This window comes from Salvia miltiorrhiza, chromosome 1, assembly GCF_028751815.1.
Source record: "Salvia miltiorrhiza cultivar Shanhuang (shh) chromosome 1, IMPLAD_Smil_shh, whole genome shotgun sequence".
Classification (NCBI taxonomy): Eukaryota; Viridiplantae; Streptophyta; class Magnoliopsida; order Lamiales; family Lamiaceae; genus Salvia; species Salvia miltiorrhiza.
In genome coordinates, this window is record NC_080387.1 from 27,606,205 (window position 1) to 27,750,383 (window position 144,179).

At 36.5% G+C, this 144,179-nt stretch overlaps 8 protein-coding genes and 6 long non-coding RNA genes across 23 annotated transcripts; 6 read left to right on the top strand and 8 right to left on the bottom strand.

Moving 5' to 3' along the window:
• Nucleotides 1-22,597: 22,597 nt before the first annotated feature.
• LOC131017802 (pre-mRNA-processing protein 40A-like) lies at nt 22,598-33,125 on the bottom strand. Of its 7 annotated transcripts, none has more exons than XM_057946556.1 (30): nt 32,877-33,125; nt 32,662-32,719; nt 31,504-31,556; nt 31,116-31,172; nt 30,626-31,021; nt 30,173-30,517; nt 29,974-30,050; nt 28,874-28,943; nt 28,488-28,540; nt 28,313-28,370; nt 27,856-28,226; nt 27,717-27,774; nt 27,497-27,586; nt 27,282-27,350; nt 27,131-27,208; nt 26,916-27,002; nt 26,770-26,804; nt 26,541-26,646; nt 26,147-26,227; nt 25,966-26,058; nt 25,815-25,868; nt 25,573-25,689; nt 25,397-25,495; nt 24,790-24,837; nt 24,624-24,716; nt 24,126-24,233; nt 23,982-24,034; nt 23,667-23,769; nt 23,098-23,373; nt 22,598-23,006 (listed from the first exon to the last, which is right to left on the bottom strand). In XM_057946556.1, the coding sequence occupies exons 3-30, from the start codon at nt 31,534-31,536 to the stop codon at nt 22,860-22,862; spliced, it is 3,255 nt and encodes a 1,084-aa protein (XP_057802539.1). In that variant the 5' UTR covers nt 31,537-31,556; nt 32,662-32,719; nt 32,877-33,125; the 3' UTR covers nt 22,598-22,859. The 7 variants fall into 7 exon arrangements, with proteins under 7 accessions (XP_057802539.1, XP_057802519.1, XP_057802552.1 ...); XM_057946536.1 differs by having other exon boundaries at nt 32,662-32,723; XM_057946569.1 differs by having other exon boundaries at nt 32,662-32,723; nt 32,814-33,125.
• A 13,480-nt stretch (nt 33,126-46,605) lies between these two features.
• On the bottom strand, nt 46,606-54,033 carry LOC131018074 (uncharacterized). The gene is made up of 2 exons (XR_009100013.1): nt 52,861-54,033; nt 46,606-46,855 (listed from the first exon to the last, which is right to left on the bottom strand). It is a non-coding gene; the product is annotated as an uncharacterized LOC131018074 (long non-coding RNA).
• A 1,888-nt stretch (nt 54,034-55,921) lies between these two features.
• LOC131018021 (uncharacterized) lies at nt 55,922-61,861 on the bottom strand. Its single transcript, XR_009099987.1, has 3 exons — nt 61,452-61,861; nt 61,288-61,369; nt 55,922-56,883 (listed from the first exon to the last, which is right to left on the bottom strand). It is a non-coding gene; the product is annotated as an uncharacterized LOC131018021 (long non-coding RNA).
• LOC131018067 (uncharacterized) lies at nt 58,268-59,411 on the bottom strand. The gene is made up of 2 exons (XR_009100011.1): nt 59,145-59,411; nt 58,268-58,548 (listed from the first exon to the last, which is right to left on the bottom strand). It is a non-coding gene; the product is annotated as an uncharacterized LOC131018067 (long non-coding RNA).
• On the top strand, nt 60,491-61,225 carry LOC131018027 (uncharacterized). The gene is made up of 2 exons (XR_009099992.1): nt 60,491-60,630; nt 60,729-61,225. It is a non-coding gene; the product is annotated as an uncharacterized LOC131018027 (long non-coding RNA).
• A 5,784-nt stretch (nt 61,862-67,645) lies between the features above and the next one.
• LOC131017922 (uncharacterized) lies at nt 67,646-70,107 on the bottom strand. Of its 3 annotated transcripts, XM_057946672.1 has the most exons (4): nt 69,920-70,107; nt 69,350-69,433; nt 68,606-68,804; nt 67,646-68,479 (listed from the first exon to the last, which is right to left on the bottom strand). In XM_057946672.1, exons 3-4 carry the CDS (start codon nt 68,726-68,728, stop codon nt 67,661-67,663), a joined length of 942 nt encoding a protein of 313 aa, XP_057802655.1. In that variant the 5' UTR covers nt 68,729-68,804; nt 69,350-69,433; nt 69,920-70,107; the 3' UTR covers nt 67,646-67,660. The 3 variants fall into 3 exon arrangements, with proteins under 3 accessions (XP_057802655.1, XP_057802663.1, XP_057802647.1); XM_057946680.1 differs by lacking the exon at nt 68,606-68,804; XM_057946664.1 differs by having other exon boundaries at nt 68,606-69,433.
• Nucleotides 70,108-73,913: 3,806 nt separating this feature from the next.
• Nucleotides 73,914-76,848, top strand: LOC131018034 (uncharacterized). The gene is made up of 3 exons (XR_009099994.1): nt 73,914-74,048; nt 75,902-75,968; nt 76,572-76,848. It is a non-coding gene; the product is annotated as an uncharacterized LOC131018034 (long non-coding RNA).
• Nucleotides 76,849-83,638: 6,790 nt separating this feature from the next.
• On the top strand, nt 83,639-86,573 carry LOC131018041 (uncharacterized). Its single transcript, XR_009099999.1, has 3 exons — nt 83,639-83,773; nt 85,627-85,693; nt 86,297-86,573. It is a non-coding gene; the product is annotated as an uncharacterized LOC131018041 (long non-coding RNA).
• A 12,858-nt stretch (nt 86,574-99,431) lies between these two features.
• LOC131017865 (amino acid permease 6-like) lies at nt 99,432-102,143 on the top strand. Of its 2 annotated transcripts, none has more exons than XM_057946614.1 (5): nt 99,432-99,713; nt 99,815-99,918; nt 100,430-100,654; nt 100,721-100,814; nt 100,896-102,143. In XM_057946614.1, the coding sequence occupies exons 2-5, from the start codon at nt 99,831-99,833 to the stop codon at nt 101,890-101,892; spliced, it is 1,404 nt and encodes a 467-aa protein (XP_057802597.1). In that variant the 5' UTR covers nt 99,432-99,713; nt 99,815-99,830; the 3' UTR covers nt 101,893-102,143. The 2 variants fall into 2 exon arrangements, with proteins under 2 accessions (XP_057802597.1, XP_057802598.1); XM_057946615.1 differs by having other exon boundaries at nt 99,821-99,918.
• A 9,755-nt stretch (nt 102,144-111,898) lies between these two features.
• Nucleotides 111,899-112,600, top strand: LOC131005462 (agamous-like MADS-box protein AGL62). Its single transcript, XM_057932465.1, has one exon. The coding sequence runs from the start codon at nt 111,899-111,901 to the stop codon at nt 112,592-112,594; it is 696 nt and encodes a 231-aa protein (XP_057788448.1). The 3' UTR covers nt 112,595-112,600.
• A 6,407-nt stretch (nt 112,601-119,007) lies between these two features.
• Nucleotides 119,008-121,037, top strand: LOC131017843 (uncharacterized). Its single transcript, XM_057946586.1, has 2 exons — nt 119,008-120,063; nt 120,132-121,037. The coding sequence occupies exons 1-2, from the start codon at nt 119,165-119,167 to the stop codon at nt 120,823-120,825; spliced, it is 1,593 nt and encodes a 530-aa protein (XP_057802569.1). The 5' UTR covers nt 119,008-119,164; the 3' UTR covers nt 120,826-121,037.
• A 469-nt stretch (nt 121,038-121,506) lies between these two features.
• Nucleotides 121,507-124,397, bottom strand: LOC131017903 (uncharacterized). The gene is made up of 2 exons (XM_057946645.1): nt 124,160-124,397; nt 121,507-123,066 (listed from the first exon to the last, which is right to left on the bottom strand). The coding sequence occupies exon 2, from the start codon at nt 122,996-122,998 to the stop codon at nt 121,859-121,861; it is 1,140 nt and encodes a 379-aa protein (XP_057802628.1). The 5' UTR covers nt 122,999-123,066; nt 124,160-124,397; the 3' UTR covers nt 121,507-121,858.
• A 13,889-nt stretch (nt 124,398-138,286) lies between these two features.
• LOC131017945 (basic form of pathogenesis-related protein 1-like) lies at nt 138,287-138,899 on the bottom strand. Its single transcript, XM_057946708.1, has one exon. It carries the CDS (start codon nt 138,872-138,874, stop codon nt 138,380-138,382), a length of 495 nt encoding a protein of 164 aa, XP_057802691.1. The 5' UTR covers nt 138,875-138,899; the 3' UTR covers nt 138,287-138,379.
• A 3,738-nt stretch (nt 138,900-142,637) lies between these two features.
• Nucleotides 142,638-143,360, bottom strand: LOC131017953 (basic form of pathogenesis-related protein 1-like). The gene has a single exon (XM_057946713.1). The coding sequence runs from the start codon at nt 143,247-143,249 to the stop codon at nt 142,770-142,772; it is 480 nt and encodes a 159-aa protein (XP_057802696.1). The 5' UTR covers nt 143,250-143,360; the 3' UTR covers nt 142,638-142,769.
• Between the last annotated feature and the right edge of the window lie 819 nt (nt 143,361-144,179).

A 144,179-nucleotide genomic window follows, 5' to 3' on the forward strand; every position in this document is an offset into this window, starting at 1 on the left:
CCTTGATTTAATGCTTGAGAAGATGAATTTTAGCTCGAGATGGAGAAGGTGGATCGCGGGCTGTATTAGCTCGGCTTCGGCGAACGTTTTGGTGAACGGCAGTCCCTCTGGTGAGTTTCAACTCGAAAGAGGCCTTCGTCAAGGAGACCCCCTGTCCCCTTTTCTCTTCCTTATTGTGGCCGAAGGGCTCCATCTGCTGGTTGAGAGGGCTGTTTACAAGAGGTTGTTGGAGCCGGTCCCTATTGGCGACGGAGGTATGCATATCTCCCATCTGCAGTATGCCGATGATACAGTGTTTGTTGCTACTGGAAAGAATGATAACGCTTGGGCCTTTAAAAGCATTCTGAAACTGTTTGAATATATGTCGGGCTTAAAAGTGAATTTTGAAAAAAGTCAGCTGGTGGGTATCGGAATTGAGGAACCTTTATGTGAGAGCATGGCTAGAATACTTGACTGTCAGGTGGGGAGTGCACCAGTCAAGTACCTCGGCGTCAAGATCGGAGCTTGTCTTTCTCGCACGGCAGACTGGAGTTTTGTAGGGAGACTCACCCTTACCCGTTCAGTCTTGACTTCTATTCCGATTTTCCAACTGTCCTTTAACTTGATGAATAATGGTGTGCTGTCTCAAATTCGATCTCTTTTGGCCAAATTCCTTTGGGGGGAGGGAGAGGATCCGGAGGTTAGAAAGATCCATTGGGTTAAATGGGAGGTGCTTTGCAGGGATTTTGGTCTTGGGGGACTTGGCATTAAAGATCTTGGGTGGTTCAATAAGGCTCTTATGTCCAAATGGCTTTGGCGCTTCTTTTCGGAGCGTGAATCCTTTTGGGTTCGGGTGATTAGAGAGTGCTGGGGGGACTTGTCTTGGGATGAGGACGACTTTAAATTACATGATAATAAAGCCTCAAGACCGGGCTGGTGGAAGAGGGTGGTGGATTTGAGTCGGGGTGAAAAAGGGAAATGGTTGAGAGATAGCTTGGTTATCCAGATTGGGGAGGGGGACGGGTTCCTGTTCTGGCACCACGTCTGGATTGGGGGGCAGAGCCTGAAAGAGGGTTTCCCTAGGTTGTTTAGGCTTAGTAGCTTGCAAGGAGGGTTTATTAAAGATATGGGAGAGTGGGCGGAGGGGTGCTGGATTTGGAACCTGAACTGGATTCGGGAGTTGAGGGGCAGGGATCTGGATTGTCTTTCTAACCTTGACTCTGTCCTTCAAAATGTTGTTGTTTCGGCAGGTAAACCAGACGGATGGAGATGGAGTGCTGATCCGAGCGGTTTGTTCACGGTCAAGTCGGCGTACAAGGTGCTCAGCTTGGCAACCGGAGATAACAGTAGTCGACGTCAAGAGGTGGATCTTTTAACCGTCTGGAAAGCACGAGTGCCGCTCAAGGCCAAAACAACAGCGTGGAGAATTTTGAAGGGAAGGATGGCAACGTGTGATAACCTTCAAAAACGAAAAGTGATCAATTCCAACGCAGACGCCACCTGCATTCTCTGCAAGGAAGAGATCGAAACCACAGATCATGTTTTCTTCTCATGTCTTACGACCTCAAATCTCTGGTACGCAATTCTCAATTGGGTTGGAAAACATTCGGCTCTCCCACTCAAAGCAAAGGATCATCTTGTTGCATTTAGAAATTTGGGGGAAAATGAGGACACCTCCTTCTTGACTACTATCTGGCTTTGTTTTGTTTGGTGCGTGTGGAAGATGAGAAACGGATGTAAGTTTCAGCAGGAGGAATGGAAGGCCGAAAGAGTTCTGGCAGAAATCAAAACAAGAACGTGGGGTTGGATCTCGGCTTTTTCCCAGCAGCCGAATTCAAGAGATTTCAGGAGTTGGTTTGTTGATGCGAAAATCTAGTTTCTTGTCTTCTCCCTTCGACCTCTGTTACTTTCTCTGGTGACGAGGGCCTTATTCTCTCTCCTTTGTTGAGTGAGCTGTTGTTTGCGCTTCGGTTTTGGGCATCTCTGGTGCCGGTTCCTTTTTCGTATTTATAATATTGCTCTTTTCCCGATCAAAAAAAAAAACGTGGACCCATTAGTCGAAAAAATTAAATATTTAAATAACTAATTAATAGTACCACATTAATCCAAAATTAATCCTTGATGTTATTCACTAACAATGCATCGCCCAGCGACCGCTGGGTGCCAGCGATCGCTGGCTTCTTCGAGCCGCGGTCGCTGAAACCCAGCCGGCGCTGAAATTAGAAGAATTCTGAAATCTCGTGGTTTGAGGTCGGATTTGTTCATGTTTATTTTTTGAATGAAATCAATGAAAGTCAGTCCAATTTTAAAAACCAATAGATTTTTAAATACCTCTAGATTTTCATAGATTTTTAAAAGTTTGAAACGAATACCTCTGGATTTTTATAGAATTTTAAAAGTCTTGAACGAATACCTTTAGATTTTCATAGACTTTTAAAAATCTTGAACGAATACACCCAGATTTTAAAAGTCTGCAGAAATCTATTAAAATCCTAAACGAATACACCCCCTTTATATTCCACTACATCAACTTACATTAATGTGCATAACCTATATACTTTTTTCTGATGAATTCGTATATATGGGATTTCTTCCTCCAAAAATATATGCACGAGGTAAATTTAATCTATTAGCGAGACTATTATTAACTTAATCATTCAAAAGATATTAGTTAATCCAACTCAAACCTAAAAGTGCGTCTGCGTCAGGAAAAAAAAATCTTAAGCCACATTACCTCACATATTTTGTCACACACCAATCCACCACCAATATATAAATATTTATATATGTGTGTATTTTTTTTATTTGAAAACTTGTTAAGATTATCAGAGACCAAATTAACGTTGTAGAGAAGTTTCTTGAGAAACCACCATTATTTTAAAAAAGATGTCGATAGCAAGATATAATCTACAAATATTGGTTGTATTAGTCAATAACTCGAGATTAAGAGTTTCAAAATCATCTAGAAGTTTAAATTTCAGCAAATAAGTTTTCAGAGGCTTCTGCCATATATTTCTTACTTCTTCGTATCGATTGTTGGTAAACGAAGCTTCCTGCTGACTCAGATAGGTTGGTCTTAAATTGGATTAAAAATCATTTTATTCGATTCAAGATCTAATTACCAGCTCAATGATAAGATCTTACTCTTCAACTAGCATATAATGGAATAATCTCTCCCTAAAAACATAAAAATGTACTAATAAAATATTTTCAACGTCCCAAATATGTGCTCAAGTATTCTTCCAGTCCCAAGATTGTAGTTTATCACTATATGTGTCTAGGAATTTTTTTATAATCATCCCCAGATACTTTTTTTTTTTTGCATTCTTATACACTAAAAGTTTGTTGCTTTTGTAAATCCAGAAATACTAAGTAAAATGATCAAACAATCAACCCAATATTATTGTATAAAAATCAGAATGCAGCAAAAATATAAAGTATGTACAATGGATAAATTTATATTGTAATGTTAATTAATTACAGTTATGCGTTCGCTATGAAAATTCCTTTTAGATGAAGTTACACGAATCCACTCAATAGAATCTCTTTTACTGAGTGGTATTGATAGGAAAAGAAAATCTTTCTAATCTTATTAACAATACTAGCAACAATTGGACTTGTAATAAAGCTAAACTATGAATCACAAGCATACAAACCTACTAACTTGTCCTAACATATGAGTCTCGCACTCAAGGTATGCTAGACACACGACTCTCTCACTCAATGTGTGATAGACAAAATGTTATGTTGGAACAATCTAGCTTCGGAATCCTGCACATCGACACTTGTGTTTTTGCTTGGATGAACTGGTACCGAATGCAGTATGTTTTACCTCTATTTATAGATGCAATCTATGTTTCGTGGCCAAGAATATCAAGGCTGAGAACTTAAGATACACAAAAACTTGGGTGAGGTCAACCTCACCCTATGAGACGGGTTTGATCCGTTTGACCCGACCTGCGAGCTTTAATATACATAACCGTGTTTTTAACAAATGAACATAGAAGTGTGAGTTGGTGCAGTGGTAATAGTCGCCTACCTTTATTCCCCATTTTATTCTTCTTCTTCTTTTTCCTTTCTTTTTTACGTTTTTTGGGTTTTTGTTTCCTTTTTTCTTCTTTTTGTTTTTACTTTTTTTTTTCTTCCTGTTTTCATTGTATTTTTTTTTGTGTGTATATATATAGGAAGAGGTTCTAATAAAAACCTATGTTAAAATGAGAATTAGGAACCTAATCTTGACCTTTTAAATATTAGATCTAATGGTTAGGATTTAGTCAACAAAAGAAATTGTGCATCTATTATATTTTACTGTGCACTTAAAAAATATGCAATTTATGCAATTGAAACCAACAATGCAAAATACTCAAGCAAATCGAAATTGTGCATATATGCAATTGAAACTGTGCATCTATGCAATCGAAATTGTGCATCTGTAGTTTAATCTCAGCCCTCTATTTTATTTAAATCAATGGCTTTAAATTGGTTCCTAGTTTTCATCTTAAGAGAGGTTTTTATATTAACCCTACCCTATATATATATATATATATATAAATATATATATATATATATATATATATTAGTATTTTTTTTCTTTTTAGCATTTCTTTTGCATTTTTTTTCATTTTACTGTTTTTCTTTTGCGTTTTTTTTATTTCACTGTTTTTCTTTTGCATTTTTTATATATGTTTGTGAAAAATATAATGATTTTAAAATATTGCATTTCTTCGTAACAATAATTATTTTTTCTGACGGCAATAATTACTTGAGCAAATAACTAAAAGTATAAGTTCTCGTGAGTAAAAATAACAATTATTGTGAATAAATGTTTCAAAATTATTACATCTGTTTATGATAATTATTATTTTTATTCATTAGAACTTGTACTTTTAATTATTTGGTTAACTAATTATTAGAGTAAGAAAAAGTAATTATTGATAACCACTGATATGGTGAAAGATAATGTTTTAAAAATACTACTACATTTCTTCACAATAAGGTTTATTTTTATTCATAAGAACTTTTACTTTCAGTTATTTGCTCAAGTAATTATTATTATACGTAAAAGTAATAATTGATGTGAAGAAAAATAGTGCTTATTTTTACTCGTTAAAATTTGTATATTTAGTTATTTAGTCAAGTAAACATTGTCGTAATAAAAAGTAATAATTAATATGATGAAAGGTAATGTTTCAAAGATATTACATTTTCTTACAATAATGTCTATTTTTATTTATAATAATATTTACTTTTAGTTATTTGTTCAAGCAATTATCTTTAAAAGCAAAAGTAATTATTGATATAAAGAAAAGTAAAGTTATTTTTATTGGTTAGAATTTTTATTCTTAGCTATTTGATTAAGTAATTATTGTTACAATGAAATGTAGTGTTTCTAAATTATTACATTTGTTCATAATAATTGTTACTTCATTTATGAGAATTTGTACTTTTAGTTATTTGGTCAAATAATTATTATTATAAGAAAAAGTAATTATTGATATGTATAAAAGTAATGTTATTTTTACTTGTTAGAACTTGTAATTTTATATATTTTGTCAAATAATCATTGTTGTAAGAAAAAGTAACTGTTGATGTGATGAAAAGCAATGTTTCAAAACTATTACATATGTCCACGATAATTGTTACTTTTATTCATGAGAATTTATATGTTTAGTTATTTGCTCAAATAATTGTTATTGTAAATAAAAAAAAATATTTATATGAAAAAAAATAATGTTATTTTTATTCGTGAGAACTTGTATTTTTAACAGAAAAAGAAAACGAAAAAAAAGGAAGAAGCTAAAAGTTAAAAGCATAAAAAACGCATAAATGGCATAAGAAAAAGAAAACAAAAAAAGCTAAAAAGTAAAATAAAAACGCAGAAAAAGAAAACAAAAAGAAAAGGTAAAATAAAATGTGAAAAGCGGGTTTCCAACACTACATCTAGTGGTTAAAAGTGGTAAGTCAAGCATTCACTGGAAGAAGTGCTTCTGCTACCATCAGTTTGACATCTGTTTCAGTCATGAATTCCTTCATGAATTCAATGCGAAGACTGTCAAGTTGTTGGTGTAAGTCCAGAAACTGTTGCTTAAACTGAACTTCTGCTTCTAATACGTGTGTATGAAGATCCTTGTGGTTCTTTTTCAGGATTGGGAAAGAGACCTGAACGGGGACCATTTCCTGAACATATTCGATATGCATGACACGTTGTTCGTCAATCCTGCGGGCAAGAGCCTTGATTCGAACATCATGATCGATCATGTCGTCAGTTGCCTGTCTTTCAATGGCGATTAGTTGCTTGAGAAATTTTATACCGTAGATATCTTGACGTTCTCGCTCATACTTGAGTGTCTCAATCTCCATTTGCTGATCAGAGATGATATCCAGTAAAGCTTGAATAGGATCTTCCGCGCCTTCGGGAAATTTGAAGGTAACCTTGTGAGGTTGTTTTCCTTTCCACTCAGTGATCCGACCATCTGTAACTACATCAGAATCGTATCTGACAATTCTGGGCTTGCGTGGAATCTCAATAAATTCAACAGGGAGCTCTGGAGAAACATGCGGTGCCCTGTGTTGTCGTTGTGAGGAAGAAGCTCCTTGATAAGAGGTGGAAGGATCAGCTTCAGTGGTTAGAGCTGAGGGAATGACATGCTCATCATCTGTTGGAAAATGAGGAGCAACAGAAAGTCTGAGGCCGACATTCTCTGTTTGAGTAGGATCATTAGATAATTCTGATGGGAATGACGACGACAACGATTCTGCAGTGATGTCCTCTACAAGTCCTTCCGGAGTGGAGGGATCTTCAACAGTAACTGTTGGATTTTCCAACACTGGAGAGACAGTGAGGACTTCAATCGGATCAGTATCCAAGAGCTTTGTTTCTTCAAAGGAAGGACAACTGATGGGTTCAGTCGTCCGGGGTGATTGCTGATCCGGAGCAGGAGCGACAGTTGTTTCATCTGCAGTTGGATGACTGATGGAATCAGTCATATGCTGATCGGGAGTTGTAAGGACCAGAGTGTCATGAACAGCAGCTTTAGAAGTGGAGGTGCCAGCATCAGCATCAAAGATCAGGGTACTTCTGGTATAGCCTTGCGACTCAACATAGTCCAGAGCAAACTTGTCAAATCTGTAAATAACATCCCACACTCGGGGAAAGTTGAAGATACTGAACAATGTCGCTTCTTCAAGCGCAAAAGAGTCATCAGTCTCAACAAGTTGAAGCTCATTGACGTTTGAGTAGGGAGCAGTTTGAGAAAAGTATAAGTGAGAAGTCTATGAAGATTCTTATAGACTTCTAGAGAGGAATTGAATTCACCAAGAAGGTGATTCAAATGCTGAGTAGCATTGTTCTTGGCTTCAGTTTGCATTGCTGCAACAGCTTTTATTTGTTCAGAAGTGCCATACCGAGTTGGCACATGGGAGGATTGTTGGACTGCTTTGCCCTCGGATTTAAGTTTAGGCTAGGATTTGGAGGGGTGTTTGGAGGTAGACTGTGAGGCAGTTTTGAAACAGTCTTTTTGGGTGTGGAGCGAGGACAGCGATGAACGTTTGTTTGTAGTGAGAGAGGGAACAGGGGATGAAATTTGAGTGGGAGAGGGAGAAGGAATGGGACTTGGTTCAGTTGGAGATTCAATAGGCTCAATCTCCACGAATTTAGGTGATGAGATGTCAATCACCTTTGGCTTCTTGGAAGGTTTGGGTCCTCCCTTCGCCACTTTGAAGAGGCGGATTTGATCAGTTACTTCCAAGGTCTCCGACCAAAAGATTTGAGTTAGATGACTGATGCCGTGAATGATGATCTGTGAAACCCTATTGCCTTGACGGAGCAAATTGGCAGGTTTGGAGTTGCGAGGTTCGCCACAAAGCAACTCGAGGTAGGCGTGCTCCCAGTTAAAAGGGTCGGGCTTCATTAGAGCAGCCAAAATGTTCTTCTGAGGCTGTGATACTTTGTCGGGAGTTTCGTTGGCGCCTATCCAGCATTTTTGTATGATCTTGGCCAAAAGGTGATGACCAGGTTTGAGGAGAGATAACATGAGTGTCTTTTCAGTGGTCTCGTCCGCCTTAGCCATTGCTTCCTTGAGAGTTTCATTCGCCTCTTCATCAGTGATGGAGGATGGATTGAGACCAATGTTCGATAGACCGAACAGTTCTTGAACTACTTTTATGACATTGATTGGAACCTCTTCTTGTATTTTGAAGTCGGGAGTGGTGAACACTTGAACTTTGGTGAAGAGTTCACCGAACTCGTTGTAGCGCAGTTCTTGATAGAACTGTTTGATTTGAGATTTCAGTAGCAGGGGCGCTTCTTTGATGACCAGTGATAACCATTTATGCCATGACATGATTTCTTCAGCTTTAACATGTCCTGGTTTTGATTGGAATGAAAGCGTATCTACTGAGTGTTCATACCGAACTTCCTTGACGCTGCAATTAATAGATTTCTTCGACTCTTCTGTTCTCACCATTTCTGTGAATCTGAAAATAGAAAGTTTCGAACGAAAATTCTTGTGAGTAAAGTATCTACATACAATTAGTCTACACAGGTTCTCTGATCTTGCCAGAGAAATGGGTCACCAGCGGAATGGAGATTTCGCTGCTCTGAACTTGAGTTCTCTGGTGATGCTTTGCTCTGCTCTGGACTTGAGTCCTCTGAACTTGAGTTCTCTGGTGATGTGACTTCGCTGCTCTGGCATTCGGGCATTCGATTCCTCTGGCATGATTTCTCTGACTGTGACTCCGCTGACATATTGATTCCTCTGGTATCTTGATTTCTCTGGTCTGGAGTTCGATTCCTCTGACGGGTAAAATATGCACGGGTGTTTAGTCTATTGCTGAGGGATCTGTTAGCAAATATGCAAGAGTTAAGGGAGTTCAATTTTAGGTTAGTTACAACAGATCCAACGGATTTGTTTCCTCATTCCAGAAGTCGGCGCGTAGCTCAAATCTTCTCAACTGCTATTTCTTTTGTTTAAATACTTAGGTTAGTTGTTGAGTCGAAGCTGAAGAATTTCCATTACTGTAAACTAGTTGAGAGTGTGGAATTATAGCAATCTTGATAGATTTGTAGGCTATACACTTCTTCTAGTGTTGAGTGTTCTCAATTGTAATTGTAAAGTTCTTGAGTGTTCATAGTGGAATAGAATTGATTGTTCTGCACCGTGGATGTAGGATTGAAAAATCCGAACCACGTAAATCGCCTTCGTGTTCTTTTATGTTCTTGCTGCGTTGATTGTTTTCCCGAACAAATTCCACAACAAGTGGCGCCGTCTGTGGGAAACAGAAGATCGACGCACACCAACTGTTCGAGATTTGAATCGGAGGAAATCTGAATCGGAGGAGTTCTTGATCGGTGGAGGAATCGCCATTCTTTTCACTACCAAATGTCGATTGCTAAATTCGACACCGAGAAATTCACAGGGAAGAATGATTTCTCCCTGTGGAGAATGAAGATGCGGGCCGTTCTCATCCAACAGGGCCTTGATGATGTTCTGACCACAGAGAAGGCTCCAAAAGAAGGAGATGGGAAGGCGAAATTCGCTGAAATGCAAAAGAAGGCTCATAGCACTATCATCCTACATCTGGGAGATAAAGTGCTGAGAGAAGTGTCAAAAGAAGACACTGCAGCTGCAGTATGGGCTAAACTGGAGAGTCTTTACATGACTAAGTCTCTAGCTAATCGACTCTTCTTGAAGAAGAGGCTGTATTCCTTCAGAGTTTCAGAGGAGAAGAATCTATCTGATCAACTGGATGAATTCAATAAAGTCGTTGATGATTTGGCTGATATTGATGTAAAGCTAGAAGATGAAGACAAGGCAATCCAGCTCCTGAGTGCCCTGCCCAAATCCTATGACAACATGAGGGATGCCATGCTGTATGGGAGGGAGACTGCTATCTCCCTGGATGAAGTCATGAATGCCTTGAAATCCAGGGAGTTGCAAAAGGCATCTGATGGTAGACAAGAAACCGCAAGTGAAAGCCTCAATGTCAAAGCAAAGTTCAACAAAGCAAAATCCAAGAAGCCCTTCAAAGAAAAGAAGGGAGGATCAGGGAAGAAGGAGGATGATGAGAAGGAAACCAAGAAGTGCCACTTCTGCAAGAAACCAGGGCATATCAAGAAAGACTGCTACAGCTGGAAAAGAAAACAAGCTCAAAAAGGCTCATCAGACACTGCCGATCTTGCTGAAAATATCCAAGAAGCTGAAGCTTTAAACATCACATCTTCTAAAACTGAGAATAGTTGGATATTAGATTCAGGGTGTTCTTTCCATATGTGTCCTAACTTGAATTGGTTTGTTGATTTGCAGATGAAGGACCTGGGATCTGTAGTTTTGGGGAACAACCAAGTCTGCCCTGTCAGAGGCATTGGTTCAATCAAGTTAAAGCTACATGATAATTCTGTAAGACTCATAACTGAAGTTAGATATATTCCTAGTCTAAAAAGGAATTTGATATCCCTTAGATCACTACAAATGAAAGGCTATGAGTTTAAATCATGTGTTAATGATATATATGTTTTAAAGGAAGATAAAATTGTGTTGAAAGGAACCAGAAAACAGACTTTGTATCATTTAGTTGCTGAAACTATTGTTGGTGAGTCTGAAATTGCCTCTACTTGTGATATTGAATTGTGGCATGAGAGACTGGGGCATGTTAGTGAAAAAGGGTTAATTGAACTAAAGAAACAGGGTATATTGAGTTTATCTGCTGATGAAAAACTGAACACTTGTGATGCATGTGAATTAAGTAAAAGCACGAAACTCCCATATCCTGTTGGCAAACATGTCTCATCTGCACCTCTTCAATATGTTCATTGTGATCTGTGGGGTCCATCCAAAACCACCACTATAGGTGGAGGTGTATATTTCATATCTCTAATAGATGATTTCTCTAGGAAAGTCTGGGTTTACATTTTAAAACACAAGTCTGATGCCTTTGATAAATTTGTTGAGTGGTGTAGTGCTGTTGAGAATGAAAAGGGATGTAAGTTGAAATGTTTAAGGACTGATAATGGCTTAGAATTCACCTCTGGAAAATTTGAAGAATTCTGTAAAGATAGGGGAATTAAAAGACATAAATCAGTACCTGGAAATCCTCAACAGAATGGGGTTGTAGAGAGAATGAATAGAACTCTCCTTGAGAGAGTTAGGTGTATGCTCTCTAGCTCAGGTTTGCCACCTAAATTTTGGGGAGAAGCAGTTACCACTGCTGCTTATCTTATAAATAGATGTCCTTCTAGTGCTATTGATTTTAAAACCCCTGAAGAACTGTGGACTGGTAGGGCTGCAGATTACTCAAATTTGAGGAAATTTGGATGCTTAGCATATATGCATGTTAGGCAGGATAAGTTGGAACCTCGAGCATTGAAATGTGTTATGGTGGGATATCCAACAGGGGTTAAAGGGTATAGACTCTGGTGCATAGAATCTGGAAAGGGAAAACTCCTAATCAGTAGAGATGTAGTGTTTAAAGAAAATATAATGCCTCTTAATGAGCAATCTACTACTGAGTTTACTGGTAGAGGAGTTGAAGTAAACACTGATAAAACTAGTGATAACACTCCTATTAATGATGTAGTGTCTAGAGTATCAGAAGTGACAGGTATAAAACAGGAAGAAGATGATCAACAACAGGCTAATACTGAGGACCTCAGTGAGTATCATCTAGCCAGAGACAGAGCTAGAAGAGTCATCAAACCTCCAGCCAGATACTCTGAAGCAGATCAAGTTAGCTTTGCTTTCTCAGCTGCTGAAGAGGTAAATTACAGAGAGCCTAGGTCTTATAAAGAAGCAATTCAGTGCTCTGAAAGAAAGCAATGGATCAAAGCTATGGAGGAGGAAATAGAGTCTTTATTGAAAAATAAGACTTGGATCTTGGTGGACAGACCTAAGAACCAGAAATGTGTAACATGTAGATGGTTATACAAGAAAAAGGTGGAGGTTCACAAAGGTATTGAGGTAATCAGGTATAAAGCAAGGTTAGTTGCTAGAGGTTTCTCTCAGCAAGAAGGTATAGATTTTAATGAAATCTTTTCTCCTGTTGTTAAACACTGTTCTATTAGACTTATACTTGCTCTAACTGCACACCTAGATTTAGAATTGCAACAGATGGATGTTAAAACAACTTTTCTAAATGGTGAGTTAGAGGAAACTATATACATGAATCAACCAGAGAGATTTGAAGTAGCTGGCTGTGAAGGTCAGGTATGTCTCTTGAAAAAGTCTTTGTATGGACTGAAGCAAAGTCCAAGACAGTGGAATAAAAGGTTTGATGAATTCATGATAAGTATAGGTTTCAAGAGAACATTGCATGATAGATGTGTATACTTGAAAGAAGTTGCTGAGTCTGTGGTTGTTTACTTACTCTTGTATGTTGATGATATGCTTATTGCTAGTAGTTCTAGTAATGAGATTGATAAAGTAAAGCAATCACTGAGTGCTGAATTTGATATGAAAGATCTAGGGACTGCTAGGAGAATTCTTGGTATGGATATCAAGCGAGATAGGAAAAATATGAAACTTATGCTTGTTCAATCTGATTACTTGAAGAAAGTATTGTTAAAATTCAATATGAATGAAGCAAAAGTTGCTCAGGTTCCTATAGCTCAACATATTCAGTTGTCCAATAAGCAATGTCCTGTTACTGTTGAAGAACTTAAGAACATGAGTGTTATTCCTTATGCAAATGTGGTAGGTACCATCATGTATGCTATGCTTTGTACTCGGCCTGATTTGGCTTATGCTGTAAGTCTTGTAAGCAGGTACATGTCAAATCCTGGTAAGGCACACTGGGATGCTTTAAAAGGAGTATTAAGATACTTGAAAGCAACTGTTAATAAAGGAATTATGTTTCAAGGTGGAGCCACTAATTTAGAACAAGTTTTAGTTGGCTTTACTGACTCGGGTTATGCAGGAAGTACAGATACAAGGAAGTCCCAATCTGGATATGTATTTACACTTTATGGAACAGCAGTGAGCTGGAAATCTACACGACAATCTGTGGTAGCTCTTTCCACTACAGAAGCCGAATTTATTGTTGTTACAGAAGCAGTGAAAGAAGGTATATGGCTGAGAGGTATGCTGTCTGAGTTAGGCATTAATCAACAGGTTGTCTCTATTCTTTGTGATAGTCAAAGTGCCATTCATCTTGTTAAACATCAATCTTTTCATGAGAGGTCTAAACATATAGATGTTAAATTCCATTTTGTGAGAGATTTAGTTAAAAAATGTGATGTGGTGGTGAAGAAAGTCTCAACTGATGATAATGCTGCAGATGTGCTTACTAAAGCGTTACCAACTGTTAAGTTCCAAAAGTGTTGTTCTTTGATGGGTATGAGCTCTCTCGAGGAGAGCAAGTTGTTTGTCTAATTCTTGCAGGTAGTCGGTGTATTCTAATCGTATTAGATAAGGTGGAGAATTGTGAGTAAAGTATCTACATACAATTAGTCTACACAGGTTCTCTGATCTTGCCAGAGAAATGGGTCACCAGCGGAATGGAGATTTCGCTGCTCTGAACTTGAGTTCTCTGGTGATGCTTTGCTCTGCTCTGGACTTGAGTCCTCTGAACTTGAGTTCTCTGGTGATGTGACTTCGCTGCTCTGGCATTCGGGCATTCGATTCCTCTGGCATGATTTCTCTGACTGTGACTCCGCTGACATATTGATTCCTCTGGTATCTTGATTTCTCTGGTCTGGAGTTCGATTCCTCTGACGGGTAAAATATGCACGGGTGTTTAGTCTATTGCTGAGGGATCTGTTAGCAAATATGCAAGAGTTAAGGGAGTTCAATTTTAGGTTAGTTACAACAGATCCAACGGATTTGTTTCCTCATTCCAGAAGTCGGCGCGTAGCTCAAATCTTCTCAACTGCTATTTCTTTTGTTTAAATACTTAGGTTAGTTGTTGAGTCGAAGCTGAAGAATTTCCATTACTGTAAACTAGTTGAGAGTGTGGAATTATAGCAATCTTGATAGATTTGTAGGCTATACACTTCTTCTAGTGTTGAGTGTTCTCAATTGTAATTGTAAAGTTCTTGAGTTTTCATAGTGGAATAGAATTGATTGTTCTGCACCGTGGATGTAGGATTGAAAAATTCGAACCACGTAAATCGCCTTCGTGTTCTTTTATGTTCTTGCTGCGTTGATTGTTTTCCCGAACAAATTCCACAACAATTCTCATAGTTGATCGCTGTGGAATAGGGGGTTAGTTTGCATGCAAGAGAGAGAGAGAGAGAGAGCAAAGGAGTTAGTGAGAAGAGAGATAAAGTAATGATGAAGTGTGATCGTGGAAGAAGAACAGTTACTTAGGGCAATTGAAAATACAGCGGCGGTTTGAAATCCACGCGCCAAGTTGAATTTAATGATTTTTGAAATCCGCATTAAATGTGTGTCAGAGAAATTCTTTAAAATAAGAGATTTAAAAGATAAAGAATATTTGGCATGATCTCTAGTATGGAAAGGGCTGAGTTATGAGATCAAAACATGAGCGGGACAAGTTAGAGTAAATTTAAAATACAATTTGAATAAGACTTGTTCAGCAAGAATATTTCAGTCTCTGTTTCCAACTATCAGTTAAAGTTATAAACACGTCAGTTAAGTAAAAGAAATTATGAGCGTGAAGGTTTAAAACTTATTCAACTGAAACAATACTTCTTAATCCACAACAATACTTAAAAATCTTACTAGACAACTGATCTTTGTGGGTAGTTAATTCCGCGATTTCGACTGAGCAGCTTAGATTCGTTCCCTCTAAAAAATATAATCATACAATTCTCAAAACTAATCACAACAAAGCAAGTAACAACCATGAATGAGACAAAGAGTATTTGTCTATTGACATAGAATTTCAATTCATTCAAAATTGAATCAATAACAGATAATTTATCAGTTACTAACCAAGACTGTAACTGATAAGATATCAATTGCTAAAACAAAACAGAACGCGATAGGAAACACGCGAAAACTAGAGAGCTTCTTCGAAAACAATTCTAACAAATTCTTTTCACTAGACTTACATTCACAGTCAGTAAGCAAAACTTGACTTTCTTTACCGTATTACTTCACCTGAACTTAATCAATGCGAAGTCTTTTGCTGGTCCTGTCTTCAGAGTTCTTTCCAGTCTCTATTTCTTCTTTTGCTTCTCACTTTCGTTCTTTCATTTCAATTGCAGCTGCATCCATTTCTTGTTGTCCACTCTGATGTTGCAGATTCATTACTGCTGACTCGAGAAAGGCAAACTGGACCTTGATGTCAGCAATCTCCATCTCTTGAGCTTCAAGCTTCATCTTCATTAGTTGAAACTCAGAATCAGTTGAGTGAGTTGTTGCAGCTGGTGTCTCTTCAGTCGTTTGTTATGTCCGGATGCCGTCAGATGCATGTAGTGACTCTGAGGGAAATTTCTCTTCGTTGATAGGAATGTTGAGCAGTCCTCTGGCAAGAAGATATTGCCTGAAGTTTGGCACCCGGTCGTGAATGGCATCCCACAAATTTGAGACGTTGAATTTCTCAAAGATATCAGCCTCTAAAGATTCAAACTTAGAGACCATCATTTCTTCAATCCATTGAAATTAAGATTTGGACGCTGTCTTGACGAAGGTGTAGAAATGGTATCTGACCAGATCCTGATAAGCATCAGCATGTTTCTCGGCAAGGACTGAAGGAAGAGAGACGTTGACACTGTGTTGTGCGAGCTTCAGGAAGTAGCTCCTAAACTCTGTAGATGGTGTAGCGATTGAGGAGGAATGAGCATCAGGACCCGTGAAAGTGGCCTTTTCTTGGAAGGTTTCAGCGCAGAACTGAAAATATCCTGACAAGGGAGGGATTGGTCCTTGGAAAGTTTCTTCTTCCTGGTTGACTTGTGGTTCAGGAGGAGCTTGTTCTTCTTGAGTTGGTGAACGCGGTTCTGATGACTTCAAAGGTGGTTGAAAGGATTCGTCGAATGGAATGGATGAATCGATGGGAGTTTTCTCAGGAGTTGCTCTTGGTGGAACATCAGTCGTAGTCCTCGGAGTAACAAGGTCAATTTCTATTGAACCTTTAGGACCAACAGGAGTTTTTCTTGACGAGCTTCTTGTTCGACTGAAAACACCAGTCGACGAAACAAGGCTTTCGCTGATCACAGTGGGAGGAGCTTTGGTAGAGATCTTCTGATCTTCGAACAGGTAGATGGATGAGGGAACTTCGGTGGTATTCTTCCAGTAGCACTGAATCCACTTGGTGCTGTGTAGGATTATTGACGATATTCTTGTTCCTTGTCGTAAGTATTTGGAAGAATGAGTTTCACATTTTTCTTCTGTTAGGACTTGAAGATATGCTTTTTCCCAATTGTAGGGACCATCTTGTAAGAGCGCAATCAGCACAAGTTTGTGAGGTCTTGACAGGTGATCTTGCGATCCGAGAATACCAAACCAACATCTCTTGATCATCTTTGCGATCGGTCTGTGGTGATGGTGGAGTCTTGACATGCTCAAGACATTCTTAATATTTAAATTGAAAGCGGCTTCGTCTTTTAGGGCTTTGTTCATGAGTTTGGCGGCTTCTTCGTCCGAGAAGGTTGGAGCAGGACCTCCAACTGGGAGATGGAACAATTCTCTTGCTTCTTTTGATATATTCTGTGGTGAAGATGTCGATTTCTGCTGTGTAGTCTCCAGTTGATTCATCTATCTTTATGGTGTTGTAGAATTTCTTGATGGTCTACTCGTCGAGTAAGAAGTCTGGCACTTTGTGCAGGAAGTTGATCCAGCTATGTCGACTCAAGATTTCATTAATCTTGTCGTGCTCTTTAAGATTCAGCAATGCTTCATGAGTGATTGAAGCTTCAAAATACACAGATTGTTGTTTGACGGATATGGAAGATTTTGCCATTGTGAGTATATTAGAGAGATTCTGCAAAAGCTAATAATGTGTCTCACAGGCAAAATTGTGGATTCAAAGATTAGCCAAACTGAGAGATAAATGCAGGGAAAAGATCGTGTCAAGATTTGAGGTGAAAGATTCTGAGGGATTGAGTGAATCCTTGTAGGAGATGAAACGTCGTTGAAAAAGTTATGGAAAGACGTGTCTAAGGCGATTTCAATGAACTTTTGAAATCCGGACAAATAGGAGATCAACACGTGTCGTGGATTCTGCTTGTTAGTAAAAACGGCGGGATCGTGCGAACGTGGAGTTAACTGCTTGAAAATAAAATCTAAAAGATTTCAATTAAATCAAATAAGTCCAGTAAGCATAAAGCGTGTAGCTTAAAATAGTCTACATAAACACGATACAACATTTCAGTCAATCAGTTCTTAGAATTGAGAAGGATGCTTACAAGTCAACTGATTAAACAAGCCAGTTGATTTCTTGATAATGATTGATATGAGGTTTTATCTTTCTTTAGCGGTTGACTGGTGGCGTCAGTTATGAATCTTCAGTTGATGAAGTTTTCCCCCTTAACTGATGCCTTTCTTGCAAACTCCAGTTGAGTCTTCTGTTCTTCAACTGATGTTCTGACGCAGAGAATCTTCTGATTCTTTTTCTTCAATCTTTTCTTCATTCTCCTTCTTCCTTTCTTCATCATCTTCGTCTGATGTGGAATCTTGAAGAAACTTGAGTGAAAGTTCCATCAGTCTGATTAATGTGTCTGATAGAGGATAATTGACTGATCGTCTTTCTTGAGATGAAGAGTCATCAGGTAGAGTTTCTTGATGCTCAGTCGTCAGTGAGGAACTTGCGGTCAGAGTTCTCTTTCGATTTGTTTCATTTCAAAATAATCTTTTCTTGAAATGGATGGAAAGAATTTTACTTTGACTTTCTTCATGCCGAATTCAACCCATTGCTCATACTTAACCCTTGCATTTGCTGTTATGATCAATGTTATGTCAAGTTCTCTTCTCGTCCAAATGAGATTTGCATCTACGTCTCTGAGAAGCTGGATGAGTTGATCTCTCTCATTCTGACTCGTCTGCATCAAGCTTTCCAATCTGGCATACTCTGTAGCCAGTTCTACTTCATCTTCTTCTTCAGTTGTGATCATGGAGATTTCCTTCATCTTTGTGGCTGTCTTGGCGATGGATATTTCCAATCGTTGTTTCCTCACAAGTTCATTCTCAAGAATCATCCTTTGATCACTGTAGAGAGTTAAAACTTGTTCAACTTCTTTGATTTCGAGAGGATCTTATTCTGAAGTAGTGGAGTCTGATGATGAGCTTGAATCATCAAGTTCCACTTCAGTAATTGTCTTTCCTTTATCAAGCTGCTTGTCTTCATTTCCTTCGTAGTGAGGAGGAGAGGATGAACTGCAAGGGTTAGAAGACATAGCAAAGAAGAGAGGAAACATGGAATGAACACTTAGCACAGAGAAGAAAACAGAGATTTTTGAAAAACCTTTTTTGAAAACTTTTGACAACCCTTCTAAGTAGGATCTAGTTCAGTTAGAACTTAGTCAAAGCAAAATTGTTCTTGCGAACATGCTCTGATACCAATTGTTAGGTCTGGAGGGTCTCGAATAGGTATATGAGGGGGGAGAATACACCTATAGGCTATTTTTAAAAAACGAAACTTGAAACACAAACTAACACAACTTTTCAAGCGAAAAATTTTTAGTAAAGTTTAGGTTGATGACTGATACTGAATACTTTTCAGTAAAGAGTTATCAGGTTCGTTGAACAGAGAAATGTTATGAATCTTCCCGACTATCCGGAGATAAATCATTTAGATTAATAACATACGCAGCCAAAAACTTTTGTTTCGACATAACATGTGACATTAATCACATTGTCAGAAGTTAAGTTTCTCTTTGCAGTTAATCAGTTTTCAGTTTAAGAAGGTTTAAACACAAGTAAGAATGTAAATACTGAAAGTTGTAAACAACACAGAGATTTTTACATGGTTCGGAAACCACTTCCTACATCTACGGTCAGTTGATCAGACTGACTACTTCACTGGGCATGTGCTTACGGGTGCACAGCAAACCTGGACAACTGAATATCCTATCTTCAGTACCAACACACCTGGTTGGATTTCTCACTCTTAGCGCACACTGGGCACTAAGATCTTTTCGGAGACAGAGCACTGGTCTGAACTCCTTACAACTCAAACTCTCAATTTGGTTGATTGAAAAGAGGTTCGAAAACTTGCCAACTAGATTGCAAAGAACAGGTTCTCTGTAATCAGTTATACATAGGCTTTGGATATACAATTGTTGCCTAAGTTCTAAGAGAATGTATGTAATCAACAGTGACTGATTTTTAGCTTTGTGATTCTCTTCTTCGATTCAAACTTTGAAAGGGCTTTGAATGCTAAGTAACGAATTCGGCAGCATTTCAACTTATATAGTTGAATCGGTTAATATTGAAGTGATCCTCGAGCTCTATTTATAGGAGACGTCTTGAATAGATCTGTTGGCTGAAATGGTCTTCAAGAATTCTTCCTTTAGAGAGTAATTTGAACTTGGGTTGAGGCTTCAATCTTCGAGATTCATTTGTTTGGTGAGAACGGCTACTTTGAAGAGTAAGAAATAGGACATCTCTGAAAAAGGTAGTCACCAAAAGGAGTGGCCTCTGACGACCCTGAGATTTCTGCATTTAATGTGGCTATACTTCTGGAGTGCGTGGCTTCCTTTAAGCTTTGGAGCTTCAGTCCGAGGAAGAATGTTTAACTGATACTTGACTTTAGTATCAGTCCGTTGAATCCACGTGGCTCGCATTAAATAATCAGTCGTAATTGGTTCTTGGACTGGTTAGTCAAATATCAGTATTTTGACTTTGCCTTATTCGTCACATCAGTCGGCAACTTCAGTCTTCAGTCCTTCAGCTTCAGACTTCAATTTTCAGTCCTTCGGCTTCAGTCTTCAGACTTTAGAACAACTAAACTAGAAAAAGAACTCTAACACTTGAGTTCGAACAGGTCTAGTCTATTACAAGTGAAACCTATTGATTTTGGTATCATCAAAACAAAGAATAGGATATTTCATTAAGTTCCCAACAGAAAGAGATGGTGATATTGAAAGAGAAGCTAAGGCTCATCTGGGTAATTGTGCGTGTCAGGCGACGGGAGAAATTGACAGGGAAGATAGAGATAAACGCTGAAAGGGTAACGTGAAATTGACGAACCGGCAAAAATCCGACAACTGTCACCACCTGCTCTCCAACACTGTGTGTGTGTGTGTGTGTATGTGTATGTGGGTATGTGTGTGTGTGTGTGTGAGAGAGAGAGAGAGAGAAAGCAAATGATTAATTAAGCTAAATTAAGAAAAAATGAGTTCAATTAGTGAATATAATTAAAGATTAAAATGTTTAATTTTTGCCAAAAAAAATGTATCAAGCTAGTTGGGACAGTTCAAAAAGAAATACGAATCAAATTAGTTGGGACGAAGGGAGTACATATTAAAGCCCAAAAAATCCAAACTTCAATAAAATATGGCTATAAAATCCATTAATCATGACAGCCCTATCAACTTATTCCTTGAGATATAATTGAACTATTATCAACTTATGGCGTGCACTTTAGCATATTAATATGTGAAATACTTTGACCTTTCAACATTTTAAAAAAGAAATACTACATTCGTCCCGTTATTCATAGCACGTGCCTTTTAGGCACAGAGATTAAGGAGAATATAATTAAGGGAAATCATATGTTTAGTGTTATTTTATTAACACACGCATAGATAACAGCATGGAGATGAACTCATCTCCGGCGCCTGCACTTTCATCTTCGGCGGCCGCCGACTTATCTTCATCTCTGGCGCCGCCGACTTCCATTCATCTCCGCCAACTTTCCATCTCAAGCTAAACTCAACACACACAAACAACAACACACATACACAGCAAAGCAAAGCACGACGCACAATTCGCGGACTCCAGCGACGCCAATTAGAGCCCTAAATCCCCAAAATCACCGCCTCTGCTACCCTAGCCCCAAATCCAGCCACCACCACAATGCACACCCTCATCTCCGACGCCGCCGACTTCCCTTCGTCCCCAAATCCACTTCCACCTCTTGAATCCACATATCCAAAAACCAAAAAAATCAAGAAGGGAGGTTTCAATTGGGTGAGGGCTTCTTCTCCACCGAGATGGCTTATTCTATGCAATTGGGTGAGGGCTTCTTTTCCACCAAGATGGCTTCTTCTCAAGAATTGGGTGAGGATTTTGGGGATGAAATTGGGTTAGCCATTTGATTTTTTGATTCCTAGAATGACAGAGGAATTTGGAGAGAGTGAGAGATGAGAGAAGAAAAGGTTGGGGAAAGAGGAAATGGGGGCGCGACCAGTTGCTGTTCGCCGGCGGGGCAAAGGAGAGGGTCATGCCGCGAGTTTTGCGTCGATCGGTTGTGGCCATGGCGATGGGCGGCGACGTCTGTCTTGCCGGGAATCGAGCGGGAGAAATTTGGGGGTTGAGCTGAGCTTGGTGGTGGCGGCCTTCCGGCAGTGCGGTCTTCTCGACGAGGAGGGGGAGGCTGTAGATTGAGGACCTAGGGCTTCCAGTAGAGAGAGAAGGTCAAGGAGAGGGGGCGGCGCCACCGCTTAATATACGAGCGGCGGCTGGAGGATGGAGGCGAGGCGGTGGAGGGTGGAGGCGAGCGTTGGAGGAAGGCAGCACTAGGTGAAGGCAGTGGAGAATAAATCTGATAGAGAGAAATTGAGCGAAGGTGGAGAAAAAGAATAAAGTAGGGTTTAAGTTTAAATAGTTAGTTTAATTAAGTTACTATAGCTCAAAAAGGAAACATGTCATGTTACGTGGGACGGTCCAAAAAGGAATACAAGCCATGAATAATGGGACGGAGGGAGCATCACTTAATCAGAATTTTGGCATCAGCTTTTTGACATAGCACGCAGCAATTCAGTATGTAAATGTATTTCTGAAATTGTATACACCGGCATCCCAAGTAGAAATCCCATGTCAAAATTCTTATCCAGTGGCATTTTTGAAGAAAAAATAAGAAAAACAATAAATATCAACAACCTAACTTCTATTCTCATCCTCGTGAAGAGCAAACCAAATCCCATAGGATTATCAAATATGATTTCATCTCTTATTCAAACACAAACAATAAAATATCACTTATTTATCCTCAGCTACCGTTATTCTATAGACTATAGGCATGATGAGCATCTAATAATTCTGGACAACAAGAATAACGTCATCATCTATAACAACAAATCACACATTCAATTCATGCCTGGCTCCATATCCAGCACAGAAAACGAAAATTAAAAAGTCGAAAACATAAATAACAAATCTTAATGAATGAGTGAAGGGACTAAACTAGCTCACCTGTTGGCATGTTTAACCCTTCTCCAATTCTGGCAGCCATCACACCGATGTTTGAAGCTAAAAGCAAGCAGAGCAATCCACATCTCAATGATGGAGAAAGGAACGGTTAGTAGAACTCGACCAATACACAATTTTATCAAAGATAAAAATACAAGCTATTCTTCAAACATATGTTTACCACAAGTACAAGTCTTTCCAACATAACCAGCCTAAAGAAATCAAATTCGATATATGATCTGAACCAATCTAAGTTTCCAAAAGCCTACAATAGGGAAAAAGACTACTAACTAATGCACACGTCTAGGAGCAATTGGAACGAAGAAGCACACTTAGAAAATTTTAAAAAATTAAGCAGTGGCCCGTAAAAGTGTAGCAAAAATGCCACTGGAAAACCAGCTATGATTAAATCAAATGAGATCCATATCAAAATGAAGTTACAAACTTACAATCATTGGCTAGAATCTAAAAGGAAAACTGTAGAGACTAACTTAACAGCAGTTTAATTACGTTTAAACTCCTATAGGTTGAGGACCAGATTCAGAAACTAAAGAATCTTACCGGATATAATATAGTAAACAGACAACAGACAAATAAATGGCACATGTATATTACTTCTGCTGCATGCAAAATCTACCGGACTTCTCCATCCTCGCCAAATTCCCCGATTTTCTGTTCCTCGTTATCATTATTTTTATTAGAACCATCCCCATGATCCCTCTTCTGTTTCTTGCTTTGGCTTTCTGTTTCTGCTTCAGCATTCGACGGTTGCTTCTCCACCTAATTGATTAAAGATCACATCTGAGATATAGTACAAATGAAACTAGAAGTACCTGTTACTAGCATGTGTAAGCTTAAATGATGGAGCTACCTGCTTCAGCTTTTTGGAATCGGCATTGTGTCTATGAGATCTCGGACGGTCTTTCTCGTCGTCATCGAAACTCATGTCATCATCCATATGCCGCTTCTTATGCTTCTTACTCCTGTCCCTTGAACTTTTTGTCTCTTCTAGGTTATAAGAATCAGATCCATCGCTATCTGTTTCCCCTATCTTATGTCTCTCTTTAGCCTTTCTGCTACTACCTCCTCTGTCTTTACTTTTTCTACTTTTTTCCTTCCTCTCTTTATCCTTTCTCTCCTTTTTAGCCTGCAAAAGGAAAATTAAGTTTGCCATTAGCTAGATAGGTAGCAGATTATGCTAGACGCATAAGGAAATTGTGCTGAATAAATCCTCAAGACTTCAGATATAGAAGGTGAGGCTTCTAATCGCAAGATAAAGATGGCAAAAGACAAACTCACGATCATGATGACGAAAGAGAAAATAGTATAGAAAAAGAAAAGGCATTTTTATCTCAGTTTACAGCTGGGTGATAATTAATGAGAAGTTTTAGTACTATAAACAACAAGGTACGAAAGACAAATAAGATGATGTTTGCCAACCTTTTCCTCTTTTCGCTTCCGCTCCTTTTCCTTTGTCTTTCCTTTAAGATCAAGAATGACTTTATTAAAAATTTCCTGGAAAAAGCTCTCCTCGCCCACAAACCTGTCCAAAGAGCATATCACTCGACCAATAAGTAGACACAAGCACAGACAAACACTACTTTTGAAATTTACGTCTTCTGCGGAAAGACCTCAACATTTCATTTTAGAAACTTTTGAGCAAGTATTCAGGTGAGGATAGGAGATCATTTCGAATAAATTTATAAAAGTAACTTGGTGGTTCTATAAGTCGCAACTAATTCGTAGACTATTTACCTCTCTTCCACAAGAAATTTGCAGTCCTCCCACTTGGAAGATGATGTTATTTCCTGTTAAAATCGCCAAAAGTGTGATGATAATTATAGAATAAAATGATAAATAAATGAATCAGATTCACTAATTAACCGACAATGTGAATACCTTTGAAGTAAAAAATAAGTCATAAACATCGTCTGTGAGACGCTTACGCTTCTTAGCTTCTTTTTCCTCTTTCTCCTTCGCAATTTCCAATAGGTCATCAAATATGAGCTACAATGCCATCACTCGTAATGAGATTTTAAAAAAAATCGATAACCAGTGTGGCAGCAGAAACAGAAAGGAAATAAATGCTTGAAAACATGTATGCAAATATGATAGTATATCAATATAAATAATGTTAATTGTTGTAATCGATGGGCCAAAAGATCGAGAATGGGCCTCTTGTCAGACGTCTCTCATAAATGAGATTTTAAAAAATCAATAACCAATGTGGCAGCAGAAATGGAAAAGGAAATAATGCTTGAAAACATGTATGCAATATAATATATTAATATAAATAATATAAATATAAGCATTTTTTCTACGCAAAATATTAAGAAGCATAATTTTTCATTTAGCTTACTCAAGCACATGAAGGATTTTAAAAATGAAAATGCTCACCTTCAGGTTGATATCCGATATTGGTTTTGAGCTTCGCTCTTTAGAAAGTGAAGTTTTGAAGTCTTCAAAAGTCCAAGTTGATGACAAGGATGTCTGGAATCAAATAGATCTGTAAAAAGATCGAGTACAGAAGTCCAAGAAATGCCAAATAGATGGTTAATAATACCTTCTCATTCTTCATGGTTTCTTCTATTTTCTCCTTATCCTCCAAATACTGCAATTCAATCGAAGGAAAGTTTACTGTGCGTGATACTATGAAACTATTCATTTTGACAGGTTACAAGTTGTAATTGGTCATCATCATCTTTCTCTTTCTTTCTCATGGATTCCCTAATTTTTTAGAAGTATCAACTAGAAACTGAAACCAACAAAGTACCTACCAACCATCAAAGTGATGTCCATGGACAATCAACTTGCACTCGCAACAACAGTGAGAGATACAAGTTATTTATTCTGCACCAACATATGGTAGGTACTGCCGCATGCAGGGCTTCTCCTAACCTGCCGTTCCTCTTTTACAACGAAATAATTGAAGACAAACTTGGCAATAATGGACATGATACTCTGAATACAACTTATCAATTTTAATATGTAAATTAGCAGATAAAAAAATGTGCCCTAACATTTGCATCCTAGGCTCAATAAATATCATTGGGAGCATACTACATTTAATGTGACATTACTCAAAAAATATAGGCAAGTCCTCAAAAAATTTAGAAGAGTATAAGAATAGCTCCAAAAAGCAGAAATAGAAAATAGCCTACATCAACTACCTGTTTCTCAAGGTCGTCAATAACATCATCAAACAGATCTTTTGCAGTAGAGCCTGCGGTGTTTGAAGATATAGCTAGATACGCAGGAGCATCTTTAATCTGAAAATCACGTGAAAGTTCAATCAAAAACCAAGAAAATGATTTTTATATATCCATGCCCAAAACAAGAGACAAACCTTTATGCAATAGTCTCGCCAATGAGAATTGGCTGTAAGAAAGCCACTAGCTACATGTTCTTCCATTAGCTTCCGAAATTCATCACGATTTTTACGCTCTGTTTTTCTCTGCTCCTCCTATATTAGTAATAGTGGAAAATTATCATCGATAAGCAGTGGAGCATCAGAGAGAGAGAGAGAGATTTAATAGATATAATACTGAAAAATGGATGAATTCCAAATAAAATCTAAGAACATCTTACCATTCGCAATTTTCTTTGTTCCTCTTCCTCCTGCTCTAGATCTCTAATGTATTCCTGAAACATACCAGCTCATAAATAGTAACCAGCCATTTCTGATGATGAAAATTTGCATGACATAGACATTCAAATTTGATAGAAAATGAATACTTACCTGGAAAATTTCCAAGCGCTCTATCTTTTCGAGGCGTGAGCATCTCTCATCAGCTTCTACGCGGTGTTGCACTTTTCGCCATTGGCTACTCGCCTGAGTAGAAAAGGAAATGTACAACCCTTAGCATATCTGCTATGACAATATTCAAGTACCGGAAGAAATATAAAATGAAGCAGTGTACCTTGATAAAGTCGCAGGATTTTAGAAATTCCAAATATTCCGTTTTATGACGCTTGTGCTCCTCCAAAGCCTTTGCCCGTTCCTAATTAAGATAAAGGGCAAACAAAATCACAGAGTGCAAAGACTTTCATTCAGTAGGAAATTTTACTCCTTGATAATCATTTAAGTACCTAACCTAACATCATGCATGCCAAATAACACAAGCAAACCGATCAATAAAGGGGACATAGTCAAAGTGCAAGTAAGAGCTTGAGCTTCCAACGCCAACCAAAATTTGGAAATGTCAATAAAAGATAGGTAAAGCATAACTACCCAAAATTTGAGCATTACTCCATTAAATAATTCAATAGTATGATGAGCACAAGAGTAAATACTGTAAGCACTAAAAGTAATACCTTTTTCTTAAGCTCCTCTAAATGCTCTTCAAAGATATCTTCACGGTCTTTAGCCCGTTCAATAGCTAGAAAACGTTCATCTTTTTCAAACATAGATATTGCTTTGCTGCAACATTAATCCAATTCAAGTTTTTCAGGTAATAATCCCACAAAAAGCCCAAAAAATAAGGGCAGGCAACAAAAGTGCTTTTTATATAAAGCTATAATAATGAATAGTAACAAGACAAACCTCCATCTTGTCAATGATGTCAAATCTTTAGCTTCCTGTGCATATTAAAAGATAGAGAATTTTTAGGAGTGAGTAATAGCCTTTTGTGTTCTCAAGATACGTGCTTTTAACCTAAAACAATTGTAGCAAACAAAACAATAAGTTACTTGTAACATTTTCTTGAAATCTTGTCTTGCTTTCTTCTGTCTAGAACGTCTCTCTTCAGCTTCCTGTTTTTTCTTCTGCCCCACAAACTGAAATATAGACCATAGATACAATCACAAATAATTTTCAGAGTATAGTGTAGTTATTTGCAATCATTTGATCATAGGTGAAAAGATAACCATCATAAACAACATCACTTAAAGCTTATAACATTCACCTCATTGAAGGTTTGCTTTCTCTCTCCAAGAGACCTTAGTGCACCATATCTCCGGTCATTTATTATGACTCTCATGGCCTGCTTAAATACATTATATATATATAGATTCCCCAAACAAATCATTAGCAATTGCAAAGAAGCAGCAATGGACCTGGTCCCAGGTCCAGTCAGACCCAACATTAGCAGACTCCAGAAGAGCTTTAAAAGCATTCTTTGCCTCCTAAAAAAATAATCCAAAAACAAAGCAAGCAAACAACAAGAGATAAGTTGCAGAAAATTTGAACTATAAATGAGTAGCAATAAACTTTTCCAACGTTTATTCTATTATCAACTTGATCCCATAAGAACAAAGTTAATCTGTTGTACCTCTTTACTCTCATAAACCACAGGGACGTGCTCTAGCTTTTTCCCTTCGGGTGTATCATTGCCTCCACTTACTGCAATTTTATTTTCTTCCTGCATATTAGTGAAGGAATGAACATTCCATCTTGTGCTTACGGTTTTAAAAAGTGCATCTTGTTCTGCCGTAGACGAGAAGGAAAAGATAACTGACTGAGAGCAGATTCTGCAGAAGCCACAAAATTACCTGCGCAATTCCACTAGAAGTTTTTGCAGCATCCTGAGGAGATATATCTGACACTCCCCTGAAATAGCATTGAAAGTAATCCATGATAATGACCCAAGACAAGATTAGACAGGCATAATCGAAAAGGTTCATCTTATACATAGGTGAAGTCATGGCAGTGGGAGTATCAGTGGGAGTAGGCGTTGGTGCTGGTGTGTCTGACACAACCACTGATGCAGCAATTTCCTGTGGAGCATGCATAGCCGTGTCATCTGATGCTAACTTAGCAGTGTCCTCTTGTGTGTTTGATAGTTCAGAAGCCACTGCAAGCTCAGGATTAACAGCAGGTGTCACTGAAACTGGGCTTGACACCACCACTTCTTGGGCCGATACAGATAAATTATTTGTATTGGGAGTTGATGCTTCATTTGCAGAGGCAGAAAGAGCAGCAGAAGCATGTGAATTAACATTAGCATCCCTTATTGTAGGTGTTTCTTCATACAGAGTCATATTCATCCTCTCACGAGATAACTGCAATAAAATGCACGAGCATTAAACAAAGAGATAACCTTAGTCATATTTACTCTAAAACTTTATTTGGTCAATCAGATAATTACCCTGACTTCATCCGGCATACGCCATTTAGATTGTTTAGTCACCTTATTGAAGTAAAACCTGTAGAAAAAAATCTAAACTCGTCAGCCTAATTCATAGAAGAAAATTGAACATTTGATCTCTTATAGATGCAACAGTATAAAGTTTGGAAGGCTGGAAAATCATTAGCATTGACACCTTCTCCCCTCAGGACTAGTAAATTCTCTCCAGTCTGTCGATGCATCGGCCCTCTGTAGACATAGAGCTGAATTAGAGGAACATGAAGGAAAAACTGGAGATTTATCAACAGAAGGGGGAAAAAAGAACATTTAGCTCTTGGAATCAGATGCCAAGGAAAATAGACAATCAAGCTCTAAAACCACATCAGGAGAAAGTTGGGAAATGACACAATCAAACACGAAGCATTCCATTCAATAATCATTCTTTCTAACCCAACATCAACTATAAGGAAAATAAAACAAGACCACAGTGAACACCATGGCCAAGCCAATGACAAATTCCAAATTAGATCAGAGCAACTAATGTGTTCAAACTTTCAACCCTTTGTTCAACCATTGACCCACCTCAGTAGGAGTCATCAACTCTATAGGCTTCTCCCATGAAGAAACCCTTGTCCTTTTGTTGTAGAAGAATCTGCATTTAAAAAATGAAGGGTTATTACAAAAGTATAACACAAGTTATTATTAATTTTTTGGTAAAAACTTCATCATTTAGATTTGAACGCATATTATTTATCTACCAGCTTCTACCTTGTTAGAGGTCTAAATTGCAAATCTAGATGAAAAACTGTCCATACATACCTGCAGTTACAAAAAAAAATGGAAGGAACTATTGCATATTTAGCACTTCATCGAGTTCATTTGTTCTGACCATTGATCAACAATGCTAAAATTTTAACCTAAGCTAGCACCACCCATGCTTATTTAAGCATGCACCAAAGTTAATTTTTTACTCAGAAAATGAAGGAAGGAAGAAAAGATCAGGTTGCTTGTGAAAGGCGGTACTCAGCAACACACGAGAAATCCACGTGCCTCATCCTTCAGATGATTCTGTGGCCTCAAAAATCTATGTAAAATACTTAACAAACCTAGCAAGAAAAATATGGACTATCTGGCACTTGCTTCCACATTGTAAGGGGGAAAATATTTATGGCTCTAGTAATTTATTTAGGATGTTGGAGGGCCTCATGCAATGGCCTTTTTCGGGTTTAACTTAACAAAGTTTAACATTGTATCTAACACCAGTGCAAAGTCTTCAGAAGAAGTTAATACAAGTTTTCTGTTAAACATACCACACTGCAATACAGAACCAAATAAAGAAATACATATTGCTTAGTCAACACAATATTATTTGCATTGTCCAAAAGTGAAACTGAAAGAGAAGATTTAGGTGACAGTTCTAGCATCAAAAAAATAGGGATGTTCATATCCATGTAACAATTTCACCTCTCTCGAACAAATTGATCAAGAAAGCTTTCAAACTCTAATAGAGGAGATTTCCCTTTGAATAGAAGCATAGTCATTAAACAATATTATAAGCTTTACTAGTCAAGTTTGTGATATATTCCTATAAATGCATGAAGTTGCAAGTGGCCCAAGGGCACAAGTATGCATAATAGAGATAAATTTCACAATTTGTAGTCACAAATTAGCATGATACATACTTTTTCCCATCACGAGTTGTGTGTTCTCTCCAATCAGACGAAGCCTTTTTGTCCAGGTCAGGCATGGTATTCTTCCCCTGAAATCAAGAAAATATCTGGAATATTATTTCTGGCATCGCATGAGGTCACATAGAAAATGAAAATAGTTGGTATACAGGAAGTAGTTGAAGTAAATGCAGCAAATCATCTCCAGACTAACCACTCCAGCACTTCGGTCCTCCATCAGCTGAGGAGTAGCAGATTGGGAATTGTGATTCCCATCCGGAAACCATTGTTGTCCGGCCGAATTTTGCTCCCCGTTTTGCTGCAAAGGCGTTACAGGCTTTATGTTCTGGGTCCCAGTTGAAAACCAAGCTTGTTCTCCAGAACTTTGCTCCACAGTTTGTTGCATAGGCATAGCTGATTGCATGTCTTGACTCCCAGAAGGAAACCAAGATTGTCCTCCAGCAGGGAAGTTTGGCGTATCTGTTTGGGACATCGGTAGGTGCTGGACACTAGGGGCCACATTCATTTGTTGTTGGCCGCCAGATGATGATGATGATAACTAAAAGTTATACAAAAAGAGAAAAAGGTGCGTATTAGTAATGATGCTGCCATTCTGGAAAGCTAGACCATTTTCACATGTAACAAACCCAAAAAGGAGAAGGGTTACGTTGTATGGCATATGAGAGATTCTTGGACCACCATAACTGGGCATGTAATTATTAGAAAACTGAAGTTGTGCGGGAGAAGCAGACATCACAGGTCTGTTGAGCTGGAAATCGGGCTGTGGATGTGGTGGTCCTTGAGGCAAACCATGCCCTGGAAGACCAGGTCTTTGTGGGGGTGGATGTGATGGCAAAGGTGGCTGAGATGGCGGAGGTGGCTGTGATGGCGGAGGCAACTGCGATGGTGGGGGTAGCTGTGATGGTAGAGGTGGCACTGCTTGAGGATAGAGTGGGGGAGGATGAGGAGGCATCCCTGTGTTTGACTGTCCACCTGGGTGGAATTGCTGAGGAGCCACTGGAACGAACGGCTGTGGTGGCGGTGGTGGAACCATAGGACGAAACTAAAACAAAAGAATAAGGGAAACAGTTCTAACGTTGTATTGACAGTAACATCTTTCAAACATCTCCGTTGAAATAAGTAATAGGTGATCTTACTTGCATTGACATGGGTGGAAGAGAATTTGGAGGAGGAACATGACCAATTATACGAGGCTGGACAGGTGTTCCCAATAGCAGGCAAATGATGAGAAAAAATAATCAGTAGCAAAGCAAGCACTAAGAACAAAAAATAGCAACATACATATGTAGAAGCAAACTATGAATCAGGCTGTCTTCCCGAAAACAGCAAGATATCTTAAAGAGCAGCTCAAAGTATGTAAAAGGAAATGTGCTCCTACCATGATCTCTAAATAATCAGGGAAGCATATTTCAGATTCTTGAAATATGACCTCATAAGTGTGAAGGTTCAACAATGAGATTTTGAATAAGATCTAAAATCAGTATTTAGATTACATATATGATAAAAGCATCTCGAATTAGTTACCTGCATGCCTGAAGAATGGGGGTTATTGGCCATTTCAGGCAAATGACCAATTTCTGAAACAACCGTGGAAAACAAAGTGTATTAGCGTATTAGTTTGAAAAAGTTAACAGTAATTACAATATTAATAGATGGGAGAAGCTGAAAATCATAACAAAACCAACCTCACAGCAAACAAACAAGTAAAACACAGCATTTATAGAATGTTGATAAGACTAGGTAAGTTATGAAAACTGCAAGCACGTAGCAGAATGATCAGTAATTGTAATATTTTATGGCAGGCAATTAGTTATATTAGTCAAGGTATCATCTTTTCCTCCGGACGAACACAAAAAAAAAATACGTAGAAAAGATTCCCACATATGGTCCAATACCATAAATTAGAAAAATCGGAGACAAGAAAGGTAGGATGGGAAAAGAAAATTGTTTGTCGCCTATTACTCAAGAAATAAATTACGAGAAGCAAAGTGATAACAAGTTAAATGCCTCTTCACAAATAACCAAAGCTTCCTATTTTACCTAAGAGTTTTCTATGTTTGCTCGACTTGAAATACAAATTTCCATATTAATCACAGATTCACAGTAGGGGTGCTTATACTGAAATGGCTGTAAACTATTCTCCAAAAACATATATCCACTTTATCTATCCCAATCTGAAATTGGGGATAATTAAGAGTAAAAAGATCAAAGCTCCCACTTTTAATCTAGGAAATAATCAAATTAACCAAGGTTTTCTACTTTTCTTGATATGCTTCCTTTTACAAAAACAATAACCTCACTTGAATCCTTACATCCTAAAGTTAGATAAAAATTCACATGTTCATAAGAAGGACTACTGAAAAAACAATGAGCCCTGAACTTAAGTATCAAGCAACCAAACAAGAAATCCATCACCCTTCATTATTAACAAAACCCTACCAACAAAACTTAATTTTAAAGACAAAGAAAACAATAACCTCACTTCTTATTGTTTTGCTAATAGCTTTTAAGCCTTGAATTTCTCGAAACTCACTTTCATAAACATACTCCAATTCAGTGAATAAACGAAAAAGCGCATCATCATATTCCCCACACACACACACACACACACACAAAAAGTTTCCATTTTGTCCTCTAATTTCCTTCCATCATTCAATAATCCGTTCAAGGGAACTAAATTACATTGGAGTAGAAGCGAAGAAGCCCCGTTTGGCGAATGCAGGCACAGCTGCTGTAACGCCTAGCTAATTAGAGAAAAAAAAATAAAAAATAATTAATGATTGAGGTAGAAATAAATGGTGAGAGGAATGATTCTAACATGAGAAGGGAGAGACTTAGGTGGGTTTTACGGGGAGCGGGGGTTGATTTCGATGATGACACGAAACTGAAATACGCACCAATATATTTATACGTGCTACGACAAAATACCAATCCCCCTCAACTTTCATGAATCTCGGCTTTCCCATTTCAGCATTTTTCTCTACAGATTTGACCTATTTGGCGCTTACTTCAGTTTCTATTCAGTTTCTTTCTTCTTCTTCTCCTTCTCCTTCTTCTTCCTTCATTATATCATTTCCCTCTCTTTCTTTTGTTTTCGTTTGGGGTTTTTGTGATTGTGAGACACTACTACTGTCAACACAACACACCCCTCTTTGTTTTCTTTTTCTTTTCTTTTTTTTAAGAAGAACGGCCATTTCAATTTGTTTAAATTTTCTAAAAATATTTTGGCATTTTGCTTTGTTTTGCCAATAAAATTTTCATTTGAGAAAAACTCTTTTAAGTATGAGCATTTTACTCATTTCCTTTTCAGATGGAGATATTTTGTTTTTTTAACAGAGATAACAAATATTATAAAAGATCGTGTGATTAGGGACGTATGCAGAACTCGAGGTTAAAAATATATATTTAGATAAATGACGATGTTTGTGCTACGATGATAATCAAAGGAGCCGGATAGGGAGGGTGGAGAAAAACGATATTGTGATGAGTTTAATTTTCAACAACAAATTTATAAAAAAATATAGAAAGAATCGAGAAAGAGCCCTATAAGAATTTGAACTTTCAATGCATTGATTGTGTAAAAAGAAAATGAGAAATTCTTGCAATCAAAAAAATGAGAGATTCTTAATTGAGTTTGAGAAATTATAATAACCCTAAAAGGTAACTTGATTCAGCTTTGTTAAAGTCTTTATATGTGGTGATAAAAATATTAGAAACGTAAAACGTATTTTCTATCTTTCAATGTTGCTATTGACTTTCAAAGTTGCTACCTATTATTAGTTTTGATACAGACCTTTCAAGTTTGCTAAGTGTTTTTCTCGAGTTTTACTCTCATCTTTTTCAGTTCTAATCTTTCTATCTTCTTCAAGTATGACTCTTTTTACAAAATCTAATTATTTGCTCAGCTTAGTCACGCGCTCTGATTTGGTTCTGGTTTCAACTTTGATTGTTGAACCGCATAAGGTTCTCGCAACCCCCTTCAAATATGATTTCGACATTGATGCCTCTTGTATTTAGAGAGATAAATTTTCAATAGTAATAAAGAATTAGCATAATTTAGAGGGAAAGTACATCCAGTAGGCCTCATGGGCTTAATTCTTTTATCACGGGACATCTATCTATATATGAAACATCAGTTTTTAACATTTTAAAATTGACGCCATTTTACAAACTAACGGTAACTTCACATTAACATATTTAAATTTATTATTAAAAAAAACATGTGTCACATTCACACAGGCCAACAATCCACTTAAACTATGTGTCATCCATATATAAAACCTAGCAATTTCTTAAATATTACAATTGTCCCATGATAACACCACCACTACTCCACTTTAGAGATATGATGCATGCAGTTACTTGCAGTTTTCAGCATAACATTCACTTTGGCAAATTCTCTATATATACATATTGCATTTGGTACAGGTTCCATTTTATATTTAAGCATATTATTCTGTCGAATTCTATTCATCATCTCTCTCACTTCAAACATGCCTCCATTATTTGGTGCGGTGAAGAATTTGCAGCTAGGTAAGACTAGAATTGCTCTACAACTTCGATTGATTCGGAATTACGACATACCGCAACATCAAAACATCAAAGAAGCATTCACGCATTAATGCATTTTTCACGACAAAGAGGTGTATTTGAAGGTTTTTTTATTATTCCAGTTTTAATATGAATTATTATTGATATATGTATTTTCATATGTAGGGCAATCGAGTACATACAAGCATTTAAAACACTACAATATCAACGATGAAATCAATATTTGAACAAGGAAAGGTCTACGCAATGATGAATTTAATTGTTGTAGAAAATAACCTCATATTCAAGATGATGGATGGAAAATACAAAGATTCTAATCTTCAAGCAAACGTGTATCACACATTTGGAGGATAATACATTTCCATATCAATCATCCAATTTCAAAAGTTTCAAAGGTGTGGCTTCAATCAAAGATTGTCAGAATGTTAATTTGTTTGGTAAGAAATCCACAAATACTTTAGTGCTCATAGTTTAAATATCTTTCGTTATATATATATATATATATATATATATATATATATATATTTGTTAAAGATATCATGGGTATCATTGTATCAAGTTACAAGCCACAAATTAAAGAGGTTAATAGAAGGCAAATAAAGCTAATGGAAATTGTCATAGAAGATCTTGAGCACGTAAATTTCAGAATGTCAATGTATTTATGATTTCAAATCTTAATCTATATTTTTTTAGGCAAAAAAGTTTATCATGCACTTTGCGGGAAAGATATGCAGATCGATTAAATGATTTCCTTAGTCATGAGCCAAAAGAACCAGTTTGCATAATTTTAAATTCTGAGTGCAAATCAGTACAAAGATGAAAATAATGCTTTAAATATCATTTGTGTAGTGTTATGGTTTAATCATGAAAATAAATTTTAAGCTAATTTCATAAAGATTTCAAATTTAAAGTTTGCAAATATATACTATTTTTAACAAAATTTATAATACTTAGGTGTTTTCAAAGAAGCTAAGGTGTTTTCTTTGTACTATATAGGAATGATCATTTTGGATATATGGAACAATTTATGAAGTGAAAGACATAGGTGCATCATGGCATATCTTGCATGCAAGATTTGCTTGAGCAAGCTTAAGAAAGATGATGACAAATTATTTTGTACTAAATGTGAAAGCTTTTATGTGTCTGGCAGAATGCAGTAAATTTAATGTTTTGATTTTTTAACATTTATGAAATTCAAAATTTTTAATAAAAAATTAAATGCATGTATCATTTAAGAGTTTCAATAATTGATGATTCGGGAAGTGCAACTTTCACACTATGGGACAGGGAGTCTGTCAATTGATTGGAAAATCAGCCACGAATTTAAGTGTTGTATGTATTCATATATTTTTATAATAAATAAAAACCTGTTAAAGTTTAATGACTTGATTAAATATTTATTCTAAAATTTTGTAGGAATTTGGTGGGTGTGATATGCCTTTTGATGTGGACTTAGTGGCTAATAAAAGTGCTCTTTTCAAAATCAATATCAAACATGGAGAGACAAAATTGATTGATGGTGCATATAGAGTAACAAGACTTAATTGTGATCAAGAAATCGTGGCAAAATAATCCGACAATGAAACTGAATGTAAACTCAAAGAAAAAGAAATTGCAGCATTTACAACAATAAAGACCACAGTATGCTATATTATTATTATTATTATTATTATTATTATTATTATTATTATTATTATTATTATTATTATTATTATTATTATTATTATTATTATTATTATTATGCATGTTGCAGGGTAGATGCTCAAGTGAGAATTTCAATGCTACATCAAGTAACACTAATTCATATACAATTGAATTGGTGAACTTGCCCGATGAAGAGCCACTTAAGAGAGTCATAGAAGAAAATGCTCCAACTCTTATGAAGAACAAAGGGAAAGGGAAGAGAGTTTCAATCAAGAAAGAAAATATTTAAGGAGATGAATCAAACAGTGATCCAATATTTTTAGAAGTTTGTCATTATTAAAGTTTAGTTGGTACTTAGTAGGATTTCAAATTATTAAATTGTTAGTAGGATTTCAAATTATTAAGTTGCAAGAATATTTGATCATGTTGTTTCTCAATTTAATTTGGAGTACTTCTATTCATAAAATCTAAATATTGTTTTAGTTATGTTTATTTTGAAGTATTTTTTAAATATAAGTTTTCAACACCTTACGGTTTATCACAAATATGCTAAATTTAAAAACTGTAGAAACTTAGACAATGACAAAAGAGTTAAAGACAACAACCAATTATGAAAAATAAAAATTCAAAAGAAATCATAACAATTATTAAATACAATAGACATGCAACAAGCATACCTCAACAATATCAAATAAATAAATAAATTAGAAAAAAAAACAGATCAAACTAAATTTACAACCTTGACAAAATAAAATAGTTAAACAATGTCACATACATCTAAATTAAGTAGACATATGGAGACAAATAGCAAATAAATACAAAGAAATAAGTTAGACATAAAACAACCTTCGCAAAATAATTAATTAAATAATTACTACATCCATCTAAACCATAAAAAATACTAAAGACAATGAATATATATACAACCACCTAATATTATAAAGGGTTAATAGCCGAAAAATACACGAACTTTCACGAAATTTGCAAATTGCACATGACATTCAAAAATAGCCTCAGAATACATAACCTTTTAATTTTGTTGCAAATTGCACACGCGTTGACCATCACCTTGATCGGTGTTGACGTGGCACCGGAGTTTTCAGACGTGGACGCACCGGCATTCAAAACGACGTCGTTTTGAATGATAATAAATTAAAAAAAAAGGAAAAATCCCCATCTTCTTCCTCCGATTTCCATCTCTTCCCGTCTGCACCTTCTTCCCGCCGCACCTTCTTCCTCCGATTTCCTCAAACAATGCTCCGACGACTAGCGCGTCAAGGAAATCGGCTGCTCAAACGACGCTTTGATGGACCGGAGGCGGCTGAAATCTGTAAATTTGCAGGCCGCCGCAAATCTGTAAAACAAGGGGGAAATCCCAGATCTGGGGCCGGCGGCGAGGTGGAAGAGGATCTGGGGGGGTTTGGTGTTTGTTGTTGCGTGGTGTGTGTGGGTGGGAGAACATCTATTTAGGGAGCCATGGCGAATTTCTTCCCCAATTTTTTCTTCCTCCGATTTCCCTAAATCCAAACCCACAAAAACTGATGTTGACATGAATGCAGAGAGCTTGCTGGCTTCCGCCTCCATCAACATCGGCTTTGCTCTCCTCATTCTCCATCCTCCAGAAGCAATTTCGTCTCCCTCCACCCCCGCCTCACCGTCCGCCGCCTCCTCCCCTCGCTCGCCTGGATCCGCTCACCCTCTCCATCACCGAGGACGAGATCCTCGACACTTGCGGCCTCGAGATCCAGAGAAGCGGGGTTTGGCGGAGGAAGGTGAGGCAGCGGGAGGTGGCAGCGTCGATGAAGAATGGGTGGTGGAGGTGGTAGTTGAGTGGAGGTGGAAGAGAGGAAGCAGCGGTTGAACGGCGTAGCTGCTCCTCGCCGGAGGAGCAGGGAGGCAATTTTTTTTTTAGCAAAATTCTTCAAATTATCAAAACGACGTCGTTTTGCCCACGTGGCTTGCCAGCGTGTAAAAAAGTCACGCAATATGCCATGTAATGTCCACGTAATCACCGATCAAACTTATTCCTCGCCGGAAATCTCGCCATGTGCAATTTGCAGCAAAATTAAAAGCTGATGTATTCTGAGGCTATTTTTGAAGGTCATGTGCAATTTGCAAATTTCGTGAAAGTTCGTGTATTTTTCGGCTATTAACCCTATTATAAAAGCAACATAGATAATTTATTAACATATATAAGAAATAATAATTTACTCAGAAGATTCAACTTATAACTAATTCAATGCTTCAGTTTATTAAAAAATTAAAACTTATGCTCAAGTTTTTACCCCCCTCCCACATGCGTTAAAAAAATAAAGAGGCTCACACAACGTTAAAAAATATAGACACCAAAATGCCTAATTTATTCAGGAGGCTCATATGCGTAAAAAAAATATAGAGGCCCACATGATTAACAACACACTACACAGATTTTTAAAGAGCAGTTACCATTTTCGGCGCATATTACTGTTGGAAAAAAAAATTATCAGTTTATGAAAAAAGTAATTACGCATACAGAAGACGGAACAACATGATTTGTTGACATCTTAAAGGAAAAGATCAAAGTTCAGAAAATAAATTCTGCACACGAAAGGTGTTACAACTAGGGTTGTGCATCGTTTCAAAACCAAACCGAACCGACCCAATATGTAAAAACTAAAACCGAACCGATTTGTATAGAGGTCGAACTGAACCAAACCGTCAAAGGACCAAAAACCGACCAAAACCGAACCGGTTGAAACCGGTCGGTTTTGATCGGTAATCGAACCGAAACTGCTTGGGAACAATCGCCGTAAACTTGTATCAACCATACCGGTGAAACTTAGATCAAAACAATCAAATAAAATTCACACCGCAAAATAATAATTCACCAAAATCACACGAGCAAAAAGCACCCAGCTCAACAACTAAAACTCTCAAAATTGCAGAGCATTCAACACTAAAATTGAACCCAACCTAGATGTTAAAAACGGTGCTTGATCTGCAAGCATAGGCGGAAGGCTCAGACCATGGAAGCGACGGTCGGTCGGTAGAGAGAGAATGTTTGGAAAAGATGAAAGAGAATGTGTGGGGAAAAGAGGTTGTTTTGCTGCTGCATTGACGCGACGACGCGGGTCGTGGAAGCCGCTGCTGGTCTGCTGCTGCGGAGGGGAGGTCGGGGAGGTGGCGCCGGTCTATTTGGCGGCGGAGGGGAGGCTGGAGAGGGAGAAGCCACCAGAGTTTGAAATTCAGAATGTGTGGACGTGCGGCGCAGCGGCAGTAGTTTTTTTAGGGTTTCCGTTTCAAATACTTTATTTTGTTTGAAAACATGTACTTTAGTTTTAAAATTTATAAAATATATACTTATATATAACCTATTTAAATAATATATATATATGTATATGGGTCGGTTCGGTTCGGTTCCCGACCGACCCATTGTTGGATAATCGAAACTGAACCGAACCCTAGTCGGTTTTTAGTTTTGAAAATCGAACCAATAACCGACCATTTTTTTTCAAACCGAATCGAACCGAAAATCATCGGTTCGGTTGATTTTTTCGGTCCGGTTCGATTTTTGCTCACCCCTAGTTACAACTCTATCTCATTTCCAATAATAGTTTATGAAAAGTCATCTATTGCAATATATGTTCACTTGTGTATGAAAAAACCATCTACATATTTTTCGATTTCTTAAAGAAAAATATCAAAACAGAACATAAAGTCCGCACACAAGAGGTATTACGATTCTATCTCTCTATTTTCAAGTAATAGTTTATGAAAAATTATATACCACAATTTTATGTTCAACCGTGTATGAAATCTATTGTTGCCTTATTTATTTTCTTAGATGATGGAACACAATCTTCAATGTTCATTTCGCCATGATTGATTGAATATGAAAAGATGTAAAACAAAAAATAATTAGTAATTCCTATAAAGTAATTAAATATTGAGAAAAGATATAGTAGACAAAAACTACACAATAAATAAAAAAAGGTAGAAAGAAGAACATCACTTTTAATGTGATTTCAATGAGTAAATGTGAGTTTAAAAGCGGAAAATTAGAAAAAACAAAACTTAATATACTTTTAAAAAAGCAGAAAAGTAACAAGCATCGATCGAAATCTTTACAACGAACTCTAAAGAAAGGTTTGATAGTTAGAAAAATAGAATCAAAAATATTTAAAGTGAGTTCCAAACAAAGTGATCGGATTTAATTTATACTATGTTAATAGGAATAAGATTTACTTATGTTTCAACTCATATAAAGATCTAGGATGTAAACTCTTTAAATAATACTCCCTCCGTCCCAAACGAAATGTCCTGTTTTTCTTTTTGGGTTGTCCCAAACGAAATGTCATGTTTCCTTTTTGGAAAAAAATAAGGGATAATAAGTGTCTAATTAAATTACTAATTTAGTCTTAATTAAAACCTTAATCTCTTAAACCTTAATTAAGTTACTTTATTGTAGGACCCACTAAATTTTAACTTTATACAACACCACTTAATATTCTAATTAACTTGCTCCTTAATAACCGTGCCCAAAAGAAACAGGAGATTTTGTTTGGAACGGAGGGAGTACTTTATTAGTAAAAATAGATAGATCTATGATATAAATCTAAAAAAACTCATACTTCTACAATCTAACTTGAAGATCTATAGAAACAACTTCATTTTATACAATATATTTGGCATAAAATGATAGATCTACAAAAAAAGATACAATTTGTAGGGTAGTGTTAGTACAAAAAAGTAGAATAAAAGTACAATATTAGTTAAAAAATGGAGTAAAATAAAAGTACAATTTATAGTTAAATATAAGAGAAAATGTATGATGTGATGGTTCAAAAAGTTAAATAAGACTTTGTTTGTGGACAAAAAAATGGATAAGTGAGATTTTTTTTTGACGAATTTAATGAAGGGAGGTTTTCTATACTACCCAACTCCTCCAAAATACATTTCAAAACTACCCACTTTTTTGAGCTAATTTAGTCCATGACCATTTCATTTGTTTCTTATTATTTGAGTTGCTACCTTTGGTGTGTACTGTCAGACAAGTACACCAATTATTGGTTATTGGTAGTTTGAGTGATATTGTTTTCCGTGTTTTGTCCACTGATTGGAAAATGTTGTGACATGTATCTTTGCGCATTTAATTATTTCTTTGCGGAAATTTAGTGCGCATAGTCCATATCGATGCGCATGAATTTTCTTTGCGAAAATTTAGTAATTATTTCTTTGCGGAAAATCCATATCGATGCGCATAGTCCATATCGATGCGCATAGTTAATTATTTCTTTGCGCATTTAGTGCGCATTTAATTATTTAGTGCGCATTTAATTATCTTATGCGCATGTTAATTAGATCTATGCGCATTTAATTATTTAGTGCGCATTTAATTATCTTATGCGCAAGTTAATTATTTAGTGCGCATTTAATTAGATCTATGCGCATGAATTTTCTTTTCCTTGCCTAAATCGATGCGCACACTTCTTTGCGCATAGAATTATCTGCGCAATTTTAATTTTTATTCTGTTTCACGTGGAAATATGGTATAGCTGTAAGGGTAATGGTAGATTTCATGTGAACGATTTGTCAACATCAAGAAGGTACACTTAGTTCACGGTATATTATTTCATACGATAAAGGTACACTTAGTTCACGGGAAATTATTTGATACGATGATATTTGGTTTGTTGGTTTGTTTGTGGGCAGGGAACACAAATAATTGTGAAACCTTGTAAATGAACAAAAAAAATGTCGTGGAGAGCTGGAGAACTCACAAATTGAAAGTTTCTTTGCCCCAGGATCTAGGAACTGAAGCGAGCTACAAGAGGTTCATATTTCTCATATGTAGATTATTATGTAATATTTAATTGCTACATTATGCGATATTTTTTATTTTGTTGAGGATAATCATGAAATGAAACTTAGTTTAGATTTATTAATGGGTTAAGTACCAAATACCCCCCCAACGTTGGGGCCCCTATCGCGTATAGGACCCTATAGTCAGGGTCCGCGCTGTTTACTACCTCAACGTGGCTAAACCTAAGCAAATCCCCCCCCCCCCAACGTTGGGCCCCTATCGCGTATAGGACCCTATAGTTAGGTATTAAGTACCAAATACCCCCCAACGGTGACTTAATGCAGAGGAGGTATTTGGTATTTGAGGGGGGGATTTGCTTAGGTTTAGCCACGTTGAGGTAGTAAACAGCGCGGACCCTGACTATAGGGTCCTATATGCGATAGGGGCCCCAACGTTGGGGGGGGTATTTGGTACTTAACCCTTTATTAATTATTATTATGCATCTATGTATGCGTAATACATTATGTTGCTAAATTAATTTTTTTAGATGTAAAAAATTTGGTGTATCGTAGATGATAGTTTGTATTATGTGATATATCATCATGAAAAATTTGTTGTTTAATATTTCGGATGTTGATGTTGATTGTTTTATTATTTGGTGGATAATACCCTCATGAAAAATTTGGTGTTTAATATTGTCATGAAAAATTTGGTGTATAATATTTCGGATGTTTATGTGATATACCCTCATGAAGGCGAAAATTTATTATTGAGTTATAATGGTATTTGTTGTAACACCCCGATAACTTAGATTTATTTTATAAGTTTAATTAATGGTATTTTCTTGTATAGCATATTATTATTATTATTATTATTATTATTATTATTATTATTATTATTATTATTATTATTAGAACTCCTTTTATCATCTTTATTCTTTATCTTAGTAGGAGATATACATAGAAAATAATTTTTTATATTTATCAAAAGCTCTTTAGAAACTAGTATAAATATGGGATCTATTTTCAAACCCTAAAACAGACGGACACACTAATTATAATTAGGGTTTTAGAGAGCAGAGAGGGCCAGAAACGTGTAGGCAGTTTCTCCCTTGGGACTTTCATAGAACGTTGTCCATCCAACGGTGAAAGCTGAGCGGGATACAGTTCAGAAGATCTGAGCTGGAGTAAGATTTTCGCAGGAAATCAAGTTCTGGCAGTTTCGGGAGAACGGCCATAACTTCCTCCACAGAACTCCGATTCAAGCGAAACAGGCGGCCACGAAAAGCTCTCTCGAAGACGAAGAAGTCGTATTTCTGGGCAAAATATGATTTGAGGACGTTTGAGGCTTCAAACGAAGGCTTGAAGCTGACTGGTCTGTTCAGCTGCGATTTTGACGAATTCTTCTGAATTCTTCAGGTGCGGCGCTATTAAGACCTTTTATTCTGGATTTTAGTTAATTGCCTTCGACTTTAAGGTGAGGGATTTTACGCTTATTCATATGGTTATATATGTTTTTATTATCACGTTTGATTACTTGTTTACGTGCATCTTATGACTATGTTGTTATGTGTGATCATGGGACCTAAGCCATTGATCTATGTTATGTGTGATCATGGGACCTAAGCCATTGATCTATGTTATGTGTGATCATGGGACCTAAGTCATTAATCTATGTTATGTGCGATCATGGGACCTAAGCCATTGATCTATGTTGATAAGTTGATCATGAGACCTAAGCCATTGATCTATGTATGTGTTTGGTCATGGGACTTAAGCCATCGACTCAAACTATGATTATGTTTGTCAAGGAGCTCCGGTCTCTTGGCGTATGTTTGCAAGTATGATAATGTGATTTAATTATATATGTGACATATATGAATATTTTGTTATGTTCCTCACTGAGTATATTTTCAATATGCTCACCCCTTATCTTCTCAGTTTTGCAGTTCTGGAGTTGAGGTGGCCATGGAAGTCGAGAATGACTAGAGATTTAGTATTTCCATAGAAATTTAAGTTGAAACATGTTACTTTTTAGTTTATCATTTTATTTCATGTTACTACTTTAGTTTTGACAAGTTGATTTTAAATTGGTTTAAACTTTTATAATTCAAGAAATTTTATTTTTATCTATTAGTTTTCAAAGATTTTAAATTGAAAAGTTTATGAAAAATCGGGGTGTTACATAGTGGTATCAGAGTGGGTCTACGTTCCTGTAGGCTCGTGCTTTAAAAAAAAATTGTTTTGCTTTTAAAAAGGTTTAAGTAAGCTTAAAGGGTTAAATAAGCCTAGTCATTCGAAACTCATGTGCTGCATCAACTCCAAGGTATGTGTTTTAATTGTTTAAGTATATGGCCGTTATGATGTTTTACATGACTTTTTTTTTTATGATGCCTTTATGTTCTAGTACTATTATGTTTAGCTTCGTTAGAAATAGTTGAAATTGTGAAATTGTTAGATGGCACGGACACGTCAAACTCCCACTAGAGCTCAAGTTACCCTACAAGCACGAATGGAGAAATTGCGCGAAGAATATGAAAGATTAAGTGAACGTTGTGAATTCTTGCGTGTACAAAGCGAGAGATACGAAGGGATTAGGAGGCTGCAATCGGTGTACGACTGCCATACATGGAGTAGCGACTACGGGTTCGTGGAACACGTGCAAAGGATGAGCAACCTCTTTCACGAATTGAACGAACTAGGAGTCTTTATAGGGGATTTTTATGCGACCAAACATCTCATGAGCAAAGTGCCTGCACCGCTACGACTCATTGCCCAAGAAGTGTACGATATGGTTACGTCGTTAGAATCTTATGATTCATTTGTTCGAAATTTACTTGATCGTTGGTGTTTTTGGGCCGATGGACTTAAAAGAAAAGATGAGATAATTAGCGAGGAAGATCCCGAAGAGGAACCCCAAAGCAATAAGGAAGAGGGACCACAAAGGAAAAAGACAAGGAGGGATGAGAGCGATGGTGATGAGGATAACGACGAATGATGAAGTTACCTCACCATAGAACTAGATTATATGGCTCAAGAATCGTGACTAGAATTTCGAGGACGAAATTATTTTAAGTGGGGTAGTTGTAACACCCCGATAACTTAGATTTATTTTATAAGTTTAATTAACGGTATTTTCTTGTATAGCTTATTCTTATTATTATTATTATTATTATTATTATTATTATTATTATTATTATTATTATTATTATTATTATTATTATTATTATTATTATTATTATTATTAATGATTCCTATTAGAATTAGAACTCCTTTTATCATCTTTATTCTTTATCTTAGTAGGAGATATACATAGAAAATAATTTTTTATATTTATCAAAAGCTCTTTAGAAACTAGTATAAATATGGGATCTATTTTCAAACCCTAAAACAGACGGACACACTAATTATAATTAGGGTTTTAGAGAGCAGAGAGGGCCAGAAACGTGTAGGCAGTTTCTCCCTTGGGACTTTCATAGAACGTTGTCCATCCAACGGTGAAAGCTGAGCGGGATACAGTTCAGAAGATCTGAGCTGGAGTAAGATTTTCGCAGGAAATCAAGTTCTGGCAGTTTCGGGAGAACGGCCATAACTTCCTCCACAGAACTCCGATTCAAGCGAAACAGGCGGCCACGGAAAGCTCTCTCGAAGACGAATAAGTCGTATTTCTGGGCAAAATACGATTTGAGGACGTTTGAGGCTTCAAACGAAGGCTTGAAGCTGATTGGTCTGTTCAGCTGCGATTTTGACGAATTCTTCTGAATTCTTCAGGTGCGGCGCTATTAAGACCTTTTATTCTGGATTTTAGTTAATTGCCTTCGACTTTAAGGTGAGGGATTTTACGCTTATTCATATGGTTATATATGTTTTTATTATCACGTTTGATTACTTGTTTACGTGCATCTTATGACTATGTTGTTATGTGTGATCATGGGACCTAAGCCATTGATCTATGTTATGTGTGATCATGGGACCTAAACCATTGATCTATGTTATGTGTGATCATGGGACCTAAGTCATTGATCTATGTTATGTGCGATCATGGGACCTAAGTCATTGATCTATGTTGATAAGTTGATCATGAGACCTAAGCCATTGATCTATGTATGTGTTTGGTCATGGGACTTAAGCCATCGACTCAAACTATGATTATGTTTGTCAAGGGGCTCCGGTCTCTTGGCGTATGTTTGCAAGTATGATAATGTGATTTAATTATATATGTGACATATATGAATATTTTGTTATGTTCCTCACTGAGTATATTTTCAATATGCTCACCCCTTATCTTCTCAGTTTTGCAGTTCTGGAGTTGAGGTGGCCATGGAAGTCGAGAATGACTAGAGATTTAGTATTTCCATAGAAATTTAAGTTGAAACATGTTACTTTTTAGTTTATCATTTTATTTCATGTTACTACTTTAGTTTTGACAAGTTGATTTTAAATTGGTTTAAACTTTTATAATTCAAGAAATTTTATTTTTATCTATTAGTTTTCAAAGATTTTAAATTGAAAAGTTTATGAAAAATCGGGGTGTTACTGTCACAGCCCACTATCCCAATGACGGGTTAACAGGGGTTATGACTTGGGGTGAACAATAAGAAATGGAAATGGACAATTACTTAACATTAAAGTATATGGAAATGTCACTCATAGATAAAATGCTAGGATCATATATGATTATTTGGATACTTATAAAACATACACATAAATGAGAATTGATTAAGGTGGGTTACCCAATAACACGTGTCACAATTTCATAACATAAAGTTATCCTAATCAAAGTGTTTTGCAGCGGAAAACGTGTGAGATATACATATGAAGATGTATACTCAAGGTTACATTTCTTGAAATGTCACAGGAACACCCGCTCAACATCATTCCATTCCATCAACTGCTCAACCTGCACATTTAGAAATACATGCAGGGCTGAGTATAAAAATACTCAGTGGGCATAGCCGAAAATACATTCATGCATACATATATAAATTGAACTGCCATAACAGTAACACACAGGGGTTTTCTTAAATGACCTGCGCTTACTAAAATATTTCTTTCATTTTCATAAAGTCGATCGGCCGATCATTTTCCTTCATATGATCCATATCTGTTCCTTTCTATCACGCGCCGGGAAGGAGGCCTCCTTACCACGGACGCCAAGACCGGTCGCAAGCGACTCGCGGTCTCCATGAGTGTACACGTTAACCCTAGCTAGCGACCTTTGTCTAGCATAGGATCCCAATTGGATTTCCTTTAAAGTTGGCGAACCAACACAGATAGGATACATATAAAAACATAAACATTTTGGCAGTCAATCATTTCATAAACATTTCATTTTCATAACATTTTCATTTTCATAAAGGGCATTAAACATATAAGCATTTCATAAGAACTGAATAAATAGTCAAAACATATCATGCATATATATTCGCATATGAGGCCTACGTCACGCAGGGGATCTCTATATACGTAATAATAAAATAATGCCCACCTGTATAGGCAAAGCCTGTCGTTTAACCTTATCTCTGAATCGGAATAGCAGTGCTAATCCTTCTGATGCTCGAAGCCTACAAGAAATCTATTATCAATAGGTCTCCTTGTATCTAATCTTAAGTCATGGTGTAGTGCTTAACATTCTATGATTCACTTAGCCGGCTTTTCAAAATTTAATAAATAAATACTTGAAAATATTTCTCTTGAGTTAAGAACACCAACAATATTCTTACTCAATTTTCTTAAATAATTGGATTTATAAATAAAACCAATTAAATCATAAATACTTTTATTGCATGATGCAAATGCATACTTAGCATATGGTAAGTAATTACTTAAAATATGCACATAATAATTATATAATATTATTATACAAATCATCTCATGCTTAATCGTATATGCACATAATAATAATAATAATAATAATATTATTATGCAAATTATTCTTTAAATAAAAATTATTCAAACCTTGCTATAAGTCCAATTAATAAATAATGGGCAGCCCATTTAAAATAATTAAATCAAGGACCTCCCCCTTTTTCTTAAAAATTTTCGCAGCCCACTATAAAATGGGCAGCCCAAGTTAATTAAACAATAATAGGGCCATCTATTAAATAATTGAATTAAGGCCCAACATTTTCCTTAAAAAAAATCGGCCCAAGTGGTATTTAAATAAGGCCCATCTGTTTTAATAAAATAAAGGCCCAACTGAAAATTAAACAAAGAAAATCGGCCCACAACCAAGCCCAACACTCGGCCCAAATTCTCAAGCCCTACATCTCAAACTAAGCCCTAGCCCAACTCAAGCCCATATCTCCTCCCCCCTTTCTCATATCAGTCACGCACCTTCTCCCCTTTTCTCATATCACGCTGCTCGCCTCTCTCCCTCTCTCAGAATTCCTCCGGCCGCGTGCCACCACTCCCGGCGACGAGCGCCGCTCCGACTCTCCTCTCCCTCAACTGCTCTCCCTTCTCTCGCGCTAAAACGGACGCCCATCACTTCCCTCTCTCTCTCTCTCTGACAGTGGCCGAGCACAGCGGCACCTCCTCCCTCTCGATTCAGGTCGACAGCAGCGAGGACCGCCACTGACCGCCGCTGAGCCCTCCACCTCCATCGTTTCTCTCTCAAATCTCTCGCTTGTTCACAGATCCGACGGCCGTAGCAGCGGGAGCTAACCACCACCGTCCGCCGACTCCGACGCCTCACCTCTCTGTCTCCGGCAGACGACGACAACGCCGCCCCTGTCTCCCTCCGCTCAGACCAGCTCCGACCAGCCACCGCCCCACACAGGTAAACCCCCAAATCTCCCTTCTCTTCCTCTCAAAATACAGAATCTGAAAATCTAATTCCTCCTCTCTCTCTCTCTCATTGGCAGGAAGAGGAAAAAGGCGGTGCCTTTGCCGCCGTGGCGTCGCCGGCGTCGAGCAGCCACCGGGCTAAAACTCACCTCCCTCTCGACTCATCACACAAGGACATGAGACAAAAATTTCAAAGCTTCAAAATGAAATCTTTTCTCTTTTCTTTTCAATGAATCATGCTTTCATGTAAAAACAGTAAAAGTGTGGAGTATTACAGAAAATAGAATGATTATGCTTTGGTGTGTGTGATTTCTTGAATGCAAGAGGCTAAATGTTTTCGTTGCTGAGATTTGTGTGTTTGTGAAAATAAATGGAGATGCTTTACCCAATACTGCAAAGTATTATAATTTGAAGAGAATGAAACCTTGTGATAATTGTGTTGAGGAGGAGCTCACTGAATCTGGGTTTGTGTGGTCCGAAAATGTGCAGCTGTTTAAGGCTCTGAAATTCTAGTTCGTTCCCCTTTCTTTTGGAAGAGAGAACTTCGTGAATTGAGAAGTAATGAAAATTGGGCTGCACTATAGTCTTTTGGCAGAAGAACATGGCAGACAAGCTTTACTCAAAAGCTATAAAGTGTAGACCTTTGAGGATTATAGGGAGTGGGTGGAAAGGAAATTTGACAGGTATAGGGTAGTTGGTTGGAAAAGAAATTGGGTAGGTGGAAAGAGTGTAAAGTGTGAGTGTTGATTGGACTAATAAAATCCCTCAGGATAAAATATCGGGACTGTAATAAATACTTTAGGGTTCGCTAAATAAGTATCTCGTGAAACTTCTTGAATGCTAAATTAAATAAATATGCAACGCACATAAATTTAATAATTAAATTTACAAATGCTTTTTGTAAATTACTTTTGTTGGAATTAAAATAAATTTATTTTCTTTATATCCGGCGTGAATCATCCTGACTTCTAAGTTCAAAATAAATTCTAAATTTAGCTCGGGGAAACGGGGTATTACATCCCTCCCTCCTTAAAAAAAATTCCGTCCTCGGAATTGCATATCTGGTATTCTAGCTTGTGATACTAGTCATTCATTTCACTCTTCTCTTTTGTGGCCTTTTCCATCCTGTGATGGTTCCACTACATGACGAGAACAATATCATTGCCTCGTAAAACTTGAATCTTGCGATCAAGTATCTGGACTGATTTCTCTTCACAACTTAGGTCCTGGCTAGGACTACTTTATCTTGCTTAATCACATGCTTTCTTAATTGCGAGATGCTATACGTATTGTATACATCCACAATGCTTGGTGGCAGAGCCAACTTATAGGCTACAAAGGCCTAACTTATCTAGGATCTCAAAAGGTCCTATATAACGGGGTCGTAACTTGCCCCTATTTCCCGAAACGTATAACTCCCTTTGAGGGAGAGACTTTGAGGAAAAATCGATCCCCAACATTAAATTCTAATTCCGATCGGCGTTTATCGGCGTAAGACTTTTGTCTATCTTGAGTTTCTTTGATTCTTTGTTTGATGTGGTCGACTTTCTCAATCATCTGTTGGACCAGTTCAGGACCTAACAACATTCTTTCACCCACTTCATCTTAGTAAAGTGGTGAACTACCTTAATTGTTTCCTTTGTCCTAAGTCACCTTCTCAGATTTGACTAGGAAATTCTAACATCAAACTTTTCTCATTATCTTGGTAACTTTCACTTAAAGATTAATGGCACTCCTTCTGCCATGTAAACTCATTTTCTCATTTTCAAATGATTATTTAATGTGGTTTTCTAAGTTTCCATTGTGGTGGCGTTCCAACTTTATTCTTGCTGTAGCTTCTGGCACTTTAGTCAAAGCATTCACTCTCTTAGCTTGAGCCTACTAGCCTTGGGGTTGGGTTATACCTTAAGTTTAGTTTTAGTGCTTTCCTTCCATTTCCTTTTTCTTTACCTCCATCTTGAGGTGGTGTACATATCTTGTTTGTGCCTGAACTTTTTCCTTCTCCAATTGTTGTAGTGACTCGGTGGTGAGAATCTCGTTCATTGCTTGTTCCTTCATAATATCTCCCTAGTTTACTAGGGAAATTGAAAATCTCATGCCGCGATTCATTTACGAACTCCTTTACGCATTTCTCATTATTCATTTATAAATGACTTAAATAAGCATTTTAAACTCCATTAAAAAGGAATTGATTTAAAACATTTTAATCCTTTTAAAATCCATACTCATAAAGCCTTAACTCATGCTCTATCTCATGTTCTATCTCTTTACTCAACTCTATATTAACTCTCCACTCATCTCAAATCCTTAAGTTCAAGGATAGGTTTCAAGAAAATCATGGTACTAAGTCTCGATTTATCTCTCATATAAGGCTCGTCTAATCTCATTCAACACATAGACAACACAATCACATAAGGCACATAAGAAAACACAATCAAACATTATCAAAACATGCTCTGTTTTTACACTGACTCAACTTCAAAATCTAACCTGTTCTTACTCCGACACCTCTTGGACTCGAGACTCATACCAAAAGAAAGGTCTTCGAGTCTATTTTCATATAAAAAAAAAGTAGAGTCAAAAACTCCAAGTATTGTAGGAGACATGACTGTTTTACTACAGTCTACCATATTCGGCAGTTTTGAGCAATCGAAAACTTGGATTTTTGAAAAAAATAGTAAATATTGTCAAACTGGGCTCAAATTTTGTGGATATCTAGCTAACACAATAAGGTTAATACCATAAAATTTTGGAAAGCTAGATCACACAGGAAGCTACTGAAATGAATGACTCTTTCCCCTGCTCTCTAAAACTCTCGGTAGTAATGTGCAGTTTCGGTTTTGTATTTTATAAAAATAATAGACGAAGTCCAATTGACTTGAAATTTTACCGATGTTCTCAAGACTCATGTAGAGACTTGGTATTAAAATTTCAAAGCTTTTTGACATTGAAAAACCGTCGATCACAGTAGGTCAGTAGGCCTACGAAATTCACCAAAATCTCATCTCAAACTCTTAAAATACTCAACTCAACATTCCTTCAAGGAAACTCATTAAAGCTCATTTTAAACACATATAACACTCACAAACATTCAAGCACAATATAATGCACATCATACTCAAATCTTGACTCTCTTCTTACATCATAACCTCAAATCTCTAGTAAAACGTTTCAATGAACGCATCATTAAAATTCTCTTCTCATTTTCATGATCAAAATTACTCAAATACTCAAACACGATCTCATTCATCATATAGATCATTATACACATATAGATTCCCTTTTATCATGTACTAAACTCTAATGAAACTTCATGTATCATCATAAAACTCTTAATAAAACATGACAAACTTTCACATAATGGTCATAAAGCAATTAGACCTCATTTTATCAATCATCGACTTCTCAAAATATGAAAACTCAAAAACTCATACAAACTAAACTAAGTCAAAAATTTCTTAGCCAACAAAAGACTTACTCAAACATAATTATACACTAATATCATGCTCAAATACATATATCTTAAGCCAAAATAACTTAAATAACACATAGGCAAAAAGTCCTAATTTTTATTAAACTAAACTCTTTTGAAAATATCACTAATCATATATAACCTATTGATCAAATCATAGTTCTAACATCCTAGGTTACCAATTAGCACAAATCAACATCATAAAACAAGATCACATATAGATACATATGTATGTCATCTTCTTCCTCAAACTAACACTTTTCATTTTTCATTTCTCAACCTCAAGCTTCAATCTCATCCATCATTAATCATCTAGATCATCTCATAAACTCAAATCCATCATCAATACATCAATTGATTCATAGGATCTCAACATCCCAATTTTAGGTAAACTAACCTAATAGAAAAATCTATATCTCATGGCTAATCATCAAGATATTCATATATATTAACTCAATATTCATCAATCATCATATAACTCAAGCCAATTCAAGAAAACAAACAACAATTTTTCGTAGGGTTTCAAGCCCCTAATTTTCGAAAATTTCATAGAAATAAGTTGGGTGATTTTCTTGCTCAATCATGATCATATACTCACATATAACATCATACAATCTAGATCTATAAAAATAAGAATCACTTACCCAAGATTAAACAAAAATCAAAGTTTTCCTTTCTCACTCTTCAAACCAAACCCCACGGTCCTCTTGAAATCTTCAAGAATTGAAAGGTGTTTATGTTGATTTGGTGGAGGAATTGATCTTGATGTGAACTTGGAAGCTTTGGTGATTCATCTATGGTGATCTTTTGGAGCAAAATCGGAAGAGAGGGAGAGAAATTGAGAGTGGCCGAATGGTGAAGAAAATGAGGGAAATGAAGTGAATTTGTCTTGCTTAGGAAGGATGATTGGAGACCAAACACTATTCACCATTTAATACTTGTCCCCCTATACACTAATCTCTTCCCTTCATCTTCATACCACACGTCCACTTCAAGTAAGGCTAAGGAAATTAATCACATGCTTATTAGATTAAAATAATCATGTGTGTGTAAGGTTGTGTAGTCTAGAATAAATCATGTATTAAGCTACATTAACAAAATCATAAAAGACTAATTACTAATTAATGCAATGCTATAACACAAAACTATTGTGACCAATATTTAAAATAAATATGGCACTAATATTAGTGCACTCACTCAATTATAATATTCCTCATCATAGGAAAAATAATTTGAAAATATTTTGTTTGGAAAAATTTTCATAAACCGACATTCTTTGATTTCTCGGTAAAAATAAATTGCACTTGCTTTGAAAACTTAATTAAAATTCCAAGTGCTAAGGTTATCAAATAAAAATCATAATAACTTGCTCACAATGACATACGTAACAAAACTCACATAATCAATCAGTCACGTAATTTCACATAATATCACGTCAAAGCAGTCGGTAAACACAGACAAACTAGACGTCTCTCCGACCGATTTTTTTTTTATCAAGTTTTTTTTTATCAAGGTTTTTCACTCTTTCTTTCTCGACTCTATTTCCAACTCATTATTCCTATTTTCTTAATAGGACAGTCAATCTCTCTGACATCTCAGTATTCTCAATAGTGTTAAGACACTATCTCACAACATAGGGAAAAGTACGGGGTGTTACATGTACTATCAAATTTAGATAAAATTCATGACTTCATGCATAATTTAAAATTCATGTGGCTCATATAAATACACTTAACTCACCAATTAAAACTTATGCACCACATTTATAAAAATTTTCCTTTAACTAAGCACATTAAAACACATATATAATGATTAAATCACATTAGATAAATCAAACCAGTTTTTATTATAAATGGATGCCGAACCCTAATTATTAATAATTAAGCCCTTAATCAGGAATTAAAAGTCGGGGTATGACATACTATCCTCCTTAAAAGAAATTTCGTCCGAAAGTTGTACCACATGAAAATAATTCTGGGTACTTCTCCTTCATGTTAAACTCGAGTTCCCACGTCGCCTCTTCTTGATGATGGTGCTTCCAAAGAACTATTACTAAGGGTATCGACTTATTCCTTAGTACTTTAACTTTCCGATCTAGAATAGATTCGGGTCTCTCCTCGTATCAATTGGATTCTCAATTCCAATTTATATACACGAGATTTACTTGAGAATAAGTTCCCTCGTTCTTTTGCGGCGGTTCATTACTCCTACCTCATTCCTAGGGCTCATCTACGGGGTATCCTATTTTTCAAAGACCAAAATGGTCATCAACCCATTTCTTGTTACCTATCACATGCATAACACTTTCCTATGAATCTATCTTAAAACTATCATAGACCAATTAACTTAAGTCCTCGTACTCGAACACTATATTACGGTCTTAGCTTAAACTTTGAATTTTTATCGTAATGAGTGGTCGATATCACTAACAGGACAAAGACTAATCTCAACTAATTACAATGAGACACAATTATACGAAGCCATAATTTGGGTAGTATACTACATCGGTAGACTAACATTTCTTGGTCTTATCAAACAAGGGAATCTATTATGACAACTCACGAGTTGCAAGGCTCAAACTCAACACAACATCAAAGCAAGGTGTTGTAGAAATTGTTCAAGAGAATCAAAAGAATGACCAGAGGGTATGAAATGATTAACTACTAGGTCGAACAAAATGACCTCGAGTACGAACCCACCTGGCTTTTCAACCGAAAGTTGAAACACATGGGTTTTCAACCCAAAAGACGTCTACTGAGATTTGGATCATGTGGACTGGCCAGGTCCAACATCATCACCTCCCAGTCACACGAGAAACATCGTCCCGAACTTGAAGGGCCATGAACATACTATACATAACAAAACATAAGTTCATTATGACAATTAAACTTATCTTAAGGTTCCCTATCCTATTGATCTCAAACTCCAAACCTCTCTTAAGACATATACACACAGACATACGTACACAGGCAAAACACTCTATTCATAAAATCTATCCTGTAGCAAAAGTCGATTTGATATTCCGTCGTACTTGAACATTTGAACGTAGAGACTATGGTTCAACCTTTGATGCAACGTTTACCTTGAATTCGTCGCGTATCGTCATTCTGTGTTTTTCCTTTACCTCGTACATATCTTTCCATTCCTCTTTGTAGTTCAAAAGAATCATTGTTTTCTTGAGGGAGCTGAAATGCTCTAAGTTCTCTTTCATTCTTCTACATCATCACCTTAAGAATCTAGATTGTAGAGATATCCTACTAATCTAGTAGTCTATGTTCTTTTAAAATTGTGATCATGCAACTTATAGCAATCTATGTTCTCCGGGAAAACATATGTCAATTTTTCTATCATTCGTCTGATCATAACATCATAGATTGCGAAAATATGCCATGAAAGGCAAAACATTCAACATTTCATCATAACCTGCTCTTCACATAAACATATTCATGAAGCATTTTAGAACATTAACATCTTTAAAATGTTGAAACTGCAGTTACCTTCTTTCCTTGATTGAGCACGATGCAATGGAGTGTTGAGCGGTGCCATATGAACCCGTGTAAGTCTAAAGAATCAAACTAGACTCGACTCTTTAGAATAAGGTTTCTAGGGCTAGAGCGAACGAACCGCTCTGATACCACTCTGTCACAGCCCACTATCCCAATGACGGGTTAACAGGGGTTATGACTTGGGGTGAACAATAAGAAATGGAAATGGACAATTACTTAACATTAAAGTATATGGAAATGTCACTCATAGATAAAATGCTAGGATCATATATGATTATTTGGATACTTATAAAACATACACATAAATGAGAACTGATTAAGGTGGGTTACCCAATAACACGTGTCACAATTTCATAACATAAAGTTATCCTAATCAAAGTGTTTTGCAGCGGAAAACGTGTGAGATATACATATGAAGATGTATACTCAAGGTTACATTTCTTGAAATGTCAAAGGAACACCCGCTCAACATCATTCCATTCCATCAACTGCTCAACCTGCACATTTAGAAATACATGCAGGGCTGAGTATAAAAATACTCAGTGGGCATAGCCGAAAATACATTCATGCATACATATATAAATTGAACTGCCATAACAGTAACACACAGGGGTTTTCTTAAATGACCTGCGCTTACTAAAATATTTCTTTCATTTTCATAAAGTCGATCGGCCGATCATTTTCCTTCATATGATCCATATCTGTTCCTTTCTATCATGCGCCGGGAAGGATGCCTCCTTACCACGGACGCCAAGACCGGTCGCAAGCGACTCGCGGTCTCCATGAGTGTACACGTTAACCCTAGCTAGCGACCTTTGTCTAGCATAGGATCCCAATTGGATTTCCTTTAAAGTTGGCGAACCAACACAGATAGGATACATATAAAAACATAAACATTTTGGCAGTCAATCATTTCATAAACATTTCATTTTCATAACATTTTCATTTTCATAAAGGGCATTAAACATATAAGCATTTCATAAGAACTGAATAAATAGTCAAAACATATCATGCATATATATTCGCATATGAGGCCTACGTCACGCAGGGGATCTCTATATACGTAATAATAAAATAATGCCCACCTGTATAGGCAAAGCCTGTCGTTTAACCTTATCTCTGAATCGGAATAGCAGTGCTAATCCTTCTGATGCTCGAAGCCTACAAGAAATCTATTATCAATAGGTCTCCTTGTATCTAATCTTAAGTCATGGTGTAGTGCTTAACATTCTATGATTCACTTAGCCGGGTTTTCAAAATTTAATAAATAAATACTTGAAAATATTTCTCTTGAGTTAAGAACACCAACAATATTCTTACTCAATTTTCTTAAATAATTGGATTTATAAATAAAACCAATTAAATCATAAATACTTTTATTGCATGATGCAAATGCATACTTAGCATATGGTAAGTAATTACTTAAAATATGCACATAATAATTATATAATATTATTATACAAATCATCTCATGCTTAATCGTATATGCACATAATAATAATAATAATATATTATTATTATGCAAATTATTCTTTAAATAAAAATTATTCAAACCTTGCTATAAGTCCAATTAATAAATAATGGGCAGCCCATTTAAAATAATTAAATCAAGGACCTTCCCCTTTTTCTTAAAAATTTTCGCAGCCCACTATAAAATGGGCAGCCCAAGTTAATTAAACAATAATAGGGCCATCTATTAAATAATTGAATTAAGGCCCAACATTTTCCTTAAAAAAAATCGGCCCAAGTGGTATTTAAATAAGGCCCATCTGTTTTAATAAAATAAAGGCCCAACTGAAAATTAAACAAAGAAAATCGGCCCACAACCAAGCCCAACACTCGGCCCAAATTCTCAAGCCCTACATCTCAAACTAAGCCCTAGCCCAACTCAAGCCCATATCTCCTCCCCCCTTTCTCATATCAGTCACGCACCTTCTCCCCTTTTCTCATATCACGCTGCTCGCCTCTCTCCCTCTCTCAGAATTCCTCCGGCCGCGTGCCACCACTCCCGGCGACGAGCGCCGCTCCGACTCTCCTCTCCCTCAACTGCTCTCCCTTCTCTCGCGCTAAAACGGACGCCCATCACTTCCCTCTCTCTCTCTCTCTGACAGTGGCCGAGCACAGCGGCACCTCCTCCCTCTCGATTCAGGTCGACAGCAGCGAGGACCGCCACTGACCGCCGCTGAGCCCTCCACCTCCATCGTTTCTCTCTCAAATCTCTCGCTTGTTCACAGATCCGACGGCCGTAGCAGCGGGAGCTAACCACCACCGTCCGCCGACTCCGACGCCTCACCTCTCTGTCTCCGGCAAACGACGACAACGCCGCCCCTGTCTCCCTCCGCTCAGACCAGCTCCGACCAGCCACCGCCCCACACAGGTAAACCCCCAAATCTCCCTTCTCTTCCTCTCAAAATACAGAATCTGAAAATCTAATTCCTCCTCTCTCTCTCTCTCGTTAGCAGGATGTCACAGCCCACTATCCCAATGACGGGTTAACCGGGGTTATGACTTGGGTGAACAATAAGAAATGGAAATTAAAAAGGGATTTACTAAATAACCAACATTAATAACAACAAACTAGTGGTATATATATATATATAACCACTTGGGTAATTAACAAATGAGTCAGCCATAACGACTAAACCCCAAATGAAAGTTAAACAAAATGAAGGAGTAATAAGTTCCACAATACGATAACAAATTCAGAGTGTTTGCAGCGGAAAAACGTGTGAGTTATGCATATGGAGATGCATACTCAAGGTTTCATTACATAAACATCAAAAGGGAAATCCGCTCAACACCAATCCATTCCATCGCCTGCTCAACCTGCACATTTAGAAATACATGCAGGGCTGAGTATAAAAATACTCAGTGACATAAGCCGAAAATACAACATGCATACATATATAAATTGAACTGCCATAACAGTAACACACAGGGGTTTTCAGAAATGACCTGCGCTTACTAAAACATTTCGTTCATTTTCATAAAGGTGGATGCATCCCATTTTCAGTCTATATGATCCATATCTGTCCTTTCTGTCACGCGCCGGGAAGGAGGCCTCCTTACCACGGACGCCAAGACCGGTCGCAAGCGACTCGCGGTCTCCATAAGTGTACACGTTAACCCTAGCTAGCGACCTTTGTCTAGCATAGGATCCCAATTGGATTTCCTTTAAAGTTGGCGAACCAACACAGATAGGATACATATAAAAACATAAACATTTTTGGCAGTCAATCATTTCATAAACATTTCATTTCATTTCATAAACATTTCATATCATTTCATAAAGAGCCATTTATCATTTGAACTTTTCATAAAACTGAAATTAACAGTTAAAACATATCATGCATATATATTCGTATATGAGGCCTACGTCACGCAGGGGATCTCTATATACGTAATAATAAAATAATGCCCACCTCAATTGTTCTTAAAGCTGGCGTGGAGTCGTTTCTTCTTCTGCTTCACTTTCTGTCGCACGGACCTTCATTGATGAAGAGTCGATAAGTTCGTGAAGAAATTGTCATAAGACAAAGTCTAATTCTACGTGCCTAAGGTATCTTTTAATGTTTTAGGGTTCTAGCATCCATATTAATCTCGTTTCATTCAATCAATAAAATGTAACCAATTATCATGTAACTATCATATAGGTTCGAACCCATTTGTTCGAACATCAACATGTACATAATCCATAACCTCCCCCTATACCCGTCATTTAGTCAAGTACTCCATCAATTAAGAACAAGCCATATATTATCACCCTGAAAATTATAAATCATGCTTTCCAATACTTCGCACATTTTCATCACTTAAATAAATAAATCATTTATAAACACATGCTTAGCAATTTAATATCTCAATTAAATCCCAAGCTCATTTGATAAAGTAAATCATATACTTAATCATTCTATAACACAATTCCACATTTTTTTTTATCATGTAAATAAATAAGAAATTCCATTATTCATTTATAAATAATAAAACATTTTAAAATCCATTGATATGAAATAAAACATTTTAACCATAAAAAAAAAATCCATACTCGTAAGCTTTGAAAATAATTTTATCATATAATAAATGGGGCTTAATCCCAAAATATTTGCTTTAAAGTCCATTAATAATTTAAATAATAGAATGGACTTCATTTAGAATAAATAATCCCAACTTCCAATATTAAAATTTAAATCAAGAGATTTAAATTCACTAAGTAATTTAGTGAAAATTTAAACATTTTTTTTTTTAAGAAATAAGGCCAAAATTCGTAGGCCTATATTTAAAACAATAGCCCAAGCATTTAAATAAAATTAGCCTTCACAACTAAAATAAAAACCCATCAATTTTAAAACAAAAAGAGCCCAGCAGAAGTAAAATAAAATCGGCCCAAACAAATTAAAACATGAGCCCAAATTAATAAAAATCGGCCCACTCACTCTTTTTTTTTTAAAAATTTTCGGCCCACTCTAAACCTAACCCTAATACATACTCCAACATATACCACACACACAAAACACATAACACACGCACACCTTTCTCACTCTCTCCCTCTCGGTCTGCCTCTCTCGTCTCTCTCACTCTCACTCGGCTGAGGTCGGCGCCGCCTCCGGCGCGCCGCCTCGCCGTCGCCTCGTCCCCTCTCTTTTCATTTCCTCGGTCTCCTCTTCCCACTCTCTCGCTGGTACAGTCGCCTCCGCCTCCACCATGGCAGAACACGGCTCTCGCCGGTTGCCATCGTTTCTCGGCCGTCCTCGGCCTTAAGGTAGGTCGACAGAGACCATTCCGCCGCTGCATGTGCCTTCTCCGGCCGTTGTGAAAAGCCGAGCGTCGCCGCGCCGCTTCCCCCGTTCTCCGCCGTCTCCGCCATGGCCGGAATCGTGGTGGATGGCCGAGCCTTGCCTCGCCGTGAAGGTAGGCTCCAGATCTGAGCTCCCTTTTCCTCTCCTTTCTATTTTAAAAAAAAAACAGATCTGAACTCCTCCCTTTTCTCCTCTTTTCCGGCCGAACAGAACCGCCGTTCGTGTCGCTGCGCCGCTGCTTCCGCCGCGTCGCCGGAAAAGATAAGTCTCTCCCCCTTTTCTCTCTTTTATTTTTTTTTTATTTTAAACTGAAATCCTAACCAATTCTCTCTCTACCCTCTTCTCTCCCATTTTGGCAGGACAAGGAAAAGGCGGCTCGGCGGCACCGTTGCCGTCGCCGGCCCTGAGCAGCCGCCGGCTGTCTCACTCCCTCCCCTGACTCGGACACACAAGGACGGGAGACTCATCCCCCCAAATTCCAGTCACACGCACAAAAGCAAAATTAGGGTTTTATTAATCTGTTCTTTCAATCATTCATTTCCTTTTTATTAAAACTGATTGTACATGTAATAGATTAGAGACTATAGTAAAATGTGTGCGTGTGTATTATTCTGTTGGTGGTTCTCTGATGGTGATAAGCTGATGTAATTGAAACAATAATAGTCTAAAAGAAGTGGTAATGGATGCGTGTGTTCGATCTGTTTTCATTTGAATCATAGTTTTGTAATTTAACAAATGAATGTATGGAGAAAGTAAAGTAGGAGGTAACCTTGATAATTTTCTGAACTCACAAAGTTTGATCTGCGAATCAACAATTTAACAATGAATTTGGATCTGAATCTGCTTGATTACTGGAATTTGGAAACATAAACATAGTTAAAATGGAGGGTTGTATCCCCAAGGAAGAAGAAGAGAATTGGTTGGAACACTTACCTCTGCACTTTAAACTTTGTTGGGTGTGTTGAAAAGAGAAGGAAAGAGCGGATGAACTAATAGAAGGAAACTTAGCTTTTAAAACTTGGCTTTTGTCTAATTGAAATGGCAGAGGATTGATGATAAGATTTTGATTAAATAAAAGCTAATTGCATGTTGAGATGTTAAAGGTGTAGAAGATGGCTGGCAAAAGAAGGTGTAAAGAGTGTTTAGTGGAATGATGAGTGTGTGGAATAATGAGTGTTTAGTGGAATGATGAGTGTTTAGTGGGATGGTTGGCATATGATGAGTGTTTCCAACACCATCAATTTATTTAAGAGTAAGATGGATGTGGAAATGTGTAGGTGCTAGATGAATGTGATGAATAAAATCCTTATTCTGTATTTGTAATACTAATTTCGGGTTCTCATATAACGAAGCTTCGTCATAACTCTCTATAAATTACATATTTTATAACTTGTTTTATAAGTCGAAAATTAATTACGACTTCAAGTAAATAATAGAAATACTATTTCTATCGTATATAAATTAAATAACATGACTTTGCTAAGTCAGTTATAATCCGAAATAATAATTATTGACTACTCAATAATCCTTTAAATCTCAAACGGATTCAAATAATAATAAGAATTTAGCACATCAAAACACATATATAACAATTAAATCATATCAGATAAATCAAATCAGTTTTATTATTAATGGATGCCGAACCCTAATTATTAAGTCTTTAATCAGTGATTAAAAACTGGGATATGACACAGGAAGAGGAAAAAGGCGGTGCCTTTGCCGCCGTAGCGTCGCCGGCGTCGAGCAGCCACCGGGCTAAAACTCACCTCCCTCTCGACTCATCACACAAGGACATGAGACAAAAATTTCAAAGCTTCAAAATGAAATCTTTTCTCTTTTCTTTTCAATGAATCATGCTTTCATGTAAAAACAGTAAAAGTGTGGAGTATTACAGAAAATAGAATGATTATGCTTTGGTGTGTGTGATTTCTTGAATGCAAGAGGCTAAATGTTTTCGTTGCTGAGATTTGTGTGTTTGTGAAAATAAATGGAGATGCTTTACCCAATACTGCAAAGTATTATAATTTGAAGAGAATGAAACCTTGTGATAATTGTGTTGAGGAGGAGCTCACTGAATCTGGGTTTGTGTGGTCCGAAAATGTGCAGCTGTTTAAGGCTCTGAAATTCTAGTTCGTTCCCCTTTCTTTTGGAAGAGAGAACTTCGTGAATTGAGAAGTAATGAAAATTGGGCTGCACTATAGTCTTTTGGCAGAAGAACATGGCAGACAAGCTTTACTCAAAAGCTATAAAGTGTAGACCTTTGAGGATTATAGGGAGTGGGTGGAAAGGAAATTTGACAGGTATAGGGTAGTTGGTTGGAAAAGAAATTGGGCAACTGGAAGGCCGGGAGATTCGCCGCGCCGCTGCTTCGATCCGCCACCGCCGCGGAACCGGTGAGCGGCGCCGCTGCTGCTGTGCGATTTTCGGCGAGCAGGGGAGGGTCCGCTGTTGCTGCTATCTCCGGGGTCGAAGGTTCGAGCCACGCCATGCTGCCGCTGCTGCCGTTTTGGCTTCGATCGGGCAGCATGAGTTCGTCCTCACCGATTTCCTAGGGCCCGACTGGACAGAGCAGTCAGCCCTTCTCCTATAAGCTAAGTTCCACTTTCCTCTTCTTTTCTAGTTTCTAGTAGTTGTTAAGGATGGAGGTTCTTAAGTTGGTTGTTCTATAGTGCAGTAGGATGTAAAGCATAAATCTTTCTATGGTTATACATATTATGCCCATTTGATACAGTGGTGAAATGTGATTATGCCTCTGATATGAATGCGAACTGAATGGTTATTTGATATAGCAAAATACCTCGCTTGTGTTCAACTGATTGGTTGTTGCTGGAGTTGAGTGAAGTGTGAAATAACTGAAATGAACGATGGTTCTCCTTTAATGCAGGTGAACTAATCAAAGGGAATGAAGTTATTGAAGCCAAGTCTTACCTTGAGAACTTGGCTGAACGAACTGGAGGCTTCTATGCCCTTTGGAGAGAGTTCTTGGTGGCAGCAAAGTGATAGAAAATGTGGTGTTGTTTGGCTGATGATTTAAAAGATGGAGTTGTTGGCTGATACTACAAGGAAGTCAAAATGTGTCTGCCTCTTTAGAGAAGGTGTAGTCATAGGTTGCGGCTGAGGTGGTTGGATGTGGTATGCACGCTTGAGTGTGCTTAGTCAAAAGGTGCAAAATAGGCGGTGGAGCAGGAGGAAAGAGTGCAGTGGTGACTGCCTTTGCAGCCCACTTTTCCTTTTCCCTTTTCTTATTCTGTTATTTCCTTTTGGTACTTAGTGTTGGTGTAATTTAGAAGATAGAAATGGAGGTTGATTGTGGTGAATAAATGAGATATATTCGTATATCTCGGTGCTTTTGTAATTGTAATATGAATCACGTGCTCGTATCTGCTTTGATACTGTCTAACTTTTTAAATAAATCATGTGTTTCGACATATGATTTCCCGCCTTGCTAGAATTGACAGGTTGTAAAATGAATCTAAATTAAATCCGTAGATTTAATTCATTCGCTGTTCTGATGTCTAAATTAAATCCGCAGATTTAATTAACTCATGAGTCGGAAATAATCCACAACTTAAGTAATTATAAATAATATAATCGATAGTCTCATCTCGCTCAATAAATAACATGACTTCGCTAAGCCAGTTATAACTTTTGAAAAACATCACTGACTGCTTCAATAATATAAATTCAGGATCATAAGCTGAATTCATATCCGGATAATAATCGGTTCCATTCACTGATGAAAAATAATAAACACAAAATACTGGATTTAATATATATAAAAGAGCGGGTCACTACACATTCGAAACTCATGTGCTGCATCGACTCCAAGGTATGTGTTTTAATTGTTTAAGTATATGGCCGTTATGATGTTTTACATGACTTTTTTTTTATGATGCCTTTATGTTCTAGTACTATTATGTTTAGCTTCGTTAGAAATAGTTGAAATTGTGAAATTGTTAGATGGCACGGACACGTCAAACTCCCACTAGAGCTCAAGTTACCCTACAAGCACGAATGGAGAAATTGCGCGAAGAATATGAAAGATTAAGTGAACGTTGTGAATTCTTGCGTGTACAATGCGAGAGATACGAAGGGATTAGGAGGCTGCAATCGGTGTACGACTGCCATACATGGAGTAGCGACTACGGGTTCGTAGAACACGTGCAAAGGATGAGCAATCTCTTTCACGAATTGAACGAACTAGGAGTCTTTATAGGGGATTTTTATGCGACCAAACATCTCATGAGCAAAGTGCCTGCACCGCTACGACTCATTGCCCAAGAAGTGTACGATATGGTTACGTCGTTAGAATCTTATGATTCATTTGTTCGAAATTTACTTGATCATTGGTGTTTTTGGGCCGATGGACTTAAAAGAAAAGATGAGATAATTAGCGAGGAAGATCCCGAAGAGGAACCCCAAAGCAATAAGGAAGAGGGACCACAAAGGAAGAAGACAAGGAGGGATGAGAGCGATGGTGATGAGGATAACGACGAATGATGAAGTTACCTCACCATAGAACTAGATTATATGGCTCAAGAATCGTGACTAGAATTTCGAGGACGGAATTATTTTAAGTGGGGTAGGTTGTAACACCCCGATAACTTAGATTTATTTTATAAGTTTAATTAACGGTATTTTCTTGTATAGCTTATTATTATTATTATTATTATTATTATTATTATTATTATTATTATTATTAATGATTCCTATTAGAATTAGAACTCCTTTTATCATCTTTATTCTTTATCTTAGTAGGAGATATACATAGAAAATAATTTTTTATATTTATCAAAAGCTCTTTAGAAACTAGTATAAATATGGGATCTATTTTCAAACCCTAAAACAGACGGACACACTAATTATAATTAGGGTTTTAGAGAGCAGAGAGGGCCAGAAACGTGTAGGCAGTTTCTCCCTTGGGACTTTCATAGAACGTTGTCCATCCAACGGTGAAAGCTGAGCGGGATACAGTTCAGAAGATCTGAGCTGGAGTAAGATTTTCGCAGGAAATCAAGTTCTGGCAGTTTCGGGAGAACGGCCATAACTTCCTCCACAGAACTCCGATTCAAGCGAAACAGACGGCCACAGAAAGCTCTCTCGAAGACGAAGAAGTCGTATTTATGGGCAAAATACGATTTGAGGACGTTTGAGGCTTCAAACGAAGGCTTGAAGCTGACTGGTCTGTTCAGCTGCGATTTTGACGAATTCTTCTGAATTCTTCAGGTGCGGCGCTATTAAGACCTTCATTCTGGATTTTAGTTAATTGCCTTCGACTTTAAGGTGAGGGATTTTACGCTTATTCATATGGTTATATATGTTTTTATTATCACGTTTGATTACTTGTTTACGTGCATCTTATGACTATGTTGTTATGTGTGATCATGGGACCTAAGCGATTGATCTATGTTATGTGTGATCATGGGACCTAAACCATTGATCTATGTTATGTGTGATCATGGGACCTAAGCCATTGATCTATGCTATGTGCGATCATGGGACCTAAGCCATTGATCTATGTTGATAAGTTGATCATGAGACCTAATCCATTGATCTATGTATGTGTTTGGTCATGGGACTTAAGCCATCGACTCAAACTATGATTATGTTTGTCAAGGGGCTCCGGTCTCTTGGCGTATGTTTGCAAGTATGATAATGTGATTTAATTATATATGTGACATATATGAATATTTTGTTATGTTCCTCACTGAGTATATTTTCAATATGCTCACCCCTTATCTTCTCAGTTTTGCAGTTCTGGAGTCGAGGTGGCCATGGAAGTCGAGAATGACTAGAGATTTAGTATTTCCATAGAAATTTAAGTTGAAACATGTTACTTTTTAGTTTATCATTTTATTTCATGTTACTACTTTAGTTTTGACAAGTTGATTTTAAATTGGTTTAAACTTTTATAATTCAAGAAATTTTATTTTTATCTATTAGTTTTCAAAGATTTAAATTAAAAAGTTTATGAAAAATCGGGGTGTTACATTTGTCGTTGTCTCTTCGTAGATGGCGGAGTGGAAGAATATTATCGTAAATTATGGAGGATATTGGAATGATAATCTTTATAATGGTGGCAGTGCTACCTTTTGCTATGTTCGAGCTGATAATATAAATATTCTAGAGTTGCGGCAAAGTATTAATTATTATTTGGTTGTAAACTCCTTGAATCCAAACTATGATCTTTATTATTTCTCAGGAACTCGCAGTGGTCGGCTGATTCGTTCCTTGTTAATTAATGATGATCAACTTCGGGTGTTATGCACCAATGAGGTCGAGCCACAAGTTTTTGTGACTGACAATGGAAGGAATTATCCGTCGCAGCGTGATGTATACCGACCTTCCATGGATATACCTAGTGCATCCACTTATGAGCAGAATCCATCGCATGTTTCGTTGGATGAGTCCATTGCACATCACATGGCAGGATTTGATTGGTTTGCAGATTCAACGCCTAATTCCACCCGGAATTATGCGTCAGGAGGAGCATCTGGTGTCGATGACATTGATGATGAGGAGTACATCCCATCAACAGATGAGGATGAGGATGTACATGAGGAGGAGGAAGAAGAAGAAGCTGATGAGCGGGCCTCTGTTCGAGTTGATTATGGCACGTTTGCTGAGCATATTGCGTGGATTTGCCGAGAGGGGGAAATTGGCGAGCTGATGGCTATGATAATGCAAACAAACCCACGAGGTCTAGCTGAAGATTTAGGACCACAAGCGGCGCAGGAGATGAGCAATTGGTTGGTTCCTGTTATTCCTGAAGATTTTTCAGAGAACCTTTTTGCCGGTAAACTTGATGAAATACCAGATCCGACTGATCTAAGCGAAGGTTCTATATTTGAAAGCAAAGAACACCTAAAAATAGCTGTTGGGTTGTGGCATTTGGAACGTCGAGCAGAATTTATCATTCCTCGATCTGACTTGGATAGGATTATCTTTAAATGTAAATATCACAAGTGGTGTCCATTTCAGGTACGAGCCACTCAACAGGGATCTTTTTGGTTTATTCGCAAGTTTGGTCCTGCTCATACTTGCATTGGTGATATGGTGAATACTTGTGTGTGAAAGAACCTATCTCCTATTCAAATAAAAAATAATGGACATAAACAAATACTCAATTTGTTAAATTAAAATTATATTTTTACCTCGCCCATGTAATCCACACATGCTCTAATATGATCCATCGGGTTTGAGAAATGAGGCAGCTGGCCATCAGTGCCCAAAAATGAACAATTACCAAACTCAAACTGAGAGAACTGTGGAACATAAGGCGATTGTTCCACAGTATCATCCTGACGAACTTGAAGTCCAGCTGCATCCTCGTCACATATTGCCTCATCCTCAACGCGTATCTCTGCATCCTCGTCGCGTACGTCATCTACCGGTCTTGCCTCGGGAGCCGGGGTGGGTCGAGGGACAGGGGAACATACATCTGTGGCGCGGGCACTCTTACAACTCATCAAACCCTTCCACTCGTCCAAAAACCACTTCAATGTTCCCTTCACCCGTTCATGCAAAGCATCGCTGTGTCGTTGCATTCTCGCCTCATTTGCCGCATCAATCCTCCTGACAGCATTATCTATGTACTCGCGGTCTACACGGCGGTTTGCTTGCTCACCGTGCTTTTCCCTAGCTTTTCCACGAGAACCATCGCGGGACGATGAACCCCGCACCCGTCTATCAGTCCCTGTCCAGGGGATATCTTCCACACCAATAGGTGTATCATGTAGAGCCGATACTTCATGTGTTTCAATTGGGGCATCAAACAACAAATCAGGCGTTTCTTCATGCCGTGCCCTATGGATATCATTCAAAGAGCCGGATGGATGAGGCTCTTCCTCCTGGTTATCATCTTCTTCACCCGGTCGACCCAAATCAAATCCAAGTGTAGATAAGTAGTACATGGTCGTCAGTTCAAATTCATCTGGTTGAAGCTCCAATATTTGTTGCTCCTAAAAATAAATAAAATAAAAAGATCAGTGTAACATTTTATCAAAATGACATGCTAAACACATTAATTATCAAAAGATTAGTATAACATTAAAACTAAAACACCAAAAATAACAAAATCCAAATACCTCTTTCTCGAAGAATGGGTGTAACTCCTTTGTAGAAGGTCGACTCCGCAACTTCCACTTTAAGCATCGGGGGTGCGCAAACTCCGCCACACATTTACCGACAACCTGCCCTAAGTCGGGCATTACCTCAAGCGACCACACATGCAATGCCCACACAGGTCCATAAAATTTATACTGTTTCTTAGATGTGAAAATTTTACTGGCATGATGACATAACAAATTATAACTATACGCCCCCCACGGAAATCGGTTAAATGCATCGAGATCATACACTAATGCCCAAACCCAATGCTCAACAGTTTTATCAGTCTAATAGCCTACGAGAAGTCCATATAAGACTATAATATAGGCAATCTTCAAGTGCAAACTCCCATCCTCATCATTAATCTTAAAATTTTCAAAAAGATCAACGAGAAACGACACTTTCACATGAGACTGACCACCACTAAATCTTCTAAACACTTCCACTTCATCCAAATTATGATTACGTGACATATCATAATTAAAATCACCAAATTGAAGACCGGTCACTAAAGCATAATCCCTCCTCGATAAATAAACCTTAGTATTATTCAATTTAAAACAGAGATCATTATTATATGATTTTATTTGGCGGGATACCACATGATGCACGGCCATTGCACATTTCGGACCAGGATTCCAATCCAAAAAATGTCCAAAACAACCCCCTATAAATCAATCTAATAACTGTTGACCACCTTTTTCCTTCAAAACAGATTTTACCTTGCTAAGATACTTTATTTTATAATATGTGCCAACGTCCCACGTTGAATTAATTATGTCCGGTCTCAACAAAACAGGAGGACCCTGTAACAACAGGTAAATAATTATTAAAATTCAACCAAAACAATGCAAATATCAAACAATGAGTCCAACTATGCGCATGTAATTTGCATACTATGAGTCCATCTATGCGCAAATTATATACTACTTTGCGCACAAAATCTTTTAGCGCATACTAACAATTCCAAAATATATTTCCTTTCACAATAAACAAACAAATATAGGCGTAACACTAAATTGATAACAATAGGGGCCAAGAATTAGGGCAACTTTCAAAATTTCGAAAGAATAATACCAAATTAGGGGGGCAAAATTTTTTCATTTAGGGCGAGCGAAAAACCTCTTAAATCAGGTAACAACACCAAAGCAAAAAAATTGGAATTTCAATCTTAAATAATCGAAGTTACATAAGAAAATAAATTGAGAACCAACAAACATATACTCCAAACAAAATAGGATAAATATTAAAAAAATTGCAGAAAAAAATAACAATATGCATCAAAACCAAACCTCATCCGGTTGGTCCATCTTCTCCGGCGCCGACCAATTTACGGTGAAAATAAATGAAGCTTCGGTCGAGAGAGGGAGAGGGAGAATTTCCGCAGAGAGAGAGAGATTTGTTCCGCAGAGAGAGAACTGGGGTGGGGCGCATCAATTTTTTTTTTAAAAAGGGTTGGACAGAGAGAGAGATTTGTTCCGCAGAGAGAGAATTGGGGAGGGGCGCATAGAGAGATTTGTTCCGCAGAGAGAGAGAGAGAGAATTTCCGCATAGGTAGAATTGGGGAGGGGCGCATAATTGGAGAGAATTGGTTGGACATAATAAAGACAATTCTACCAACTTATTTCTAAACCCAATAAATTTGGTCATAAATTTCCTACCTGACACGCATGATACTCCCTGCCACTTCAGTGTACCTTTTATTATTGTTTAAGGGGAATGGATATGAGGAGAATTAGTTTGAAAAAGTGGATAGTTTTGAAATGTAGGTTGAGACAGTTGGGTACTATCAGCTATTCTCACTTTAATGAATCAAGTACTATATCGCGCTTGGGGCTTGGCCCATCTCTAATTTTACTCTAATTAGGCACCATAAAGTTAGGAATCAAATAGAGCCTAAAAATTTCTAAGTATAAATAGATTCTTAATATTGTAATTTGGTGGCATGTACAAATACAATTGAGATGGCCTCCAGCACGGGAGTCTGTACCGTGTTGTTCGGAGCTTTTTGTGTTGACCCAACCCGCTCCATTCCATCATACCAGTGGCTGATCTATATAGGCCCAAAATTTTGTCCTATATATATATAATAGGGGAGAGTTCAATGGAGACCACTCCCCTATATAGAGAATGAAGACCAAATCTGGTTCCTTGATCTAACTTAATCTAATGGTGGTAATTTAATTGATTAAATTTATTAATTTTAATTTATTTTATAATCAAAAGGTTAAGCATGTCATTTTCTATTTAACCCTAATCTCACTCACTCTCTCTCATTCACGCTCTCTCTCTATCTCTCTCTCTCAATCACTCTCCCCCCTCTCCCGCCGCCTCCCCCAATCCCCTGTTGCTCCGCCGCCTCCCCATCTCTGCTGCTCCGCCGCTTCTGCTCCGCTGCCATCCCTCCCCTCCATTCTCCCTTCCACCGCCTTTCTCCCCTATCGCCTCCATCTCCTCCTCCTTCTGCTGCTCCGTCGGCGTCGCAGGCGGAGGATTCTCGAGGCTGTGCTGCCCCGGCGTCGTCAGGGTGAAGCCGATGAAGACGACAATGGTAGAACGCTCGTGGTGGCGACCGCCGCACCGCGCCGTCGCCGGATTTGCAGATCTGCATATCGTCAATGAAGTGTTCGTAGAAAATATCAATGAACATTCTGATGTTCGTTAATATGTTCGTAGAAAACCAATGAACATACTGATGTTCGTCGATATGTTCGTAGAAAAACCAATGAACATACTGATATTCGTCGATATGTTCGTAGAAAAACTAATGAACATACTGATGTTCGTCGAAATGTTCGTAGGAAAACAATGAACATACTAATGTTCATCTATTATGTTCATTGACGGATTAGGTCCCAGAATGGAAAAAGATGAATTTTCGGGATTTGTTCAATGGGATCCCATATTTCAGTAGATTTGAGTGGACGTTTTTGCCCTTTCTGGATTAAATAAATGTAATTAACCATTATTGAATTACATGAAAAATCAAATCATGAAATAATCTGGATCATTGATTGGATTGAGATGAATGGCCTTGATTTGGTCTTCATTCTCTATATAAGAAATGGTCTCCATTGAATGCGACACTATATATATATATATATATATATATTAAATCTATTTAGCCTAATATTTATATGTAGTTCAATTTTAGCCCAATCCAATTTTTAAAAATAAAAATAAAAAATCTTTCAACATAAAAATAAAAATTAATTTATTCTTGTAGAAGATAGATTATTTTTTAAAATATATATATATTGATGTAGTTTTTGTATACTTTCAACTATAATGGTACAATTTGCAGGGATAGCATTAGTATATGTTATTGAATCAATAGAAAGAGAATAATTATTTATTATAGTCAGTGATCGCATTATAATCCTAAATCCATTAAAATTCTACCTACACATAAATGAATTGTACAGATTGCCTGAAAATTTTGACTTGGGGGCTACCGCCCCCGAACCCCTGTTCCCCCTCCCCCCCCCGCATCGACAAATCATGGATCCACCCTTGCATCATATTATATCTAATGACATTTTCGTTAATAAAAATGATACATTTATCAATAATAAATGAAATCATACACATAAAATATGATATAACATTATATTTTTTTAATAACGATACTTTTTTGAAATGTAAGTGATACTTTGCAAATGATATTTTTTATAAACGAAAATTAAACTTTTTATTTTTATATATTGTTAGTAAAAATGACATTTGTTATTAATAAAAATATCACTATGATAATATAACTAGATCGAATAAAGTCAAATGTGTGAACAGGACAATTTAATAGGATAGTTTAAAATGTCCTATTAGAGTGTGTGTAAACGTTTGCATGGTGCGGACTCCCGCACATGAGATTTCGTCAAAATAATTTTTTACTTTGGGAATCATAATATTTCAGTTAGATCTGTCTAATTGGTCAATTTGGTCCTATTCAACATAACTTGTCCGTGTTTGAAATTTTCTAGATCAAATTAGCTGATCAGAGGTGAAGCTATCATTTAAAAAAATGCCATATAACAGTCAATGCTGCAGAGTTCAAGTGGTAAAGTTGGGACACCCAAAGACTCTCATTGTTAGAGGTCTTGAGTTCAATCCCGCTTGCGTGTGAAAATAAGTATAGACAATTCAATTCTTTATTTTATTTTTTTGTATACGGGTGCATTATTTTTTATGGAGAAGAGTGAAATACATATATTTTTTCCCTTTTTCCACTCTTTTCACACATTCTTTTTGTTGGAAAAAATTTTGTTGGACCGCCTTTTTCCCACCTTTTCACTCCAATTCATGATAATATGTGTGATGATATTTTTCCATATTGTATATTTTTATGATCTTTCAATTTTACCATCAAAATTTATATACAAATTAACTCATCTTTATATATTTCTCCTTCTCTCTCTCTCTCTCTCGCCATTTTCTCTCTTTATCTTTTCTCTCTCTTCATAGTATTTTCATGCAATATTTTTCCACCAAAAGAACATGGAATAAAAAGAGTGAGAACCACTAACATGTGATAAAATATTCTCTTCTTTTCTTTTTTCTTCTTTTTCCATGATAAACTGTAATACCCGTGCTTTTGATGACGTGTTTAATTGCTTGAGTTTGAGTAATTAGGGTTTAGATCCCTTGTTTGATTTACTTTGTAAACAGATGAGGAGTTATATGAAGTTTTCTTATTATTTTTAAGATGTTGAGATGTTCTTTCGATGATGTAAGAATGATGTGAGATTTTATATTCGTATTTGAGTTTGAGTATTTGAATAATTCGAGATAATTATTTGAATGAGAACGGTGAACTCGGAAGTGAGATCTGAGTCCGTTAAGACGTTTTTGAAAATTTTGACTTTTTGACGATGAATAGTAAAATACTGTTATTTCGTCTTTTTGTCGACTTTCAAAATCTTACGTGCACGTCGTCGAGAAATATTCTTAGTTTTTCGATACGAGTCCAATAATGAAAGTTTTTATTTTTGGACGACGAGTGAATAGTGAACTAGATTTTCTCGATAAACGAACCGAGCTCGTTTATCAGAATTTCGAGAACGAGCTTGTGTTTTCTATATTTATATAGAATTACGAGTGCAATGAAAGTGAGTAGAGGTTGAGAGGGCGAGTAACGAAGAGTATGGGTAGTTAGTCGTTAAAACGAGACGAAACGAGATATTTAACGACTAACGGGTTAATATCCTAAATATCTAACCTACCCTACCCCTAACCACCCCCCCAACTGCCCACTATCCCTCATCTCACCTAACTCACGCTGCACACACAACACACACACTAAAACACATTAGAAACACACACACACTTCACGTTAACACCATTTCTTTGGTGTTCAAGCTTTTGACTTCCGATTTGAGCACCGAGACGAGCGCCGATCATCTTTCCGATCACGTATCTAAGTAGGTAAGATCTCTACCTACGTTTTGATGGTTTTCTTTTCGATTTTCGTCGACGTCGAAAAACGTCGATTCTCGACTTTATTTTGAAACGACGTCGGATCGTCGTGAAATTTTAGTATGTTGTTCTTGGGTAGATGTTGAGCATGTTTAATGAAGGGAGTAAGAACGGAACGGACCGTAGCTATGAAACCCATGAGGGCAGCCCCGTTTTTCACATATTAGCTTGTCTTTCGATTTTTGTTTGATCGTTTTGACTTGATATTTGTGCTTAGGGGTATGCTAGAATCGATATATATTAAATTCGTATTTTTCCAAGCACGAAAATTGTATAAATTTTTAGAGTATGATTATTTAAATTCGTGAAGTTTGAGACGTTGCATAATGAATATTATTGTGTATATGTGTTCTACGATATCACATGAGCATGCTAATTGATTTACAATTTATGGATGATAATTGTTGAACGAAATTAAAACTGGAATTCTGTCAAAATTTTACAGCAGTTTCAAGCTTATGTTTCGATGAGTTTTCATTGCTTGATGGCTCTGAAATTTTAGTATGTTTATCTATGATATGTGTATTTCGTTGCTGCAAACTTTCATGTCTTTTGGATGATGTTTGCTATTTTAAAGATATTTTGAAAAATCCTTGACAGAATCTGTCAACTATTGGTAGACTTCACAAAAACGTTTATATCTATTAATCCATGAAGGATTTTGCATCACCGTTTTTTTTTAAACGAAACTAGACTTCAATACTTTTCTAAAAACATAAGATTTCGATTTTTATGACCTCTGAAACAGAGCAGTTTATTATTTCAAAAATGCCCTGTTCTGCTGTCATATTTGTCCAACAGTAAAAGTGTATGAGTTTCATTGTTTATTTGGCAGATCATATGAACGTTTTCTCTTGTGAAATTTTAACCAAATCTTCAAGGATACCTTTAGTTTTGGATGATTAAATTTGATGGAATTTTATTAAGGTTTGCCTTGGTTTCTAATGGCCTAAACAAAATTGGCAGAAACTGTCAATCTTTGACAGCCTGCACTAAAAGAGCAATATCTCCAAAAACCTTTAACCTTTTTGGTTAACTACTATTTTTAGAGTGAACTACACTTCATGAAGTTTTGAGATCAATTGGTATGAGAGTTTATGATGATTGAGTTGGTTGTTATGAATTTTTAAAGATGACACAAAAACAGCAAAACTTTCTAGAAAACAACTTGATTATATTTGTTTTGATGGATGATACGATATGACTAAATGGTGTGAGTTGTGAGAGTTATGATTAACGCACATAAATGTTGGTATCTGACACTCGAACAATTGGTGTCGAGTATAAATGATAGTTTACTGATAAAGAGTTTTGATGATTTTGAATTGTTTGGTTTGCGTTGAAAAGAAGTCAAGATGCTAAGTTTTGAGTCGAGAGACGAGTTCACGTAGTGAGATTCACGCGTTGAAATCTCGTGGCTGACATTATATATGAATAGGTCATGCCGAAATTTTTAGTGAAATTAGAATTTGAGCATAGTCAATTCTTGTTGACCCGTGACTCAAATACATGCCTAATGGAAAGTTTAACTTTCTAATCGGTTAATTAGACGAGATGAGAGCGAATAGATCTGCTAAGAAAGTGGACTTTTCGATGTGTTAAATATTTCTTTTAATTGAAGCGCTGCTAATTATAACATAAGGATGTTATAATTAATGAGTAATGACGAGAGATAATAATTGTTATATTGATTAACAATCAAGAGAGATGAACATTAGAGATACTAATGTTTCATAAAAGAGATTAGATTATTAATCGAGGTTTCTTTTATAACTTCTCACCAATTCTTCATAACGATGAAGGTCCTTTTGGGAAGTAACGACTTGAGGGAGAGAGTGACGTTACTCATTGATACAGAGACACAACGAGGTGGGCATTACTTTTACTATACGTATATAGAGATCCCCTGCGTGTCGTAGGCCTCTTATACGAATGAATGCATGAGATGATTTAACTGTTAATTTCAGTTTTATATATCTATCAAACGAGTTTAATGCTACCTTTGAACAAGTTATTTCGTTACAAATCTTTGAACTGGAAAATATTACAACTGTTGTCTTGCCATAAAATGTTTAAATTTTAGTATGATATCTATCTGCTTTGGCTTTGCCAATGATGCAATCGAATTCGGGTCCTGAGCAGTTGATAGCTATCCTGCCAGGACTAGTGTACACCAGTGACCGTGAGTCATCTAGCGGGTTGGCCGGTCAAGTGACCGTGAGAGGTGGCCACCTCTCCGGCACACAGTTTCAGATATGATAGATTACAAAAGAACTTAGTCTGATCAGACGAACTTTAAGAATCACAAATGAACTTAGTAAGCTTGGGCCTTTTTAGCGAAAAACTCCCTTGCTGTACTGATTATGATGGCATGACAATTTATAGTTTTGAAGCATGTATTTTTATACCTAGGCATACGTGCCCACTGAGTGCTTTTGTACTCAGCCCTGCATATGTTTTCTAAATGTGCAGGTTGAGCTGATGTGATGATGGTGCTGCAATGAGCGGAGTCTCCAGGGTTGTTAATAAATAGTTAACCTGTCTAGAATATGTCTTCATACATATGTCTAGCTACTTTCCGCTGCAAGATGTTGTTGATGTTATAGTATGTTATGTCATACTTTGAGTCTTAAGAGAATGGTTGCATATGATGTATAACTTGATTAATGATATTAATTAACTTTTATGCAGTCTTTCATAGACTGTTTTCAATTGAGTATTAATGAATAAAAATGACGAGTTTTATTAAGATGAGTAAGTTTTACGGCTATAAATGACGCCCCTTTTCTTCCCCTTCTTCTTTAACCCCATCCCTAGTCGTGGATCACTCGGCCTAACTATCCCTAGTTAGGGCGGGCTGTGACAGAGTGGTATCAGAGCGAAGGAAAGCTCTGAATTAGAAGTCTTGAGTTTAGTCTAGAATGAGTCACTAGACTAATAGTTATTAACAACCGTGAGCTCAGCGCACCATCACACCAGGCTCAACGAGGTATGTAAAATTTCAAAGTTTATTTGACGTTAAATTTTGAAGAGCATGATGTTGAGGTTATATGATGAGTTATGATGTTACACTTTAAAGGTGCATAGTTTGAGTTTTAGGATGACAACATGATTAATAATGAGTTATTATGTTGTAAGAGCATATGTTGATGTTACATGATGAATCATGAGAGCGTTTATATCATATGATGTTATATGATTGAGGATGCATAATTATGAGTTATGATGTGATGTATTTGAGATGTTTTGTGATGAGAATTGTTTGAGCAGTTGTGATAAGTCACGATGATTTAGATGAAGGAATCTAATGTCATTGTTAAGAGAGATTTTTTTTACTAAGTAGAAGGATGAAATGAGAACTTAGAGCTAAAAGCTTGAGAGAATTAGCAATTGCTTTAAGTACTTGTTGGTTTGAGTTATGAGTTTGAGTTATGAGCTTGAGTATAATAGCATGATTAATGATGAGTTATTAGCATGCTGCAATGAGATATTGTACGATATGTTGAGTTATTTTGTGACGCGAGTTTTGCTCACGCAACCTTAATGGTACTTGAGGAGGTATCATGAGCCATAGTCTTTGGAGATGGCTTTGAGAGAGAATTGTTGAGTTGTCTTACTGATATGATTTAGATTAAGGGATCTAATATCATTGTTTAGAGAGATTCCCTACTAAGTAAAGACGGGACGAGATGAGAATTTAGATGTTTTGAGCTTGAGTTTTAAGATAACAGTACTACTTAATAGGAGTTTTGCTAAGTTATGTTTTGTTTATTTCTGTTGCTGGAGCCAAGTAGAGTTAGTTCCTAGAGTCACCTTTAAGTTCTCCTTATAGGTTGGCTAGGACTGTTGGCACTGCACAAAAGTGGACTGTTGTGAGATCGAACTCAGGAAAGATCGGATACGAGGACGAGGCGTACAGTATGTGGTACAGAGATACCCTAGCAGATTTTCAAACACATGTTCATAGACTATGAAAGGATGAAAGCCTTATGGTTGTTACTAGACTGGATGGCATCGTGCACCTAGTCCCCGTGCTACCAATCGAGTGGTAGGATTGAGCAAGGAAGAAAGCCACTCAATATGATGGGACATGTCATCTTGAGCATTGGACCCACAGGAGATGGGATTTGTTACAGATACCCAGATTTTCTATGCGGATCTACTGACCAGATGCTTGTTTTCTACCAGGGACTCTAGAAGAGTGTAGTAGATATCGAGTCGCTCCTTGAGTATCAGTTACCAAAGATGATAAAATGATAAACGATAATGAGGATGAGAAGTAGCCGAGGAGGGCTAGAGTTGATGAGGATGAGAAGAGAAGTCGATGTAGGCTAGAGCTAAGGATGATCTTGAGAGTATGCGCGGTACACCCTCGTTTTTGATTAGTTGCAATTACATTGCGATGTATATAACTTACTTAGGAGATACTGGTACTTGAGATTTTGACATGATGATAGATAAGCATGCGAATTTAGTACCCTACTGATGTTAAATAGATGGATGTTCCTAGTGTGCTAAAGTAGCAACTAGATGAGTTAACTGGTAGCAATTACCGTAGGAGGTCCAGACCGAGACATAGTACTATTAATGGTGTCGATTTAGAAGGGACATTACGATAGATACTATGGTTTTTGTAGGGTTTAAATAACCCCTTTATGTAAGCCCTCTAAAAAGAGGCATTCTACTGATGGATATATTAGGTTGACCAGAGTGGTCTTTTTGTTAGCATTTCGTGAGTGCTTATTGCCTTACAGATGAATGTTAAGGTGACCGTGAGGGTTTCCTTAAAGTTGAGTTAGTAAATTGAACTTGAGTTTTGAGGATGCTTAGAGCGTTGGTTGAGTTGAGTTTTCCTTTTGTGATTTCAAAAATGCCTCAAAGATGTCATCAAGAGTGTGATGTGAAGGATAGGCGGGATAATACTCCGCCACCACCACCGCAACATGAGAGGAGAGTCGAAAAATATTGAACTTTCGAAACAAGAGTCTAGAACATAGGACCCTGAGTTTAAGCTTTTAGCTTGCTGGTGTGAACTTAAGTTTTGTTATGTATAGTATGTTGAGGGTTTAGAAGACACAGAATTTCCAAGTTCGGGATAGTATATCCCATGTGACTGGGGAGTGATTATGTTGGACCTGGCCAGTCCGCATGATCCAAATCTCAGTAGACGTGTTTTGGGTTTATAAACCCATGTGTTTCAACTTTCGGTTGAAAAGCCAGATGGGTTCTTACTCTAGGTCATTTTTGTTCGACCTGGTAGTTACTTCATTCTACCCTCTGGTCATCCATTTGAGTCTCTTGAACAATTTGTTTTGATGTCATTCTAGGGTTGAACCCTTACAACTTTTGAGTTATCCTAGTAGATTCTTTTGATGTATAAGACTAGTGAGAGGCACGTCAGAAGACTTTAACACCCGAGCAACTGGTAAACTACACCTGAGAACAATTCAAGGCTACTCTTGAGAAATATGTACCAAGGAGTACAGTAAGCAGCAAGAGGCTGACTATCGAAGTTTGATGCAAGGAAAGAAATCGGTTGTAGAGTATAACCGAGAATTCTGTGAGCTATCACGATTTGCTCATCAGAAGATGGATACTGATGAAGAGATGTCTGAGTTTTAAGTGCCGGTTTAAGGCAGGACTTTAAGGTAGTATGGGCAAGTTATTGGATGCACCAGTTAGAATCCTGTTTAATACAGGAGCCTCGCATTCTTTAATTGGTTGAAGCATGTTACCTTCAAACTCGAACCAAAAACAAGCTAGTCCCGAGTTGAGAGTAATCACTCCTGTAGGAAGAGCTACTACAGTTTCTCACATGATTTCTAACTTAGAGCTTGAGTTAGGATCACTAAAGATGAAAGCAAGAAACTTGCACTTAATGCCTATGTGGAACGTAGACATTATTCTAAGGATGGAATGGTTAGCAGAGAACTTTGGCCCGATTGATTGTAAGAAGAGACAGATAACTTTCCAACCACCTGGGAAGGAACAGACATGTTTTCACGACATTGATAGAAAGAAGAGAATTTCAATCATTTCGGCACTTCAGGCATCGAAATTGGTAAAGAAGAAAGGAGCACAAGCTTACCTAGTTTACTTGAATGATGAAGGAGAATCAAGTAAAAAACTTTAAGGATGTAGCAGTGGTAAGGGAATATAGAGATGTATTTCCCGAGGTCTTACCAGGATTGCCACCAACAAGATAGTTGGAGTTCACTATCGACCTAGAACCTGGATCAGCACTAGTGTCGAAGGCTCCCTATAGAATGGCGCCTAAGGAGCTACAAGAGCTGAAGATTCAGCTACAAGAATTGCTCGAGTTAGGTTTTATTAGACGTAGTGTATCCCCGTGGGGAGCACCAGTCTTTTTGTCAAAAGAAGGATGACACGTTGAGAATGTGCATAGATTATCGAGAGCTGAATAAATTGACACTCAAGAAAAAATATCCTTTGCCGAGGATAGATGACTTGTTTGATCAATTACGAGGAGCGAGCTTTTTCTTGAAAGTTGACTTGAGATCAGATTACCACCAGTTGAAATTTTGACAAAATGATATACCTAAGACAGCTTTTCAAATGAGGTATGAGCACTATGAGTTCATAGTTATGCCATTCGGTTTGACGAAGGCACCAGTAGTTTTCATGGATCACATGAATCGAGTGTTCCATCAATAACTGGATAAATTTATCCTAGTTTTCATAGATGATATTCTCATCTATTCGAAGAATGAGCAGCAGCGCCAAAACATTTGAGAACGATGTTGGAAACGCTAAGAGTTGAGAAGCTTTTTGTCAAATTCACCAAGTGCGAGTTTTGGTTGAACGAAGTAACTTTTCTAGGACATATTGTATCATCCGAAGGAATTAAAGTTGACCCCGTCAAGGTACAAGCTATACATGAGTGGAGATCACCAACTACGCCTAACGAGATTTGCAGCTTTTTAGGCTTAGCAGGATACTAGAAGAGGTTTATTGAAGGATTTTCCACGATAGCAAGACCGAGAAAAGAAGCTAAGTACAATTGGAAAGAGGAGTGTAAAGAGAGTTTTTAAGAGCTTAAAGGAAATTGACTACAACACCAGTGCTGCTAGTCCCGGAAATGGATAAAGAGTATACCATCTACACAGATGCGTCAAAGAATGGGCTAGGATGTGTTTTGATGCAAGAAGGAAGAGTTATAGTCTATGCATCACGACAACTTAGATCCCACGAGATAAATTATCCAATGCATGATTTAGAGCTTGCAGCCGTTGTGCATGCCCAAAAAAAAAAAAAAAAATTTTGGAGACATCATCTCTACGGAGTTAGATGTGAGATTTTCACGGACCACAAAACTTTGAAATACTTTTTCAAGCATAAGGATATTAACATGAGGCAAATGAGATGGCTCGAATTAGTAAAGGATGTTAACTGCGACATTAACTATCACCCTGGCAAGGCCAATGTAGTAGCCGATGCATTGAGCCGAAAGGTCTCGTCAAAGTTAGGATGTATTCTCACGAGAGAGGATGAGCTTATAAAGGACTTTGACAAGATGAGGATAGAGATGATAAAACCACCAGGGACGATAGCAAGTATTGTTGCGACGATGCCTAGTTTGAGGAAAATGGTGATTGAAGCACAAGGAAAGATGAGACAATGAACAAGTTACGAGAAAGGATAAGAGCAGGAGATCTCAAGAGTTACAAAAAAAAAAAAAAAATCAGACAATGCTATCTTATTTGAGGGGAGAAGATGCATTCCCCGCGATGATGAACTTAAGAATACGATCATGAGTGAGACTCATAACACGCCTTACACCGCCCACCCAGGAGGCACAAAGATGTATCAGGTTGTAAAAAAATAGATTTTTGTGGGACGGAATGAAATGAGACATAGCTTCTTTTGTAGAGCGATGCTTAGCTTGTCAGCAAGTGAAAGCATTACACCAACGACCCTATGGGAAGTTAAAACCGTTGGAGATTCCCGAGTGGAAATGGGATCACATAGCGATGGATTTTGTGACAGCTTTACCCAAAAGTCAAAGAGGAAATACAGCAATTTGGGTGATTGTAGATCGACTAACAAAATCTGCACATTTCATACCGATCCTAATCGCGTATGGACCAGATAAGTTATCACAATTGTACGTTCGTGAGATTATAAGATTGCATTGAGTACCGGTGTAGATCACCTCAGAAAGAAAAAAAAAATTTACATCACGTTTTTGGATGAGTTACAGAAAGAGTTGGGTACAAGGATGAATTTTAGCATAGCAGGCGATAGAAGATATTATAGGAACTACTATCCTTGATAGAGGAGTAAATCGGGAGAATGTGTTGCCACTAATTGAGTTTACCTATAAGATGTGAGACAAAGTTTCGAGATAAGAGACAAAGTTTTCTTGAAGGTTTCACCCTCAAAGGGGATGAATAGATTTGGAGTTAAAGGACAGCTTAGACCCAGAGTTATAAGTCCTTACGAGATATTGCAAAAGATAGGTCCAATAGCGTATAGGTTGGCTTTGCCACCTAGCTTTGGAAATGTGCATAACGTGTTTCACGTGTCACAATTGAGAGGATACATATTTTCGACCCAAACCATGTGGTTTACTAAGAAGAAATGATCTTAGAACCAGACTTGAGTTATGAAGAGAGACCTCAGATGATGCTAAATCATAAAATTCGGCAATCGAGTAATAAGTCGATTGCATTGGATAAGGTCCAATGGAGATATGATACTTAGAAAGAAGTGGAAAGAGAGCTTGAGGATAAGATGTGAGAGAAGTACCCGAAACATTTACAAGAGGTACAAATTTCGGGACGAAATTTATTTTAAGGGGGAAGGTATGTAATACCCGTGCTTTTGATGACGTGTTTAATTGCTTGAGTTTGAGTAATTAGGGTTTAGATCCCTTGTTTGATTTACTTTGTAAACAGATGAGGAGTTATATGAAGTTTTCTTATTATTTTTAAGATGTTGAGATGTTCTTTCGATGATGTAAGAATGATGTGAGATTTTATATTCGTATTTGAGTTTGAGTATTTGAATAATTCGAGATAATTATTTGAATGAGAACGGTGAACTCGGAAGTGAGATCTGAGTCCGTTAAGACGTTTTTGAAAATTTTGACTTTTTGACGATGAATAGTAAAATACTGCTATTTCGTCTTTTTGTCGACTTTCAAAATCTTACGTGCACGTCGTCGAGAAATATTCTTAGTTTTTCGATACGAGTCCAATAATGAAAGTTTTTATTTTTGGACGACGAGTGAATAGTGAACTAGATTTTCTCGATAAACGAACCGAGCTCGTTTATCAGAATTTCGAGAACGAGCTTGTGTTTTCTATATTTATATAGAATTACGAGTGCAATGAAAGTGAGTAGAGGTTGAGAGGGCGAGTAACGAAGAGTATGGGTAGTTAGTCGTTAAAACGAGACGAAACGAGATATTTAACGACTAACGGGTTAATATCCTAAATATCTAACCTACCCTACCCCTAACCACCCCCCCAACTGCCCACTATCCCTCATCTCACCTAACTCACGCTGCACACACAACACACACACTAAAACACATTAGAAACACACACACACTTCACGTTAACACCATTTCTTTGGTGTTCAAGCTTTTGACTTCCGATTTGAGCACCGAGACGAGCGCCGATCATCTTTCCGATCACGTATCTAAGTAGGTAAGATCTCTACCTACGTTTTGATGGTTTTCTTTTCGATTTTCGTCGACGTCGAAAAACGTCGATTCTCGACTTTATTTTGAAACGACGTCGGATCGTCGTGAAATTTTAGTATGTTGTTCTTGGGTAGATGTTGAGCATGTTTAATGAAGGGAGTAAGAACGGAACGGACCGTAGCTATGAAACCCATGAGGGCAGCCCCGTTTTTCACATATTAGCTTGTCTTTCGATTTTTGTTTGATCGTTTTGACTTGATATTTGTGCTTAGGGGTATGCTAGAATTGATATATATTAAATTCGTATTTTTCCAAGCACGAAAATTGTATAAATTTTTAGAGTATGATTATTTAAATTCGTGAAGTTTGAGACGTTGCATAATGAATATTATTGTGTATATGTGTTCTACGATATCACATGAGCATGCTAATTGATTTACAATTTATGGATGATAATTGTTGAACGAAATTAAAACTGGAATTCTGTCAAAATTTTACAGCAGTTTCAAGCTTATGTTTCGATGAGTTTTCATTGCTTGATGGCTCTGAAATTTTAGTATGTTTATCTATGATATGTGTATTTCGTTGCTGCAAAATTTCATGTCTTTTGGATGATGTTTGCTATTTTAAAGATATTTTGAAAAATCCTTGACAGAATCTGTCAACTATTGGTAGACTTCACAAAAACGTTTATATCTATTAATCCATGAAGGATTTTGCATCACCGTTTTTTTTTAAACGAAACTAGACTTCAATACTTTTCTAAAAAAATAAGATTTCGATTTTTATGACCTCTGAAACAGAGCAGTTTATTATTTCAAAAATGCCCTGTTCTGCTGTCATATTTGTCCAACAGTAAAAGTGTATGAGTTTCATTGTTTATTTGGCAGATCATATGAACGTTTTCTCTTGTGAAATTTTAACCAAATCTTCAAGGATACCTTTAGTTTTGGATGATTAAATTTGATGGAATTTTATTAAGGTTTGCCTTGGTTTCTAATGGCCTAAACAAAATTGGCAGAAACTGTCAATCTTTGACAGCCTGCACTAAAAGAGCAATATCTCCAAAAACCTTTAACCTTTTTGGTTAACTACTATTTTTAGAGTGAACTACACTTCATGAAGTTTTGAGATCAATTGGTATGAGAGTTTATGATGATTGAGTTGGTTGTTATGAATTTTTAAAGATGACACAAAAACAGTAAAACTTTCTAGAAAACAACTTGATTATATTTGTTTTGATGGATGATACGATATGACTAAATGGTGTGAGTTGTGAGAGTTATGATTAACGCACATAAATGTTGGTATCTGACACTCGAACAATTGGTGTCGAGTATAAATGATAGTTTACTGATAAAGAGTTTTGATGATTTTGAATTGTTTGGTTTGCGTTGAAAAGAAGTCAAGATGCTAAGTTTTGAGTCGAGAGACGAGTTCACGTAGTGAGATTCACGCGTTGAAATCTCGTGGCTGACATTATATATGAATAGGTCATGCCGAAATTTTTAGTGAAATTAGAATTTGAGCATAGTCAATTCTTGTTGACCCGTGACTCAAATACATGCCTAATGGAAAGTTTAACTTTCTAATCGGTTAATTAGACGAGATGAGAGCGAATAGATCTGCTAAGAAAGTGGACTTTTCGATGTGTTAAATATTTCTTTTAATTGAAGCGCTGCTAATTATAACATAAGGATGTTATAATTAATGAGTAATGACGAGAGATAATAATTGTTATATTGATTAACAATCAAGAGAGATGAACATTAGAGATACTAATGTTTCATAAAAGAGATTAGATTATTAATCGAGGTTTCTTTTATAACTTCTCACCAATTCTTCATAACGATGAAGGTCCTTTTGGGAAGTAACGACTTGAGGGAGAGAGTGACGTTACTCATTGATACAGAGACACAACGAGGTGGGCATTACTTTTACTATACGTATATAGAGATCCCCTGCGTGTCGTAGGCCTCTTATACGAATGAATGCATGAGATGATTTAACTGTTAATTTCAGTTTTATATATCTATCAAACGAGTTTAATGCTACCTTTGAACAAGTTATTTCGTTACAAATCTTTGAACTGGAAAATATTACAACTGTTGTCTTGCCATAAAATGTTTAAATTTTAGTATGATATCTATCTGCTTTGGCTTTGCCAATGATGCAATCGAATTCGGGTCCTGAGCAGTTGATAGCTATCCTGCCAGGACTAGTGTACACCAGTGACCGTGAGTCATCTAGCGGGTTGGCCGGTCAAGTGACCGTGAGAGGTGGCCACCTCTCCGGCACACAGTTTCAGATATGATAGATTACAAAAGAACTTAGTCTGATCAGACGAACTTTAAGAATCACAAATGAACTTAGTAAGCTTGGGCCTTTTTAGCGAAAAACTCCCTTGCTGTACTGATTATGATGGCATGACAATTTATAGTTTTGAAGCATGTATTTTTATACCTAGGCATACGTGCCCACTGAGTGCTTTTGTACTCAGCCCTGCATATGTTTTCTAAATGTGCAGGTTGAGCTGATGTGATGATGGTGCTGCAATGAGCGGAGTCTCCAGGGTTGTTAATAAATAGTTAACCTGTCTAGAATATGTCTTCATACATATGTCTAGCTACTTTCCGCTGCAAGATGTTGTTGATGTTATAGTATGTTATGTCATACTTTGAGTCTTAAGAGAATGGTTGCATATGATGTATAACTTGATTAATGATATTAATTAACTTTTATGCAGTCTTTCATAGACTGTTTTCAATTGAGTATTAATGAATAAAAATGACGAGTTTTATTAAGATGAGTAAGTTTTACGGCTATAAATGACGCCCCTTTTCTTCCCCTTCTTCTTTAACCCCATCCCTAGTCGTGGATCACTCGGCCTAACTATCCCTAGTTAGGGCGGGCTGTGACATAAACTTACAACCAAAGAGAACACACCTAAAGTGTAAACAAAACATAAAATAGATGCACTCAATGATACTCCAATCTGTGTGGATGAGAGAACATTCTACAAAAGCCAAATCACAGCCCCTCGATTCCAGATAGTTGTGGATGCTACCAAACCACCGAGAAGAAGTGCCATACTTCTACTCCCAAGTGGATCGAAAATCAACCAACAAATTAGGTTTGATTTCTTTCCTAAGATTTGTTCATTCTGTTCTAAACTAGGGCACTTTCAATCTGAATGTAGGAACAAAATGGGAACAGAAGCAAAACCCAAGAAAGGAAACTTGGAATAGGAAAAAAGTGAATCATCAAAATCAGAACGGTATGGAGGACAATGATAGTCGGACGGTGGTCAAAAATAGGAAGGGCAGGAGGCGCCGTTCCCGCGGAGCTCATCAAAGTATTTCCCTAAGGGGGAGGTCCCAGACAACGGGACCTAATCGGAGACCACACCTACCTTCAAAGGGACGTGGAAGAGATGCTTCTACCAACCCACCACAGGTAAAACAAATCTATGTCCCTAAGGAAAGCACACAAATTCAGAACAAGGAAGTGGAGGTGGAAGAGCAAAGGACAAATACGCACATTCGATTCCCCGACTCCCCGCAATCTCGAAACAACACACAAAATGAAAACCAACTGATGAGGGATGAACAGGTGCTTGTCAAAGATTGGGACGAGCTAGATGATCTTGAACTGGAAAATTCTTTCCAAATACTAGAAGGAATGAACAAGGAAGACAGCCAACCTTTGGCGACACAATCTGAAATTCCCTCCAAAGATACGCATGAGAAGGGTAATGTTAATAATCCTATCTCTTTGAGTATTAATAGCACTAACATGGCAGGCCATAAACATTCCCATGATGGAAATATATGTGGAGCAAGCTCTGGCCAAAAACTGGTGGAAAACCCCATGTCTCGTGATGATGTACAAATGCATTCACACACTGGAAATTGTAAAGAAAAATAGGAGCTAAAAGAAGAAACATCACAAGGAGGAAACATCACAAGGACAGAAACTACCAAGGATAGCCATCAAAAGTGTACTCTTGACAAAAACAAGAAGGCCATTGAACCTAAAAGTAAAGAAATTGACACTGAAGTGGCCTTTGACAAAAACAAATTGGTGGCACTCAAGAACAAAAAGAAAAAAACCCTCTCCAACGAATAAAGGTGGTAAGGAACAAGGTAATAATTTACACAAAGTTTCTTGATGATTGTTGATATTTGGAATATTAGGGGCTGGCATAAACCCCACAAACATGCTAATGTGTTAGATTTAATTAGAGCCATAAGGTACATTGTAGGACTACTGGAAACTAAACTTAATTTTGAAAAACTAGAAAAACTCATGAAAAAGATCCTGCCACTTTGGAAATATGAGCATAATTTTGATATTATAAAAAGGAGGTAGAATTCTAGTCTTGTGGAATCCATCTTATGTATCTGCCACAACACTTCAAAAAAATGCACAACGCCTTGCTTTGAACTTCACTTGCATAAATAGTCATAGGGCATTTTATTTTGCATTCATCTACGTTTTCAATACCCTCATAAATCGTAAACCTCTGTGTAAAGTGTTGGTTAACTTAAGTGTGCAGAGCATACCCCTGCTTGTTGCAGAGGACTTCAATAATATTAGAGACCCCTCTGAAAGAGCAGGTGGTTCTTTACCAGTTGCATTGGAATACCAGGGATTTGCAGATGCTTGTTTGGCAGGTGGGCTGGAAGATACACCCTTGATAGGGCGTTTCTACACTTGGACCAATTTGAAAGTTTATTCAAAGATTGATAGGGATGTGCAACAATGCATGGTTATCTGCAAATTATTACTGTCGCACCCAAATCTTAATAAGGGGATTTTATTCTGACCACTCTCCGGTTATTGTGAACTTATTTGATACCATAGCTACATTCAAAAGGTCATTTAAATTCTGTAACTTTTGGATGCAGCACCCAAACTTTCATGCACTGATTGAGGAACATTGGGATAGATATCAAGGAGAAAAAGCCCAACGAAGGATCTGCCAAAAGTTGCAAGGGCTTAACAAGTGCTCAAGAACTTCAATTATAAAGAATGTGGTCACCTCATGGTTACAACACAAGCGGCCAGATTACAACTCAAAGCAATTCAGGAGGAACTCGACCACGACCCAACAAATGACGATCTCCGAGATGAAGAGATTATAGCTAGAAAACAGGCTATTAATTTATATTTGGCTGAAAAAGATTTCCTAAAACAAAAAACCAAATGCCAACATCTAAATTATGAGGATAAAAACTCTAAATATTTCTTTTCAATGATCAAAATGAGAATATCCATTAACTCTCTCTCTCTCTCTCTCTCTCTCTCTGTCACGCCCCAATTCCCGAAGGAAGGCACGAATGCCGAAACGTGACTAGGGGTTGGATTTAAGAAGCGGGAAAAAAGGGGTAATAATAATAATAATAATAATAATAATAATAATAATAATAATAATAATAATAATAATAATAATAATAATAATAATAATACATAGATAACTTATTTAAGTAGCAATATTATTAATATTAAAGTCGGAAAGTTTGGCTCAGCACGCTGGTGGTTTAGAACCAGTCTACAAATACGTGCGGCTAAACAATCGGATATTTAATTACAATTTTAATAAAGCGGTAAATGATGGGGTAACCGAGTCTAGCTCGCCAAAAGGAGTTGACCGACCAGCTCACTCATGAAATTGGCATAGCACAACATGATCATGAGGGCTTTGGTCAAGCGTCCAAGAGGGGCCGACTACATGCACTCTCCATCGAGCGGTAAATAATAAATAATTTGCGTACAAATAAATAATAATACCAAACATTAATTCTATATATATATAATCTTTGATTATAATTTTTACATACTCAAAATGTATAATAAACTTTTTATTATAATAGTTATTTCAAAATATTGCAGCCAGCCCTCCACAGCTGCTTCCATCTCCACCAACTTACTGACCTGAAAAGAGTAAAAGAATTTTGGGCTGAGTACTAGTGTACCCAGTGGGTCATGCATTTTTGAAATAATCATTTCCATATGATAGTCCATGCATGTACGTGAATTATAGAAGGTTTTAAAAATAAATATTTAACTTCTATAATCACAAAATATTTTTATTCATTCGCGCGCGCCATACCGTAGCACCACTGTTACCCTTATCCTTTCATTCGTAGTCCCTGGGCGACCCCTGGAAAGTATAATCATTCATTCATTCATTAACTAGATGGGACCCCGGGACGAACCCACGTCAGCTACACCATCTAGCCGGATTAAGGGCGAACCCAAAATCCACATTTCGTCTATAAGGCTTAGGGGTGAGCAAAACCGAACCAGATCCAAATAACCGAACCGAACCATTGGTATTTGGTCGGTTTGGTTTGGTTTTGACTTATTTTGGTTTTGGATCGGTTGTAATTTTAGAAAAATCGAATTTTTTTTGGTCGGATCGATTTTGTGTTTAACAAATTTGGATGAAATCGAACCGACCGAAGTTTTTTAATTTAATAAGTAATAATATATATATAGGGTTAGGTTATATTGAGAAGCTCAAATGTGTTGAGAAGTTGAGAAGCAATTTAATAGATGAACATGCCAATTAGTTTTTATGAACACGAGTTTGATCTGGGGTTCGATCATTGGCGGTGACGTATTTTTTAACAAATTAAATAGATTCGTATGTTCGTCAGTTGTATTTGGTATGTTCAAAGAATTTATTTATATAGTGTCTAATTACCATGTTCATCAAAATGTACTAACATGTTCATCTATTACATTGCTTCTCAACTTCTCAACACATTTGAGCTTCTCAATTGAACCAATTCCTATATAGGGTTATATATATATATATATATATATATATATATATATATATAGTTACAATTTTATCATAATTGAAATTGGTCAATGGATAGGTAAATTTTATATTTATTGTTAATATTTGAGTTAAGGTTGGTTTAACTTTTTTTATTACAAAATTCTCATTGACAGGAAATACGTTTCTAAAATTAAAAATTTAAATATTATATCAAAGTTTGGATAAACCGAAAACCAAACCGAAACCGAAGTTTAAGTATTGTTTGGATCGGATCGGTTGGAATGGGAATTTTGGTTCGGATCGGTTGACATTTTTTAAAAGTTTGGATGATTTGGTTTTAGGAGTTCGGATCGGTTTTCAACCGAACCGACCGATTGCTCACCCCTAATAAGGCTCGTGGGGATCAATCCACTACCTTAAGACAGTGCGCACAACTTTTAATAGGTGTGTCAGACCCATTAAAAGCCACAATTGTTAACATAAGAGCATTAAACAGTGGGAGAACGTGAAAATATTTTATGGACATACCACATTTTATATAATAACATCAGAGCTTAATAACTCAAATATATTTTGGGAAAATAGAACCCACCTTAATTTTACGATGCTTTTTGTTAACTTCTCAGAGTCCTTCTACTCGATCAATTCCTTACTACTCTACTATAGTACATATCTTGGCTATGCTTTCTCTTAATCCACTGATCGACTATTTATAGGCCTCCAATTATAGGTTTCCTAGGTTTATAATATAGGTTGATAGCTTTGCTTACCATAAATAGTTTACTTGCACGTATATATATAGGTTTGCTGAATCATGAGGTTAGGTGTATGTAGAAGCAATTTAGTTATGATTTAGAATTTATACACGTAGCTATTTGCTAAATACTAACTATAGCCATGCATTTATTTTATTTATATATGTATTCTCATGCACACACTAACTATAGCCATGCATTCCATGCATGGTAGATATATTTATATATATACACACTACGTACTATTATATATAATGTAAATATTTATTAACTTAAAGGTTATTTAGTATAGCTATATATATATATATATACGTATATAATATATATTCAATCAGCTTAAGATATATATATATATATATATATATATATATATATAGGGAGTGGTTCAATTGAGAAGCTCAAATGTGTTGAGAAGTTGAGAAGCAATTTAATAGATGAACATGTTAGTACATTTTGATGAACATGACAATTAGACCCTAGATCAATAAATTCTTTGAACATACCAAATATAACTGACGAACATACGAATCTATTTAATTTGTTAAAAAATATGTCACCGCCAAGGATCGAACCCCAGATCAAATTCGTGTTCATAAAAACTAATTGACATGTTCATCTATTAGATTGCTTCTCAACATATTTGAGCTTCTCAATAAAACCTAACCCTATATATATATAATCAATTTTAAAAGAATATATATTTATATATATAAGTATTTTTATTTCATAAATTCTAAATAAATTCTTTTAGGTAAAATATATCTTTAAATTCAGAAAAAAAAGAATAAATTAAATTAAAAATATGACAATATAATGCTGTGAAAATGTTTAAAGAAATGTAAATGCAAATTTAAATATGTCCTCGAAATGAGTAACGACACATTATGCTAAGATCTAATTTATTCTAGGCTCAAATAAATCCTAAATAAATTCAAATATTCTAAAAATAATCTAATATTATCTTATGGAAAATCAGGGTGTTACACTCTCTCTTATGCAAGGAAAATGGGGAAGAAACGCGCGACATGTCAGAAATCATCAACCTTTTCACAGATTTCTATCAGAACATCTTCGGCATTGAAGTATATTCTGATCCAGTGGAGCTTAGTGTCTTTAAGGACGACCCAACATTGAAAAGTCGAGATAAAGAAGCAATGATTGCAACGATGACTGAACAGGAAATTAAAGAGGCCCTTTGGGATGTCGACAATGACAAAGCACCGAGACTCGATGGCTTCTCGACGACATTCTTTAAACAAGAGTGGCAGCTCGTAAAGAAAGATATTCTTGAGGCAATCCATGAGTTTTTTAACTATGGATTAATCTTCAAAGAACTCAACCATACCATCATCACTCTTATTCCTTAAACATCTCATAATCCAATTGTTGGGGATTTTAGACCCATTGCATGCACTAATGTGTTATATAAAATAATCACCAAAATTTTAACAAATAAGAAGCAATCTTCACTCCATTACCTTATACATCCATCTCAATCTGCTTTTGTTAAAGGACGGGTGATTACTGATAATATTTTCTTGGCACATGAGCTTATCCGGAAGTACGAAAGGAAAATGATCTCGCCCCGTTGTATGCTGAAAATCGATTTGCAAAAAGCGTACGACTCTATCTCATAGAACTTCCTGGATAAAGTCCTATGAGGCTTCGAATTTCACAATGCATTCATCCATTGGATTATGACGTGTGTTACCTCGGCTACATTCACCATCGCAATCAACGAAGGACACCATAACTCCATTTATGGAAAACGTGGCCTGTGACAAGGAGACCCCGTGTCCCCTACCCTTTTCCTATTGTGCATGGAGTACCTAGCAAGGCTCCTACAACTTAGAACAAGAGAAAGGGAGTTAAATTTCCACCCTTGTTGTGAAAATTAAAAAAAAAAAAAACTCATCTTGCTTTCGTCGATGATCTTCTACTCTTCGGATGTGGAGATCTAGGCTCAATGCGTATTCTTGCTAATTGTTTAAATGAGTTTGCAGGTGCATGCAGATTAAAGATTAACAAAAATAAGTCCCAAATTTTTTTGGGAGGGGGGATGAAACCAGAAAGAGAAGAAATCGTCGATCTTTTTGGTTTTGCAATCGGCACTCTTCTCATTAAGTATTTGGGAATTCCGCTTGCATCCAAAAAATTGCTTTCCTCTCAATATGAGCCATTAATTAGAAAGATAGCAGATTCAATCTACAAATTGTCTGATTTGAATTTGTCTATGGCAGGGCGTTTGGAGCTTGCAAGACCGTCCTACAAGGGGTGGAGTGTTATTGGCTCCAAATCTTCCCTCATCCCTCGGGTGTTATTGACCGAATCAACAAGCTTGTACGGAGATCTGTTAGGGGATTAAAAACAAGCCCGGTAGCATGGAAGAAGGTGTGTCGCCCAAAGGATGAAGGTGGTCTGGCTCTGCGCAACCTGAGTGTGTGGAATAAAGATCTTCTTATTAAAAATCTCTGGAACATACATGATAAGGTTGAATCCCTCTGGATTCAGTGAATTCACACGGAGTATATCAAGTCAAGAGACATATGGTCCACTACACCTCACCATACGGACTCCCCACTGCTCATGAACCTCTTTAAGGTGAGTGATGAACTGTTGGAAAAGAATAATAACGCAGCAGACAAGGCCAGGGAAGAGCTACAACAATGGCTTAAGGAAACCTCATGGCAGAGACATACGAATGCTTCCGAATAAAATGAGAAAAGGCTTTTTGGCATAAAGCTATTTGGAGGAGCTACATTCCACCACGTTGCTCCATCACTCTATGGCTAGCCTTGCAAAACCAACTCAAAACTGTTGATAGATTACATGGAGTCTCTAAACTTTGTATAATTTGCAACCTTTTTGATGAAACGCATGAGCACCTATTCTTTAAATGTGCAGGTACAAAAAAAATTGGGATACGATTAGGGATTGGCTCAAACTCAAGGAGCTTATGTCTACTATCCCAAGTGCAATCAAACACCTTACAAAAAAAAAAGATCGACAATTTATCAAAAAGCAAAACTCCTCGCCCTAGCAATGACCGTCAATCATCTAATAAACTCATATTTGAAGATGAACCATTTGATGTAAAAAAGATTGTCTTTGAAATACAATGTGATGTCTACCGGTGCTTGAATGACCTTTATCCCTCCAGATGAAGTTAGAGCTCATTTGGAATGGATGGAGCTATTACAACTACGAGGACCACCTTTCCAAATCGAGACTGAAACAGGTGCATCACTCCATTGGCCTTTTAATTGTCATCTTGTGAATTGATTACTATGCCCTGAATTTCTTCTACTTTGTTTGTCACAAGTCCTCTGTATGTGTTGGTGATCCATACTGGTGGATCCAACTCCTGGTTAGAACAGGAGATTTAAAAGACCAACAAATCTCTCAAACCACCCCATGCTCCTAATGATGCGCTAGATGGAAGATTTTATGGGAATTACAAGGCTTACTTGACCGAATTGTATTCTGATTCACTGGATTTAATCAAGACCATAACCTTGAATAATTGATGGTGATAACAACTGAAAGTCTAGATGCCGAATTGAGGCTGCTGCTAAATCTCGATCTTGATCACCCATAATCCCAACAAGATGAGAAACTCTTTATCCTAATCACTACAAGAAATCTCGATCTTGATCACCCATAATCCCAACAAGATCAGAAACTCACGATTGCTTGGGTCTGCTAGATGTTTATTGTCATAGCTTCGAACCAGAATGCCATTAACAGATTGGACGAGGCTATGGGAGAACAACACCATGATACTCAAATTGCTCCTGGAACTACCACTGGGCCCCAACTACTACCAGCCCCCCTGCTGGTTTTGTTTTAGATCAGAGACTGATGTTGTCAAGAGTTTGGCGTGGTGAATGATCCTCAAGTATGTTAGGAAGCCAAGCAATGATAACCTGAATTGGGCTATAAGCTTCTGCTGAATTTCTCGAATAAGGAGATGAACTTTAAATACAGGCCATTCCAGATTTATGTTGTGGCCTGCCCAGGTGATTGAATCAGGAAGTGGAGCACAGATCGGGGTCTCGTTGGGTGAGCCCTGACTAAACACCACTCCAAGCATGATTTACAGCGCAAAATCTTTGCCCACGCTGCTAAAAGTTGACAAGGCTGTGTTTTTTCGCTTAATTATTTGGAGCCGGTTTGGATGCTTGGATTGAGACTAAACACGTCTTTAAGGTCTTGAAACGAGCTGTTGGATGTGGTTTGAAAAAGAAATAAAGATAAGGAAGCAAAATCTACAAATTCGAGGATCAAAGACTGGAAACCTCTCGCTGACTGGTGGGGCCCAAAGTAGTACCTACAAGACCCAGGCAGCATGAGTAAGAGACCTGGCTGTGCATTGACTAATCAGGCCGTACAACCATATGATCTGTTGATTCTATTCCCCTAATGTTCTTTCTTTCTATTTTTGGGTGTTTTTTATAAAAAAAAAACTCCCACCCCATGCCCTAACACCTACATTAAGGTGATTAGTGGTTGTACGCCCCTTGGAATGACCAAATGTATCGAGTTTGTAATTGTACTTCCTTATCATTATATTTTTAGGGTTTTTCTAGAAAACCTCCACCCCTTCCCTGCCCTCACCTTCCTTTAGGTACGAGTGGCCAGGGGCAGATCCAGGATTTGTTGATGAGGGAGACTGAACTCGAAGGTATTGTACGGGGGTTCGGGAACGATATTGGACAATTCGTTTTTGTGTCTAAGTAGAATTTTAATGGATTTAAGATTAAAAATCAGTCACATAATATAATAAATAGTTGTACTCTTTCTATTGATTCAGTAATAAGTACATAGAAAGCACATAGAGAACTACATCTATGCATTTAAAAAAAAATTATATTATGTAAAAATAAACTAATTTTTATTATATCCAGTGCAGCCCTTGAGAAGATATGCCCCTGCGAGTGGCTGTTTTTCCCCCTTGGGTATGCCCAAGGATATAGTTTGTAATTTTTTTTTGATTTTTTCATTTATATAAATTTCCGTATTTTCATAAAAAAAACATAAAATATAGCCTAAAAGTAATACTTCATCCGTCAACAAAAAAAATTGATACAATTTTCTTGTTGGTTTGTCTACGAAAAATTTATTTTGTAGTGTAGATGTCCTACCTGCATACGATGTAGTGACTTATTTGATGATATAATATTATATATATATATATATATATATATACCTCATGTAATTAAAAAAAATACTATCTAAATGAACATTATAGTTTATGTGTAAAAATATGCTTAGACGATTCAAATTATTTCTTTTGTGTATAAAGTGTGAAAAAAAACATAAAATATAACCTAAAAGTAATACTTCATCCGTCCACAAAAAAAAAAATTTGATATAATTTTTTTGTTGGTTCGTACACGAAAAATTTATCACTTTTATTGATAGTAGGGTCTATATAACTCCACACACATTTAAAGTTGGATACTTACTCTACTAATAACTTTACTCATATATTATTAAAGAGGTGGTCTTGGGTATAATCGTGTGTACCGTCAGAGACGGACGCAGTAAATATATATATATATATATATATATATATATATATATATATATATATATATATATATATATATATATATATGGGAGGGCTAGAATAAAAATACTCTTAAGTGTATAAAATAAGAATCATTTTCAGCCCTTGGATCATCAAGATTTACGGTTGATTCGTAATCCTGTTGGATGGATTTATGGTCCTGAGTTCGAATCCCAAAGATAGCAAAAATTTATTTTTCACAATTCATACCTTTATACAGCGAATTCATACGTGTTCTACATAAAATTCATATATTAAAAATTGCTCTTATTTCTTATTTTAAGATGTGTTCTCACAGTAGCCCACTGTTGAGGAAATTCATCCTCCATTTTCTACTCTTATTCTTAAAACAGGAGAAAAAGAGATTTTTGCTACTCCTATTAAAACCGAATCTGGAAAAGGAGATTTTGATAATATTATACAACAAAATAATTTTACTAATCTTGCTTTGCATTCTCTTGGTAATCAAACTAATAGAATAGAAGAATATAAATATATATATTGAGCTCCTAGCTCATTTGATTTAGGCGCTGTTTTTCAATTGACAGGTCTTGTGTTCGAAACCCACTAGCCTTAAATGAGCAATATTTTGCTCTCATTATGCGTGCCTACTTTTTTTTTAGAGCTATACGTGCGCCTACTTTGTTAGGCTTTATTTCATTTTCTCTTCCTTTCAAATTGACTTTATTTAATTTAAACTTTTAAATTTACAATCCTCAATAAACTTAAATTATTATGTAGTAAATTTTTAAACATATTTTATATTTAGGGTGCGTTTACTTTGATGGAAAAAGAGAAAAAAAATACATATTTTCACATTTTTTTTCATCATCTTCACGTGTTTATTATGATAAGAAAAATTCTCCGGATAGGGTGAGATATTTTTTCGGACAGCTTATTTTCACTTATTTTTTCTCAAATGTTGGATAATATTATATTTGTGTGGTGGTATGAAAATATTTTTCAACATTTTATCATCTTTTCATTTCTAGTAAATATATGATAAAAAAATAAAAAAAGAAATATTTTTCATCTTTTCTTATCTACTAAGTTTTCAATGCAAATTTTTAAACCAAAATAAATACACTCTTATAATATATTTATGCCCCCACAGTCAAAACATTCTGAATCCGTCCCTGTGTACCGTACAACCGGGTTACAGCCACACCTAGATCCTGACCCGCATCATGACCCGAACCCACATCCTGTCCCGAGCTGTATATAAATTACATTATTATGGGTGTGAGTCAATTCGATTGTACGATACACCTAATTATACCTTAATTTTTGTGATTATTAAAATTCGTATCGGTCCACGATGCGACAATTTTTTTGTGTGGACCGACGGCACTGGCGGATGCAGCATGGAACATGGGGGTGCAGCTGCATCCCCAAAAAAAAAAAAAATTAGTAGTATTAATATTCATATATAAATTATTTTAGATTTAGTTTTTGCACCCCCAATTAAAAATTTTAATCCAAAATAAAAGAGAAATTCAGTGTTTAAAATCCTAAATTCCATTGGCACAACTAAAAAGAGAGCTCATCATCTCTTTCTTTTTCATTCTTTTGATCAAGCCCATCATTTAATCAATCAATTACCTCAATTCTTAATTAAACAAAAAAGTTAAAAGTATACATTTTGCATTTGGAATGCAAAGTTATTACTATTATATTTGTATTTTAGTAAAAAAAATGTCTAAAATGTATTGAAGGCCTCAAAAAAAAAAAATTCGGGGGCGGTCCCGTAGAAGTTCAACTCCCTCAAAAAAATCCTGGCTTCACCAGTGTTTATAAGATTATTTTTTGCATCCCCAATTTAGAAATCCTGGATCCGCCACTGACCGACGGAATAAAACAAAATAAAAATTGTTTGAAAGGTGAGTAGGGGGTTTAGGGGCTTAATTGCCTCCGGCCGTGGATCGGACATTTAACTGTAGAGTTCAATCCAGCCATAAAATGGGCCAAGTGAGGCTTATCAATTAGGCCGAATTGAAAATGATTGGTTCCACCCAATTCGGCACTTTACCAAAAACCAGTTTCGGAGTTCCCACCAAAAACGAAATTAATTTTCACATCTTTAATTTCATATAGTTGAATATATTAGACATATATTGAAACAAAGAAAATACAATGTTTTAAGCTTTGGATGAACCTTTGTTGAAAGCATGGCGTGAGGTATTTAATCGAAGCATGCTATATTAATGTTTTGTGACAATATATCTTTCTTAACATTAAAGCTATTGTGATCTTCGTATGATTTAATTCATGGATGCTTTATTTCTTATAATTATAATAACTAATAAGCATATAACAAAAATGAAGATAAAATGATCGGTTTAAACGTGAGAAAAAAGTTAATATTTTTGTCCTAAATATCAATGTAATACTTGTGTTCTATTTTGTAGCTGTGAAAATCAAGTGAAAACATTAGACATTGGACTGGATATAGACAAGTTTGAGAATAAAATGAGTGGTGAATAATAGATTTAGACCAAGTATATCATAAAAAAAGAACTGATTAACCGTAATCCAAATCTCAATGCCATAGATCACGCATCTAAGATCTATCATATCCAACAATAAAGCTAGGCATGCATGCTTAGACACCATGAATTCTATTTATGCATAAAATCTGCATATACAAGGTTTATGATAATTTAGGTCTGTCTAAATCAAAAACGCTTCAAATGTGGCTTTCCTTCACTCTTTTAGAGAAATCCCTTTACTTCCATTTTTTAGGAACCTTTCCAATTTCTATTAAGAGCTAGCTAACAACAATTCTTTCATTTCCCACTGTCACACAAAACCCCAGAGTAGAAAAGTGAGTTTCACTATCAATATTGCCTCTATTTGTTTTCTTAATATTAATCTTTTTTTGGAGAATTTTCTTAATTTTCTTCTGTCTCGTAATTTTTTTTCTAGTTTTAGTTATTGGATTATGATGAATGTAGAAAGTTTGAACATCGAAGCGCCGCCGGGATACGATACATCCGTCGTCGATGATGATGGCCGTCCCAAGAGAACTGGTAATTAAATATCTTTATATGTATATATGGTGTGTTTTAAGAAAATATTCCTGTTTTTCTTTCATTTTTTGAGCGAATGATTTTCTTACTTTTCTTTAACTTGTATGGTGATGGAATCAAATGAAAAGAACATTAATGTTTGTAAATTGTAATAACATGATACAAACGAAATTATTTGAGCTCGAACGCCTTCAGTGCATGGTGAGTTAATCTGAGTTATTGGTATTTGATTTGATTTAAAATATGGCAAGGCCAATGAGTAGGTGATCTTTGACAGAGTTACTCCTCGATCAAATTAATTGATGAAGTATTTGGAGGAGTTTCTTGATACCAAAATATTTATATCTAGTACATATGTTAGTAAGATTTTAAAAAAAATGTGCCTTCTTTGTCAGAAATTTCGTTCAAAATTGCGAGTGTATAATCATTCCTATTCATGGTAACAAAGTGCAGACATGATAAATATATGGTGTAAGAAAATGATGGGTTTGTATTGTATGCGTAAAATTAGGAAACGTATGGTCCGCAGGGGCCCACATAATAACAGCGGTAATCGGGTCGGGCGTATTGACACTGGCATGGGCCATAGCTCAAATGGGTTGGATCGCTGGGCCCACCGCCCTCCTCGTCTTCTCTCTCATTACTCTCTTCACCTCCACCTTACTCGCCGACTGCTATCGCGCCGCCGACGGCACCAGAAATTACGTCTACAGAGATGCCGTCAAAGCCTATCTTGGTAAAAACCAAACCCCTCACTCTACTGTCTACATACATCTAATTCAATTCCCTAATTAACTTGCAGGAGGAATCAAATACAAGTTTTGCGCGGTTGTTCAATACAGCTATCTTTTTGGGGTCACGATTGGATACTCAATCACAACCGCCATTAGCTTGGTGTAAGCTTTGGCAAAGCTCTCTCTCTCTTAAATCTTAATATTATGTGTATGATCGGAGAGAGATTGATTTCAATTTGATAGGGCGATGAAGAAAGCGATCTGCTTCCACAAGTACGGACACAATCACGATTGCACGCTGTCAAACAATCCTTTCATTTTGCTGTTCGGATTGATTCAATTACTTCTGTGCCAAGTCCCCAACTTCCACAAGCTGGCCTTCCTCTCCTACATCGCCGCCCTGATGTCATTCGGCTACGCCTCCATCGGCCTCGGCCTCTCCGTCGCGAAGATCGCGGAGGGGAGACACGTCACCACCAGCATCACAGGCAAGCCGATCGACGACCACTACACCGCCGCGGAGAAGATGTGGAGCTGCTCGGCGGCCGTCGGGAACATCGCCTTCGCCTACGCCTTCGCCGTGGTCCTGATCGAGATCCAGGACACGATCCGGTCGGGCGCGCCGGAGAGCAAGGTGATGAAGCGCGCGTCGACCGTGGGGATCCTGATCTCGACGGTGTTCTACATGCTGTGCGGCGTGCTAGGGTACGCCGCCTTCGGCAACGAGGCGCCGGGGAACTTCCTGACCGGGTACGGCTTCTACGAGCCCTACTGGCTGGTGTTCACGGCGAATCTGTTCATCGCGGTGCACCTCCTGGGGGCGTACCAGGTGTTCTGCCAGCCGATCTTCGCGGCGGTGGAGGGGCGGTGCGGGCGGCAGTGGCCGGGGAACAAGGTGGTGAGCGGGGAGTACAAGTGGGGGAAGCTGAGGGTGAGTCCGTTCCGGGTGGTGTGGCGGAGCGTGTACGTGGTGTTGACGACGCTGGTGGCGATGCTGCTGCCGTTCTTCAATGACTTCGTGGGGCTGCTTGGGGCCATGTCCTTCTGGCCGCTCACCGTCTTCTTCCCCATCGAGATGTACATGGTCAGGGCCAATATCCCGCGCTGCTCCTGCCGGGGTTTCTTCCTGCAGATTCTCAGCGCCTTCTGCCTCGTCGCCTCGCTCGTCGCCGCCGCCGGATCTGTAAGGGGCCTCATTCACTCACTTAGAACCTTCGAGCCTCTGCACTCGCGATCATGATCATCATCATCCATCCTTACTTTGCTCAATAATTACCTGTCTTTGTATATACATACTAATTCACCTCAACCTTTCCGATCAAAAAAAAAAAAAAAATTCACCTCAACCTCAACTTGTGTTTTACTGGACTTTACTGTAACTGTTCATTCTGTTAGAGCATCCACACTAGTGACTAGTGAGCCCCTTTAAATGGGTTCGTAGATGGTCCCTCATTTTTTTTATAATGAAGCTCTTTACTTTGGGCTCTCTAATTTTATTTTTATATTTATTTTATTTTGTCTTATTTTGAATATTTTTTAAATTAAACTAAACATTAAGTTTAAAAATATAAAATAATTATTAAAATCAAAATTGAACATTATACTCCTACCATCTTTGTAAAAAGTATTAATCTCTAAATAGTCCGAGTGTTAATAAAGTAGTAGAATGTGCTGTGAGTGGAGTAAGGGTACCACTTATTTTGAGTGGAAAATTTACTAAAGATAGACTGGATACGTTTTATGAGGACGGACGAAAATGAAAATTTAGTTTATTTTATGAGGACGAGTGAAGTATTAATTAAAAAAAAATAACATCTATTTATATATGAAACACCAATTTTTTAGATTTAAAATTGGCGCCATTTTAAAAGCAATGGTCACATAATCTAAAATCTCATACGTTCACATTCAAAGTTTTAAATTATATGAAAAAAATGTTTTAATACCATATAAACTCATTATTGAAGAAAGAAAGAAAAAAATTGTCCCATTTTCAGCATCCCACTAACCCACTTAAAACATGAGAGTCACCTAAAGCATAAAACTATCAGGCATACTACTGACCCACTTATAATATATGTGTCTCACACTAAGCATAAAATTATTAATTAATGTTTAATAATTAGACACGTTCTGATTCATGGTAATCTATACCACATTGAAAAGCCAAACTTTCAAATTGATTTCAAAGTAATTTTGTAGTTATAATGAGATTGAAGATTTATTTGTAAACGATATTTTTTCTTTTTATTTCGGTATTTTTTCTTTTTATTTCTTTTTTCTTTATCATTTTATTTTTTATTTTATTTATTTCAAAAATTGTGAAAATCAACTAATTATAAAATATTTAATATGCATATCAAATTAAAAAAAATCACGATAAGAGCTCTAATTTTATTTTTTATTATTGTAAATTCTTCTTTGATTTTTTACTTTTTCAATATTCAGCTCAAATATATTTAGTTAAAAAGTAAACTTTTATTATATTTTTATAAATATGAAAATTGAATTAGTATCAATTTTATATAAATATAGAAATATAAAAATATTTATCGTACATTGCACGGAATGTAAATACTAGTTAAAATAAAAATTAATCCCTACATTAATTAAAAAAATGAAGCTTTGCAAAAGTACTTAACTCTCTAAAGTTATCTACAAGTGAGTTGATGTCAATGTGAAAGAACAATGGTTGTAGTTTGATTATATAATTTGTATTTATATATATATATATATATATAAAGAGGTTCTAATAAAAACCTCTGTTAAAATGAGAACTAGGAACTTAATCTTGACCTTTTAAATATTAGATCTAATGGTTATGATTTAGTCAACAAAAGAAACTGTGCATCTATTATATTTTACTGTGCACTTAAAAAATATGCAATTTATGCAATTGAAACCAACAATGCAAAATACTCAAGCAAATCGAAACTGTGCATCTATGCAATCGAAATTGTGCATCTATGCAATTGAAATTGTGCATATGTAGTTTAATCTCAGCCCTCTATTTTATTTAAATCAATGACTTTAAATTGGTTCCTAGTTTTCATCTTAAGAGGGGTTTCTATGTTAACCCTACCCTATATATATATATATATATATATATATATATATATATTTGTCTATTTTGCTCAATTATGCGCTAAAATATGAGTATAAGAGCACTCCCAGCAGAAATCCCAAAATTATGTTCCTATATTCCTCCCTAAAGCTTCCCTATTTAATTTTAGGATTTCGATTTTATAAATGCATACACCAAATCTCCTATTTTCTACATAAAAACAATAATTATGTGTGGGCCCTACTAATTATAAGCTTAAAATAAATTTAGGGTGGGTGTAAATTTAAGATTGAATTTAGGTAGGTGTAAAAAATTTTGTGGGCCCCATCCAATTTAGGGGATCTGTTGGATGCATTTTTTATCTCATTTTCAATTGTTTTAGCCTAAATTTAGAGTTAGTGATGCATTTAGGTGATCTGATTTTTATGCTTGAGCGCATAAGTATATGATATGTTTATTATTTTTATTATTATTATTATTATTATTATTATTATTATTATTATTATTATTATTATTATTATTATTATTATTATTATTATTATTATTATTATTATTATTATTTTATATTTCTACTTAATGCGGCCAATACATTTTTATGAAACACTCATCTCAATGCTATGTACATTTTCCACTATTGCATTGTGTACTAAAATGATGATAATATTAAAATAAAAATAAAACAATACCAATGTACTATAACCAAAATATTTAAAAATTATTTATATATACGAGGAACCCAGACCAATGGGTACCAAAAGAATTGAGTGACCGGTGGGTTCAGGTAAAAGATATTTTCAAAAAGTGGTCCTTGATTTTTGCTAACATAAAAAAAGAGGATACCAATCGTATTAGAGAAGCTTGGAGATACTTCATGAATAACTGGGATGAGCAGGGCAAGTTTGAGCGACTCATTAGAGCGTCAAAGGACCAAGGAATGCAATGGATTCGTCCTCCGGTGCTGAACTATGTGACTCCACCCAGGCGAACTGGACTTGTCAGCAAAGAAGAAATCCTGCACCAAGTCAAGATCATCAGTGAGATTTGGGGTTTCACTGAAGATATTGCTCCTCTTTGGGTTGTTGATCTAAGATCATCCATTTTCGGGATTTACGGTCAAAATCCCTGAGTATGTTTTTGCGCCTTGTCTTTTTCTGCCTTGGGCTGTGTATGTACTTTTGAAACTGATACCTTATCAGTTTTTCAAAGTAATAAAGATATTGCTTCTCTCCATCAACCTGAAGACAATAACTCTTTGTTCAGGCTTTGATTTACCTTTGTTTTGCTCTGACAATTGGTCTTTTTGTTCTGATACCTTTTACCTTCGATCTGGTTTACACTTGTTTTTCAGTCATGTTGTTGTGTTTTCTGTTGGTATGAGCTTTTCTGATTGCAGAGATTAGGATTATGTTCGCTTATTTTATTAACACGCCGCAAGTGTACAAGTGCAATTGTATATAGGCAAGCAATGTCGAATCCACAGGGACCAATTAATATTAATTCCTATCCTAGATTCCAATCCTATATCTGGATAACTGGAAAGATGAGTTTTTGTTTTGAAGAACAAATTAAGCAAATAACAGGAAAAAAATAAACTGAGCTGAGAAATAGGGAAAACAGATATGAGAAAATATCCCAAGGTAAAAGTTTCTACAGATTCAAATAATCAGCAGATTCAATTCAATATCAAGATAATTTTTCCTAAGACAATCTCAAAGCTAGTCTATACCCACTCCCGTGGCGTACAAACTGTTGATTACATGCAAGGCTACCGTCCCCGGATCACACTTCTAACACTCAACTCCTAAAAGTTCCTAGGATTAATGTCCTCACAAATATAAATTTCCTTCAGAATTAAATAAGTGTGTTCTATGTTCTTAGTTCAGCTAATAATTATTATCTCCCGATCACAAATTAAAACCTATGATTATGCTAAATTGGTGGCCAAACAATAAAGCAAACAAAGATACACAAGAACATATAAAGAAAAATTGATCTCGATAAATGAATTAAATACTGTCAAAAATCCAAATCTGTTTACTCCCTAACCCTAGGATAAAAGATGTTCTAGCCACACATAGACATATGAACTAGAACAATAACATGTACAAAAGAAATCAACATCAACAAATAAAACCGTAGAGAAATATGTGAATCTTCAGTCTTGCTCCTGCGATTTTCTCCGTCTGTCTCTGCAGCTCTCAGGAAAATAAAATATGAAAGTGATAAAAGGTGTCTTCAATATGTTTCTGGGGAGTATTTATATGTCATAGGTCTCAAAATATAGGTCAAAACCGTGTAGGATCAAAAAATAACTGAAAAGCTGAAAAAACGCGCAAAAACTGAGCTAACACGCGGCCGCGCGCCCAGCCCGCGTTCGGCACCGAAATGCCCGTGGTCAGGCCTGTGGCCGCAGCAGTGATCGCGGGGTCCTAACATGTAATGCCCCGGATTTTCGATCCTAGGTTTCATATTGTCTTATTAAGATATGATAGGTCCCTTATTCCCGGTTAACGAGAATAATTATCCTCGCGATAATTTAATAAGTCTTGATGCCTAGACTTTCTCTTAAGAAAAATGAAAAATAGATTTTTATTTTTTCGTGTGATATTGATTTAAATCAATATGTATATATATGTATACTTTTTCATTTCAAAGTATGAAAAACAAAGTGCATATTTATTTTAATACGTGTTTGTTTTTAAGACGGGTTGAGCGAAAACGGACTCGTAGAATGGGCCAAAGGGTGGGCCGATTATTGGACAAGCCTTGGGCCTATTTTAAGCCATATTATATAGTTAAATACCAGCCCAATTCAGCCCCTAAACCCTCTTAAAAATTTGATTTACTTTAAAATTCAAAAGGGGACAAGAACCATCATTACTTGGCATTGGAACTACCAAATTGCATGCCACAAGGTACCTTCCATTGGTTACAGCCACCCCCACCCTATCCTACCCAAAATTTTCGTGCATATCCTCCCCAAAAGCAAGAGTGGCTGCAAACTTCTCTCATTCCATTCATTTTCACTCCAAGAAAGTGCTAAGGCAAGAAAGAACTCTCACTCTCTTCTGCCCTCTCCATTTTCGTCCCTCCACATCTCCCCCACTCCCAAGACTCTTCTCCCACCATTATCACACTCCATAGAAGCCCTTGAAGCCCCAAGAGAAGTATCAAAGCAAGGGAGAGCATGAGAAAACTAGGGCGTAAAGTTAGAGTGAAGGTTGTGCTTCGAGGGTGAGTTTTCTTTGGTTTTCTCAACTGAAAATGCTTTAAAATCATGGATTTTTACCAATCGGCATTGGATCTTTCGGATTCGGTGACTTCATAATTTGGGCTTGTCGGCTTGATCCCATTCGTTTCCTTGAGCTCTTAACTTGGCTTTGGACCAATCATCAAATAACATAGTGGCCTCCATGTTTCGAGTATCCATGTTGCCTTTTGTTTTGTCCAACACCAAATACCTGCTCGATCAAAATCATGGACGCCGAAACGTCTAGTAGCTCATTTCGTCATGATGGAGAGAATGAAAAAAATCCTTCTCATGTGTCGATCACCAATTCAACACATCGATTTGACCATCTGGGCTTGTGTCTCCAAAAATAGAAGACAAATATATATATAATCATTATGAGATTGACATCAAGGGTAGATGGTTGAATGGTCTTGGAATAATGGTGATACAACTTGAGTTAAGGGGTTCGATTGATCCCAAGAAGCTAAGGAGTGGAAATAAGATTGGTACTCATTGGATGTTTTGGGTGTGTTGCTTGGTTTGGGTTGTCGCCCATGTCTTTTCTGTTTGCTGCCTAGGTGGTGTCTTCTGTCTTTGGCCTTGGATGCAACACCTTGGTGATCAATTCATGATGCGATTTGTCCAGTTGATGTTATGGGGAGTTTTTTCATTGCATGGCCTAATTTCTCTCTCTCGTCTATTCAGTTTGGTTGTTCGTTATGCTTGGATGGTTCTGGGTCTCTGCTCCTCTGATGTTTGCTCGTTCATCATGAGCATGGGAAACCATGCGGGAAGATTTCGGTTTCCCACTGAAATTTTTCCTCCCGTGAAGATTGGCCTTTGGATGATGTGTTTTTCAATGGCTCTGGGTCTCTGCCCCTCTGGTGTTTCGAGCACTCACCATGGGCATGGGAAACCACACGGGAATACTTCGACTCACGATTGTTCTTCTCCCGTGAAGATTGACCTATCTATTGACGTTTTTCTTTGTTATGTTTTGGCTCTTTGGTTTGAGATTGATTGTAAGGGCACATGCTTTAGAAATTTCCCTCATAACGGGGAATTGGGTCTGAGCAATTTGGATTGTATCAGCTTGGTGTTGCATCTCAAGGTCTTAGCCTTAAACATCTCTTGGACCGGTTTTCTAGAAGGGGCAAGGCTTGGCAAGTGTTTCGTTTGGTTGTTGTCTCACCTTTGTCCTGCCTCAGCTTTTGTGAATGTTGTTTGACTCTTGGCTCTTGGTTGCTTGTGGGGGTTTCTCTCTCCTTTGGTTGTTTCTGGGTGTGTGTTTGTCTTTTTTATTTTCTGTGTTTCTTGTTTTTCTCTCGGTTTGTTCTTTCCGGTTGCAGGTTGCTGCTTGCGCTGGGCTTGCGTTTGTGTTCTGGGCGGCTTCTTGGGGATCTTTGTTCGTTGTTGGTGTTTCTGGCTCCTGCTTCTTTGGAGTTTGTTTTGGCCTCAGTGTGGCTTGGGTGTCTGTTGCTTGGCGTTTCCTTTCTTCAGCTTGTCTGGCAGTTCGGCTGTTGGTTTCTTCAGTGTTTTTTGAACTTGGGTTCTTGTTTCGGGTTTTGGGGGCCGGTTATCCTAGGGGCAATGGTTCGGCCGGAGCCTTTGTGGATGACTCCCCGCCCCTTCTTGCTTTGGTTTGTCTAGTTGTTCTTTGTTTTTCGTTTTGGTTTTTGTTTGAGTCCTCTTTTTGACGTCTCTTCCCTTAGTCTACGCTTGTGCTTTCAAGGGTTTCACTTTTTTCTTTTTTCAATAAAATTTCTATTTCAGCAGGAAATAAGATTGGTACTACTACTACTACCACCTAAATTTCTTGAAGATGAGTTTCATTAAATAAGCCATTAATGTTGTTTTTACTCTACTCTTAATTAATATCGTCTACATCGGGAAATATCCAATCTAATCATTCACCACTTTGTAATCTAATATCATAAAATGGCATTTCTATGAAGAATTTATAATAAATATCTAACATTTGAAAAACACATGAAAGTTTCCATTTAGTATCTAAAATATTTATAGCAAACTAAAAAAACATCGACAATTTGAAAGGCCCGAAGTTAATTAGAGTGCTATTATGTGAAAAATTCTCTATTTTTGAAGTTGAACAATGTTCTTTTAAGTTTAATTAGTTGAAGGGGTGTTGTTTGTAAAAAATGATACTGTGATTTTGTTGGGAACAACATATATATTTGGGGAAAGCCCAAAAGTGTAAACTCAGACTATTTTTGCAACTTTCATGAGAGGTTAGATCATTTTTTTTTCAACAATCATATATTTTACAACATTTTTTTTTGAGACCATATTTTACAACATTTTTTAAGGTGTGATAACTTTTACAAGATTTTGGGCCTGTCGGAAATAGCTGATTCAAGATTTGAACCGACGATTTCCGTATATATATCTATATATATATATATAATGAAATTGTTGAAAAAACTATACATTTGATGTATTGTGTATATTTTTATTGTGAAATATTTGTTGAAACATATAATGAAATATTTGAAAAAACTATACATATATATATTTTTATTGTGAAACATTAAACTATACATATATGTATTGTGAAAAAACTATACATATATATATATATATATAATGAAATTGTTGAAAAAACTATACATTTGATGTATAATGTATATTTTTATTGTGAAATATTTGTTGAAACATATAATGAAATTGTTGAAAAAACTATACATATATATATTTTTATTGTTGAAAAAACTATACATTTGAACCGACGATTTATACGTTTGATGTATTGTGTATATTTTTATTGTGAAATTAATTACATTATGTAATACATTACATATAATGAAATTGTTGAAAAAACTATAAACGAAATAAAATTATAACACATTAACATCCAAAATATAATAAAATTTATATTTTTATTGAATTCAAAGTAAAAAAAAAAAATTACAATTAACATGTATAAATAAATTACAATCTTCAAATTAACAAATTGAATAAGTAAACTAAACTTACTAAATAATTTTACAGCACTAAAGTTTATAAACTACTATAGTCCAAAGACTAATAACTAATTCTTAAAAATAAAAGGAAAAATTACATTTTAGAAAATAAAATGATAAGAGGGAAAAAATGAATAAAGAGCTTGAATAAAATTGCATATCTTCGTTGTATAATGAAGAATCAAAGTTCATGTAGTTCTCACACCTTAATCTACCTATTTGGCTCGACAATCCTAATCATTAAACTCCCACTCGGCGTTGGATCTTTCGGATTCGGTGACTTTATAATTTGGGCTCGTCGGCTTGATCCCATTCGTTTCCTTGAGCTCTTAACTTGGCTTTGGACCAATCATCAAATAACATAGTGGCTTCCATGTTTCGAGTATCCATGTTGCCTTTTCTTTCGTCCAACACTAAATACTTACTCGATCATCATGGACGCCGGAACGTCTAGTAGCTCATTTCGTCATGATGGAGAGAATGAGAAAATCCTTCTCATGTGTCGATCACCAATTCAACACATCGATTTGACCATCTGGGTCTGTGTCTTCAAACATAGAAGACAAATATATATATAATCATTATGAGATTGACATCTAGGGTAGATGGTTATGGTCTTGGAATAATGATGATACAACTTGAGTTAAGGGTTCGATTGATCCAAGAAGCTAAGGAGTGGAAATAAGATTGGTACTACTACTACTACTACCACCTACATTTCTTGAAGATGAGTTTCATTAAATAAACCATTAATGTTGTTTTTACTCTACTCTTAATATCATCTACATCGAGAAGTATCCAATCTAATTATTCACCACTTTGTAATCTAATATCATAAAATGACATTTCTATGAAGACTTTATAATAAATATCTAACATTTGAAAAACACATGAAAGTTTCTATTTAGTATCTAAAATATTTAGCAAACTAAAAAACCAATCGACAATTTGAAAGGCCCGAAGTTAGAGTGCTATTATGTGAAAAATTCTCTATTTTTGAAGTTGAACAACGTTCTTTTAAGTTAATTTAAGAGTTGAAGGAGTGTTGTTTGTAAAAAAGGATACTGTGATTTTGTTGGGAACAACATAAATATATATTTGGGGGGAGCCCAAAGTGTAAACTCAGACTATTTTTGCAACTTTCATGAGAGGTTAGGTCATTTTTTTTTTCAACAATCATATATTTTACAATATTTTTTTTGAGACCATATTTTACAACATTTTTTAAGGTGGGATAACTTTTACGACTTTCATGAAAATTTTTGACTTTTTTTTTCATTCAATTTTTAGTGTTCACGCCATTTTAATTTACAGATCACTACAAAATTAAGGCCATACACCACAATTAATCCTTAATTAAATATTACTCAGATAGATCTCTTAAAAAAAATTATTACTTAGAGAAATGCATAAATATATTGATTAATTTACACGAGAAACATTTCGCCAAGGTTTTCAGACACAAAAATCATAAATAGACAGTTCCTCCTACAATAAAAGCAACTTGCAAATTAATAGAAACAAATATAATGAGCACTTAACAATCTATAAATCTAAATCCATTTCTTGTAGTAGATAGATATAAGCCTAACTCAACCATCATTTATGTTATTCGCCTTATTACAGTATACGATAATAGAATCCTTAGCCATTCATTAATTCCTGCTATCTAAACCCCAAGCTTCGCGTTCGGAATCGGGTCTGTAAACTGCAATTAACACTTACCAAAATTAATTAAATGAGTAAATTAACCCGTAGAAAAAGCGTGTGGGGGTAAATCCACTGCATTAATTACTCCAATATTTGTTTCCATATTAACATTCCAACCTATTCTTGCAATCATAGATTATAAAGATCCCTCTAATTTTGCCCTAAACCCCTAGTTTGTTTAATCCTCACCCAAAACCAACCTTCAAAATCATCACTTCTAGGAGTAGAGAGAGAGAGAGAGAGAGAGAGAGAGAGAGAGATGGTGATCTTGAGAGAGAGCGGCGGCGCGGGGAAGAAGACGACGCAGGGGAGGAAGAAGATCGAGATCAAGAAGATCGAGAACTTGAGCAACCGGCAAGTCACCTTCTCGAAGCGGCGCGTGGGGTTGTTCAAGAAGGCCAGCGAGCTCTGCATTTTGAGCGGCGCCGAGATAGCCATCATCGTCCACTCCCTCGGAAAGCGCGTCTTCTCCTTCGGCCACCCCTCCACCGACGCCGTCGTCGACCGCTTCCTCGGCGGCGGCGACGAGCGGGACGGCGCCGTCGCCGCCACCGCTGTCAACACGAGGGACTTCAACCGGCACTACTCCGACGTGTCCAAGGAGTTGGAGGTGGAGAAGAAGCGGAGGGATATGATCGAGGAGCAGAAGAAGGCGGAGGGCCACGGCGGCGGAGATGGCTTCTGGTGGAATCAGGATGTGGATGAGATGGAACTGGACGAGTTGGAGCAGTTCGCCATGGCGCTGGAGGAGCTCAAGAAGAATACCGATCTTAGGGCTAACGATCTCATGATTTCCCACTCGCTGCCGCCGGTGGTCGCCGCCGCGTCCCTCACCATGCAGATCCCTAGCGCCGCGGCATTTGAGGAAGCGCCGCCGCTGTTTGGGGGGCAGAGTAATTTCGATTTTGAGAATTGCATTGTTCCGAATCAAGGGTTTGGGCATGGCCAGTTTTAATTTGACTTCTTCTGCATGGTACATTAATTCAATAGCAATTAGTTGTTCATGTTTTTTTTCTCAATTTTGTTGATGCTTTTGTTTCCATAGTTTCTTCTTGCAAATATTAATGTAATGAGTTAATGTTTGGACAGGAATTCCCTTTTTTGTCTTGTTGAGTGTCATATTATTCTAGGGTTTCATTTTTCTTTAGAATCTAGGGTTTCATTAATTGTCAGTCAATAGTGTTACTTGGATTTTGCAAGATATTTTATAGAAACTGAAAAAAGATTCACATTATGCATACACTGATCTGGTGAGTTTAATTTAGAGTGTGACATACTTTTGCAAAATTAAGATTTGTGCTGTTTGATTATTTGAAGTTGTAAACAATGTTGGTTATTGCGTTTTTTCTTGCAGTCAATGATTTATTTGGGGAAAAGTTGCATATACTTTTTCGGTATATGTTTGTTCATTTATCTGTTATAAGCATATTACGCAGTTACATGTTTTTAGGGATAAACTGCGCCAGAAAAGTATTTCTTGTCTAAGAGAATTGAGATTTTGCAAGATTCAGTCAGTCAAAAGATTTTGCAAGATAATATCGTCTACGTGGCTTGCCATGTAGGAAAGAGTGTATATATTTTGTACGTCTGTTATTCAAACGGTCACATTTTGCACAAGGCTTTTACATTTTTCATTTTTGCATTATATTTTATGACAAAAAAAAAAAAAAATGCAGATCCTTTTCCCATTTTGTGTTCAAATCCTCTTAACTAAGTTGTGTAGTTTACACTTTTTTTGAAGTTAATTATTCAAGAATCTATCGAAATAAAAATTCAAGACTCGTTTGGTACGCGTGATTAGTTGGAGTGTATAGTATAGTAATTGTAACACCCTAATATATATCTTATTTAATACAAAATACATGATCCTAATTTATAAATTTAAAAGTTGAAAAATATTAATTATACAAATTTGAATGATTCTGTATATATCATGTAAGGATATGATATATATACAAATTTGCTCCAAGCAAAGCGTCAGCTTTCTGCTGGAAATTTCTTATGAATAAGACTCGCCATAACTTATCGAAAAGAGGTGTTCTTAACAACACTAATGAGGTCAGATGTCCTTTGTGCTTGCTGGAAGATGAAACTGTCGAGCATCTTTTCTTTTCGTAGGATTTGGATGAGTTGTTATAATTGGTTTGGATTTTATTATGTTGGTCACTGCAATCCTGGCTGTCATTTCTCAAGTCATATGGAAAGGGGCCTCAGACAAGGCGATCCCCTGTCACCTTTCCTCTTCCTGATTGTTGCGGAACGACTTAATTTGATCACCAATAGAGCCATTCATCAAAGGCTGCTGGAACCGTTTGTTTTCAGGAGCAACAGACTTTCTATCTCCCACTTGCAGTATGCAGATGATACGGTCTTTGTGGCCTCCGGGAAAAGTGAAAATGCTTGGGTTCTCAAGAGTATCCTGAAAATTTTTGAAGCTCTGTCGGGTCTTAAAGTTAACCTTGATAAAAGCAATATTTTTGGGATTGGAGTTCCGAGCCCCTTGAGAGTTCAGATGACAAATACTCTTAATTGTCAAGTTGGTGAGTTTCCTACTAAATTTTTGGGTATATTGATTGGTGCTCGTTTGTCTCGAGTAGCAGAGTGGAACTATTTAGTTGAGAAAATTAAGAGGAAAATCAAATTTTGGCAGAATCGGAAGTTGTCTTTTGCCGGGAGAATTACGTTGTTGCGCTCTGTTCTTTTCTCAATTCCTATTTTTCAGCTTTCTTTCTCTCTTGTGCCTAAGAGTGTCTTGGTTGAGTGCCGTAGAGTGATGAGTGGGTTTCTGTGGGGGGGAGAAGGAACAGAGTGTAGAAAGATCCATTGGGTTAAATGAGAGGTTTTAGGTGAGGATGTTCGAGAGGGAGGGCTGGGTATTAAAGACTTGGAGAGTTTTAATAAGGCTCTCATGGCCAAATGGATTTGGCGGTTGTTGACAGAGAGGGAGTCTTTTTGGGTTCGTGTGATTCAAGCTAGTAAGGGGGAGATCGGGTGGGACGGTGAGGGCCTTTGTTTTGAAAAAAAGAGTGAGGTTAAATCGTGGTGGTGGAAGAGGGTGGTTAGTTTAAGCAGAGGGGATGGGGGGAAATGGTTGAGGGATAATCTGGAGTTGAAGGTGGGGGAGGGAGATTCTTTACAGTTTTGGAATCATTGTTGGGTGGGGGGTAAAAGCTTGAAAGAAAGATTCACAAGTCTTTTCCGATTGAGTGGTAATCAAGAAGGGTACATCAAGAATATGGGCTCTTGGGTCGATGGTGTTTGGGAGTGGAAGCTTGAGTGGACTAGAGATTTGAGGGGTAGAGATTTGAATCATGCTTCTAACCTTCTTGCAGTTATCAATCTTTTCAAGGTGAATGCAGGTGTTAAAGATGACTGGAGGTGGAAACTTTCTCCAGTACATACACAATGAATTCAGCATACAAAGCTATTAGGAGGGAAGCAGCCACAGCCGATTCAAAGAGGAAAAAAGAGGAATTCTCCAAGATCTGGAAAGCTCCGGTTCCACACAAAGCAAAAACGACTGCTTGGAGGATAATGAAAGTAGGGGTGAGCATTCGGTTATATGGTTCGGTTTTTGCTAAAACCAAACCAAACCATATTTTAGTTCGGTTTAAAAAAAAACCGAACCGAACCGAATTAACTGCACAAACCGAACCGAATTAACCAAAATTTTTATAATTAAAACCGAACCGAACCAAAAAATCGAATTAATCCGAAGAAAACCGAAATTTTCGAAAAAAAAACCGAAATTTCCAAAAAAAAACTATAAAATTCAAAAAATATTAGAAGTTAGATATTATAAAATTATAATTAAAATATTATATATATATATATATTATAAGTATAATTCGGTTTTTCGGTTTTGTTCGGTTTTAAAAAATCCGAACCGAACCGAACCGAAAAACCGAAATTTTATGAAAAAAAAACCGAACCGAACCGAAAAACCGAACCATATTTTAAAATTCCGGTTTGGATCGGTTCGGTTATTCGGTTTCGGATTTTTTGCTCACCCCTAAATGAAAGGAAGAATGGCTACTTGCGATAACCTCGTTCGAAGACATGTACTCAACACTTCTCCGGAAACGGACTGCATTTTTTGTCATTCTCAGATGGAGGATCTGGAGCATATTCTCTTTCTTTGTGAAAAAACAGGGGAGATTTGGAATGCGTTTCTTCGGTGGATTGGTAAGAGCTCGGCTTTACATCACAATGCAAAAGAACACTTCCTTGCTTTCATTGGTCTTGGGAATAAAGCTGAAACTCGATTCCTTACTGGTTTGTGGATTAGCATTGTTTGGAGCATTTGGAAAGTGAGAAATAACTGTATCTTCAAGCAAGGTGTGTGGAACAAAGATAAATTGATTTTGGAGATCAAGATGAAGCTTTGGAGTTGGAAAATGATTTTTAAGCTGGAGGCGCCTGTTTTGGATCTCCAATCCTGGCTCTCGCTTGAAGGGATCTTGAGTTGATAGTTAGTGACGCGTTGGTGGCTCCTGCCTTTGTGTTTTCCTGGTTTGTTTGGCTCGTTCTCTCTGTCTGGTTGTTGTCTGTTGTAACTCTTGGTACTTCTTGTACCTTCCAGTTATTTAATTGCACTTTTTTCTGATAAAAAAAAAATTTCTCAAGTCATATGGGATTTGCTATGAAGAAAAGATCTTCTGAGATGTGGAAGACACTGTGGGTTTGTGTGGTGTGGAATTTGTGGATACACATAAATGGGGTGGTTTTCAAGAACGTGGCATGCTGCAACAAGGACTTAGTCGAGAAGATTAAAGTTCGATTCTAATTTTGGATTTCTATTCCTTCTTCTTCTTCTTCTTGTTATAGTCTCAACGATTGGATTTGAAATCCCTTGTCTCCTTGTTGGGTTGCACCCTCGTGCGTTGCTTAATGAATTTTACTTACAAAAAAAATAAAATACAAATCATAGTTATTTATAACCATTTCAGTCATAAATGATTATTTTAATTTATTCTACCATACATGATATTAATATGGTAGTATATATATGGTAAAATCGAAAAAAACATTTCAGTCAAGTATGTCACTATGTCAGACCTTATGCTTTATTTCTTTCTGTACGGAGTAATTATCTTTCTTTAATTAGCTAGTTTATTTTATATATTAATATTAATTAATTAATTAGAACTATTTTATGATTTTTCGCGTAGCTGTGTATCAGATTTCTGGAAGATCATAAATACAATATATATTAAGGAAAAGTGAAATTAATGGATCCATATTTGCCATAATTTTGTTCTAATATACAAGTGGGAAATACTATAAGAGCATCCGCAATGGGGTTCCTTGATAGCCTACTTGATAGTGGTTGTGTTATTGAATAGGTAGTGCTGCATTGGGGTTCCTTGATAGCCTACTTAATTTTTTTAGTTTTTAAAGAGGAGAAGAGAATTAAAAAAAAAAGGAAAAAAAAAAAGAAAATCACTCGAGCTTACTCGAAAACTCGAGTAGCTCCTCCCTGCAACGCCTACTCGAGTGCAATACTCGAGTTCGAGTAAGGCATCGAGGATGCCGTTGCCAATGCTCTAAACCACCCAAACACAAGAGACTGAGACAAAATATCTAGCTATAGGCTGTATAAAATTTCTCAGCATGCATGGGAGCTGAAGATTAATTAGTAACAGCAAGTTGCTAGCTAGGCTAGATACCAGATTCTTTTTCAAACTGCCTACATTATAGTATTTCTTCATTCTTGAACTACTACTCAATATTATTTATAAACGAAATAATTAATACTCCCTCCATCCAATAAGAATGTGCCCTTATTTCTATTTTGAGATGTTCCACAAGAGTTTGCATCCCTCCATCCAATAAGAATGTGCCCTTATAATTTCTATTTTGAGATGTTCCACAAGAGTTTGCATTTGCTATTTTCAGACTCCTTATTTCTTACTCTTATTTTATAATAAAGTGAATCTCTTTTTCAACTCTCAATACATTTATCTAACATTTTATTAAAACTCGTGTCACCAAAAGTGATGCGCACTCTTGTGGGACGGATGAGATACTTTATACAACTTATATTATTAACGTTTTCTAATATATAAAGATATAATCAAATCATATAACATGATCAGGTGTTATTTCTGGAAAGTCCTAATTAATAAAATGCCAAATGATTGAAGATGAGTGGACCTGTAGAGTGGCTGTATGAATTAGGACAACTGCAGGGGGGTTTTGTTATTACAAGAGTACAACGAGGATTAGTTGTCAATTAAAGTCGTCTTCGGCCTAATCAAACCCTCACATTTAAAACATTAGTATTTCATAAATACTTAATCAAATCGTTTGCTCTCAATATTAATTAGGATTTGAATCATATTATTACTTCTTCCATTCAACGACCTGAAATATTAATAAAAATGTTATCTGTACGTAATTTATTTTCATGAAGTAAAGAGTAAAAATTGTAGAACGAGCTTAGGGATAGTAAAAGGGCCTATTAGTGCACAAATGATATAGGGTTATTATTGCCCCCTAAATACACGAATTTTGGGTCCATTTTAGTTTTTTTCATGAACTTTGAAAGTTATCAAAAAAATACACAAACTTTGGCTCATTTTATTTTTTTCCATGAAATATATTGTTATAAAAAATGATCCAAATATTTCTTTTATTATTATTTTTTTCAAAACGGCGTCATTTTGATTATGAAATATATTTTAAAATTAAAAAAAATCATGTCACCCATGAATATACAATTGTCATCTATCATTTATTAATTAAATTAATTAAGCTAGCTATTATAAAAGAATTATTTGGATCATTTTTTTATAATAATATAATAATTGTCATCCACCCTTTTCATTGAACTGTTCCATTCTTTATTATTATTATTATTATTATTATTATGGATAAATAAATTTAGATATTGTAATGATCTGGACAGCAAATTTTTCGTCACTACGTCATATTTTGTTTGTTGAGGTCTAATTTGTAATGGTTACTTGACGTTAGACAGCGGAATTTACAACAAGAGATCTTTATCATCGAGTATGTAAAGAAACAGGATAAGAAACTCCAAATAAAATACTAAGAAGACAGAAGACAAAGAGAAACAAGAGGATAAGACAAATTAAACAGAAAAAAGAAAACACTATCAAGTCAAAATAAGGGCATATACAGAGCATTCAATACTACTACTCCGTGTTTTCAAGCTAATAATTAATTTCTTCAAATGCATCATACAATAATATATCCTCCTACCATAATACTATCACCATACACTAAAATCATCTAGCTGGGATTGTCACTACGTGCTCATCCAACTACTCTACTACTTTAATTAATTACCCATGCAACTCAAACGCATTAATTGTTCATTCACATTTAAAACAAAAGAACGAATTATAATTTAATAACTTAATAATCACGAGTATTAAAATGAGATTATCTTTTTCTTTTAAACTACACTACAGTCTAGAAAAAATAAATACTTTTTAATCGCATAACATTGTTGTCAAAAAATTGGCAGCGAAGAAAGTTGGGTGAAAAGTGGCGCGGAATGATCCAATCCTCGTCGACCTATATATCTCCCAAATTGAGACAGCTGTCGCCCTTCAGAAAAAGACACATGTTTGTATCCCAGCTGTCCAATCTAACACTCATCACTCGAAGCTCAAAGCAAACCAATGACAAGCTTCAACTAAACGACAAAACCCAAACTAGAAATTGTATAGCGATTCCGATTGCTGGCACTACGCTACGTGCATCACAGCTCACCCCGCACGCTCATTCTCATGCTCATGCTCATGCTCTTATATATATATATACCTCTCTCATCTCTTCCTTTTCTCTTCCCCTTTCAATTCATACTCGAATAGATATGGATCCTTGCCCTTTCGTGCGCATCGCCGTCGGGGATTTAGCCTTGAATCTCCCGCACAAACCCCATCTCTCCTTCTACTCCAAATTCAAGCTTAGAGGCTTTCCCTCTCAGCTCTCCGAAATCCCATGCGCCGCCGCCGTCGACGCCAGGATCCACGCTTGCTTCACTTTGAAGAAATCGGAGCTGGAGAAGCTAGCCGAGAAATCTTCCAAATTTTCTTCTCTGAGAATCGAGATTTACCGGAGAAGCGGTGGCGAGAGCAAGGGGTGTGGGTTAGTGATGAAGAGTGGTAAGCTGTTAGGGTGCGTTGTGGTGCAGTTGGATTTGAAGAGTATTAATGTTGAGAACCGGGCCTGCCCGATCCGGAATGGGTGGGTCCCCATCGGGGGCGGTGGGGAGGTGAAGCTGCACATGAATGTGCGGGCCGAGCCCGACCCGAGATTCGTGTTTCAGTTCGAGGGCGAGCCCGAGTGCAGCCCGCAGGTCTTCCAGATCAACGGGAACGTCGTCAAGCAGCCTGTCTTCACCTGCAACTTCAGCTTCAGGAACTGCACCGACAGGAATTCCAGACCCAGGTAAACGGTCATCATTCATCATACTTCAATTATCCAATCATTCATCTTATCTGTCTATCCAATTACAGATGCTCGATTTCGACATCGGAGCGAGGCGCGAGAGCGTGGTGTTTGGGATCGAGTTGGGACGAAGAAGAAGAGGTTCGCGAAGAGAGGAAGGGATGGTCGATCACCATCCACGACCTGTCGGGGTCGCCGGCGGCGGCGGCGTCGATGGTGACGCCGTTCGTGCCGTCGCCCGGGAAAGACAGCGTGGGGAGATCGAATCCCGGCGCGTGGCTGATCCTGCGGCCGGGCTACAGCGCGTGGAAGCCCTGGGGACGCCTGGAGGTCTGGCGAGAGAGCGCCAGCGTCTGCTACCGCTTCGAGCTCATCCCCGACGGCGCCGCCGACGCCATACAGCTCGCCAGTTCCAACGTCAGCACCAAAACCGGAGGGAAATTCACGGTGGACATCACCACGGGCCCCACCCCCATGGCTAGCCCCAGCAGCAGCTTCGATTTCAGCTCCGGGTCGTCGGACCTGGGGTCTGCTGCGTCCGGGTCCGGATCCTGGGCGCAGCTGCTGTACCGGGGCTTCGTGATGTCGTCCACGGTGGGGGGCAGCAAGCCGGTGGTGGAGGTCGGCGTGCAGCACGTGACTTGCACGGAGGATGCGGCGGCCTTTGTGGCCCTGGCTGCCGCCATGGATCTCAGCATGGATGCGTGTCGCCTCTTCTCGCAGAAGCTCAGGAAGGAACTCAGGCAACCGGATCTTCACTGAATTCCTCCGCTTCGGCTCGGCTCGGCTGACTCACGGATGAAGTCGCTTCTCATTTTTCCAAATCCATTTATTTGTTTTTACCCTTATGCTCGTGTGTGGACTGTTTGTGATCTATCTTGACTCTTTGAGTATTGTACAGTGATCGGGAGTTTATTGTTTTTTGTTACATTTGTTTATTTGTTTGTACATTAATAATATGATGGATTCTTCAATTTTCACATTTTTCAAAGATATGCACAGAGGAATCCTATGAAACTAAAACACGGGCTTCTTACAAGTTGATATGGAGATGAGTCATGACATTGCATTAATCAACTGCCGCTTTTCTGACCAAATACAGAATAAAAAAAAAAAAAAACCCCTACAGATGGTATTATATTGCTCATTGCATGTGAACCTGGTTCTATACTTAGACCTAGTTAGGATCCAAACCCACCAATGATCCGACCCGTACATAGATATATGCTTGTCCTACAAGAGAAAAAAGAAAACTATACCTAAACGAGGAAAACGATTTTCTTGCATCAAAATGGTTTATATATATTTCATATTTCTAAAAAAGTGCTTTTATTTGTGTGTAGAACATATAGTTGAAAGGCAACCAGAATGTTGGTCTTGCATCATATCTCTGGTTAGGAAAATCTAGATACAATCCCTATCATATTCTACATGAAAACAGGAAACTAGGAAACACAACTCTTCAATATAAAGCAACTATACTGCACAATTGGTTATACAGATGACAGCATTTGATAATCGATATCATCATGTATTCAAGCTACATATCTTCAACATGCCTACTAATACCAACATACCTGAAACTGTATTAATCTGTACTACATTTCCATCGAGTGACGAGTCTGAATCCTGAACATCTGAAAAACTAGGTGTCATGACTTCAGCTCATGGTAATAATGGACCAATATGTCAAGCTACAGTATATCTTCATTCTGCAGTTGCATATTCACCATTAGCTCCTTCAGTCTGTTCATCAGTGAAGGTATAAAGATCTGTATCAGAGATCTTTTGCGTCTCAAGAATTGATAGAGACAGATATATCAGACACAGTCTTATTCTTTTGTGTGTTGGTCCCATCTTCAAGGGAGTGGTCTGATCTAGTCATTCTGGCAAATGCAGAGGAGTCTGTATCGTTGGACGGCTTAGAGAAACCGTTTGACTCTGAAGTTTTGGGTTCAGTGTGACCTGTTGATTTAGAGTCTAAAAGATAATTTTCCACAGTTAAGGTAGAAGTATTCGCCTGCTGTAGACCAATAGTTTTTAAGTTGGATCCTTCAGTTGATGTACCTTCAGTAGAAATTCCCTGGTCGTGATCTAACTTGGCCACACTCTCAGTGAAATTTTGTTCGGGTAACTTGGGATTTTCTGCTGAGACATCAGTTGTGGTGTTGCTTGGTTCTACATTAGTATCGATTGGTGCTTCTGTCAATGACAAACCCTTTTCTGAATAGTCCGAATTGTTTTCACCACCATCCATCTCCAACCGTTTCTGTATCTCACTATCATTTGCTTCCTCACTGCGATTCTCTTTGTTTTCCTGTTCCAAAATGTTTTCAGGATGTTGTTGATCAGTGATTCCCCTTACTTCTTTCTCATTCTCAGCAGTCCAAGTGTGGTTATCATGGGTCACGGAACTTGATGCACCATCAGCCTCATGAAAATCCTCACGTGCCTCATGGTTACTCTTATCGCCTCTGTCATGACTGCCATCCTCCACAGAAATCTCCGGTTCTCTGCCATTGCCATCATCACTGATTTCTCCTTCAGTTTCTCTGTCAATACCATCTTCTCTTGCCCCATCAGTTACGTTATCCTCTTCTTGATCAACCTCTGTATTTAATTTGTCTACTTCATGCTCATCTTCTTCAGTGGTCTCCTCCTCTTCCGTTGCTTCATCATCCTGCTTTTTCTCAGTCACAATCTCCTCATATAGGGGATGAATATTCTTCCTTCTGATCCGTATGAGTCCACCAACACTTCCTCTGTCCAGAAAGCCTTTTTCGCCACTTGCTTCAAATTCTTCATTCTTATCATGAGAGCGCTTAACTTGGTAAATCAACCAAAAGCAAATAGCAACAAATAAGCAAATTTGCAGAGCATTCTTAACCTTGATTCCCCTATTTCTCTGGTTCCTACTAGAGTACTGCCTGTACATAATGGATTCCACCAAGATGATTCCTCGCTAATTGTATTCCACAGCTGCTTAAGGCTACAGCATAATCACTGACAGAAAATAAGCAAGAAACAAGAATGACGACAGTCAGCGATACAGTCAGCGATGGCTTATATAACAAGGAGATGCACAAATTATGATATGCCAAACTCTACATACATAATTTAAATAGCTCAAAATTCCACCATCACATGTATCTATCGATATCCATGAATCAAGAATGGGAACTATGATTCTTGTCTCTATTAATAGGCTTTTTTCTAGCCATCAATTCAAACAAGAGTTGTAGGAGGTTTCTCAAAACTATTCATCGTACAAGTAAACTTTACCCCATGCAAAGATGAATACTCTTCTCAAGTAATACATGACCGATCATCTAGCAAAACCATCTATTGTTGCTTCTTGTATCTAAATAATAGGCTAAAACATTTTCCAACAGTCGCAGTTGCTAACTCATTCACTGAACTAAGTGAAAATTGCAGCAATTTAGTAAGTTGATTGAAGCATCCTTAACCAAACTCATCGTTCCTTTCCATTTATTTCTATCGACAATAACCACAACAATAACTGTCGGGGACTTAGAATGAAGAGAATTAACCCCCATACCCTAGTTAAACAACTTATATTCCCAATCGCAATGCTCTCTTCAGCTCCTCATCAAACTTAATCTATCTCATCTTCTCTCTTCTTGATTTTAGTATCAAGAAACAGAGGATAACAAAGGGAAAAAAAATGTCATACGCAATCACGCATTAAAAATTAATCATTATCAGAATAATCAAAGCAAATATATCAAAACTCTGCGAACCAAGAAACTCCATACCCTTCCAACATTGATTTCACTAACTAACAAATTCTTGAACTGAAACCCCAAGAAATCGAACTCGAACGAAATCTGATTTTTACAGAAAATGCAAAAAATCCATTTCAGAAACAACAACAATAAACAACGCATACACAACCAAGGGCTTTAAATTCGCCACATGTAACTTCAGCAACATGAAACGAGCCGGTGTTCCTAAACGATGACTTAAAATACTAAAAACTTAAGAACACAGTAAAAATGACTTATAGAAACTTTAAATACACGATTGAAGATCAATAATTTCTCATTTACAGAAACTGAATGAGGAAGAAAATTACCTGAAGAAGCAAGTAAAAGAAAGACGAAGAAGCTTGCGGCAAGCTTCAAATTCTCACGGCAGAAAAATTTGTGAAAATTAACGAGGGAAATTTGTTCTTCAGCTCGCTTGGTCAGTGAAATGCGGTGGAATGAAGTTCGAGAAACATTTCCCACATATTCGCTCTGATCTTTCGTTGATCAAGTTTAGACTTTAGAGGCAGTTATATTTCCTCTAACAAACTTCTTTATATCTCTTCGCCTACTCATGTCATCATGTGTAGAATTTATTAGACTCAATATACAAAATTACTCATTTTCGTACGACAAAAATAGAAAGTACTCGATCCGTCCCACGAATTTTGAGTTATGTTTTAAGCACGTAATTTAAAGAATTAAAAGTTAGTATTTTAAGTGCATAAGTAATAAAATAGAAAAGTAAACAGGAGAATAAGCTTTATATTTAATCCTTCTTATTTTAATTTTCGGAATAATTTTTAATTAGTTGAATATATAAATTTAATACATTTTTGTTTTTTCTAAAATATGTTTTTTTTTAATTTTAAGTACAACATCTGAAAAATAGCAAAACATAACAAAAAATGTATACAACATATTCTTTAAATACAGAATTTGGCAGAACAAGCTCCTACAAAGATGGTGGTCATAAAGGACCTAACCACTCAAGAGAGAAATAGAGTTGTCCAACTCCTCCTTGAAGGATGTATAGACGGAAAACCACCACGAGCAAAGAGCAAGGCTGCCACCGTGAAATTCGCCATCTCCCGATAAACTGTTTCGCTCCTATGGAAAGCTGCAAGGAAACAACAAAAAGAGGGTCAAGTTATTCATCTTTGAAGTGGTAAGCTTACATTTAAAAGGAAAAAACTTGTCCAACTTGACACAAATTTACTTACAACTTTGAAGTTATCGAAGAGATCCAGCATAAGAACATTAGCTAAGAGTTTAGGGCAAAGTAAAAGTACCGTTGTGAAATGGGTGCGCACATGAGCTATTAGGACACATACGTCAGCCATACAATCTCACTTATAAACAGCCCCCAACAAGTTGTTAAGATGGAGGTTTGCCCTCCAAACTTTAGAGCTTGATAGAATTCTCAATGTTTTCAAGTTTCACAATATGCACTACACTGTGCATATCGACGAAAAATAGTTTTATATCACAAGGAACACGCAGATTCTACTTAACTCCAGGAGAAGCTGAGCCACACAGAACATGTAAGAGCAAGAATTTCATCACAAAAATCATGTTCATGTGTGTCGTAGCAAGGCCACTAATTGCATAAATTGGAATGGTGCTATTGAATAGAAAAATTGAAAATTTTCCATTTTGTGAGCAAGTACCAGCAAGAACAGGCAAGCAAGTACACTAGAGACAAAACCCATCGACTCAATCACAAAACAAGTCATCAAGGGTTGTTTAACTTTAATTTCCCCACGGTACCAAGTGTATATATGTTCACATCAGTTTTCAACTTTAATTTCAAGTGTGTATCTATTATTTACTATTTCTGCAAAAGGGTATCTGTTCTCAGCATTTATTAAACATAAGAACTCATAAATGCAGCACATTTGAGTCATACAACCACTAATTCAGTGAACAATTAACTCACAGCATTTATTTCACATAAATTGCATCACATAGAACGTAATCATCATTTATTGATATAGATCATACCAGCAATCATGTCAAAGTGAACATAAGGAGCAAATAAAGACATAAATATCCAACAGGACAATGCGAGGCCGCTCATCTCCGACAGTGATGGAAGAGTTCAGGGCTGTTACAACCCAAAATGGGTTCAATATCAGACTAGTACAGCAGCCACCAAACTCCCTTGACTGTAATATTAATGATTTAGGATGGTTTAGGGTCATCCAATCATTACAAGTAGAGACAGAAGATAACACATTGGATGAACTCATAAATGCAATGATTAACTCTTTTAACATGCTTGAAGCTAACACATTGAACAATATATTTCTAAGTTTGCAGGGATGCATGATTGAAATCATGAAGATCAGAGGCCAAAACTCCTATAAAATCCCATATATGGGAAATGGAGCATTGATTAGAGCAGATCAACTACCCAAAAACTTAGAGGTGCATATCGAATTGGTGATTTAATGTGTTGATTACCTTAAAGAGGTTGGATGCAATTAGGGGATGCTTGAAATCATGAATACTCTAGGAATATGAAGCAAGTTTTAGAAAAAACTCATTTTGGAATGTTTATGCTCTGAAAACAACATGCTTGTATGTTTTGAGTATAAACATAGATCCTTTATTTTTGTAAAAAAACTGATCAGTTTATGCAAATGAACAACCTTTATGCAAATCAGTTTATGCTTTGATTATGGAACAAATCAGTTTTTGCACTCAACAAGATCCACCAACAGCAGCAAATCAGTTTATGCAACATCAGATTATGCACTCAACAAGATCCACCAACAACAGCAAATCAATTTATGCAACATCAGATTATGCACTCAACAAGATCCACCAACAACAGCCACCAACAATTAACAACATTAACAAATTGTAAGATCTTACCGAATTGACCATCAGATTTTACCAAGGGTTTTCATCATTGGTCTGAGTCCAGGAGAAGCCCTTCTCCTTCATCTGCCGCTCAACCTCTTCGACGACGGCCTCCCACGTCTCCCCTTCGATCGAAAATAGATAGTGTTAGGTCTGGGGGGTCTCGAATAGGTGTATGGGGGGGGGGGGAATACACCTATAGGCTATTTTTACAACAATCTACTGACCTCAATCAGAGGGATCTCAGTCAGAGATCAAAACGAAACTTTACATGCAAACAAGGACTCCTGTTTTACTTAAATCAGTTTTGACCAACAGGGTTGATGACTGATACTGAAAGATCTTCAGTAATGAGTTATCAGTTAAGTTGCTGGAACTTAACTGATCCAAGTAAGGGCTTCAGTCGTGTTTGCTAAGATAGAGATGATATCACTCTTCCTTACTATCAGAGGATAGTTCAGTCAGATAGATATCATACGCAGCAGAAATTAAACTTCGTTTTGTAATAGCCTCGGTGGAGCAGATAGTTGGATTAAGGTTTCTCTTTGCTGTTAGTCAGTGTTCAGTTTTATCAATAGAAATAGCACAAGTAAGAATGTAAAACTGAAAGCTGTAAACAACACAGAGACTTTTACGTGGTTCGGAAAAACCATTTCCTACATCCACGGCTGGTTGATCAGACCAACAATCCACTCCGCAAGTGCTTCACTGGTGCACTGCAAACCGTACCTGTGTGCTTGCCTGGTGCACACAACCGTAAACTGAAGAAAACCCTTCTTCAGCACCCACACACCTCGCGTAGGATTTCCCTGCTAAGCACACCTCGTGCTCAGACTTTTCACTCAGAGTTCAGAGTACCTTCCTAAACTCCGAACCACTCAAACACTCTTATGGGGGGGGAGGTTTGAACGAGTGCCAACTATACTTACAAAGAACAAGTTCTTTGAAGCAAGTTTGACCTTTGGCTTCTGGGTAAACAGATATATGCCTGGGGTCTAAGAGAATGTATGTAATCAGCAGTGACTGATTTTGGCTTTGGAATTCTCTTCTTCGATTCAAGCTTTGGGGCGGTTAAGCTTTAGGCTGAGTAGCAATTTCGGCAGAGCTTCAGCTTATGTCGTTGAATCGGTGAAGGTTGAAGTGATCCTCGAGCGCTATTTGTAGGAGAACTCTTGAATAGATCTGTTGGCGTAAATCGTCCTCAAGATTTCTTCCGTTGGAGAGCAATTCGAATTTGGGCTGAGGCTTCAATCTTCGAGGTTCCTTGTCTGTGTGGAAACGACTATCTTTGATGGACAGGAGATGTGACATCTCTGAAAAATAACCACTAGATAGGAATGACCTCTGCAGAGATAAGATATTCTGAGATCTCTGCATTTAATGCGGCTGTACTTGTGCGTACGTGGCTTCCTCTGAACGTTGGAAGATCAGTCCTAGGAGGAATGTTCAACTGATACTTGACTTTAGTATCAGTCCTTTGCGCGCATTAAATAATCAGTCTTCAACTGATTCTTCAACTGATACTTCAGTTGGTAACTGCAGTCTTCAGTCTTCAGTCTTCGTTCTTCAGTCTTCAGTCTTCAGTCTTCGACACCGCAACTAAACTAGAAATGAACTCTAACACTTGAGTTCAAAACGATTCTAGTCTATTACATATAAGTCCTATGAATTTTGGTATCATCAAAACAAGGGTTACGATATTCCACAAGGTTCCCAACAGATAGTAACAAAGATAAATGCTTCTTCATTTTCATCCAATATTTTGTTGAGCATATGAATTACAAGAGGCGAATACTTCAATTAAGTTCATGCCAAAATAAAGATTTGGGTTTAAGCAAAAACCTGGCAGGCCTGTAATTTGGACACCATCCCATCAATATATGCCTCACATCGAGCAACATGTTCTTCCTTCTCCGCTTCTTCTCTTCTGTTTGCCCCACTGTTTGTGTTACCCGACGAACTTCATCCTCTAGTGATTTCCGTATCTCTTCTCGAGTCACGTTTTCTGTGGAAAATCTCTTCAACTCTTCATCAAATCTTTTTCGTGCTGCTTTGGCATTATTTAATCTCTCAGCAAGAATATTTTTATCCTTCATTACCCTCTGAAATACATGTAAATAGTCGAGTATGACACTCATAATTAACACTCGTATGCCCTACATATGAAAGAGTAAAGAAAGGATCAAAATCTATTGTGCTTCATCTATCATTTTTAAAATCAGAAAACGCTGCCAGACCAACATTTGAGAGGTTTTTTATGAAAAAGGTTGTCCAAAAAAAAATACATATATATATATATATATATATATATATATATACAACCATCATTTTCACAACCACTGAAGATAAATGATACACGTATCTTATAAATGGAAATCATATTCGGATTTGAATCAAAAATCTTTTATTGGTGACCAACACAATTATTATAGAATCCATGTGGTGATTAACCAACAAACCTTCAATCCATGTGGTGGCTAAAAACCGATCGGTTCGGCCCATTTTCAGTCGGCTCGGTTTCCTCATACCCCTATGTAATCCTATTGGCTCATATCCATTAGTTTTGATTTATTTATTTTTGTAAAGTGGCGCGTGCATTGTACGCGCATGCATAAAACAACGGATGAGCTCGGCTTATCCACATGAGCCGCAGCTCGAGTCGGCATGCCCTGCATCGGTTGGCTCATCGCCAAAATTGACTCGAGTCGGGCCGATGAGCCAACCGATGTCAATGCTCTTATACTCAAATAAATTAAATTTATGTGAATGAATTGTCAATATCTATAAGGTACAATAAATTTATGAGTGTGTTAGCCTAGTGGTATTTAGTTGAATATTGTTCTTCATCTTCTTTTTCTTCACAAATTAAAATTGTAAAACCTTGAACCCAAGTAGAGCATTGCATTTTCACAAAACAATCAAGAAATCTCCACCAAAAACCCTTGTTTTACTATAACTTATGCTATTTAAATATATTCGCTTAGCAAAAATAATGTAAAAATATAATCGTACTTGAAAATAAAGTTTGACAGACTCAACATAAAAAATGATGAAATTCCAATAAAAAAAGTTATTAATATATAAATACATCAATTTTTGATCAATTTTGATTTTTAACATGAACTTTAAAAAGTGTGTCAAAAAATGTACATCGACTTCTTATGGTAGTAATTTTAATAGGAATTCTATTTTCGGCCAAATTAAAACTTACTTAGCATGCCATAATGTTGAATCGGATTGTAGTAATTTTTACACGAATTCGAATTGTGGGGTTATATTAAATTGTAAAACCATTTATTTTGGTTCGTCTCGAATTATATCTATAAAAGTAAATAAAATTCATGTTAAAATTACTATTCTCAATAAGTTGGTGTATTTTTTGACACTTTTTAAAGTTCATGTTAAAAACGATCAAAAGTTGATGTATTTTTATGCGTCAATAACCCTAAAAAAATGATGAAATCCAAACTTGAAATTTTAAATCTCAATTTTACGTACTTGCTACAACTCATACTGTATTCTTGTCACGACATTCATGGTTTTCATTATGTAAATCCATATTACGGCAGTGTAATTGCTGCATTGAGTATACATACTACAAAAAATTTGCCAAATACCTACTAAAATTACCGAGGGCAAGTTTGCCCTAGGTAATCACCGATTACTTACCAACGACACGAAACACAGGTCGAATATAGGACCTATACCGACGACAGTTATGCCGCCGGTAACTACCGACGGTATCTGTCGCTGGTGAACACGGCGCCGTCTATAGTTATAAATTAATTTTTTAATTATTATTTGTTTAAAACTACCTGCGGCTCCTGCTGCTGGTGATTACCGACGGCACACGATGCCACTGGTAACGTGGAGCGGGTCGCCTAATACCGACAGCACCTGCCGTCGGTAATTTAAAAACACAAAATCGGGCAGAATGTGCCCTAATAGCCCATTCGCGTCGCCAGTCCCCTCTCTCTCTCTCTCTCGCTCGTCGCCGCTGCTGTCACCGCTTGCCGCCGTCGCCGCTCGCTGCCATCCAGGTAAGTCTTCCCCCTCCCTTTCGTCTCTCTCTCTCTCTTTGACCCTCTCTCTCTCTAACCCGCACTCTCTCTATCTCATTTCAGCCCTGCCGCTGCCTTTCCGCCGCCACCGCGCCATTGTCGCTGCCCTGACAGCGCTCCGCCGCCGACCACTACCGTACGCTCTTGCTCTCGCTATTTTATTTATTTATTTATTTATTTACTACTCCCTCCGTCCATAAAAAAGAGTCATATTTGGGACTCAGCACGGGTTTTAAGAAAATTGTTAAAGTATGTGTAAGTGAAGAGATAAGTAAATTTATAAGGGTAATGTTAATAACAATTTTAAATGCTTAATCCTTTATTAACATCTAAACTTAATTGCTTTATGTTCCTGAAATTGTAGATTTAATTAAGGTGAACTAAAATTTCAAATTCAAACAAACTCAAATTTAAGAAACAAAATTAAATACACTTAAAATGAAAATTCAGTCATGCATAGGAAAATCAATGCACCGAATTCAAATTTAAGAAAAACAAAAAGCTAATCAAGTGCAACTTTCATTTCTCATTCAAATTTCAGATTTCATTCCCAAAGATTAGAGGCAAATTTAAACAGAAATTCAACAGCCACCAAACAGAAAATCGAACAAATTCAACAACAAATTCAAACAAATTCGATTTTACCAAGAAATGAATTTCAGCAATAAATTCAAAAAAATTCAACAAATCAATTCCACCAACAAATTTAGGAAATTACAGCAACAATTCAACAAATCGATTCCATCAACAAATTCAGGAAATTCCAGCAACAAATTCGAACAAATACAAAAAATCGATTCCGGCAACAAATTTAAGAAATTCCTAACCAAATCGAGAAGCGCTAGCTTCTCCTTGAAGCCACTCACGGAGGCAGAGCATAGGAGGAGCCAGAGTCGCAGAAAACGGCGAGAGGTAGGGCGAGAGCGAGTTCCCGTGGTGCTTTGAGAGAGTCTAGACTGGCCGGAGCAATGGCAGTGGACGAGGAACTTGTCGGTGGTGGAGATTGAGGAGATGAAGAAGGGGAGCGCGTCGACTGGGAGCATCTTGGCGATGGATTCGAGCTCAATGGAAGGCGATGAATTTTGGGAGGCGGCGCCTTAAGGTTTCGAGCTCAGGGGGAGCGAGGCGGCGAAATCAGTGAGGCGGCGATGATAACCTAGCTGCTGCCAGAGAGGTGAAGGGGAAAAGGGACGTAGGTGGGGTCCTAGCCTCACTGGAGGAGGAACACATCGGCGGGTTTGGTGAGAGAGAAGAGGTGTGCGTAAGAAGAGTGAGAGATAAGAGACTTGCATGAGAAGAGTGAGAGATTTTTATTGCTAATTCTATTTAATTAAATTTAAGTGGAGAGAGTTTTTAATTATTGAGGTGGGTCCTCAATAGCAACTGAAGTAAATACATAAAGTTATAAAGGGTGTAATTGTATAAAAAGTGAAACATGACTCATTTTTGTGGACAAAAAAAAGAGGGGAAACATGACTCTTTTTCATGGACGGAGGGAGTATTATTTTGTTAGATTAAAATTATTAGATTAAGTAAATTTTAATTAATTTATAGTATGAGTAAGTATGAATTTGTTAGATTAATTTATTTATTTTAGATAAATTTGTTAGATTAAGTATGATTATGAATAAGTAAATTTTAAGTAAATTTTTTGAATAAGTATGTTGATAAATGTTTAAGTATGCTAGTATGTGTTTAGGATGAAATGATTACATATATGCTACTATATATATTGTGGGATATATTTAATCAATTTCTTAAGAATCTTCTCTTTTGGAGATGTAAATTGATTATTTCTTAAGGATCTTTTTCCAAGAAATGATTGTTTTTAATTTTAATTGATTATTGTATTTTTTATTACTTGTTTTATATTGTATTGTTTGAATAATTGAGAGCCGGGTAGACCTAGTAAAACCATTATGATTAACATAGTTGCTTGGTTTATTTGTGCATATAGATGTGATTAAATCGTATATATATGTATGTTTTACAGTAGTGTGCCTATTAGTGTAGATAAGTAATGCATACAGTGCAATCAATTCACTATATCGCCATTTGTTATCTCACTTCAAATTAACAATAATGCGCGCTCGATCATATCGACGCATCTTTTATTAATTTTCAACTAAATATAAATTTCAATTAAAAAATAGTCAACTTTTATTGATTTTATGTGAAACGTGCATGTCACAAATGACTAACATGAAATGCACACACAAATAAAACAAGATTATACGACACGACTCGTATATATACGAATTAGTACAAAATATAAAATATTCGATCAAATCTTAAGGGAATTGAAAAACGGACCATATTAGTAATTTATATAACGAGACTGGGCCTGGCTCATCTAATTAGTGGAGTATGTTTTCAGTTGTCTCATCTATATTATTATTATATTATTATATATATTAAAGCAAAATAAATTCTATTCTATGTGGCATCATATAATCACTTCATTCTAATTTTCTTCGATTCTTATTCAGTCTTATTTTTTTTTCTAAATTTTAATCAATTTCTATATCTAAAAACCACTAATATTAAAGCAAAATAAATTCTATCCTACATGGCATCGTATAATCACTCCATTCTAATTTTCTTCAATTATCATTCATTTTTATTTTTTTTTCTAAATTTTAATCAATTTCTATATCTTAAAACCATTAAAAATCTAAAAGTCATGATATATTTAAAAAACTAAATATCTAAAAAATCATTATATAAATCATTCATTCTTTTTTTTTAATCAATTTCTATATCTAAAAACCATTAAAAATCTAAAAGTCATGATATATTTAAAAACTAAATATCTAAAAAATCATTATATAAATCATTCATTCTTTTATTTTTTTAATTTTTAATCAATTTTCATATCCGAAAACTATTAAATATCTAAAAATCATTATATATCTAAAAACTATTGAATATCTAAAAAAATTATACTAATATTCCACTGATCAATAATATTTTATTTATATATCTAAAAAATCATTATATAAATCATTCATTCTTTTTTTCTTTCTTTCTAAATTTTAATCAGTTTTCATATGCAAAAACCATTAAATATCTAAAAATCATTATATTAATATTCCACAATCCATAACGTAATTAATAATGCATTTGATACATAAATGTTTAAGAATAGAGCTATTTTGGCCCCCACTTATTAATGAGATGATTGATACGAAAAATGATTACGTCACGTCTCTAATATCTATCAAAGAAAGGGTTTATCTAAGTTCAGACATCATTTGCAAAGAAGATGGACACACTGAGCTCGATGAACAGGTATTCTCGGTTGAATATCTCGACACGATCAAGTGTTCAGGATTGTCAAAGCGTGAGATTAAATTGAAAGAGGAATGCATAATCACGCTTCTAAAAAATATGATCAATCTAATGAGGTTTGCTATGACACCAGACTGATAGTAACTCAATTTGGGGAACACGTAAGTGAAGAGAAACTCATTTCAGGAAAAATGCGTCAGTTGGACCTGTTTGTTTGACATGTATTATTTTCTCGACAGATTCCAAAATTTTAAATTTTAGTGTTTGATTGAATTTTATCAAATAAGAAAGTATTAGAAATTTTGAAAATAAATAATGTAATTTTTTATAATTCTTACTCTCTAACTTTTCTTAGATATTCCTTTTTCCAATTATCAATATTCTTATATGTTTGTATATTTAATATTTAGTTTTCTTATTTGATTAAAACACAAACTAGATTTTTTATTTAGTACTCTCTCTTTCTCCGAAATGAGTATTCAGTTGAGAATGAAACGGATTAAAAAAAAAATTGATTGAGTATGTATGAGTGGATTAAAGGTCCAATTTTTATTGTGAGTGAATTGTATATGATAATCTTACCAAAAAGAGAAATAAGTACTCATTTAGAGGACGAACTAAAAAGTATGAATACTTTATTTAAAAGGGATTATAGCCAAAAAATACACGAACTTTGATAAAAGTTGCAATTTTCACCTGAACTTTCAAATTAGCCAAAATATACATGAACTTATATTTTTTGTTGTAAATTTCACCTGAACTTGCAATGATTGAACTCCGTCGAGGTGAAATTTACAACAAAAAATATAAGTTCAGGTATATTTTGGCTAATGTGAAAGTTCAGGTGAAAATTGCAACTTTTATCAAAGTTCGTGTATTTTTTTGCTATAATCCCTATTTGAAAAGTATGAATACTCTATTTGGAGGACTAATGGAGTAGTGCTTTACATTATTGTTGTTGTTGTTTAAGGTAATCTTAGTTTAATTCTAAAAATATGAATCATGTGGTATTAACCTTAATAATGCACATGTTGTTAATTAATAGAAAAATGATTTAGATAAATTTTTTTAATGTTAATTACATTTATTGATTGAATATATTTATTTAATTAATATAAATTCAGAATTCTAAAAGTTTATTTCTTAGTAACTTCAAATATAGATAGGATTCATTTTTCATAAAATCATTTTCCTATCTTAGTAAAAAAACTTATTACATATGAATTAACATTCACTACAAAAAAACGCCGAATTACCGGCGGCTTTTTCCCGCCGCTAAATAGAGGGCGGCCGCCGGAAACACATTTTCTCGCCGCCGGTAATTTTCTCGTCGGTGATCTCCATTCCGGCGGCATATGGCGGCCGCACGCTCGCCGGACTGCCGGAGGGTTACCGGCGGCTTTTTGCCGTCGGTAATATTTTTTAATTTTTTTAATTTTTTTAATTTATTTATTTATTTTATTGTATGTCCACAATTTATTTTCGTATTTATACAGTATTGCATAACTTAGACGAACTTCCCACTCGGTCACCCATCTTACTTGTACTCTGAGCCAAGCACGCTTAACCTTGAAGTTCTTTTCGAGTGGTCACCAGTACAGAACACTCGTATTATTAATATATCTAGTACTTATTAATTCATTTAAAGTCTACTTCAATATACAATATCGTATATATTCATAACCTTAGAATATGTCGAGATGATATCCAAAAAATGTTGTTAATTACGGATTTGGCTCGTTTCCGTCCTTATTTTTATGTCGGAAAAATATTTATTTATTATTTTAATTTAATTTAATTTTTTTTTTATCAATCTAGTAACAATCTTGAATTCTTAGTAATAATCTTGGATTAGTGATGATTGATGAGTGAATCACTAATCAAATTAACATTCTTAAGTTATAATTATAAGTTTCTTACTAAGAATCTTGAATTCTTAGTAATAATCTTGGATTAGTGATGATTGATAAGTGAATCACTAATCAAATTAACATTCTTAAGTTATAATTATAAGATTCTTACTAAGAATCTTGAATTCTTAGTAATAATCTTGGATTAGTGATGATTGATGAGTGAATCACTAATCAAATTAACATTCTTAAGTTATAATTATAAGATTCTTACTAAGAATCTTGAATTCTTAATATAATCTTGGATTAGCGATGATTGATGAGTGAATCACTAATCAAATTAACATTCTTAAGTTATAATTATAAGATTTGTTACTAAGAATCTTGAATTCTTAGTAATAATCTTGGATTAGTGATGATTGATGAGTGAATCATTAATCAAATTATCATTCTTAAGTTATAATTATAAGATTCTTACTAAGAATCTTGAATTCTTAGTAATAATCTTGGATTAGTGATGATTGATGAGTGAATCACTAATCAAATTAACATTCTTAAGTTATAATTATAAGATTCTTACTAAGAATCTTGAATTCTTAGTAATAATCTTGGATTAGCGATGATTAATGAGTGAATCACTAATCAAATTAACATTCTTAAGTTATAATTATAAGATTTGTTACTAAGAATCTTGAATTCTTAGTAATAATCTTGGATTAGTGTTGATTGATGAGTGAATCACTAATCAAATTAACATTCTTAAGTTATAATTATAAGATTCTTACTAAGAATCTTGAATTCTTAGTAATACTTCTTAGTAATAACATCACTAATTCATGTAGAAACTTTAAAGATCATTTACACACACACACATATGAAAACTGCAATTTAAAATGAGAACTGAGAACACTGCACTGGCGTGTTACTGCATTCACTGTATGATAAGTTCATTTATTGCATTCACTGATTTAGAGTAGAATCATTCACCTGTAATGTGCAAAGTGTTGATAAGCTAGAACAAAGTAATGAGAGCGATGAAGTGTGTTGTATTTCTGTTTGCGTACCCTTACAATGACAAGTGAGTTTCCTATTTATAGAGATTTACAAGGAGGGTAAATTTGTCATTCTACATCTTGTACGGACTCCGGGTTGGCTAGGAAGACTCTCTCGCAAAAGTTGTCAGTGGTTCGTATGCCCTCACCCGTGGCCCAGCATAGAGGTTTTCCAGCTCTGGATTTTACCCAATAGAAGTGCCAGTCTGGCGAAGCAAGGTAGCTCTTCATTATCCCACTCCAGCTCTGTCGCCCGATCCGTGCTAAGTTCATCTCAGCTTTGGCCTTTTCCTTAGTGAAGCTCTTCTATTCTGGCTCGAAGGCTTTTATTATGCGGGCTCTCCGCAAGGGATATTGTCCGGAGTCTTTTCTGCTCTTTCGGTGTCAGGACTGGAATTCTCGGTGCTAGGTGGATCTGGCTTCTACATATTTTACTCTTTATCAGTATAATTAACTGCATTCGGGAAAAATAAAAATAAAATAAAAAAAATTCTCTCCCTCTAGGATTCGAACCCATATAGTGCATCCATCTATCAAAATAATGCATCCATCGTTGATATTCATGATCCAAGGATTGAGGATGGTTCTTCGTTCTCATTTTAAATCTCAATTCTCATTTGAACCTCCCTATATATATATATATATATATATATATATATATATATATATATATATATATATAGGGGGCGGTTATTCAATAAACCACCCTTATTTTAAGAATTACAAACCAGCAAAAATGCATGAATTTTATGTATAACACGCATGAATAAACTGTATAAAGGCATGAATTGCGAAAAATAATTTTTTGCTACCTTTGGGATTCGAACTCAGGACCATGAATTTAACTAACAGGGTGATGAATCAACCGTAGATCTTGATGATCTAAGGGCTGAAAATGGTTCCTAGTTTATATTTTAAGAAGCGTTCTTATTTTAGCCTTTCCCTATATAGGGTATATATATATATATATAAGATTAATCTTTTATTTATTAAAAAATATTAGAATTTTAGGATATCTCAATTATCTTTATAATTTATATCATTTGACCTATTTGGCTTAATTCAAATTTCAATAAAATGGTGAAATTAGAGATATCCAAATCTTGAGAACTAAAAAAAATCCTCAATTATATATCTTAATCATGGAGAGTAAACATCCACTTACATAATATGGAGTATATAGTAATCACAAAGAACTTCCTTGTATTAGTAATGCCATCATACAATAACTTTTAACTATAGACAACAACACAAACGTGACATTTTTTTGTCCCCAAGGGGACATGTATGCTATGCAAAACTTAAATCTATTTGTAGGTTACACCGATCCCCTTTTTAATTCAAAAAAAAAATGACATTTTTTATAGCATAGGCAACAAGCAATAAATATAGATAATTTCCCATTTCAACATTAATATGATAAGGTACTAATATTTGTAGTAAGGGCGTTGGCCGACGTAATTTCCCGGCGGATCATAGCAGCAGATGACGAAGAGCCAGCCGTTGCGGCACTGCCGCCGCGCGCAGCCGACATGAGTGGAGTCGCGCCACACCACCTGCGTGTAGTGGCCACACTCATCTCCGACGCAGGAGTTGGAGGCGTAGTCGTAGTAGGACTTCTCGCTGACCCACATGCCGACGGCGTCCACTGCCGACAGCTGCCCCCACCCCTCCGCCAGGTTCTCGCCGTACGGCCCCATCGAGTGCTCCATCTCGCAGTCGCCGTAGCGCTGCTTGGCGTAGCGGAGGGCGTAGTCGGCCACGGTGGCGCTCCACGCGAGTGGCTGGACGCCCACCTCCGCTCGTGCGCGGTTGTGGGCGTCCAGGAAGTCCTGTGGCGAGTTCTGTCGGGCGGGATCGACGGCAGAGGCGGCGGCGGCGATGAAGGAAAGTATGAGGAGGAAAATGGTGGCGGACTCCATTTTTGTTGGATATATGGAAGATGAGTGTTTCGGTGTATTTATAATCGAATGTGTTTGGATATTAGGGAATTTATTTTGTATATTTTGAAAGTTTCAGCCTTCTATCTTTCCAAGGAAATCTAGGTTGATGATTTCTTTGATGTTATATATTTTGGTTCTTCAACTTGAGTAGGGTAGGGATCAACTTTTCTTTTACTGCGCTATGGTTAACTTACGTACCTAATGTTTAAGGAAATATATTACATATAAAAAAAGTAGTGATATTCATACATATAAACATATATAGTTTGTATGAATACCACTACCTTTATATTTTAAATAAAAAAGTTTAACTTTTATCTGATCCTAAATTACCCCTAGCCGAAGATGGCCGGTTTTCATAAAAAATCATAGATTTGCCGCCAACCACGCCCTTAATTATCTAAGATTAGTTATTTTCTTCTAAAATTAGTATGTCTTACCGTTACCGTGTGATGCATGAGCAACGAAATATTTATAACTTGTAAATTATTTAAGCTTTGTAAAAATATCAAAATATAATCATTTATGAATTACTCCCTCCGTCCCACCTCCATAGTCCACTTTACTTTTTCACATATATTAAGAAAATGCAATAAATAGTGCTTGAAAAATTCAAATAGTACTTGGAAAATACAAAATATATGTAATTATTCAATTTTGCCCTTAATTATTTATTCTATGTTTGACTATATTTAAATAAGGTTACTTTGGAAAAAAAGAAATTTAATGCTAATTTAATTTAGAAAGTGGACTATATTGTGGGACATCTAAAAATTGAATAAGGGACTATGAAGGTAGGACGGAGGGAGGATTATTTGGTAACAAAAAATAATTTCAGTCAATTTAAAGATAATTTGATTTGAAGTAGTGTATAATAACACTATTAGCATTTGCATCTCGTGCGCAAAAAATGTTTTTATATTTCTATATTAATATAAAATCGAAACCAACTCAATTATCATGCATGTGTATGTGATGAACTCAAAAATGATAGAAAAATATCATACTATTATATTTACACTCAATCACCTGTTAACAATTGCTTACAAAGATGTCCTGATGAAAATCTATCGAAAAGTAAACAATGTAACTCGTTCTCTCTCTCAGTGTGCGTCCCCTACAAATTAAAAGGGTAACTTTATCTTTTTATCCTCGCATGCACGTACTCCTCATGTATCGAGTAACGATGATAGGTACAAATACTCCTAAGAAACATATTATTCAGACCTTTTGTCAATTTTTCTATCTTTTGAGAGTTGAGAGAGACAGAGAACACATCCAGAGCAAGAACTGAAGATTCACGAATTCATTACGGTTTATTTGTTGAATACTTATTTCTTTTATTCATATTGTTGATCTAGTTCATATGTATATTTGTGGTTAGAACACCTTTTTCCCAAGGTTTAGGGAGTAAATAAAATTTGGATTTCTAACAGTTTTTTATTCAATTAATCAAGAGTATTTTTTCTTTTTATGTTCTTGTGTTTATTGTTTGCTTTATTACTTGATCACCAATTTAGCATAATCTTAGGTTTTAATTTGATATCGGGAGATGATGATTATTACCTGAACGAAAAACATAAAACACACTTATTTAATTTGAAAGAGAATTTATATCTGTGAGGACATTAATCCTAGGAACTATTGGGAGTTGCATGTTTAAGAAAGTGGTCCGGGGACGGTAGCCTTACATGTAATCAACTGTTTGTATGCCACGGGAGTGGGTATAGACTAGCTTTGAGATTGTCTTAGGAAAATTATTTTGGTATTGAATTGAATTTGTTGGGTATTTGAATTTGTTGAAATCTTTGCCTTGAGATGTTTACTCATATTTGATTTCCCTATTTGTCAGCTCAGTTTATTTCATTCCTGCTATTTATTTAATTTGTTCTTAAAAACAAAAACTCACTTTTTCGGTTATCCAAATAGAGAATAGTATAGAAATAATAATATTAATTGGCCTATGTAGATTCTATCTTACTTAATTATACATAATTGCACCCGTACACTTACGGCGTGTAAAGAAATAAGCAAACAGAATACATAGTCCTTGGTATTGTAGGTGCGGAGGTTTCAGATTTTGCATGTATCAATGAAATACAAAAAATATTCAAGTTACAACATAACGATGATAATATTTTAACAATAAATTAATTCAATTCCATTATAAATTTGAAATAAATTATTTCCAGAATTCCCCACTAAAGAAGTAAAGAAGTATATCTAGAACCTTGGCCAATTTTCTTTTTTTATTTGAGTAGAAAACCTCAGCCACATACCTTAGTAATGTAGGTGGCAATTCTTTTTTTTTTAGGCTGTGTTTATTTTAATGGATAAATTTATACATGAAAAAAAATAGATAATAAAAATTTATGTCTTTAAATATTTTTTTTCTTTTCTAAAATTTGACACAAAAGCATTTTTCCTTTCTTATTTTCACTTCAAGGATGGATAATATTATCACACCTAAAATGGAGGGATAATATTATTCATCCTTGAAGTGAAAATAAAGAAGGAAAAATGCTTTTGTGTCAAATGTTGAAAAAAAAGGAGACATTTAAAGACATAAATTTTTATTATCCATTATTTTCAATGGATAAATTTATCCATCAAAATAAACGCAGCCTTAAGAAATTGTTGCGAATACAATTTGAATTATACTAACGATATATGCCCCTCTCTAGCCTACGTATGGCACATATGGACTTGGGGGGGTTGGGTAAGTAGTTCCCTTTCTTTGTAAAATCATATTAATAAATTAAGATATGTACTAATTATCTCCTTCTTTAGATAAGAAATATAGCAACCATCATATATGATGATTTACAATGTTTTTTCTCTCAAAAAGTTAAAAACACCTTTTGGGTTTGGGCTTGTGCTTGGCATGGTTCGTTGAGGTGATGATTAATCCGAAGCTTCAGAAGCATATTTCTTTTTTTTCTTTTCCTTGGTTTATTAGACATGCATACACTCTTTTTCCTTCTTAACATTTTTTTCATAAGATTTTCGTTAAGAAGGTTTAACGAGGTTTGACCCTTCGTTAGCTCCTGTGCTTCAAGAGTTTGTTTAAGTTCTTTTTTTCTCTTTTATCAATAAAGTCATATTAATGAAACACTTTTTGTGTGTGTGTTTTACCCGTTTTACAAGAAAAAACCAGTATCATCTTCCATCTTCACTTTCCCATTCGGTTCCTAAAGTCCAACAATGTATATAGAATTCCAAAATTAGTTTATCATGTGAATCTTGATTAGTTCCTAAAGTCCAACAATGTATATAGAATTCCAAAATTAGTTTATCATGTGAATCTTGATTAATTTGCTTCAAACAACTATTTATATTCATTCTCAAAAAAATAATAAAAACTATCTATATTCCTCAACTGTATAAAGTAGTCATGTGAACACGTGCATGTCACTATCATGATGTGGATATATTAACGAAAGTAAAAAAAAACCTACCAATTCTGTGTTTTTATTTAATTATTTAAATGGTTAAAAATTAAAAGTTCATATTTTTCTATTAAAAAGCCATAGATGTTTACAATAAAAAATAATTAAGTAATATTGTATCCAAATTTCGGAAACCCACTACTAAAAATCTATATATATATATCATTTGAAATGTGACTAAACTTGGTATCCATGTTGTAATTAAAGAAGAACCATACTAACTTACATACATAAGTAAAACAACTATAAAAATCTTAACCATTATTAATTAAAACCATAATAGAGAAGAGCACTAATTAAGCATGACATATATTGACAACACAAACATAACACCACTTATAGTTATATGTATAAGCAAGCTAAGGCGCTGCAACAACCAACAGCTGGAGTTAATGCATTAAAAATGAGACATCCAACACTGTATATTAGTAGGGCCTTTGTCCGACGTAATTTCCGGGCGGATCATAGCTGCAGATGACGAAGAGCCAGCCGTTGCGGCACTGCCGGCGCGCGCAGCCCAAATGGGTGGAGTCGCGCCACACCACCTGCGTGTAGTGCAGGCACTCATCTCCGACGCACGAGTTGGAGGCATAGTCGTAGCACGACTTCTCGCTCACCCACATGCCGACGGCGTCCACTGCCGACAGCCGCCCCCACCCCTCCGCCAGGTTCTCGCCGTACGGCCCCATCGAGTGCTCCATCTCGCAGTCCCCGTAGCGCTGCTGGGCGTAGCGGAGGGCGTAGTCGGCCACGCTGTCGTTCCACGCGAGTGGCTGGACGCCCACCTCCGCTCGTGCGCGGTTGTGGGCGTCCAGGAAGTCCTGTGGCGAGTTCTGTTGGGCGGGATCGATGGCGCCGGCGGTGATCAGGGAAAATAGGAGGAGGGAGAGGGTGGAGGAATCCATATTTCTGTGCTGCTTCTTTTGTTATGTTGGTGTATTTATAGAGATAAAATAATTGGTATCATGTCTGGAAATATTTTAATTTTAATTAATTGGAGGGAAAAAGTTACGGGCAGAAATGAGAAATCATTATTCATCCTTTAAAAAGGAAAAAAAAAATCAAGATAAAGAATGTATCATCATGAAATGTTAATGTTGATTTTGACTATGCTTGAGATTTGAGATTATATATTGATTGATGTTTTCTACATTTATGTATCAGCTAATAAAGCTGCTCATAATAGTCTAATTCAGTTGTTAAATTTTGCTGATGGCTAATATTTAGACCCTCGATTTTCCTAATACATGACATATATTTGAAATATAAAATTTCTCGGTCTTCTATCTTGAAAAAGGAAAACATGTCATCATTATAAAAAGAAGTATATAATCACGAATTGAGACGCTATTTGTGGATTGAGACGCTATTTGAAAAAATGATTTATTAATTTTATTTTTCAGGCAAATTTTCAACCTGGCCTTTTCAAATTGAAACGATCAGAATAGTTGTCTACATCGATACAGAAAAGATGAACGTAATATTAGGGTCACCTTGAAAAAGATTAAGGCTATTGTGTATATTTGTATTTGCATATTTTGATTCAATATTGGGTGATGATGTTGATTGGCATGTGGCAAAAAAATAATGCGTCTCGTGAATGATGCTGATTTAATTTTCATGATTTTATCTTTCATGTTTGTTTGTTTTTTTTTTGAGGGGGGATTTTATCTTTCATTTTAATAATTTAGGTTTCATCTAACCAGGGGGCTTAGCCCACTGGTCACCGGGTCCTCACTTAAGTGAAGTGACCCGGGTTCGATCCCTCTTGGGAGCGAATTGGAGATTGGAGATATAAGGTGGATTTTGGTGAATGGAGAGATAAGGTGGTTCTT

What these genes read in the sequence shown, in the direction of transcription:
- LOC131017802 (XM_057946540.1), bottom strand. Translation starts at nt 31,536, where the DNA reads ATGGCCAATAACCCCCATTCTTCAGGCATGCAG. An exon ending in AAACCATGAAGAATGAGAAG is followed by an intron (nt 24,717 to 24,789) that starts GTATTATTAACC and finishes ATTTGATTCCAG; the next exon opens with ACATCCTTGTCATCAACTTG. An exon ending in ATTCCAAAAAGCTGAAGCAG is followed by an intron (nt 23,007 to 23,097) that starts GTAGCTCCATCA and finishes TTAATCAATTAG; the next exon opens with GTGGAGAAGCAACCGTCGAA.
- LOC131017843 (XM_057946586.1), top strand. Translation starts at nt 119,165, where the DNA reads ATGATCCAATCCTCGTCGACCTATATATCTCCCAAATTGAGACAGCTG. An exon ending in GACAGGAATTCCAGACCCAG is followed by an intron (nt 120,064 to 120,131) that starts GTAAACGGTCAT and finishes ATCCAATTACAG; the next exon opens with ATGCTCGATTTCGACATCGG.
- LOC131017903 (XM_057946645.1), bottom strand. Translation starts at nt 122,998, where the DNA reads ATGTACAGGCAGTACTCTAGTAGGAACCAGAGAAATAGGGGAATCAAG.
- LOC131017953 (XM_057946713.1), bottom strand. Translation starts at nt 143,249, where the DNA reads ATGGATTCCTCCACCCTCTCCCTCCTCCTATTTTCCCTGATCACCGCC.
- LOC131017922 (XM_057946672.1), bottom strand. Translation starts at nt 68,728, where the DNA reads ATGCCCGACTTAGGGCAGGTTGTCGGTAAATGTGTGGCGGAGTTTGCG. An exon ending in ACCCATTCTTCGAGAAAGAG is followed by an intron (nt 68,480 to 68,605) that starts GTATTTGGATTT and finishes ATTTATTTTTAG; the next exon opens with GAGCAACAAATATTGGAGCT.
- LOC131017945 (XM_057946708.1), bottom strand. Translation starts at nt 138,874, where the DNA reads ATGGAGTCCGCCACCATTTTCCTCCTCATACTTTCCTTCATCGCCGCC.
- LOC131005462 (XM_057932465.1), top strand. Translation starts at nt 111,899, where the DNA reads ATGGTGATCTTGAGAGAGAGCGGCGGCGCGGGGAAGAAGACGACGCAG.
- LOC131017865 (XM_057946614.1), top strand. Translation starts at nt 99,831, where the DNA reads ATGATGAATGTAGAAAGTTTGAACATCGAAGCGCCGCCGGGATACGAT. An exon ending in TGCCGTCAAAGCCTATCTTG is followed by an intron (nt 100,655 to 100,720) that starts GTAAAAACCAAA and finishes ATTAACTTGCAG; the next exon opens with GAGGAATCAAATACAAGTTT. An exon ending in ACAACCGCCATTAGCTTGGT is followed by an intron (nt 100,815 to 100,895) that starts GTAAGCTTTGGC and finishes TCAATTTGATAG; the next exon opens with GGCGATGAAGAAAGCGATCT.